General features: G+C 40.9%; 4 protein-coding genes across 5 annotated transcripts in view; 1 reads left to right on the forward strand and 3 right to left on the reverse strand.

Annotated features, from left to right (window-relative positions):
• INSIG2 (insulin induced gene 2) overlaps positions 1-9,928 on the reverse strand; it is a 12,184-nt gene extending 2,256 nt beyond the window's left edge. The window contains exons 1-6 of one of the 2 annotated variants that reach the window (XM_059475858.1): positions 9,718-9,928; positions 5,356-5,693; positions 3,608-3,732; positions 1,373-1,539; positions 859-958; positions 1-433 (exon numbers count right to left, since the gene is read on the reverse strand). The exon at positions 1-433 is cut by the window's left edge and continues 2,256 nt beyond it. In XM_059475858.1, the coding sequence (XP_059331841.1) occupies positions 392-433; positions 859-958; positions 1,373-1,539; positions 3,608-3,732; positions 5,356-5,599 (678 nt within the window). In that variant the 5' untranslated portion in view covers positions 5,600-5,693; positions 9,718-9,928 and the 3' untranslated portion in view covers positions 1-391. Of the gene's footprint in view, positions 434-858; positions 959-1,372; positions 1,540-3,607; positions 3,733-5,355; positions 5,694-9,171; positions 9,373-9,717 lie in introns of those variants that run through there. The other variant, XM_059475859.1, reaches the window with a different exon arrangement.
• Positions 9,929-44,629: 34,701 nt separating this feature from the next.
• Positions 44,630-76,748, forward strand: CCDC93 (coiled-coil domain containing 93). The gene is made up of 23 exons (XM_059476198.1): positions 44,630-44,782; positions 45,792-45,905; positions 47,586-47,680; positions 50,153-50,264; positions 52,690-52,788; positions 53,823-53,879; positions 55,459-55,559; positions 56,442-56,481; positions 57,855-57,947; positions 58,435-58,485; positions 59,451-59,537; positions 62,648-62,764; positions 64,182-64,244; positions 64,425-64,498; positions 65,053-65,134; positions 65,497-65,568; positions 66,700-66,771; positions 67,043-67,151; positions 69,653-69,735; positions 72,722-72,759; positions 73,570-73,654; positions 74,312-74,425; positions 75,598-76,748. The coding sequence occupies exons 1-23, from the start codon at positions 44,741-44,743 to the stop codon at positions 75,649-75,651; spliced, it is 1,854 nt and encodes a 617-aa protein (XP_059332181.1). The 5' UTR covers positions 44,630-44,740; the 3' UTR covers positions 75,652-76,748.
• Positions 76,749-80,934: 4,186 nt separating this feature from the next.
• Positions 80,935-89,248, reverse strand: LOC132075657 (5-hydroxytryptamine receptor 5A-like). The gene is made up of 2 exons (XM_059476262.1): positions 88,475-89,248; positions 80,935-81,652 (listed from the first exon to the last, which is right to left on the reverse strand). Exons 1-2 carry the CDS (start codon positions 89,246-89,248, stop codon positions 81,320-81,322), a joined length of 1,107 nt encoding a protein of 368 aa, XP_059332245.1. The 3' UTR covers positions 80,935-81,319.
• Positions 89,249-94,965: 5,717 nt separating this feature from the next.
• DDX18 (DEAD-box helicase 18) lies at positions 94,966-104,275 on the reverse strand. Its single transcript, XM_059476404.1, has 14 exons — positions 104,095-104,275; positions 103,794-103,979; positions 102,695-102,823; positions 102,060-102,195; positions 101,650-101,750; positions 101,355-101,554; positions 101,153-101,267; positions 100,168-100,307; positions 99,811-99,972; positions 98,743-98,895; positions 97,974-98,087; positions 97,453-97,509; positions 96,284-96,461; positions 94,966-95,678 (listed from the first exon to the last, which is right to left on the reverse strand). The coding sequence occupies exons 1-14, from the start codon at positions 104,210-104,212 to the stop codon at positions 95,536-95,538; spliced, it is 1,932 nt and encodes a 643-aa protein (XP_059332387.1). The 5' UTR covers positions 104,213-104,275; the 3' UTR covers positions 94,966-95,535.
• Positions 104,276-144,179: the final 39,904 nt, after the last annotated feature.

Raw genomic sequence — 144,179 nt, forward strand, 5'->3', positions numbered from 1 at the left:
CTTTTACTAGCTGTTAAGAGCAAATTCCTCAAAACTTTCAAGATAAAGTTAATCAAGAAGTTTCAGCTACAGAAACATAGTGCAAAGGTTCAGTTTGGCACTGCAACATTACAGACAGACAGGAATTTATGGTAAACTGTTTAGATTTGGAAAAAAGAATCCTATAATTGAACCAATATTGTCAAATGTATTGCATACTATTGTAACTTCACAGTAATCAAAATCAGACATCAAGGTTTCTATAGAAGCAGCAATCACAGATTGCAGTAAAGTATACCACTCAAGGGAAAAAAATTGCATTTTGGCAATTTCATAGTCAAGTGTTCCTTATGCTCCTCCAACAGTCATTTGTCAGACATTTTCCTGTTTAAAAGGTGCATTTTATTTCTTCTCAGTCCTCGTGAGACTTCTCTGCGATAACTTTGCATTCATACTGAAAAACAGAAATTGACAAAATAATATTAATTTACATAACTAGTGAAAAAGACTTAAGACATTTTTCTACAAAATGGGTGATAAAATAGCTCTTGTTAAACTCCACTCAGATAAGTTTGATCTCCTTAAGTTCTGTGCACATACTGGTGACTGCCATTTCTGTCCCCTGAGCAGGTCAGACTTTGGGGATGGCCTGATTTCTCCCCAGACACAAATGTAACAGAGTGTACAAAGCAAAGCATGGCTGTATTCTGATTTACAGACTGATCAGCTCACTAAGTACATCAACAAGAAATGATTGCTGGTTTCTACCTCACTGCACACCCCCGAGCCAAACAGCTGGCTGGCATACATGGAGGAAGAAATGGTATGTACATTTAAACTTTTACTGGAAAGCAACCAATCCCCCTCCTCCAGACTCACCATTGCCAGCTGCCTGCCAATATTGCCCATTGTTATTCCACCAGCAAAAAATATACATGGCAACCAGGAACGGACGTAGAGGAAGTCTGGGGATGTGTATCTGGAAAAGAACACACATTTTTGAGCTCAGTGTTGCAATACAGACTCCTCCAAACACAAGGCAAATCCACAAGTAGGAGGATATTTTAACTCAAAAAGATCCACATTACAGAAATTTAATTTCTTGCAGCAAACAACAAAGGAGGTTTCTTATTGATTATAGCTGCATTTATTCAACCAAACAAAGCATGTTACATTGTTGGCAAGGTAGCAATTTAACTTCATTTAGCATTTCCAACTAGATTTCTCACTTACACTCACATAAGACCTTTCATAATCAGTCCAATTTATGCTGTGCTCAAAATTAGGCGCTGACAGCTTTGAAAATCATGTCAAATTGTACCCCTTCAGTTATTCTGATTAATGTTACAGCTTCAGAACATTATCATTTCACCTCAGGGGAGCAGATACTTACTGATAAACTCCATTGTACACCAGAAACTGTGACACCAACGTGGCCAGGAAAGCAATTCCTACTCCAAGACCAAAGCCACTTCGTGACCTGTCAAAGGTCCACCAGAGCCCAATGGACAGGGCTGCCAACGTGAGAGACAGCTGGATATTGTTGGCAAAATCCACCTTCTGTGCTGCCTGTTAAGGATCAGCTTGGAAACACCATGGACAAGGATAAAGCAATATTTTTTTGTCATTCTGTTTCTATTTTGGCACAACAGAAAAAAATAATTCCATTAAGACAAGTACAGGGTTACCTGTATCATCTCTCACACAGCTATCAGATGTGAGAAATTAAGGCTTGTAATTATCAATATTTCAGGAAACTAAAAACTTATGACACTTCTTCCAATTTTAGGGTCTCTTCATTGTACAAGACTGAAGAGACTGAAGAGCCTCTTCCCCTACCAAACAATCAGGCATTTTGTACAGACACACAATGTACATGTTACATCTCACCCTCACCTGGCCCTTTATTGCACTCAATATGAAATCTTAAATCTAGCATTCTTAAACTGACAGGGATTTACCAAAAAAGGTATTTACCACTATTAATTACATTTTTAAATCACATAATGCTTTACATTCAGCTCAACATTAAAATGTTAATCTGTTCAATAAATCAGAATGAAAATCTTACTGGGAAGTGTTCATGTAAATCAACAATGAAAGTCAGTTTGTCACCTTGTGAAAGAATTGTGAAGTCACTTCAGATATCTTTGTGTGTTTCACATCCTTCAAAATGTTTTGGAAACACTAACTCATTCTCATTACTCCTGTCCAAAACAGATAATTAAAAAGGGACTTGTCATGTTGCTTTTGCCTGAAAGCAAATTTATGGGATGACAGTATAAAAACCACTGTCCTATTTCCTCACAAAAATCTGGAAGGAGATCTAGTGGAAATGAGAAACAAGCTTGACTAACTGAAATAAATAATTACAGGATAAAAATCAATAGCTTCAGGAAAAGTATCAAAGACGATAGAACCCTCACCAAATCTGGCAATGTGCAGAACTGGCAACAGCTGAAGAGAAAGCAGTCTGGAGAGCTGTCAAGCAGGAAATACAGACAGTACATTACTGATGTCCTGGGATATGGGGAACAGCTGCTAGAGAACTGCAGAAAATTTGCTGTAAATAATCAGACCCGTGTAAAAAGGAGCTGTCAACTCTTATTTCTAAAAAGCAGCAAAGCTGCCATGGGCTCACCCAACAGGTACAGGTAGAGAGAACCACAGCAGAGCATCTCTGGAAGGACAGTGAGGTTTGTGAGGGACAGAGGGAAGGACTCAGAACCTTGGCAGCTCCAGCTCATCCAGCCACACTGGAGAGCAGAGGGTGGGGAAAAACCAGACAGCAACAAAAACAGCAGTGGCCAAGCAAGCCCAGTGAGAATCCAGCCAGCTCCCCACCTTTCCCTTAATGTGCCCTCTCTTCCTGGGAATGAGGAGATCCAGCAGCACAAGAAGAGAACTTTTAGCACCATTTTTGTGAACTGTGCTGGAGCTGATATGGGTGGAGATGAGCATTGCAGAGATGATCAACTTTCTTTCCAAAACCCAGCAGACCCTGGTTTTAGCTGACAGAGGAGGCACTAGGCATAACTGCAGAAAGCCTCTCAGACCCACAGCACTGCCAGTAAGGTGCCCAGTCCATGAGAAATGCATCCTGTCACCCAGAGTGCTCTCTTGGCATCAAGGAAGGCATCCTTTGCAGAAGGGGGTAGCAACATTTCCTGGCATTGTATAGCCCTGGGTATTCCTGGTCCTGAGCTTTCCCCACTCTTTGCAAAGTGCATGTGCTTCACTCATGACCTCAGACAGGGCCTCAAGCTCCTACTGTGGTATTAATAGGACATCAGCTTCCAACAACCTAAAGCACTTTTCTGTAATACCTACTGCATTAATATCTTCCTGCACTAACCTTAATTATTCAAAGAAAATAAAGACTCTAAGTAAGACAAAGCCTAGTATTGAGACATTCCTAATGAAAATATTTTTCAGAACAAAAAGATGTGAGACTCTTTAGCTCCAATCCTGCTACAAGTTTGACAATAACATGTAATCTGCCTTTTCCTTGCAAAAATGCTGCATGTTACACCTTTAACACCAATTCAAATTCACCACAACTGACTGTGTGAGCTTTTTTTAAGAGGAAACCCATTTGTTACCAGCAATGTCATTGGTTATAGGATACAGCACTGGCATGATTTATTCCCACAAAGACTGCCACACATCGCATGACACTGGACCATTCTCTCTTGAACTTATGTGGCTCTCCCAGATGTCTGTCCATGCAGGGGTACAATAACCCAATCACAGCTGTGGAGACAGGAGAGAAAAAAGGCCCTCAAGTGAAAGCACTGGCAACATTTAACAGCCTAAAATAAAGCCTAGAATAAAGGCTATCTAGACTTTGACAACTACAGTCACTACTACAACACATATTTTAAGGATAAACAGCACAAAAATAGGATAAACAACACATACATTGTAAAAGAAGAGGAATTTCCAAGAGTTTCATTATTTTAAAAAACTCCATAAAGTTCAGCAGTATCTTCAGCCACTGCAGCAGAAGTAGCAACACAGAGACAATTTGAACCAGGGGCAGAGGATGACGGAGCTCTCCCCCCACACCAACATCTGCACGGTAGTTCAGAAAGAGCACTAATAGCTTACAGGTTGGCACTTCCAAAAATCCCACACATCAAACATGTTTAAAGTAACTGCAAAACCAACACACCACAGTACTGGTGTGGTTTGTAACATCAATTTTTGTGTTTTCTTCTGTTCTTGTTACAAGCAGGCTTTGTTTGGATAACATTTTGCTCTTCTTCAATGCTACTCTCAAGCTCATCCAGAAGAGAGAAAGCCAAGAGCCTACAGTAGCTGTTGAATACAGAAAGCAAACAGGCATTCCAGCCCCAGGGAACTGAGATGCTCTTTCAATATTGCTTCACAAATGTGTTCTCCACTGCAACTGCAGCTAAAAAAATTTTTACCAAGCACACCAAGGATCTATAATGGTGCCTTAATATTAGACTGTAGTGGTGTGAGCACAGCAGAGCCTGAGCCATGAGTACAGACTGCAGTGCCTTCAGTCCAGCACACTGCTGGGGGTAACACTGCAAATGCTCTTTCCTCTGCCACAGAGGAAACTCATCCCCAGGATTCAGGAAAATAAATCATCAGTAAAGCTGGAGTGGAAAAAAACCTCCCTGAGCAATTTTCTTGCCAAAGGCCTTGGGCCAAACTCATGACTAATAATGGTGATGGATGAAAGGACTTCTCTGAATGCAGCCTCGATCACCCCTGATTATAAATATGCAAAATACCTTTATTCTGCTCATAATAATAAACCATACTGCAGAGAAATGTTACAGCAATTCCATGAAGGCAGTGCAAGTACAAATGGTACAAAAATGGGTGAATTATCAGCATTTACCACAGAGGTTCCCTGTGTGCATGCCAGGAGAGAAGATAAGGAAAAAAATGGAGAAGACTAATAATGAAAAAAGAAAACCCTGAACACCTCAACAGAGTGACTCCTGCTGGGAAAAGCTAATTAAGGCTATAGTATCTTTAAATCAGATGACTTAAAAATCAAGTACTAAAATCAAAGAGTGCACTTTAAAAGCCATATCCAGTCTTTCCATCAAAACTACCAACCCATCAGGCCCAGAAAGACCCACAAGTTTCTTGATGGCAAGATGTAGCCTTCCTGAGTTCCCACTGGCAGCTGCAGTGTTCTTAGGTGACCCAGGAGAGCACAAAAACTAATTCCTGGACACGTGTATTTGTGTATGCAAAAAGATCAGAAGGATACCAACAGCTCAATGAGGACAGTGATGCTGAAAGGGAATTTTTTATCTTCCCCACCTCTCACACAGGTTTTTGCAACTATCTATCTCAGCACACCAGGCATAGACACACGACTGAACTTACCTGATGCTGTGCCACAGCAAGGTGGAACCCACCAAGCTGAGGAGAAGATGCTTGTGATCACGTCAGGGGGGAAGAGAGTAACATTTCTCTGGATCTGAAGCAAGTTTAATACTAATGCAAGGAATACACCAATAAAAAACAGCACTATACCACGAATTACCAAATTCATGCCACGACTGGTTACAGATGAAATGTATGGGCCACACTTTTTTGGTACGGTTGGTGTTGCATCATTTTCTGCCATGACTTCTTAAGTTATCACAGGCATCCAAGAGGCTGACTGAGGATTCACTTGCAATCAATATTTAAACTCTCTTCAATTAGGAAACACCCAAACCCTGAAAAATAATAAAAAAGAGTGAAAATTCAGATATAAGAAACTTTACACGTATTTCCCTCAACTTATTTGGAGATTGGGTTAAAAAATTGCCTATTATATTTTTTCAGAATTTTCTGAAGAGGCAATTAGTCCTTTGATAGCAGAATCAACCACAGCTGCAAAAATGCCTTACAAAGGGAATAGGTTTCACAAATAGTTTTTTCTACTAGGAGACAGAGGAGGAAATATATGGGATGGGACAAGTAGGAATGTGAAAGTACATTCCAGGAGGTGAAGAAATGACACAGGTATCAGATGGAAGAAAGGCTTGCTTTGCAGTAAGAATAAATTGGTTTACTCCCTTCCTTGAAGCAACAACTGGAGAGGTTATATAATTCAGCAGCAAGTACACACAGCCCTCAATTCCACGTCAGCCACAGAGGTTCAGAGATCTCTTTTCTTGAAGAGACACTAAAAAAACATTTCTCAACTGGAAAGTGACAACTCTGAGGTTGAAGTCAGAATTTCAGCAATCCTGCAGCACACATGTTTTGTAACCTCCAGTAAGAGCAAACAGCTTAGCAAACCACAGAAATAACTTCAACAGAGAGAAATATTTACCCAAAGTAACACACATCTGGTGAAAACTGCCCTACATCACGACAAACCCTCACTGTAATCAGGCACAGAAGCACCTGAGGGCAAAGGAAAAGGAGCTCCACCTGCCTTCCCACTAGGAAGCCTCTGACATGAGTAACTGCCGGCACTACAGGAATGGCAGAGTTCCCACCCCGATCCCTTCCTCAAAAACAAACAAAACCTGTCCATCATGAGTCTTGTTATACATGGATTCAGTGCCACACTCATGTACAACAGCGATTTTGATGGACAGCTTAGCCACCTGGAACTTCAGAAAAAAAGCCCTGACATTGTTTTTAAATCTGAAACTGCCAGCTGGTAGCGGCTTCTGTTAACTCTTATTTATGGCACATGGGGAGCCAAACCAGAACATCCATCCCCTTTCCTCTCAGCTCCAGCCAACCCCGAGGAAGCTCTCTGCAGACACAGCAGTAGAGCAGAGGACTCAGCATTCATTCACTTCTGCTGACTGAAAGCCAAAAGGAAAGTTAAATACATACAGGCTAGTTAAGATACTCCAGCCAACTGCACACCATGGCATACTCCATCACATGATAAAGTTCTGACAGAGAGAGAAAAAAAAAAAAAAAAAAGAGGATAAAAAAGAGAAAAGTTCTCTTCATACAAAACTTCCCAGTGGCAGTTTGGGGAGGCAACAGTGTCTTCCTAAGAACATGGGCTCTCTTCCACACAGCCAATTCTCCACGTTCCTTGTAATCATGAACACACCTTGGGGGGAAAGGGAACCACCAAGGTGTCAGGCTTCTTGTCTGCATCCTGAGTCAGACTGCCAGCCCTGATGTCTGTATCAAGGCTGGCACTGGCACTGCAACACTTCCTTCGAGCAAAAAGGAGGTGCTCCAGATTTTTTTTTCCTGCTCTGGATGGCACGGCACTGGAGCTTAGCATACTTGGATCATACTTCTAGCCTCCAGCAAAGAAACCATGGAGTCACAAAAACATTACAATTTCTACTGAGAGTCTCCCTCGTGTCCCCTGGGGCTTTGGGATTACCTGAGATTACACCAGGTAATCATTGGAATTCTCTGAATTTACAGGAGGCTTTCTAACACAGGGCATTGGAGGCTGTAGCTCCCAAGTACAAACTCTGCAGGAATACTGTGCCTAACATGGGTTTTCAAACTGCTATGTCCCTTCTCAGCTTTGGCTTGCTTAAGGAAATAAACTAAGCTCTTAACTCTCCACTTCACCCTCCCAAGAGCTTTTGGCACTTCCTGAAGTCTGCATATCCCTTTTTTTAAATGCATGACCCAAGCTGATATATAAGGAAGCTCACACTTTTAGTTCTCCCTCTAATGAGCAGCACACAGGATAACAGATTCTTTTTTCAGTCATAAAGTGAAATGTCCTTTGATCCTTTACTTATTCAGGTCTCCCCTCCTTCCTGTTCCTGCAGTCCTTGTTCCCTGGCACCAGCTCCAGACCTTGCACACTGCATTTCAGCCCGTAGGTGTCATTTACGTCTGACAGCCAACTTCAACCCACTTTTCCTGCAGGATCTCTCAGTCCTCTTTGGCCCTGAAAATCTTTCCAACTTTGGTCATCAGCAAGCATCTTACTGCATCCTATTTTGTGCACCAAGCTTATCAATTAAAATAAAATCATAGGATGTTTTGGATTGGAAGACACCTTAGAGATCATATAGTCCCACGCCCCAAATATTGAGAGAGATCAGCCCAAGTCCCTGTCTTTGATGAAATCTAGAAATAATTTCCCTGCATTGATTATTTCCCCATTTTACACTCTCTCTTGGTATCTCCCTCTAACAAGACTCTGCTTCTTGTAATTCTTCATCTACAGGAATCTTCAGCCTAATTAAGAATCATCAACTATCCTACAGGGCCATACTAATGTAAACACTTGGCTCTTACTGGTTTTTCTCCTAGAAGTGCTGATGATCAAGTAAAAGTGCAATTTTATTCCGGTATAAATCACTTTCAAATCATAAAGCCTGCATTTGTATAATTTTCACTTTTTTAATATGCCATTCAGCAAATACATGTTTAATTCTGAATGCTTATCTAAATGCAACAGGAAGGAAATCACTCACTGCTTCTTCACAACCACTGCAGGTGCAAGTTATTCAAGACACCAGAACAGATTTTTATTAGCAGGTAAACAGCCTGACCACAGCAAGGGCACCTGGGTAGGAACATAATGACAGATGTTTATGAAAGTAATTCAAAGTCTGAAACTAGCGTGATGTAGTCGTTTGCACCTGGTGAGAAACCACCACCTACACATACAATATAGTTGTTTTATCAGTTTCCAGATTTTCTACTGACCCTGAGACCTTCTGGCACGCCACAGAGCAACTGGGGAGCACAGCAAAGGGATCAGTGCTCAGGAAACATTCTTCATTGTCCCAGACAGCTGAGGTTCACAATGCCCTGGCACAGCACAGATATATACTATCATCACCTCTCATGGAAATTAAATTACTATCTCTAAAGACTCCAATTCCTCCTGACTAGGAGGCCACTGTTCCTGCAGACAGCAGAGACTCTGTCTCTTTCAAGCCTTATGTTTTACTGCAGGTTTCCTCTCACACAGGAACAGATCACAACATATTGAACCAACACGACTTCTGAGCCTTCATTTCCTGGGGAATGCACATTCCCAGCTGTAGCACGGCACCGAAAGCCGCGGGCTTGGCACTGCCGGAGCCTCAGCCGCACTTCCCTGCTCGCTGGCACACGCGGACCGCAGCCCGAGCTTTTCAACACACGGCGCACCGTGCACGGCTCGCAAGGCAGCCACACGGTGTCTGGCATTGCGCAAAAAGTTAACAAGTAAATTATCACCCTCGACATTTTTAAAACACTTAGTCACTTAACTGTCTCCTAAGGAGAAGATCCCTCCTGCTCCCCTGTGCTCTCCCTGCGCACCGAGAGCGATTCACAACTTCTGGCACCGCACAGACACACCGGGCACGGCGCGCTGAGGCCGACAACGAGAGGGTTTATTTGGGCAACAGCACGCAGGAGATGGCAAGAACCCATCCGTCTGCAGCGAGGCAACGCCAAAAGCAAACAAAACCATCGCCTCTCAGCCATCGGGCGGCGGTTCTGCCCCGGGCCGAGGGAGCGCAGCCCGCCTGGGCAACGCCGGCACCTCCAGCCCAGCCCGGCCCGGCACGGCCCGGCCCAGCACGGCACGGCCGGCGGAGGGGCCGCGGGCCCGGGCAGCCCCGCCAGGCACGGGTTGTCCCGGGTGCCGCGGAACGGCCCCGCCGGCCTCTCCCTCCCTCCGCCTCCCCCGGCCCGCGGGCAGCACGGGGCCGAGGGGCGCCGCTCCCCGCCCGGCTCGGCCCGTCCCCCCGGCCCGCGGCTCCGCAGCCCCGGCCCAGCCCAGCCCGGCCCCTCCGCAGCGCCGGGACTCACTCGGCCTCCGCCATGTTCCGCAGTCCCCGCCCCGCGCAGCCTCCGCAGCGCCCGCCGGGCCTCGGCCGTGCCGGGCACGGACAGCGCGGGGGGGCAGAGCGGGATGCGCGGCCCGGAGCCGCCCGCTCCGCCTCGGACAGCGCTCCGTGTGCGGCTGCGGCTCCGCAGCGAGCCCGGTGCAGTGCACGGTGTTTATAAGAACAGCACTTCACTTGGAGTGCTGTGTGCGGGAGTAATGGGTGCAAACTGAAAAACAGGAAATTTGAGATTAGGAAGAAATTATTTACTGTGATGGTGGTGAGACCCTGGAACAGTTTCCCCGGAGGGCTGTGGGTGCCCCAAACCCGGCAGTGTTCAAGGCCAGGTTGGATAAGGCCTTGGTCAGTGTGAGGTGTCCCTGCCAATGGCAGGGGGTATCGGGACTGGATGATCCTTAAAGTTCCTTCCAACCCTTAACATTATATGACCCAATATTTAAAAGAAAAGCTGGATGTGTTGGGCTGTTTGCCCCATGACCACGCTCCCAGCTGAGCTGGGGGCAGTGCCACAGCCTGTTCCACCTTCAGGCTCACACGTGGGAATGAAACCCTTGTCCCCAGCTGAAGCTGCCAGCCCAGCTCCGGCCCTCCTGAACGCCTGGTTCCACAAGGACTCTCCCATGCACTTGACTTTATTGATGGAGGACAAATTTACACATCTCCGTATTCCAGACGCCACATTTTCACCTCCAGTTTGGGCCTTTTGGGGAAAATGTACAACATGAAGCAGAAATCAATTTGCTTTAGCCTCTTTTAGGGATTGTAAAGGCATCACAAGAAAAAACAGCATTTATGTATGTGAGATGGAATATGTGACTATTACATTCATTTATATATCATATATTCATATTTTTGTACTAATGAACTCTTCTCTTTCTCACACTGATATTGAATACTGTGATTAAAAAGACTTGGACATTGAAATACCCAAGCTTGGTATTTCACTGCAAAGACTTTGACAGAGCTTTCCATATTACAAGGTCTGCAGCAATTCAGTGCCTATCCCCTTACAGTTCTCAGAATAATGACTGGGTAGGATGAAATTTGTAGCTGATCATTGTAGTGGTATCTTTAGTGGTAACTGTGGTTCCTTTGTGCTGGTATGTTGTGATCAGCAGTGTCACCAAACATGCAGACTCAGAGAGAAGGATATGGGTCTATAACAGAGATATTAAGAATAGAAAAGGGAGACATTTGCAGCAGCAGAAACCCATTGCGGTTTAGATGAGCAATAAATGAATTTTCAAATCGTTCAACTTTGGCTTTTGTCACACAGAAACAGTCTTTTTATTCTCAGTAATTCTGCTGAGGTGCCTGCCCTGTCTGTGGTTTAGATGGTTATTTTATTGTACTTGAATGCCAAATTCTGGATCAAGAAAGACAAAAGGTTTTTTTAAATCAAATAAAATATCTTTCCTTAATGTTAGATAAATGCCTTTGGCCAGCAATATGCCTGAAGCAGAACAAAGTGCCTTATTTATTTGTGCCTTAAAAACCAGGACCACCAGAAAGCCTGAAATCAGAAACTTTGGAAACACAGAGTGTGTGCTGTGGTGAGGAATGTATGGCATAAGTAGATGGAGACTGCCAGTGATTGCTGGATCTTTCCTTCTCCAGACACTTGTAAATACAGCCAGGTAATGACATTATATCAATTTATGTCAATAAATTTGGATTAGTTGCAGTCAGGTCTACTGCTGTGTTTAGTGCTATAGAATCACAAGGTCTTCCTACCAAAAAAAAGTGACCATATGACAAATATTACCCATATTAATAGAGGCATATTAAAACTAATATGTGAGAAAATAAATAACCAGTGTTGGTGTAAACCACTGCAACTCCAAGGACTTTATGGCATTGCCAACTCACAGCAGCTGAAGTCTCAGTCCCTACACCCATCTGATTATCTCAGAGGACACAATATCCCATTGCATGAAAATGGGAGAAGCATGAGGGAAAATCATACAAAAATGTATCTAAATTGGAAATTGCCAAAATAAATGCATTGCCAAATATTTTTACAGAGAAAGGAGGCAGAGATATGACCTGAAGAGAAATAGCACTTGCTCTGAATTGACTGGAATTGCTATGAAACATCATGGGAGAATCCTCTCTTGGAAGGCAGCACAGAGTTTGATTGCACTGGCTGCAGAACAAGATAATACAGAATGTTCTGAATTCAGTTTTGGGACGTTGGTGTTGCTCTGGATATAACAAACCTGACAGTGAAAAACTCGGGGAAGTTCATACAAAGCAGAGGAGCCTAAAGCCGCCACATACCTATAGAAAAAGTGGAATTGCAGCCACATACCTATAGAAAAAGTGGAATTGCACCACTTACCTGTAGAAAAAGTGGAATTGCTTTCCTGTCCCTAACAGTGGCTTTTTAAAAGCTGTACTTTGTAAAGGCCTTCAGAGCTGCCTGAGACACTCATTGAGTGAACCAAAGCCAGTTGGCTTGACTGGAGATGTGTCCACAGCAGGACTATAAAGGGATAGTAAGACAATAGATTCATGGATATATGGATGAGTGGGTGAGAAAGTGAAAAAGAAAATAAGAGAGGAGGTAGAAAAAAACTTAACCCGAGTCTTTGTGTGGTGATCCATGATAAAACATCAGGTGTTTCTGAACCTATATCAAGAGTAACTTGGGAAAAGCCTATGTGTATAGCAAGAGAAAGCTTTCTGTAGAAGTCTGAGCTGATTCCTGGTAGGGCTTCCAGAATTTATATAAATAAAGAACAACATCATGTCAAAGTTTTTGTTCTTTCCCAAGGCCTTTGCTGTCCAGTAGCGGGGCAATCACAGTGCACTTTTTGTAAGAAAACCATCTGTGTGGGAGCCTTGTTCCCAGGGATTAGGCCAGGTTTGCATCCTGTCAGGTGCATGAATGAATGTCCATAGAGCTCTTCAAGCACAGTCTGCAGATCCTAAATATCTATGACAGCCCTTCTGCAGAAGGCTGTGTGTGAGCTGTGCTGAAGCATGGCCAGTGACCAGCAGCAGTTTTGCAACAAAGAATTCCTGTCCCTCCCTCATTCCACTTTGCAGACAACTATATCAAGTACTGCTGTTATCTGGGGCCTTTAGCTAGGATTGTAAAAAGAAAAAACAAAATCATGCTGTAAGTTCTAAATACTCTTCAGGAATATAAATCTCTTCCAAAGCCTTTTTGGAAGTTCTCCATCCATACAGAAGCCTTCTGGAGGGCCTTCATAAATAAAGAATAATAGAACTGAGCATGTTTTCCAGAAATGCCTTTTATCTCACTAGCTGGGGATGCTGTTTTGTGGTTTTTTATCTGCAGCAGGAGGTGCAGCAGCCACCCAGGTTAGCACACAGCTGGGTCACAGGCAGAGAGCAGCAGGGCAGACAAGTCCTGCAGCACAGGAGCTTGTTAGGCACAAAGAGCAGCGTGCTGTGAACTACTCTGGGTCTTGGCAGCAGCGCAGCGAGCAGTGCACAAGTTCTATAAAATTGATTTTCCAGTAGTGTTGGCATTTTGGAGAGGAAAGGGAGAAGAGACAGCAGCAGTGTGAAGCCATCGGATCACATGCATTCTCACGTATGAAAAGGGCTTGTGCTTATCTCAGGTCAGCCACAGGATATGCGATTTTAGGGCAGCTATCAAAGGCATTTTTGTTTATTTATTTAGCCACTTGCAAAAGACTCTAGGTTGTCAGCTCCAGGGGCTAAAGTCCTTTATTTGTGTGCTGAAAGGTGCTGTGTGGGGGTTTCCCTGTGTCACTCTGCCAGCGTGGCTCAGCCCTGATCTGGTTTCCACACTCGTTCAGCACTTGCTGAAATTGTCACCTAGGGAGTAAACACTGCCAGCCACAGCCGTGGTTTCTGAGATATGGAGTCCAGCCCAGGCAGAAATTTGCCAAGATAACCTCATTGCAACGCGTGCCAAAGAGCCACAAACAGCTGGAGCACTGAAGGATTGTGACATTTAAACAAGATACTGAAAATGCAAGGTAATCATCATCATGTTAGAATGCATCCAAATGTGGAATTTAGAAATTAAAGACTTCATACCACAGTTTTATATATGCACCAGGCAACATCTAAGTTCAGGGTACAGACTAATTAGCTGGGACACTGATCTTCAGTGTATTTTTTTCAGTGGTAATTTTTTTGGGTGGTGGCTTCTGGTGAGAAGCAAGGACAGTGTAGAGCCTCAAGGTACACAGGGAATGTACATGAATTCATTCTAGTCCTGTGAGTGTGTGCATCTGTCATAAGTGTGTCACTTGCTAAGAGTCAAAATAAGGTCAATGCAGTTGAGTAAGTTTGTATAAAAAAGGGCAGGGAGGAAATTCATGTTAAATCAAGCTAAAAATAGATGGCTGAGTGGATGAGGAAAATGGCCTAAGAAATGCAAACAGAAAAACTGCAGTCTAGAACAAAAGCAGACTTGCACAAGAAGTTAATTCTTTTTCTGGGCTTGGTTGAAAGTATTTTAAATATGTGTCATTGAAGTTAGAATGAAAATTAATTTAAATAAGTTTGGAGGTTCACAGTTTCTCTACCCATTAATCTCTCGCAGATTCTCTTCCTTCCTGCCTTCCTCCCTCCCTTCTTTTTCCTCTCCTCCTTTATTCCCTTTGTGGCATCTCAGATCCACAAGGAAGGAGAAGATTCTAGGAACTGCACTTGAAAGCTTCTGCCCAGGATCCCAAGGCTTTCATTGTAGTCATTAGCAGGCAGTCACAACTGCATTGGGCAATACTGTTGACAGAATTCATTTCAACTGGCACTATATTTGTAGAAATACAGACTTTCTACCTAGGCCTACAAAAAATACCAACATTTTAAATTATGGTGAGATAGGGCAATAGCCCACCCTGTTTTGCCCTTCAGTGTATGAAGGCAGAGTGTGAATCTCTCGGGCACACATCTTGGGGTGCTGCTGTGCAGGCTCAGGAGTTGGACTTGATGATCCTTGTGGGTCCCTTCCAACTCCGGATATCCTGTGAATCTATGAACAATTTCTACTCCTGCAGATTTACAGTCCAGAGAGTGCAACAAATTCCTCTGCAGGTGGTAGAAAGAAACAGCACACACAGAGTGTAATCATTGTGCTCATTTAATGCGTCTATTTTAAGTTTAAAAATTTTGTTCTGGAGAGGCCTGTTTCTTTCCTTCACCTGTTGCAGATGGAAAAGGTGCCAAACTTCATAGACATCCAACTTTTAGGCCTCAGAATAAGGAGATAATGATGTTATCCTGTGTAATTTGCTCAATAGCCCAGGTTATCTGGGTCAGTGTTGAGGAATGTTTGTGTTGCAGCAGTCTCAGGCACTTCTGTCAGACAGCAATCACTGCTGGCATTGACAGTGCTGGGAAGGACACATTACAGAGCAGTTTGAAAAATGTCTATTCCTCTTAGCCAACAGAAATCTGCAAATATACAGTGACAATTCAAATATCACAAGTTCTCGTTTGCAACAAATATTTCCATTTTGCAGCATTCAGCTTCCTCACAAATTTGACCTTTCCCTCAGAAAGCACAAGATGCAAATGCAAAAGTGAAGGAACCAAGAGCTCACTTGGAAACACAATTTTCCATTAAAAGCAGTTTTAATGAAATATATTCCATCAGCTGGAGTTGCTTTTGACAGTCAGTAAGAGAGGCAGGTGCCTAAACACAGAATTCATGGTCTGTCGTAGAAATACTTTAAGGCATCCAGGACACCTGCAAGGAGCTGGGGATGTGACATCCACCTGCAAGAGCCTTGCTGAGGCTGGGCTGGGGATGGGGAGGGACACTCCAGGGCATCTGGAACAGCACTGCACAGCCTGTGGCTGCACAATTAGTCCCAGAATCTCTCCAATTTCAGACAATAAAACATCCCATCTGATGGCATTACTAGTGGGCTGTCAGAGCCTGATAAAGGAGAGGGGGCAGCAGCACAGTGCCCTGGAATCTCACCCTAAATCCATGACACTCTTTTGCCCCCTCCTGATTATTTTGCACCAGAACAGCCAGAAATTCCTGTGCTGTGACCTCCAGCAAGTGCAGCACACTGGGAGCTGGCTCAGCCTGTGCCTCCATCCAGCCAGGGCAGGAGGCAGGGTGCAGGACAGGCACTCTCAGCAGGAGCCCAGGCTGTCCTGGGAACACTTGGAGCACACGGCGTGCAGCCACAGCCAGCTTGGCAAGAAAAAAGGGAAGTCTGGTGTTGGGCAACTGGATTGTGCAAGGAACACCGGGATAAACGGAGCAGTAACCAGTAATCAACTCTGTGAGTCTCCCTGAAGCTATACAAAGACAAGGAGGATTAATAATTGTCTGAGTCAGTATTATATATATATATATTTATTTTTAGTTTTTTTAAGTCTCAAGGTCACAGAGGCAACACTGGAGAGCCATGTGGTGGAGAAGGAAGATGAGAACAACTGGTCCAGGCTGGCTGCAGCTCTGAGCAAGCTGGTCCAGTGGCAGGGGGATTGGAACAGGATGATCTTTAAGGTCCTTTCCAACCCAAACCATTCTGTGACTCTATGGGAGTATAATATAAGTGGAATTGGAATTGTAGAGTTCTCAGGCCTTTTCCTATTTCATAATTATATTACCACTTCTGCTATAATCGCTGTGAAAAGCTAAAGGATTGTCTCTTTATTCTATAATGACCTACTAGTTGGTGTCAGCAAAGAATTGTTGGGCTGCCCTGGATTTCTGAGCTACTGCTTAAACTTGACCTTTTCTGATGAAAGCAGGGGCTTTGCCATGTTGTGTAAGATTTGATGTTACTACCAGAACACAGGGTATGAACCTTCTGAACTTATATTTTAATGTGATGGCAAATGGATCTGTTAACAGCATCAGTTATATTCTCTTCCACATATTTTTAAGCTTTAATGAGGAAGGCCTAAGAAGGTTTAATGGGAAAGATATTTTTTTAATTCTTACCCCTTTTAGTAGAATTATCACACACAAGTTGAACTAAAGTACACAGGGCTTCAGAGGTAATGAAAAATACGTTCCCAGCTGTGCTGCTGATGTGGAAGACTGAACTATGACCAGCTTAAAGTGGCTCCTGGGTTTTCTCTTAGCCCTTTACTCTAACACTACACATTTTGAATGTGAATTTCTGCTGGCATTGTAAATTTACCCCAGTGAAGAATTTGGCCTTCATGTTGCAGAGACAAAAATCTCAGTATTGCGTTTGTGTTTGGATTGTTCTTAGTGGGTTTTTTTGGTAAGTTGTTTTCTTCTTTTTGCTCGAGTGATTCATTTATGAAACAAGATGATGAGATTCAGGTTTCTGATGGTCTTTCCATTACCCAGGAGCTGAAGTACTCTGAGCAGGCCAGGACTTGCATAAAGATAAACACACATGCTCAAAGGGAACACAAACACTTTAAATACAGCTTGTGCCCTGTGCTATTTACCCTGCTGATCTTCTGCTGGGGATTTATGGCTGTTGTCACAGTGCTTTCTTTTCTGGCCTTTCTTGGAAAAAAGCTTTCTCAAGAACTAAATTAATTAAATTCACAGAGTGGTAAACTAAAAATATTGTCCATGCAGATGCACATATATACATGCATATACCTACAATTAGAAATCAGTTCTTCTGGAGATTTGATCTAAACCTGGCAGATTAGAATATCTGATAATTTTAGTTTATTTTGAGTTTAGATTCGCAGGGCAGATGCTGGACTCCAGATAACATAATTATTTTGGGAAAGAGCACCAGCTTTTCCTATATGCATCCTTAGAGTCTTATGAAGATCCATTCCAAATAAATTCAAAGCCATGTGTCAGTTGCCAAATGTATTATTTTTAAAAGGGGAATTTCATGCACCAGTCTTTTTGAGACTAAGCTGCTTATACAATTTCTGGACTCTTACCTCATTTTCCATCATTTCTGGTGCAGCAGAATAAAGATCATGTTTTATTCCAGTTATGAGATTTTAGCTATATATTATTAGAGGCTTTAAAAGTAGTTTTACATGCTTGTAACCAGAACATGGGCCAAAATAAGTTATGTTTTGCCATTTCTGCTGCTTCAGAAAAAGTGGTCTTAACTTCAGAACCAGCAGTGCTGTTACATCTTATATCTTCAAATGGAACTTGGTCTCATGTGGCTGTGCTGGAAAACTGATACATTTTCTGTTTGCTCTGTAGGCAGCATTTCAGTCATCCTGGCTTTCTCTTTTTCTGCATAATAAATAATGCCTGTCATTCAAGGTTTTTTTTCCTTATTCATAAATAAGAAATCTCATCTTCATTTGAGCCACTTCAGATGCTTTACTAACATTTTATTGTCTGCCTCACTAACAAATGCATTGTCTGCCCAGAAACACTGTGGCTTCCTTTAGATTGTTCTATTTATTTGGTTCAGGTGGACAATAAAACATGCTGAATGACAGAGTGTCACTGATGACTAGAGAGCTTTAAAGGAAAACCATTCTGCCTCCTGCCTTTTAATCAGTTTTCATGTATCTGAATGTACCTTGCACACACACATTGTATTTTAATGACCTTGTGGAAAAATTTCTGTGCATTTTTAGTGATTTAAAAAAGGTACCCAGATGTTGAAGATTATAAACAACCTGCTACTGAGAAATGTTGGTTACATGTATTTTTGGTAAATTATTCTGCAGTAATTGGAGAAATTGGAAAACTGAGGGAGGCCCTTTAAAAGCACAAAAGGATATATATATGTCCATCTGCTCTGGGCATATGAAAGAGATGACTGAGAAATTCCAGTCTGTGACTTGTGTCAGGGGTGTGAGTTGGTGGAATACCTGGATTGGTGACAAAAGACATTTCTTCCTCTCAGGTTGGAGTTTGCCACGTTGCAGAGCCTGGTACAAAGCCAGCACCTCTTGTGTTCCCTTTTGGCTCAGACGGTGCACAGGTCTCATGTGCTGCACAGGGATAAGGTGTTATTTACATTTCTTTTTCTTTTTTCACTCTTCCTAGTCAAGCAGAGGTGTAAGTGACTGTAATCCCTCTCTCCATTAACTAGATGTGACACTTCAGCAACTTTTGCCTGGCATACATCTGGTTTTCTGGAGCCCCTTATCCTGGGGGATCTCTTGGACCTTCAGATGCCCTTCAGGTGTTAGATACCCACTGTGTGTGATTTTCAAGGTAACCAGGAGATATTTCTTTATTTCTGAAATGCAGGTAGGGTTTTTTTTTCCTGTTTGTCATATATTCAGGCACTATGAGATGGATATGGTGTAAAATAGAGATGCATTGGGAAGCAGCAATGATGGCAGCACAGGCGAGATAATTAAATGAACCATCTTGGACAGAGCTGAGACTGGATGCTCAGGATGTTACAGCTCTTAAAATTCCATACACTCTTCACAAGACCTCTTGGTTGAGTTATGTATTTATTTAGATTTTATTTAGTTATTTATTTATTTATGTGGCTGCATGTGCAGCTGAATGTGAACTCTGACATCCTGCAGTGCTGCTCTGTCTCTGGGTGAAGGTGTGAGGGCAGAGATGAACAGAACTTCCTTCTGTGACATTCCCATCTACAGATACACATGAGCTGATAGAAATAACCTCTCGTAATGCCCACAATTTTCTGTGCTTCTAATTTTTATTGTGCCTGCTGCCTGAAAGATGATAAGACTTATTCATAAATTCACACTCCAGTGGTTTGATAAATATATAACAGCCTGAAAAGGAGTTTCTTGGTGCAGTGCATGTTATTTATCAGGTCTCAGTTTTCCTTGGGTTTGGCCCTAAGGTTTGTTGTTGGTTTTTTGTGTGGTTTCTTTTTTTTGTTTTATTTTGACATTTTTGGCTGACTTCTCTGATCCTCTTCCTATAAGAGCCACAAGGAAAAATAGCACTTGGGACAACTAAAACTAAATTCATTGTGACAAAAAATATGTTTATATACCTTTATTATATTATCTCTTCCTCTCTATCTGATAAATGAGGAGGCCAGAATATTGTAAAGTGATATTCTATAGCAGGCACAACGCTTATCAGTTACTTTCCTTTGACCTTCTGCCTTAGAAAATTAATTCACTTGAGCTGTTCCTACACTAGAACATTAGGAAAAAAATAATGTTAGCACTGGTGAATATAATCTCTGCAGGAAAGCTGGGCAATTATTCAATGGTCTAATCTTATCTCTTGTTTCATTTTTATATGGCAAGCCTACATTTAAAGTATTAGATATACTGTGCTTCTGCTCAGTACCATCAAACCCCAGTAAATAAACGCTGCTAAGTGCCACCATGAGTGAAGGAGCTTATAATGAGAAGTGTGAGCAGCCCTGTGCACCATTCATCATCCTGTTCAGGCCCATATTGGGGCTCTTTTTATCAGCACTATTCGAGCAGTGTCATCACCTCTGGAATAAATCTTCTGTCAGTGTCTGTCGTCCCCGTGCCCTATTAAACTCATGCTCTCACATAATCACCAAATGTCCTTTGGATGTCTTTCATTAACCTCTGACCTGAACCCTGCTGCCTTCCTGTTGGTAGGTAAATCTCTAACATGACATTTGCTTATGACTCAACCTTTATCCTTGCTTAATAGTTGTGCCTTTCAATTTTTATTTATTTTTTTTTTTTTTGGTCTGGAGCAAAAAGATAGTTACAATCTTAAGGCACAGCTTGGATTTTAAAGGTTGGAACACAATATTCACCTAAGTGTCTCCTAATAGATTTTCTAATATTTTTCCACAACTGCATATTGAATGTTATCAGTTGTAAACTGTGGCATTCACATTCTCTGAAAAATCCCTTTGCCCATGTTTTTTCTCTGAGGCTTCTCAGCTTCCCAGGAGAAAAATCCTGGGCAAAGGGATTTTTCAGACAATGTGAATGCCACAGTAAACTGATGCAGGATGTTGGCCTCTCAAGTAATGATTTCATTCCTGATAGAAATTTTCTTTCCCTCAGATATATTCTTGCTGTGTTTACCCAATCAGAGATTAAAGATTAATTAATTCAAATTTGATTGTGTAGCTGTGTCACAGCTTAGCCTAAAATTTCTGATGCTGGCTACTACACAGGGATAATGATAATAAAAATAAAGCAAGATTTTGTTCCCATGAGGACCAAGTGGGCTGGAAAGTAGTTCCTGCAGTGCTCTCCCTGTGTTGCCAATATCTTACTGCAAGGCCTTGGTCAAGCTACTTGCTTTTCCTATGACTCATTTACCTCACTTGTAAAAGGGGCCATGGTGAAACTGTGCCTGCAGAATAAAACATGAAAAATGGCTTCTATTTACCTCTTGTGTGCTCAGGAACCAGGCTGATGCTCTTATTAACCCTGCTCAGCTAAGTGTGTGTACAGAGTTGAAAGCATACTGAATTATATTTCTCTCCCTTCAGCCCTCCCTCCCCCCTGTGAATGAGCCTCTAGTTACTCTTAACTGTAATTAGTACCAATTAACTAAAATCCTTAGCAATTGTAGTGCTGCAAACCCATTGATGGAAGGGATTCCTGGCAGTGAAGAGGAAAGGAAGCAATGGGCTTTGTGCAGGCACTGGAATGAGGGGTTTGTGGAAAAGGCAGGAGTGGCTGCTGTTCCTGGAGAGGCTTGGAGGATTGGGCTCAGCCTCTGATGGGAAATGGGAGACAGGGAATGGGTGTGGCACCAGAGGAGCTCAGGGACACAAAATTCAGTTTGAAGGGTGAGGGAGGCTGTGGGGAGAGAGGTGGTGGGGTAGGTGTGGTGGGGGTCTGTCTGCAAGGTGCTGTGGTGCTGGTTCAGTCTTTGGAGTGACCACAGAAAAGAGCATGCAGGAAAATCAGGGTAAAAATATGACTGAATGTACATGGATGGTTTTTGTAATTCTCTGCTAAACTGCTGTAAATCACCCTGAAGCAGTGGTTAAGTAAGAAGAGATTAGATGGCTTTACATTCTCCTGAATTTTACATGCACCTTTAATAAGAATATTTTAGCAGAATTGTGTTCATATAAAAAATTCAGCTAATTTATATAATGATGACAGTGCTTCCTGCACCATATAATGCACACACACTCATTAAATCTGTCTTGATTTTGCTGTGCAGGAAGCTAAAGCAAAATGCCAGCAGTTTGTTCCTGAAATTGTCTTTTACTGTATTCAGGAATGGCAAGTAGGTTATGCTTCTCTTTCCTGTTCTGGTGTGAGGCTGTCTCCTCACAGCTGGAAGGTCTGTCTCCTCTCAGCTTGTGATCAAGCACCATCAAAATGGAGACAATTTCAGGGAATTGGGAATGAACAGATAAGCCATTTGTCTCTTTTTAAACCTACAGTGTTTCGATCTAGCATTTCTCCCTGGTTTTATCAGTGTTGCCCTCATTTCTCCTTTTTCTCTCTCATTTTCTTCTATGCTTGGGTTTGTGTTTTTTGATATCAAAGGCAAAAAACCCCAGTGTTGATATTTTTCACTTCATAAAATACCTGGGAGAGGTTGCAGGGGTGGCAAAGGAAGCTGTAACAAAGCCCAGCTGTCAGCAGATACCCATCCCTGGTGTTGGCTGCCAGCTGTAAATCCTCTGCCTCTCTGGAGAGGTTGTTGGCAAATAAAACCAAGAGCTGGTGAGATGGCAGCTCCAAAACAGGGGCACACAAATGTCTGGCAAGAGGCTGTTGCCAGGTCAATCTGCTCTCAAAGGGAAAAAAAAACTGGGCAACACATTGTGTGACACCATCCCTGGGCCATCAGGGCCTATTAATTTGGACGCTGACCCAGAGCCCTGCAGTGGCAGGGAGGCAGGGACAGGAGCAGGGAGCTACAGAAAATGTGATGGGAAGCTCATTTCCCTCATATGAGCCTAGTGCCAGCCTTCAGTTGGGCCCAGCATCCCTGGTGGTGCCCAAGATGTGACCTGGTACCGGGGCACAGGTTCCCTGGACAGGGATCTGTTGTGTCAGGTGTCATTGGAGCTGTTATAATTCCAAATAATGGCAACACTAGTGACAATAGCCATAAGGTACAACAGTGCTCTGGAGCTCTAGCTCTGGATCAGAATTATATTGTGCCAGGCCCAGCAAAGCCCTTTCCGTCACCACTGGAGAGTGGGATTGATAAAATCACAAAAGCATGGGAATAGAATTAGAAAATGAAGGACTGTCTCTCTCTACTTTTTATTTGGATTTACAAATACATTTGGAAATGGTTGTCAGGGTTGAATTTGGCAAAATGCAGTTGAGAACCTCTGGAAAAAGAATCTATTTTGAGGAGAAATGTATAAAGCAAGTCTCTTAGATGGCTCCAGTCCCACAAACCTGAGTGTGCTTTTGATCTGGCCATGGCAAAGCAGAAGATTTTCAACGGATGACAACAACTAAGAGGATTTTGGATGATGGCAGCAAAGAAACACAAAGGGGTGGTTAATTGTGTGACCCACAGGGAGCACTGGAAGACATTAATGGGTATAAAGAGGCCATATTTCCATAAGTGACCATTAGTCTTCTGCAAATGTTCCTTGAAATATAAAGGGATGATTTTCTCTCTCCAATTAATCATCCTAGAAATCCTCCTTCGTGTAATCTTGAAAACACGGGAGAGGACTTAGTATCAGTAAATGTTGCCAGACGTACAAAATGGCAGAGTAATGTGTTGTATAAAATGATTTTGGGTGGCAGAAACTGGATAGAAAGCCAAGAATACTGCACCAACATTTGAGCTTTTCAGCGAGAGGTGTTGCCAGCCTCGGGAGGGAGCACTGGATAATTTATAGGTTAACATTTTCTTTTTATGTGAATAGCATTTTTTCTCATTTATAGTTAATTAGGTTAAGCATGCATGGGGAGTGAGGGAGGAAAGACTTTCAGAGAGAATCTAAAAGATTAGTAATTTGACTGAAGTAAAAGAATCTGCTAAAGGATGTAGCTCTGGAATTAAATATGTTGCTATAACAAGTGTAAGTATCAGATAGGAATTTTAAAGGTTCTTACATTAATTATAGCTGCAGCATAAAACGAGGTAGAGCATATTTACAGATTTGGCACATGGATTCTTTTCCCAAGTAGCTGGTGTTTCATTTTAGTAGAGGAGGAGAAACTATTTGTCCCACCATTTCACAGGTTTATATCTTTTGCACACATTTCTTGTCTCAGGAGTTTTGGTTCACATACAGGATCAGTTAAGGTGAATTACAAAGTAAAATGAACATTTCCTTAACCACTGAATTTCTTCAAATCTTTTTTCCTGTATAAAATCCTCTTGACACTTTCTGGTTGGATGAATATTTTTTTGGCAGATTCTCTGTGTCCGTCTCTGCTCAGGGACTGGAACAGTTTCATGTAGGTCCCTCTAAAAACTTGGCACCATATCTAGTCTGGGACAGACTTAAGCAGACACTCAAAGGCTCAGGGTACTGAAATCACCTGGGCTGCAGGTTGTTTACTGGTGCACAGACCTGTCAAACCCAGCATGGCGATGGTGAGGGTCACACTGTGGGCTGGCATCTCCCACCACGAGGGTGGTGCAGTTCTCCTTTGCAGGGCTGCATCACAGGCTCTGTCCCATCCTGATCTCCCATTTCCCTGGAACAACTGGCTGGTGTCAACCCCAAGCCTGGCTTTTTCACTCTCTGCCTCTGCTGAGTGATCCAGAGCATAGATGCTATGGCCAGAGACAGGATTTTGTGTCCAGGATATCTGTGATGAGCATTTTTACCTGCAACGCCTTCCACTGTGTAATTTTTGAAAATGGTCAAAACAGCTTTTAACTAATTTTCAGTACTCTTAAATGTTGGCTGGAGTTTTTAAATGTAAGCATGTAAGTTCAGATTTAAGCACTTTTATCCAAAGGATGTGATGTACAGATTCTCCCTGCTGAAGAGCGTGCAGCACTTCAGACGACCTGGCAGGACTTGGAGTTAGATACTAAATATAGATTTAACAGTTTATCCCTTGACACCCAAATGATTCTAAACGTGAATGATTTATGATTTCAAGATATGAGTGATTATTTGTACTGGAAAACACTGCCATTTTTATTGCACATGAGCAGTTCCACATGGAGAGTTATTCAAAGTAGTTTAATATTTGTGCTGTGCCCATAAATGCCAGTTTCTTTTTCTAGACAAGGATCTTTAAAATATCCTAAAGGAATTGAATGCTGAGCCCAGTGAAAGTCAGGGAGAGATAAGCACTGAATTCCCTAATTTTAAAAGATCCCAGTGTTTATTGGCTTAGCCCCAGCTGAGACAACAACATTTTAGGATAAATTTGGGGGTTTTCTAACGTGACAAATGTGGTGCAATGAGTTTAAATGCCCTGCCTTGGGTCACCCAGGGAAGCAGAAGCAGAGGCAATAGAACAGAGGCACCTGACTCAGAGCCCATTCACCTCCTGAAGCACAGCCCTTCTCTCAAAGCCAAGGGGATTCTTTCACAGTGGTAAAAATGGCAATATCCAAGGAGAGGGATCAAGGAGGGATAAAAGAAGGACTGGTGTGGCATCTCTTCAAGACCTGGATCACACCACTGGCAGGTGAAATGCTTCTCCTTGGACCAGTTGGTTTTCCCATCTTTGGGAATGGCTCCTTCCCTTGCACCTGGGCTTTGCCTCTTCTCCACTTCCACGCTTGATCATCAGGGCAGTGGGAGGTGCTGGATGCACTAACAGTGCCTGGAGAGCTCATAGCTCTGAATGGCTCTTGCTGTTTCCTTGTGGAATCTATCCTGGAGCCTGTGCCAGTGGATGTTCCAAGGCCTGGCTCATAGTAACATTCCTTTGAGAAATAATGGTTTCACTGGGAGAAGTTGCCAGGACATTAAAAATGTAAGAGGGACAGCATTTTTCACACAAACCCTTGCTGTCAATATAGATAATGAGGTATGTGCTGCTGGTTTCCTTCTTGGGGTGGGAGACAAAGGAGAACTGGACTGTGTGCTGAATGGATGCTTGTGAGAAGCTGGTGCTGTTCAGTGATTCATGAGCAGCTTGCAGACATCAGGAGTAAAGGTTCGTTACATCTCTAATTTTTTTCTTCCTTTGGGCAGGTGGCCTAACAGCCCAACAGCTGATCCTACGTTTTAAATTTAATTTTAATTGAATGCACTGTTAGAGATGCCTTAAATTGACTCTTTTTGTTTGAATTTCCTAAGGGAATTTGCCCCAAGACCTCTATCCTAGTGATAACTTATTCTGGCCAATGGAGCCAGTGTGTATTTATTGTACAGCTCTCTGTCCCCTCTCTGGCTCCTGCTCCCATGAACACTGCAGTTGCTGATGACTAGAAAATTACTCAAGTGTGAACTGTTTCACTGTCTGTCACTTTGCTCATTAGGCTAGTGAGAAAATGTATCTATGGCTCTGTCACACACAGCCCTCATTAGGTTAGCAGCACATTGAGATCATTGCCTGTTTTAAAGATGGCTGCAGGAAAATGGCTGGGTACTTTGATGCTCCTCAGTAATCAGTGGAAGTAGCAAAACCAGGGCTTGCCCCATTCCCTTCTGAGATAATTGCATTGTTTGCAGAGCCTGATCAATGGAATGAAGGGATACTGGGCAAGGCAGCATAATCCCACTTCTTACTCTGAGTGGAAAGGGCAGAAGGTGCTCAAGATAATTCAGTGTTGAGGACAAGGACACTCCACTTTTTGCATGGGCTTCTCCTCCTTGTGCCTGTTAAACTGGAGCCCCACCGAGGGTGGTGTGCTATTGTTTGTGTCAGCATGAGCAGAGTTTAGGTCTGTCACCTGTGGCTCTAACTGGCAATGAGAACCACCAGGGGTTTCTAGTTCCTACCTCCCGCAGTTGGCCAAAGTTGCACTAGTCAATACAGAACCATTTTAGCCATCCTAGAAGGCTGCATTTACACACTCTCACTGGCAAATGTCTGTGCTGTGCTTCTGCTAGAAAACATGTGCTAAATGACCACATGCCTTCTCTCTAATTAGTGCTGTCTTTCTAGTTTTCTTCTTTTCCTAGGCAAAGAGTGCCACTGCCTTCCACACTGGCATTTCCCCTGAAGTGGATCCATTAACTGTTATGTGGTCTGGAAAGACAGGTTGTTGTTTATTCCAACCACCAGAGCAGTGGGGCTTGCAGTAGGACCAGAGTGTAGGATGGGACCATTGCATTGATGGGAAGTGCTGCTTGCTTTGCTGCCAAGGGTGATTCTGGGAGCTGCAGCACAGCCCTTTCTGCCAGGGCTTTGGTGTGGACAAAGTCTAGCTCAGCATCTCTCTAGATGCTGTTAGCTTTGGTAGGTGATGGTTTGCACGTCACTACAATTGCTCAGAAAAGTAATTTTACATGAGGAATTTCTTCCGTGCTTTCATTGTAAAGTATTTCTACTGGTGATTTATTTCTGTGTGGTGATCCCCAAGACCTGAAAACAGTTTGCACACAAATTTTGCACCAAGTGAATCTTTGTAGAAGTGTGTGGGGCAGTGTCTGGTTGCCCCACTGGACCTGCAGTGCTGATGATCCATCTCTATTCCACCACAGGATGTTCATTAGAGGATCTGTGGTGTTCTGTAGCTGATTAGGTTCATAGCAGATATGTATCCCCAAGGGATAAGATGATGAAAAAAACTTAAGGCCTTTTTGCTTATTTAAACTTGATATCCAACTCCAAGTTAAATTGGATATCAAGTACTTGACTTGATCTGCATATATTCTTTTCAATTCCATATACATAGGATTCTTCTCATTATCTGCATTTACAAATTCAAAGGCAATTAGCCCTGAAATAGCTAGAAATGTAGAGAAAGAAATGTTTGAATTTTTATTTCTCATAAAGTTCACATTTTCTTTTTCATTTAAGTGGAACTTTAATTTCTTTTGAAGCACATAAGACAAGTGTAAAAAAAAAAAAAAAAGAAAGTCCCTCATGGGACAGGAGGCTGAAAAGGACAATTATCATGAAATAGAATATTTGCTTCCTGGGCTGGTGATTCAAACACTCTTTGAGAGGCTGAGTCTATATCCACATGTTGAGAGTTCTGGGAGCAATGCTGGGTGTTTCTAGGGTGTGTGTGCTCAGTCCCAGCCTACAAGGTCACCACAAAGCACAGCCAAAGCTGCAGCACCACACCATCTGCTGTGTCCAGCCTGTCCCTGCCGTGGGCTGGTGTTCAGCTGGCTCCACAGTCCCCAGCAGGAACTCAAATTTTTATCCAGGCCAAGCTTTGGAGATACTTGTGCAGGAATACCTGTGTCCAGCCAGAGGCTGGGTGGGTGCTAAGGAATGTGGAGCAGAAGAAAGGGCTCAGACTCTCATTTGAGACATAATCCTGGTGTATCCTGTGTGAAATAGCCACCCCAGTTCCAAAGGCATTGGTGTCTCCATATGAGCAGACAGAGAGAGCTTGGCTCTCATGGACCCAGGCCCTGACCAGCCACAGGACAGGAGCCAATTTCTTGGATTTTCCCTCTGTGTCAGAACGGAAGCAGTCTGGAACAGGAAAGCTGAGCTGTGGCTGCAGTGGGGGCAGATCAGGGACCTGTCCCCAGCTCTGTGCCATCACTACATCCCTGCAGAGCAGGCACTCCATCGCTGGGCTTGTCCCACCTGGCCACTGGGAATGACAGGTTCATGCCCTGTGTGGATTTTGCACTTGGCTGCAGTTTTATATTAGTATTTATATACTTTTAATACTTTTATATTTAATACTGTTATATTAGTATTTAAGTTTCCTTCTCATACATAACTTGTCTTCAGACACAGCAGCTTTTCATGGAAGTAATTAATTTACAGCAATATCACTTAATTCATCCAGCTGGCTGGTTGTGCCTTATTAGTGCTTAGGAACAAGACTGGGTTTTTTCTTCTTTCTGACAGGGATTCTTGGAGCCTCAATGAGCAATTAGTTTAAAAAAGCTGTCCTGGGGAGACAGAATTAGTGCTAAAAAGGCCCAAGACCTAACTTGAAAATCTTTGAGATGTCTGCAATTTTGTTATTATTTTATTTATCAAAGGATCCATTATTAACTAACAATCTTCCTCAAGGACATATCACCTATTTAAAAACTAGCTTTTTTAAGGTGTACAAGTTAATTTTAATAATTTTAATTTTAATAAAAAATACAACATCATATTCCAAGAGATGAATGAGTGTCCTTCTGAAGAGGTGATGCATCAAGTGTTGTTTGGCGTTTTTTTAAGAATTACATTTTTATAAAGAAACTTCCCAAAGCAGAATTACTTCAAGAGTTGACTTTCAAAGGACAGTTGGTGGCATCAATTTCTTCTTTTTATTGGAGCTGCTGGGACCCAAGACTAGACCATAGACTTTTTAACTTCTGTAAACTCTGCAATATCTGCTGCAGTAGGAGAACAAATAACCAACAGCAATACATGAAGACATTACAGGTAACATGGCCTGAACTAGTACCTCACTAATGTGTACATAACCTGCTTTATAAAACCATATCTTATCCAGGCTAAGCACTTAATTATTATTGATTAGTTCTGCCCACTCTTCCAATATCAGTCATTATTGAAATAATCTCCGTATCCCTCATTAAACATGCATCTGTTTCCATGGGAATGCATTTTTAAATAAGAAGTGCTATTTGAATATTATGGGTTTCACTGGTTGTTCAGGCACTTGGTACTGTGGTTGCCCAATCTGTCATAGTTAATCAACTCTCATCTCTTAACACTGGCTGCAGTTATCAATGAGTTGAGGATTAATATTCTGGGCGAAGCAGATGATAAATCATTTGTATATAATTAGTGTACAGCAAGGTTACAGCTGACATGAATTTTTATCTTAATTATGAGAGAAATTTGTTCCATTAATTTAATTTAGTTTGCATGAGTGGCTAGACACCTAACAAAGTTAATCTTACACCTGTCATTACAGCAGTAAGGAGAGGCTCATTTTCAAGCTGTAGACACAGAAACTCTGGTATATAAGGATAATGTTGCTCATTCTGATGTGAAAATAGATGATCGTAGACAGAAGATACAGAACCTGCTCTCTTTAAAGGCTTCCCAAAGGATTTATGTGTGAATATTACAGGGACTCAAATCTGGTTGCTTCTGTACCAAGCAGACTAATTTTCCTTCATTCTCCTTCTGTAGTTCTTCACGAGAGAAGCATGCAGTGCCTACAAACAAAGGCAAAGATTTTCCCTTTATTTTCATTTTAATTACTTGGACTGTGTACATATAGTTAACATGTGACAATACCATAGCCCTTGTGTGACATAATATCTGCATTAATAGCTATGGGTGAGGAAATTGTGCTGCCTGCAATCCAGCCTTCACATTTATGTGAAAAAGAATTATTCATAACTTCATCTACTACACAAATGGCAATTATGCAGGCATTCCTGAGGTTTCAGCAGACTGAATAAACCTAAATTCTGTGTTAATTATCCAAGCAATTATCAAGTCTGATAAATCATACATGATTGATAGATAAGGTGGGGCTGTTTGGGTAAGAGGATATGGTGTTAGTTATTTTGCTGATAATTAACCAAGCACCGAAATGAAAGAAGACTATTTGTGGCATCTCTTATAAAAATGTTTATCTTTATAGATTTGTTGATTATAGTTATTTTATTCCGGTAGGATGACATGGAAAAAGAAAAGCCAATACCTGAGTCTTTTTACAGCTAATGAGATGAGACTGAATACAGTGGAGAGAGAAATATAAGTGAAAATTGCATTCTGCACTAGCTCAAGTCCAAATACATATTTGTAATACAAGCCAGTCTCCTTCACATTTGCAGCATAAAAATAACCCTCAAACAGAAACATTAATTGAACAGTAACTCAGATTAATGTTTTGTAATATTAGTTCACAATTATTACTCTCAGCTAAGGTCAAGAAGTATATAGTTGGATATTCACAAAGAAATGACTGATTTAAAAACAAAGAGCTCTAATGGAATTCAATAGTGCTTTTCAGTCATTCCAGTTGGCATCTCTATTACCTGAAATGATTCACAGTCCATTATGGGAGCTTCCATGCTAATAGAATGTCTATCTTCTGTAATACAGACACATCAGGGCACTAACTGAGAATCTGTCACAATGAATTTCATCTAGATTTCACTTCATCTCTTCATGGACTGTAAAATTTGCTCTTGTACAATGCCTAAATTTACTGTGGGTAATTGAGAGAGATCTATAGATGCAGCACACAGTAAAAAGCAGTTTTCCAAGATCTATTGTAAATTGTGCAGATTTGGTTCAGCTGGGAAAAGATTATGAAATGCTGGACACCACTGGCTGCTAATTAAATGTTTTTGGTGAGCTCTGAAAATATTTTTAATGGATCATGATGAATAGAAAAGTGAAAACAGCAGCCTGGGTAAAATATCTCTCTTGCAGCTAGAAAGGCAATGAAAAAGCTTTTGAAATCTAAGAAACCCAAAAAAAGAGATAGGCAAATGAGTAAAAGCAAGCTCCATTACCCCTTGTAAGACTTATGGATCATATCAAGTAGACCTATGATATTTTTTATCTCTCTTGTGTTTACACAGTGCAAAGTGGGATATTATCCACTTAATCTGACTTCTTCTAGTTCTTCAGAAAATCCTTCTTACATAGGCAGGCAACTCCATTTTATTTTAGCAACTGAGAATATCCATCCTATCTGAAAATGTTGATGTTAAGTTCTATGCATGGATTCTTGATAAAAAATTAAAATAACGTTTAATGCGTGGTTCATTTTTTTTTCCCAGATGAATTCTTGCTCCTCTGTTCATGAAACAGATATTCTGAGCATTTTCAACCATTTTTGTCTATTTCTTTTTAATTTTACTTGTTTCCATTAATAGCTAAACAAAGTTATTGGTATCCTTACTGATCACAGGCTTTAATATTTGTTAGCCAATTGCAATTGTGATATATTCTATAGCTTTTTTCCTAAGCCACAAACAGAATAATAGCATCACGCTTCACTGCAAGTGAAGTGATCTCAGCCTTTACATTAGGAGAAAATCAGAATGGTATGACTGCAGTTCATTACTGAAATAGGTAACTGATGAACTGAAAAGACAAAGGGCATTGTTAAATGAAATGTCATTATTAGAGCTGCTCATGTTTAACAAATGTACTGTAAGTTAATTCAGTGGTGTTTTCTCCAAAGTTCTCTGTAGGACATTCACCATTCATGCTTATGTCTTCACATGTTCAAAGTATTTTTATTTTCTTTATGTAAATAAGCATAAACTAAATCTTAAGTAAACACCAGTTAAACTGTTGTAAAAAATGCTGCATCAATTTTTGTCCAAGGTTTGCTTCCAGAGCTATGGCTCACCCAGTGAGCTCTGAAAGATGAGCATTTTTGATTTTTGAATGTTTATGTATATTACGTTTGAATAAATGCCTTGTTTTCCTTGAAGGAAAACAGAAGGTAAATCCAGAATTTCATGGGAAATAGGTTTAGTCTTTAGGCTTCCATTCAGCAATTTGTGACTATGCAACAAAGCACTTTGGCACGTGTTTAATGTCAGGACCTGAAGCATCTGTTTTAATATGTTGCTGAATTGGGGCCTTAAAGCATAAGCAGAATCTTGGACCTTGTATTTTAAGAGCTGTGTAAAAGTGGTGTTCTGATATCAAATAAAAAACATATCATACTTTCAGCATCTGTGGGAAGCTGTTTGCATTGCCCCAGAGGTGATAAAAATAATTTATGGACTCGGTATTTTTCACAACAAGGAAATGACCTCAGCTTTGGCAATCTGAGGTAGTTAGTGAAGCTTTTCTGCTACATTTATAGATTTACTTGAGCTACATATTCTTTGACCTGTATTTGAGATTTATTGGCAGATACAGAAGTCACAGTGAATAACCTAAAAAGAAATTGATGCTCTGTGCATTTTGTGCATGGATTGACTGACAGATTATGAAGGGCTGCTTCTTCACAAGTGATTGAGGCCTGTGCCCTTGCTTGTTATAAATATGTCTGCTGGGGTGTCATGTGAATTTTTTAACTAGAAGTTTTAATACAACAGGAAGATTAAAAGCATATTGAGACTTTTGGATGTGTGAATATGAGCTTGAAAAGAGAATATATGCTATGGATGCCACAATAAGGCATCAAACCATCCAACTCCTGGGAGCAGCCCTCTCTTCTCTGAGCAGTCCCACTGGCCTGGCACCTCTTTAAGAACAGGACGGCACAATCCAAGTCTGTGTGGCAGAGCATTAGTGATCCAAAAGAGCAGGGCAAGAAGGGTTCCTCTGGTTCCTCTGCTCCTGCTGTCCCAGTGGTGACACTCAGGTCAGCACTGAGAACAGCCAAGGCTTCACCCAGAGCTGGCTTGGTCTTGAAGGGGTTTGGAAATGAATTCTGGGCCTTTGAGGTACATATTCATGGCTCTCCTCATGCACTGCATGATCCTACAGGACTGAGTGGTTACCTTGGTCTGTGAGGGAGGGAGAGTCCTCCTGGGTTTCCTCAGGTGGATTGAGCACTGAGCAGTAAATAAGGGAAGTAGATGCTCTATTTATTTGGTGGTCTAGCATCTGACTGGAAATCACAGACCACACAAGCACCTTTTTTCATGACACTGCCATGGAACTAAGCTATTAATGACATTATGTAGATATCCATAATATCTTTTCATCCTTTTTTCACTTTAGGCAAGGAACTTGAAGCTGCAATCGAATATCTGGACTGGCAGTTCCATCACTTGCCTGATGGAGATTGGAAAACAAACAGCCCCCTCTCCCATCCTGCCACCAGAAGTGAGACTAATTTAAGTCAAGACTAATTTAAGGCAAGACTGTAAAAGTTTGCTCTCAATTTCTGTTCTTGTGGCCTTAATAACCCTTTCACACAGTTTTTTAGCAGCAAAAAATAATTGGCAATATAAAAGTTTTAAAGCAACCCATGGTGCTGTATCTTCCTTGTGTCAAAGGAAGCACAAGACATAATAAAGAGTAGAAATTCACTCACTTGAAGCTGAGCTTCATCCTCATAAGTTCAGCTATGCATAGATTTTAAATGTATGAAAGAAGGATGTAAGAAAGAAACTATAACAGATTCTCTCTGTTCTACAGTCACCAAAGACATCACAAACAAAATAAACTACTTGGACTGCAAACAGCTATGGATGAATTAATATTTTCTGCCTCCTGAATGTGTTACAGGAGATCTCTGCATTGGAAATCAGCCTTGCACTGTCTGAATATGCCCAGAGCTCTCTGAGCTATCTGCAGCAACACCAGCCACCAGGAAAAACATATTTTCTCGATTTATTTCCACTCATTTGTTTAACTTCACTGCCATCTGCTGTTGAGGAAGAGAACCTGGCCTGCAGGCCTAGGAAATAGGTGTGATGTGCCCAGGTTTGGCTTGCCAAAGCACTTCCACTTCTTACCCAATTTTACTGTGTTGTAAAGGACAGGAAGGAAATTGTTGTTCTATGGTTTGTGTCCTGTGCATCCTTACCTCATCCCAGGGAGTGTTTTATCCCTGTCACACCTTGTGAACACTCCAGCAGCACCAAGCTAAGTCATGCCACCATTCTTTGGGCATGTTTTCCTTCTGCATCTTCCTACCACTTTTGCTCATGTTCTTTTTGACAGTGCTATTGCCCTATGTTCCTTCTAGCAGATCCTGTAAAATCTCATCTTTTCCACCCAGCATAAAAGTACATAGAATAAGGGCTTGAAAAGTAATCAGTAATTATGCCATCTCTCATTTTGTGCAGTGGAAGAACCATCAGTTTATCAGGCAGAGAGTGCTGGAGCAGAGGGATCATCAGCTTCTGTCATTCTGTATGTCTAGAAGTTCCTTCCAGAATAGTTACTTCATCCTGGCATTTTCACTGCATCTAAAAAATAACACTCAGTGTGGATAATGGGTTGCATCCAGGCAAAAAAAAATACACTCAACCAAGTGAACAGCATCCACTCAAAAAAACCCCAGAAATATATATGTATATTTAGGCTATGAATTGAAAAAATAGTCTGCTTATGGAAAAAGATGTCAAAAGTGGAATATATTCTGCTACTGATGGGTGCAGCTAGAGACAGGAAGTCTGTAAAAGCATGACATTTTCTATTGCTTCCTATGTACATGTTTCCAACTTTGACTCAATGACTTAATTCTTTGGCCTGATTCAATAGGAAACAACAAAACTTTCCTTTGACCACAGCAGGCTTTGGCTGAGACTGCTAGCAAAATTACAGTGATATTTGAAGATTAACATAAATGTTGTGTTCAGATAGTTAACCTAATGGCCTTGAAAGGTAAATGATATTACAGTTATACACATTTATTACAAACAGTAAGTTTTTATTCTGCAATGTCAAGAATAGGCTCTTGTCAGTGGCGGTTTACTAATCTGGTATTAAATCTTTCCTCATGGCAATGCTTTCAATCTCCTTGCTTTTCTGATTTTCTTTTTTTAATTACTAAAAGGGCTGATGATCAGTACAGATGTAGAAAAAGCGAGATATAGTCTATGTCCTCTTAAGTCCAAAAAATAAAATTGCATTTCAGATATTCAACAGAATATCTGTTGCTATCAAAGCTAAGTTTTGAACTGAAAAAACGTAGCTCAATTTTCAGATGCTGTGTTAAGTGCAGACCAGGCAGTTAGAAAATTTTATTCTGCTTCATAAGTGGGGTGAATTTAATATGGAGTTCAGTGAAGAAGCATCAGAATGGAACACCAACGTGCTGGTTCCTTCGTAGAACAACATCCCTCAGGGCAGCAAGATGTATGTGAAAAAGTCTTGTCCAGCATCTGGTAACTGTTAGCACAGGAGTAGGTTCTGGTGGGCAGAATGCAGTGACATACTCATGTCCAGATCTCCTGAAAAACCTCAGTATGAGACGTGGAACAAAAGACTGAAAATGAAAGGGTTATATAAAACACTGCAAAAAAAGTTGAGCTAGAGTTCACCATGGTCTAAGGCCTGAGATTTTGCTTTTTTTTCCTTTATGCTCCATTTCTCCATAAATAATTTTAAATGCTTGTTCTGAATCTAACTCTTTCCCATGCATTTCTTTGTTTCCTCAGTTTCTCCTATGAAACAAAAGGATGCTGTACTAGGACACCCATTCTTCTGCACAACCACCCAGCATATGTGGAGGCAGAATTAATGAGCTAGACCTCTTCAGATCTGGCTCAACATTTGAAATTCTGTGTGTTTGCAAGTTTGTGGTACTTAGTAGTTCTGACTTACTGCATGGCACGGGAGCCACCTCTGTCCTTCTCACTTTGGAGCTCCCAGTTCACTTTGTCTCCCTGAAAGCAGCCTTGGCTGTTCTGTCTCTCACAGACCAGCACAGACCTGTTTTTCTGAGCCACTGTGAAACATGCTGCTTCACTTCATACACACTTCCAGAAATAAAGGCGGGAGAATCCTGATGTGATGTTCTGATAGAGCATATGCACTCGATTAATCCTACTTTTTAAATCAAAAAATTGCAGGATTTTTCTTTTTTTGCTATACAAAGGGAAGAGTATAGTCAATGGATTGACTAGATGACAGCCAGTTAGGGCAGCAAAGACAGACAAAAAAGAAAATGCACTGTCAGATTTTTCTTTAAATCTGCAGTAAAAAGGGAACTTTTTTAGAGGTTTCAGCAGAAGACATGAAGACAGAGAAATGGCTTTAAGCTCAGTATAACAGTAGGCAAGGTAAAAGGTTAATTATTCCTTTGGTGGAAGTGATAGTCCTGAATTAATGGGAGTGACTTCATCTCCTCCCTAGAAGCAGTTCCTGGATTCATTTCTGCTCCCCATGGCTCCAGTTACAGCACTTCTCTGTGCTCTCTGCTCAGCTTCCCACCAGCCCCAGGCTTCCCAAAGTGGAAGGAAGTCATTTCTGCTGAGCCCATCAGTAGGAAATGAAGAGTTTGGCATGGCTTTTTAGTTTACAAAAAGTCTGAGTAAGAGAAGCAACACATCTCTACAACCACAGGACGTCACAGCCTGGAGTATGGTAAGCTGTCAGAGCAAGGCCAAGGGATGGGAAGCTGGAAGAGGTTATATTCCCTCTCAGAGACAGATTTAGGAACCAGGAGGTAGCTGCATGTCTATTTCTCACAGTGAGTAAAACTAACATGGATCCCAAGAAGGAAGGCAGCAGCAGTGGGCAGCAGAGCTTGCAGGAGTTTGTAACATTTGCCTTGTGACTGAGCTGTGGCTTTAACAGCCATTCCAAACAAACTGTGCTGGGCAGCACTTGGTGCTGTGTCCAGGTGTGCCCCAGGTGTGTGTGTACCTGTAGGAACTTTCCTCCTAATTTCAAAAAGTCATGGAAATTACAAAGCATCCTTTTCCACCTTGTTTCTAGAAGGCATAGTTCCTGATAAGAGGGCATGCTTTGGAGATAAGCAGTGTAACTCCAAATGTGTTACTCCCAGCCTTTCAAAATCATGAGGATATGAACTACTGGAGACAGTGGAGGAATTGCTAGGAGAATTCTACAACAAAAGACTTCATTAGTCTTGAATTGTAAAAAAATCCAACATACTCACTGGAGTCAGCCATGCTGCTGCTTTTGAGGTGACTGATAAGAAAAATGCTGACAATCTTAGAGGCAAATCTTTCTCCTGAGTGGCCCTGCATAAAGGATGTCAAATTCCATAATAAGGCATTGACAATTCTTATTTTTATTATAAGCCTTGCAATATTTGATGTTTGTTTATAGCCCAGCTCCCAGAATCAAGGGATTAGATTAAGGTCTCTGTTTTAATTAAGAAACAAAGGTTTTCTTCAATTTTTCCACCCACAGTTGTGAGATGCTGGGAGGAAGCACAACATACCACTTTTCTTTTGTGGTAATCATGAGATGCTCTGTGCTGACTTATTCAGACATGCTATTCAGTTTTATGCTAGGTGACATTCTGAGGACAATCTTTACACTTTGGAGGTGTAACTCTGTACTATCTTACTAAATAAAATATTAAATCAATATTATGTGGACCAGATTCATATGATAAATTAGAAAATATTTTGGTAATTACATGACCATTTTTTCATTAATTACATACTGAATTACAATCAAGAACTTCAATGGTTTCAATATTTTTTACCTTTACCTAGTTTTTGGCAAGGTTCCCTGATGTTTAGGGGCTTTGCACAGCTTTTGAAGTGTGAGAGATACAGTCTGCACAAAGTCCAGCCTTAGAAAATCAGTTCTTTGCAGACTAAAATTCCAGAAAGTGTTTCCTAAAGTTATTATAAACACTAACTGCTTTTATTAACTCCTGATGAAGCTCATATTAGCTTGCCCTTGGATTTTAATGAAATGGGTGCCATCAGCATTGAGATGAAGAATCCATTCAGAAAAATCATGCGTTTTATTTGTTAGCATATTTGGCTTCTATTTGTGCTGAAATGAGCTATGATTTGCAAATAATAGTTAGGTTAAGATCCGTCCTTTTTCCTTATTTCTGAATAGCTAGAACAGCAAAAGGCAATTCATTTTTCTTAATAATTGCTTCTGTGGAAAATCTTTGAAAAGACAGTTCAGCCAAGTTTCTTGAACACTGTAAGAAAACACTTGGATCACACTCTGAAAAGCCTTGAACTGTCCAGCGCAATAAAACTTGGGACTGCATTTCATGGTGCCCATAAAACCTGCTCCAAAGCCTCCTAAAAAATGTCTCAGAACAATTCAGAAAATGTTTGATTCAAATTACAAGAACTGGGTGATTTAAGAGGCAGAAGTAAGGTCACTGTCATCCCTGATGACATATACCCTATGTATACTCGAATAATGAATTAAACCCTACCAAATGAAGCCCATCCAGGCGGCTTTCCGGAGCACCGCCCGTGCTGGGGAACGCATTTCCCGCTGGCCGCGGAGCTCAGCCTGTGCCTGTTGGCACCAGAGGGTGCTCTCCCACCATTTGTCAGTGCCTGCCTGAGTGCAAGCAAGGTTTGACTCTTAAAAAGACGCGTGGTTCTACTGGCAGCTCTGGATTACGCCAGAATCACAGAAGTTCAAGACTGGAAGAGACCTATAAGATCATCAAGTCCAGCCGATGTTCTAACTGTTCAACTAGATCATGGCAGCAAGTGCCACATCCAGTCTTTTTTTGAATTCTTCAAGGGATGATGACTCCACCACCTCACTGGGTAAATGATTCCAGTATCTGACCACTCTTTCTGTGAAATATTTCCTTCTTAATTCTAACTTACATCTCGCTTGACGCAGCTTGAGACTGTGTCCTCTTGTTCTATCTGTTATCGCCCGGAGAAAGAGACCGACCCCCAGCTCACCACAGCTACCCTTCAGGAAGTTGTAGAGAGCGATGAGGTCGCCCCTTAGTCTCCTTTTCTCCAGGCTGAACAACCCCAGCTCCCTCAGTCACTCTTCGTATGGCTTGTGCTCCAAGCCCCTTATTAGTCTCGTTGCCCTCCTCTGGACACGCTCAAGTAACTCGATGTCCCTCCTAAAGTGAGGGGCCCAGAACTGGATACAATACTCCAAGTGAGGCCTCACCAGTGCCGAGTACAGGGGAAGAATGACCTCTCTGCTCCTGCTGGCCACTCCATTTCTGATACTGTTTAAAAGCAGTCTGAAGATGGAGGGAGTGGTAGTCAATGGCAGAAAAGTTTGCTCTTCATTTAGGGTTAAGTTGCAGTCAGGCTAAAATTCCTAAAAAACATTGCTTGGTGGGGCTGTTTCATTTCAAAATGCACACATGTAAAAATTACCGATGTTAAACTGGATGTCTATCTCTCCGAATCTCTGCTGGTCAGAGTGACTCTGAGAATACGTACAAGCTTTTTTCCCCAGCCCAGCAGTCGAAGAAGGAGCCAGAATTTTTCTGTTCTCGTTCTCAAGGTTGTTTATTATTTCTTATATATAACATTCTTTCTCTGACCCGATGGAGGTCTGTCTGGCAGGTCAGGTTGAGGTACACTGCTTGTCTTTGGGGCAGTGTTGTCTTTTTCTACTAAAAACTACATGTACACTATTTACAGTAACTTCTCAATACTTACCACCTATGTTAGACTTCTACTAAGCTTCTACTTTAATCTAAAAATGCTAACATCACTTAGAAGATGGAGGCTAGGAAGAAGAAGGAAAAAGGACAAGGCACACTCAAATTCTTCTATCCTGGGACTTTGAGCCTCCATGCTAAAAACTTCAAAAATCTATTTTTCACATTGTGACAAACAAACTAACTATTATTCTACTTAAACTTTCTTGACTTGTAATTCTTCATATAAAGGTTGGTGATTGTTTTTTCCAAGGGCTAAATCACAGGCACAGGGGTCTTGGGCTCTAAGGTCTCTGAGCCCCCTGGCAGGGTTTCAAGTCTTCTAGGGCAGCCAGAGGAATTTCTTGGGTTCTGACATCTATCCAGATGGTACACAGCCTTTTTTTTTCCTGCAGGCTATTTTCCTTTTTGCTTAACTCTGTCCAAGGTTACACTTCCAGTGCTCACCTCAGATCTCTACAGTTCTGTCTTTTTTATCTCTACATCACTGATATTTTTATCTTGCTTCTCTTACCACTCATCTGCCTTTTCAATTCTCTTTCAAAAAATCAACATGGAAGAAGAAAAGCTAAAAAACTCCTCCACCTTAGATCATCATTCTCTTGGGAGTGAGGTGTACCTGTGAGAAGTCTTTTACTGTTTCAGACTCTCTCACTCCATTGGGAAATTAACTGTTTATTCTTACAACTATTTTAAGTGAAGGATGTGTCACAGTATTATGGCATGTAGAAGGTAAAGTCTAAATCTATATATTTTGCCTAAGAATGCCACAGTGAAAATATACACTTCTGTGCCCGTTTGTAAGCATTTGTAAATCAGTAATCCAACAACCTGTAGTCTCTTATTCTTTGAACTTCAAGTAAATCTTACAAGTGATTCTGTTTGGAGAAGTTTTACCTTTCACAAATTATTATAAGTTCCTGGGCACTTGGTTTTCCAACAATTGCATATCAGATTTGCTCAGTCTAAATATAAAAATGAAGGATAGCATTTCTTCACAGAGCTGTGATCTGAAATTTAATATCCTGGCTCAAATCAAGGAGTCTGTGATGCACTGACAGTGCAAAGGTTCTCATTTTGTTTGTTCCTTCTCAGGCCGAGGCTCAGTGAATCAGATTTAATTAGTTGTTCCATGGATGATATGTGAGTTGGAAAGACCCACTTCATTCTCCTGGAGATTAATTTATTTTGAGCACAACGGCTACAGATGACTTGAGACTTTCAGAAAAGATGTGCAAAGGCACTGTCCCAAACAAACCTCTCTGTGGGTGACTGCTCTGTGTCAAGGTGTGCTCTGCCTGTCCTTGCCTGGATTTTTTTATGCACACTAATGTAGAAACTGAGAAACTCCTCAGCAGCCTGGTTTTCAAAGAGAGCACAGTAGCTCTGAAAATCCAGCCTCTCAAAAACTGAAATACCCAAAATGATTGCCTACTTGCATATGGTGACTGCAGTCTTTGAGTCATGCGATCAAAATCATGACACTAGAAAAGAAGTCTGGTAAAAACTTTATATTCATCACATACTTAGTTAGAATATTTTCATTACACTCCAGGCAAACTTCTAGATCTGGAACATGAAATTGTAGAGAGGACCGGCCACCAGTTCTGTCAAGTTCTGTCATGAGGGAGCTGTGATTTTTTTTTTTTTCCTTTCTAGAATCTCAATATTTCCACTATCAGATTACCTTTTCCTCTACAAATTCCACAGGCCACAAAGTCTTTCCTCTTTCAAGTAAGTGAGCTAAAAATGTTTGTGTTCATATTGCCAGTCTTACAAAACAATATTAAAAATTACACCAACATAATTTTCAAGAAAAAGATGTCTGCCTGTATGTTTTAAACTATTAAGTGCTGAGAATAGGAATTGTTCAGAGACTGAACAGGCTGGACTGGACCTTCTAAATGTCACCCACAGGTACAAGAGTGAGCATGTTTAAAACTCCACTATTTCCTGTTATATGTGAGTGCTGAAAGGGCACAATACCTTGTTAAGAATACCAGCTGGTCTGATGGGATGCAATGGTCTGCTGCAGCCCCTTACACAGTGGCCACTGTAACAGCTCTGTGACTTTTTCATTTCACAGTGCACAGTCTCACTGTCACTGAGGATAATTGGGAATTTGCAGTTGCCCACTGAATGGTTCTCCATGCCTACATCTCAGGAAAGAGAAGAAGGGGAACTGAGCAACTGTAAGGAGATGGGACACAACCAAGACAAAAAATTAAAAGAGCAAATGCATGCAGAGGAAGATACTTGTGCTGTAGCCAACAGCACTGCTGATTCTAGAAACCTGGATGGAAATCTTTATCACAGGAATCATTTCATTAGGGAGCAGGATGGAAGTGATCTCTGTGCTGGGGCTGCCAGGCAACTAAATGGGTTGAAAAAAGAGCCCCCCAAGATATGAGCCCCAGAAAACAATGCAAAATCTGACACTGAGTTTGGAAGGCTTGGGCTTAGTTCCCTACAAGTGGCTTCAGCTTCTCCTGTAAGTAGGAATCCAACTGGGAAGATGCAGCCATGGCAGTACCAAGGTGCATGGCCTGATGCAACCACTGAGATCCTTTCCATTTACTCCAAGGTCTGTCCATGACACTTTGTTTTATGGTATCCTTAAAAAAACATTGCACCCTAACAAGAAATGCTGTACAAAGGAGTATTGCACAGGAAGTTATACATACTTTATCTATCATGCAAAATGGAAATAAATCTCTTTTAGGCCTTCTCAGAATAGAGAACGTTGGAAAGTTACTTAAATTACTTCATCTAACTGTGTCTGCTTGAGAAACAGTGGAGCCCTTGCTGTTGCTGTTACAACTCCATCTCATGTTTTTATTTTTATTACAAGAAGAAACAAATATGTGCTGAAAGTGAGATCTACTGCTACATTTTCAGCGGTGACTGAGTTCAATGTTGTCACAAGTCCAGGCTGAGCAGCAAAATGAATCACATGGCTGTACAAAAAATGAGGAAGCTTTCTAGCTCAGCTTTGTGGGATCAAGATTAATGAAATAGAAAAATCAAGACAGGATTGCTGAAAGCAACTGCACCAAGAACCAGAGCTCACCTTCACAGATCAAAATAAAGTAGGGAAAGGGAAAACTAAGCCTAAATTGAAACTGCTAGAGATTTGCAAGCACAAAATCTAAAAATCTAAAGGAAAGGAGGTTTTTCTTTTTTAGATGGTACCCCTCTTGGGACTCCTTTTAAAACTAATTGATATTTAGAAGATTGATTATCCAGATGTCATAGGGGACAGCAGCTCTGTCTGGGTAACTGAGTGAAATTGCATCACAATTAGGTGTTGGGAAGCAGTGCTTTTGCAAAGTATTTTATTGAGGTTTAAGTGATCCGAGTTGTAATGACCATAGATTGTTGTATTTTCATGCCTCACTCTTTTCTTTCCTAACTACGTACCAGATGAAGGAAAATTCCAGCCTATAAAGGAGAAAAATGTTTCCAGTCTTTATTGTCTCATAGACATAAAGCAAATTAAAAGAACGTATTACATTTCTGTAAGTACATAATTTCAAGCCAGCTTTGTGATTTTGGGGGCCAGCCGCATGAGTTATAAAGTTCATAGCAGTTAATTACCCCCATCTCCCTCCTTTGCCTTACTGTGCTTTAAAAAGCCAGACAAACAGTTCCATTTCCCATGGTAGGTTAGTTCCCTCCCTTGTCTGATACTCACTACTTAAGCCCCTAGTTCATAATACCTTTGGCTTTTTATTTCTCATTTTTGTTAATTTCTGCACTTGCTGCTGCGTCTGAAGGTCATCTACATCCCTCCCTAACATTCTCCTGTTTCAACCCTTGTCTTTGCTTTTTGTGGGCTTCAGTCTTCCTCACCATGGCAGTGAAATTAGAGCCATACAGTTCTCTGTGAGGAGAAGACAGACAAAACACAGAAAGCCCGTATTGCTGTGGTGACCACGTTAACCTCTGGGGCTGTGGAACAAAGTTCTGAAACTCTGTTTTAACAATGTGGCCTGTGGTTACACCACTACATGGCTTGAGCTGGTCTGGCTTATTTTTGCTATTATTAATTATTATTAGTATGGCCTAATTTTGCTTTATTATTATTATTATTAGTAGTAGTAGTAGTAGTAGTATTTATTTATTTAGATCACTCTGTCAGGGAGGCAGTCATAATGGAATGGCTCATGTATGCTCTGCTGCCCTCCAAAGGATGGGAATGCTGCACTCCTGCTCCTTCACCTTATTGAGATGCTTCCAGCCACAGCTGAGTGCAAGTTGTTGTTTGTTTGGGTTTTTTTTTTTAATATTCTGTCTGGAAACAAAACAAGGACACCTGTGATAGACTTGACACCCCTGTCAGGTATTTCCTAAGCCATCGCCAGCAAGAACGCTTCCCAGCTTTGCTATCTGGCTGTTCAGCCCATCAAGTCCCTGTGCATTGGTGTGATTTTATTCATGAATAAAGCCACCATCCCTGGAAGTGTTTAAGGAAAGCCTGGAAATGTCTCTTGATGCCAAGATCCAGTTGACATGGTGGTGTTCGATGTTGGACGTGCTGATCTCAGAGGTCTTTTCCAACCTAATGAATTCAGTGATTCTCTGACCTGTGTGCAGAGCAGAAAAAACAGAATGAAACCCCACTTCAGCTCTTAGGTCACCAAAGGAAACACGGCTGGCAATGAAGAAGTGTCAGCGCCCAGCGGAGCATGAGCGGCCGTGAGGCGTTTCGCAGTCACAGCACTCAGTAACTTGTCCTCCATGCTGGCGGGAGGCCTCAGGACCCCTTGCAAAAGGAAAAAAAAGGAGAAGAGAGCGGCGGGCGAAGGGCAGCACGGCGGAGGGGAAGCGCCCGGGGCCGGCGGAGAGGAGCCGCGCACTGAGGGGCCGCGGGCACGGGGGCACCCGGGGGCGCCCCCAAGGGCGCAGCCCGCGGGCGGGGCCGCGGCCGTTGCGCTCCGCGCAGCCAGTCAGTCACATGAGCCGCCGCCCTCCTTCCCCGGCACCCCTCGGCCGCGAATGGCACGGCCCGGATGCGCTTGTACGCAAGGAGGGTGCGGGCGAACCATTGAGCGGGGGCGGGGGAACCCGGCAGCCGCCGGCCGGGAACACCCCTTCGCCGGGGCGCTGCGGCGGCGGGGAGCGGACGTGACAGCGGCGCGGCCGGCGGCGGAGCGCGATGGGGGTCCCGCGGGGACAGGAGCGCCAGGCCCCGCAGGAGGTACCGGAGCCGCGTCTCTCCCAGCCCCCCGTCCCCCGGGCGCTGCCGAGGCCCCGCTGCACCGGCGTCCCCGGGATCCCCGCCCGCTCCTGCCCCGGTTCCCGGCCCTGGCCGGCAGCGCGGGGGTCGGTGTCGCTCAGCGCGCTGGGCGCGGGGGACGCGGGGAGGCCTGCGGGGCTGCCGGCAGCGCTGTGCGGTCACCGTCGGTGCTCCATCGCCTCCCGAGTGCTCGCTGCAAGCCCGCCTGGCCGGGTTCCCGTGGCAGGCAGCGGGGAGGAGGAGGGTGCCCGGAGGGGTGGAGGCGGGCAGGGTGGGCAGGTGGGGCCGTGCAGCCCTCGGGCACACCTGGAGCCCTGTGAGCGGCTCTCCGGCCTAGGGCCGAGCTGCTGGGGAGCGCTGTGCCTCTGGGAAATCGCGTGTATCCCCGGAGCTGGGGGGTTCCATCCTCTAAGGGGGGACAAAAGCCCTGGGACGGGCTGGCTGTGCTGGTGAGGCTTCGGAGCACTGGGGCTGTCCGGGCTGCCCCTCACAGTTCACTTTTGTGACTGCCGTGCTCTGAAATTGCATTGCCCAAAAAGTGGAATTCCGTGTGAGCGTCTCCTCCCGGTTTTGTAGAAGGATTAGAGAAGCGTGTCCTGGTTTCGGCTGGGACAGAGGTTAAATTGAGGTGTGTGAGTTTATGAAGCCTGAAATTAAAAGAAACGTGTGAAATGGAGAATAAGTTAAGTGGCTTATGGCAATAGGACAATCTTAGTAGTTAGGGGCAAGCAGTGGACCAGGAGTTTGAACAGCAAAAGCAGATTAAAGTATTTAACTGGGTGAAAATATTTCTAAATGGACTTAACATCACATGTGCTACCTGTTTCTTTAATGTCTTTCAAATTAACAACCAGGTTGCTAATGTAAGGTAGGTTTACCCTGATATGTGGTCTGTGCCAAGGCTCGGAAAATGCTCACTCTTCAAATGAATGAGAAAAACTGAATTAGTGTTTTGTTGTTTGTTTGTCAGGTGGAAACGAGAGAAGATGAGGAACAAAACATCAAGTTGACTGAAATCTTGGAACTGTTGGTGGCTGCTGGGTATTTTCGAGCAAGAATCAAGGGGTTATCACCCTTTGACAAGGTGAGACCATTACAATATTTTAAACCCCTCTTTTAAGTATAAGAGGCTTATATGTTTTGCTGGTTTGCTTAGCAATTCTCTATAAGACAGTTGCAATTTATGAGGCTTCTCTGTGTGAATAATTCTGCAAATGACCTAGTTTCAGACAGACAGGACCTCCTCAGTCTTGAAAGACAATTTTGTGCAGCAAGGCCTGTTTTAAAGGTGAAAATTGGATGCAAACTTACTGCTGTCTGCTTTTTTTGGGTGCTATGGCCTATGCTAGAGTTGTGTGCAGGGAATTTTCCTCTCTCTCCTAGCAGCAGCTGGAATAGCTAGGCTTTGGATACTTGGAGATAGCATGGTAATTATTAATACAGCATTGATGAGAAATGAGGAAGTGTCTGTGTAAGAAAGGAACAGTTAGCCTGGTGAGATTATTTTTGGGCTGTTTTTACATATCTTTAGAATGTCATATTTGTTAACCTTTCATTGTTGTAGACAGGAAATGTGTGATGCTGACAGTGAGCAAAGTTCATGTTGAAGAGAGATTTCTGAATTGCTTTAATGCTGACACTGTGAGAAATTCCTGAACCAAGGTTTGAAAACACAGAACTACAGCAGCCTTGAAATGGATTCTTCTGTTTTCTGCTCTCTCTTTGATCATAGCACAGCCTCACTTTGCAATGCAATTTTATTTTATTCAAACTCCTTGGTATTGCTAACAGTCGCTGCTCAGGAGTCTGTGCTTTCAGACGGAGAAATTTCGAGGAGACTGCTTTGGATGTAACATTGTTGCATTTGTGTGTAGAAATCACTTACAGGTACTTAAATATAATTGCACAGTTACCATTTCATGACAGTGCCCAACCTCACCAAAATGAGCCTTGCTACTGAAAATAATCCCACTGCTAATGCAAAAGGGATATGTAGGTTATCATAGAGGGGAGTGTGAGAGGGGGAATATGGCAGAAACCTTGTTAGAAACCAAGGTTCCTAATTTGCTGTGTGATAATGGCAAGTTATTCCACATTTTAATCCCCTTTTCTCTTCTTTGCCTTTGCACACATTTAGGTTATTTTTCACATGTTTATGCAAGGTTGTATTTAAATATTTATGTAAAGTTGATGAAATGGCTCAGGAGTTTAAATATGCCCATGTCAGAATAGGGCCTGAAATAGAGATTTCTGCAGAGCTGGGGATTTCCTGTGTGCTGATACTGTGCCTAGCACTTTGTGTTGCATGTGTCAGCAAGCAAGAAATAATAATAGCAATGATGTATATAAAAAGGTAAATATAAGACTGCAGTAATTATGATCCTTGATAAAACTTTGATATGGTCACTTTTTGGAGGTCGTGACATTTAACATACTGTTGTGTTTTATCCTTTTGATTGTTTGTTGGTTTAGTTTTCTTTTTTCAATCTGAGAGCTGTTTCAAAACTAATATCTAAAGCTAAGAGAGGAATTTAGGTTGTCAACTGCTGGGTTGGTTTTTGTCTTCTTGTACACATGTATTGTGTATAGTATTGTATGAAGTTGGTATGATTGTGTTATCTGAGTCTGTCTCAGAGCAGAGAGAATACTGAGGGTGGTGAGATTACTGAGATGCAGTTTCTAAAATAAATAAAGCCTGGAAATGTATTTGTGTTTACCTGTTCAGTTTAGAATGGCCCTGACCATGCTGTTGCTCCTTTGCCAGGTGGTGGGAGGCATGACGTGGTGTATCACTACCTGCAGCTTTGACATTGACGTGGATTTGTTATTTCAGGAAAACTCTACTATTGGTCAAAAAATGTAAGTTGATTAAATGGCAAGTGGGGGATTTTTCTTCTTTTTCTTAGAAAATAAAATGTGGGTGGGGAGGGGGAGGTTACCTGATGTGTTTCTAAGGAAGAGTTTTAGTTCCAATTTCCTGCTTTTGGGGACTGTCTGTTTACAAAAGGCACAGGTTTCTGGGTTTCTCAGACTGTAGTTCCACAAATTCTAAATCCAGAAAGAAGCTTATTTCAAACCAGGCAGGGCTATTCCATTTGGGCTGCCATGCTCTTATATCCCTACTAAGCACTGAAAGCATTTATGTGGCTCCACACTGAACTGAATTGGGAACTGATCCAAATTAAAACCTACCAAAAAAAACCTGAAAAACCAAAACCCAAAAGAAAAAAAAAAAAGAAAATAGTTTTAACATGAATGAATTCCTGGATCCAGTTCTCTGTGCAGCTGCACAGATGCTTGTGCTGGCACAAGGGGATGATGCAGAGGCCAAAGCAAAGGGCAGAGGGAGCCCACGCTGCTGGAAGCTGCAGTGCAACATTAGAAGGCCTTCCCTGAGATCCCTGTGTCTGCAGTTGTGCTGTGTCAATAACCCCTGACTCCCTTTTATGGTTCTGGGTTAGAATTGTAGCATCAGCAAACAGAATTTAAAGCATGTCACTGTTGCCAAAATAGTTACCTGCCCCATACTGAGGGGGAGGATTTCCTTCCTCAGGGTGACCCAATGAGAACATTTTGTTTTGATTCATTTCTTATGCATGGAATTTGCTCATAAGCCAGCTAATTCCTGTGCCAGGGAGCTTATAGACATTGTTTATGCTGGGAAAGGGAACACATTCTAAACTCCATTATTTCTTTATGTCTGATAAAAGAGACATAATTAAAATTTACAGGAAACAAGTTTAGCCTGATAAGTTACAGTGGTCTATTAAGAGACTTATTTACTTAGTGTAGTTAAAAAGAACATCTTTCTGTGTTTTCTTGAAAATCATAGAGAATTGGCAAGGGTTTTCAAAATAAATATTTGTGGGTATTGCAATTGGAGACACTCAAAGATATAGATAACTAACTACATCATAGATAACTAACTACATAAAGCATTGCTGAGTGCAAAGAATTAAGTAGAGACTAGGAATGAAAATGGCAGTGGTAGTTTTTTGTCCTTGCTTTCCTTAAAAACATGGTAGGAACTGGTTAAGTCGTTCCCAAAATGTTCTGTTATTTTTCCAGCTGACTGGATGCAAAACTGGCAAAACAAAAATCAGGCTCCTCTCCCAAAACAGCAACAATGATTTATTTGTAAATCTAAAGTGTTCAGAACATAGGAGCATGGGCTGTTTTGATGTCCATGTAATGTTTGTGTTGGTAGAGGCTCAGGGCTTCTGTGGTGTTTTCAAGATAAAGCAAAGTTAAACTGTGTTTTCTCAGTATTATTCCAAAGTGATGGTGTTACACCATTGTGATGGTGTCCTGTTATTTAATTGCTGGGCTCAAATAAATATGGAAGCATACATTAGGATAGTTTTTTGTTTTAATTGCATTTGCTTTGATTGTGCTTCACTTCCCTTTAGGAAGTAAAATGTTTCAGGCTCTATTTCCAGATTTTGGTCACTGTCTCCTATCTCTTGATCCCCTTTTGTTCTTCCAGGACCTTAGTTGTCCATTTGGACAGTGCTAAATATCCGTGAGGTCAGTACTGGAGCAGTTAATTTCTTTTCCTTTATGGGAAAATAGCTTTGGATTTCCAAGTAAAATTCTCATCCTCAGTGGTTACACCTGCTTTAAAAATGTACTTGCCAACATTGACAGCAAAAAAAATTCCTCCCCTAAAATTAGGTATTCAGTGGAAATAGGATGAATTTCTTACAGATGGATCCCTTGTGGCAGGGTAATCCTTTCACTTAACCAGCTCTTACTGAGCTCTAGAATGAGATTGCTGCCAGCAAATTCAGTTTTAGTCACTTGAAAAGCATGAGAAGTGCACTGTGTATTTAGCTTTCAAGTGCAGTATGTATTTAAATTCAGAAAGTTTCAGGTGTAACATCAATATTTATTTTGAGAGTTCTGCTAAATAAAGTTTTAAGTCCTTACATTTGTTTCTGGACTTCCTTGGAGTGTACATCTCTTAATGTAACTGCTCTTAAAGTTACTGTCATGTTGGGTGTACCCTATAACATGCAAAGGTTTGTGGTGGTATATTTTAAATGGATATTTTCTCTGTCCAGGCATGCAGATCTTGAAATTTTCTGTAGTAGTTAAATGAATTTCCAAGGTAGGAGCCTGTAAGTGGGGCTTAATCACCTCTTCACAGACTGATGATATAAATAGTGCCTGTAAAAGCTGTTTGGGAAATGAGTTGGATTGCTTTTCATTATATATAGTGGAAGTTACTAGAGGGAATCTTTGAACTACTGTGTTTGCAAAAATAATCTGTAATTTACAAAAGAAAATTGTAGCATATATACATCTGTCTTTTTATTGTTTTTATAATAGTGCCTTAACTGAAAAAATCGTGTCAGTATTACCAAAAATGAAGTGTCCACATCGTTTGGAACCACATCAGATCCAGGGACTGGATTTCATTCATATATTTCCTGTTGTACAGGTAATAATTTTGTGGTGTATTGATACTTTGCTGAAAAAAGTCAGAAAACTTGCATAAAAAATAGAACAAAGCTTTGAATTATTTGGCTCTTTATTTAACTTTGGGATAAGTAAGCACAGAGAAGTAGTTTGGATTGATGTTTTTAAAGAATGAAGTGACATTATGGAAGATGGAATTTTGAAGCATTGTTTTATCCACATTTAGAAAGTAAACAAAACAAACTCTGAATTCTTGGCAGTGGAGTCAGATTGTGCCTATTGTGGAATGCCTGCTGAAAGAAACCTGAATTTAATCTTGTTGTGGAATCTGATAGTCTGCTTTGGCAGATTAGGAAATAGAACAAATGCCTTCCAGTCTCTGTTTAATTTATGGAGTAAGTTATGCAGATAAACCATGAATCAGAAGGGTATGAATAAGGCAAAAGTCATTGGGGTAATTTCTTTAAGCATAATTTATCCTTATTTCCTATCACTTAAAACTGTGTTCTGACAAGTGATCCTCTTACTGTGTATTTGCTGAGCACCACTGACTCACCATGTGCCTCATTCTCAAGTTTATTGAGATTTAAGCTAACACTTGATGTGTTCCAGTTACATGTGGTATTTGGAGAATCCTTGGCATTTTTGATTTTCCTTTCATCTACACACGGAAAGGTATCTTTGAGATAGGGAAAATGAAGACTGTTAAGCAAGCTTCTTTTCCAATAAATATCTCCTTACCTCATGCCTGTGAAGGAATTTAGCAAGTAAGAAGAATCTAAATTTCAATCTGTAAGAAGTGGGGAAAACTTCCTGGTGCTCTTTCCTCTTCTAGTTGCAAGCTCCTGAGGAAAACCACACTTAACTGCACTCCCCACAAAACTTTCTGTGGTGTGTGCTGCTCTTACACAGCTTTCAGGCTCTGGAAAGTTTGTATCTTGCTAATGTGTGTTTTTGCTTCTGAACCCTTATTTCCTATACAGAAAAAAAAATAAAATTCAGCCCAGGTGAGTTTCTTGCCCTGGTCACTGGATGGCAATGACTGGTTACATTTATCAAACACTAGGCTTCTTTCATAGGAAATATATTCCTCCTGTAAAAACAATAGCACTAGGTGTTTTTTTCTGTCACCTGTTTTATCACAAATCCTGGTGTGGGATATTGCTTCTGGAAAGGAGAACTATTAATTCTAAACAGGGAGGAAATCTGCTTCTGTGTTTGTCTGAGGGCAGTGACTCCCAGTATTTGTAGCTGGCCAGTAGGTGGTACAGCTGACTCATACAAGTCTTTTTTTATGGGCTTAGTTTTTGGTATGTAGAGGATCTTGGTTTAAAAATTGTGGCTTTCTGTCAGCTCCCTGTGAAGTTCTGCCTGCTCCATGTACTGCAGGTCCCTCATTTCATCCCAGCCAAGACAGACTTTCAAGAAAACTTGTTGGTGTCACCAGAATACTGTTCTGAAAAAGACCATGCAAAATATGAAATGCTGACTACACCATGTAGGATTTATGTATTTGATAATGGCACTTTATTCAATGCCCTGGTAAAATCACGATTCCACTTTCTATCTGTAAATCTCAAATCAGTTTTCAAATACTACAAATGCTTGCTCTTAAGTCTGGCATTGTGTCCCATTAGCTCTTACACTGTGCAAGTATTTAGATGGATCCTTCCCTACAGGAAGAAATTGGGCTGAGTTGGCTCACTGCCATAGACTGTAGCAGAACTTTAAAAAAAAATTTAAAAATCTTACAAATACTCCATTGGGCAGAAATGTCATTGTACTTCCTAATAAATTCTGCATATGATCACAGGCAAAATATGTACACAGTCTTGTGTTGAGATGTTCTTGGTAATTAATATTCTTCATTTTCATCTCTTGTTGTCATCACGTTCCCCTCACTTTCCAGGGGTTCATCGTTATAGCACAGGAAACAGTTGTTGGTTCAAACTTGAATCCCACAACTGATCTCATCTCTTCTGTGACCTCCTGCACAGGCTGTCAACAGTCTGCAAGATTTATCTTCTCCAACACAGTTTAAAATGTACTTCAGTATTTTGTGGCTTTTTGTGTGGTCTTATAAATGTCAGAAGAAGCCTTTTTTCTTGCACAGCCATGTGGTTCTTCATGAGCACTTCATAGGCTTGAAGATCTGTCTGTTCCTGGTGGAGCTGTAGTCTTTTAAACCAGTGTGTGATCTACAGTAGGAGAATTTCATACAAGAAACATATGCACAAAAGAAAAAGAAATGTTTATAAAGTCACAAATACTGACACTTTTTGTTAGGGTTAGGCCAAAGAGTTGCCATGATTACAAATAAATCACATGCTCTTGTTTCCATGCTTAAAAATGTGCTTTTAGCTTTTATCATGTATTAAAAAATTAGGCAGCAGTTTGGTGCTTGCTGCTGTTATTGTTTTGTTTTCAGCTAATACAATTTTTTTCAGTGGCTGGTGAAACGTGCAATAGAAACAAGGGAAGAAATGGGAGATTATGTCCGTTCTTACTCTATATCACAGTTTCAGAAAACTCACAGGCTGCCAGAGGTAAGATTGAGGCAGTTCTTGTTTCTGTTATATGTCAGATGTTCAGTTGCAGTACCATCCTCACAGCTCTGAAATCTGCACGCTTCACCAGAGTTGCTCTTGCCATTTTATGAATGAGTCCTAAAGAAATCCCCTACAAATTTATCTGGGAAAAAATTGAAGCATTATTGTGACAGAAATTTTGTAGATTCTGGTTAACTTTTGCCTAATGATTGCCTTAGTTTTTCTGCAGTATTTGGTATTTTTATGTCTTTGTGTTCAGAAGCACCCAGCATGCTGTGGAGAACCTAATGTAGTTAATTGAGAATGAATATGCTGTTAATACTCTGTCATTTGGGGTTTCTTCCAGAGTGCTGAAAGGCAGCTCTTGTCTTCCTGTATCCAAACCCCAAAATTTGCTTCTGAAAACTAGATTTGTAAAAAACTTCATTCAATAACTGATCTTTTCTTCAGCAATGAGATGAAGTTTCCTTCATAGAGGAGGAGAGATTGAATGAGCTTGGATATATGCCTGTAGTGCAAAGCCATCAGTTCTGTTCTCACATATCAGTTGGCAATTCCATTTTTAACATTTAGAACCTAAGTTTTGTCCCTTAGTAATAGGATTAAAGATAGATGTCTCTTGTATGGGGATAGACAGATTTAATTAACTTGGCATGCTTTTGATTTTGGTTTTTTTAAATAATTATCTTTAATGCTTAGAAACTAAACAGTAGGGGAAACTTCTCTTTTCCACATCAAGCCTATCCCAGCTTCATTTCTTAATAGTGTATTCAAGATTGGAGATCCCAGTAGTGGGCTGGGACTGCTTTTGTGTCAGGACCTGCCTGAGCAGAGAGCCCAGGCTGCTGACCTGGACACAGTTTTGATGACCTATCTCCCATCTGAAGGCAGAAGCAAGTACTTTCCTTTTTACACCAAATCACTGGGCAACTCAGAAACTGTTTGACAGCTTTGTTTCACAGAATCATTAGAATGTTGGAGATTTAGTGTCCATTCCTGGTGTTTTAATTACCTCCACTAATGTCTTTCAGGATGATGAATTCATGCAAAGAAAAGAGAAGGCACTCAAAACAGTTACTGATATCTTTGTAAGTATGTTAGATTTCTTTTTTTTTTATGGCCAAGTGAGTGTTTTTAGTAATGAAATGGATGTGGTTAATTGGGTTTTCTCATGAGAAGATCCCAATTAAGTTACATGTTGATCTTCATCATTGAGACAGGTCTCAAATGCCAATATATCACATTGATAGGTGAGCACTGTATGAGGAGATAAACCACATCCACTGCCTGCATGGGCTGTGTGGAATCCCACACTATCAAACAAAAGTCACAGGGTAGCCTGCAGACTGTTAAACCCTCAGCAGATTTAAATGTGTGTTTGAAGCTATCAGCAGTTGTGCTATTTGCCTTGAAATTGGTTAATATGGTGATGATCTCAATTATCTGCATTTCAGAACTTGACTTTTTCACTTGTAATTAGCAATGAAAGTAAACACCCTGCTTTCTTCAAGTAGCAGATGTTGGTTGGGAAAGGTGATCTCACCTGTGTTCTCCCTTTTCCCATGCAAATCTCCTAACTCTTGGATAAACTGTTTGTATATATTTTTTGAAAGCTTGTTCATGGATGCACAGAGAGGTAAAATAGTAAAATACCTAAGCTCTCTCACTCTCATACCTGAATTCAGCTGTCTGGCTGCAGTTTCTGTCCTTGCTTTCTAATTTCCTCTTTCCTTGGGACCATCAATTCACCATTTCTGACTCACAGTAGTTCACTGCTGCTTTGGGTTTTTTGGACCATCTTGATAAATTCCAGGGCAGCATTTGACAAGAGAGGAGAAATCTGAGTTTGCTTTGAATGGGACATTTTCAAGGTTCTTCAACAGAAAGTGAAACCCTGCTCTCCTGAGAAAATCCCTGTTTTTTCAGACAGCTCTAGCCAGGCACCCTGAACTCTTCATCCACAGATGGAGGTGCTCAGTGCTGGTGTAAGGAGAGGTTGTGTAATGGGCCAGACAAGTCACCTTACTCTTTTGGCAGGTTTTGGAGGGAGGTAGTTGTTTTTTGTACAAATGACCTGAGTGTAATATATGTGGTTGAATTACAGATGTGTTTGCAGAATAACATTGCAATGAAAGTCTCCAGGTGATGACCAATGTAGCTCCTTTGTTAATCTATTTGAATAATTGTCCTTGCTTTGGAAATTTCAATTGCAGTTTCTAAAATGTTGTTTCCCATGTTTTGATTGAATTTTTTAATTATTAGCAGACTTACAATGAGTCTTTTACTCCAGCTAGAAGCACTTGCCTTTCCAGTGAGACATGTATTCTGTTTTACACATTAGCTTACCCTCTATCAATTTGTACTTGTTTGAAATCTCCACTTTGGGATCACATCTTTGAAAAAGATGGAAAGCCATTTCAGCAGTGTTATGGTGCAGGAATTCTTTGTTGAAAATAATAGTTTGTGTGGAATGGAAAGCCAGATTTAAAACAAAATGTTCTCCCTTCTGTTTTTAAATTGCAAGCAGCTCTATCAGTACAAAATAGTAATTGTGAATTCTTGTTTTATTTAATGGGCTGTTGTTGAACTAATGGATTACACTTGGATAGCAGGAGATTAAAGTCATTTTACTACCAAACTTCTTGAGACTTTTTCACTGTCTTGCAGGAGGTTTACAAGCCCCAGAGAAAATACAAACGTCAGACAGGAGCTGAGGAGCTGCTGGATGAGGAATCAAAGGTTCATGCCACACTTCTGGAATATGGCAGGTGAAAGGCTTCATTTAGCTCTCTCTCTTGGTTTTATTGTGTTTTTTTATAAAAGCAGCTTAAATACATCATCCTTCCAGATAGTGTGTCAATCAGTGTTAGGTTTTTGCAAGCAATCCACTGAAAATTTGGTGAAAAAGGACCTGCAGTTGCTGTTGCTTCTTTTTGTCATTCTGATGTGGCTGCTGCATCAGGAGGCTGAATCATGGTTGAATGTTTTGTCTTCTCACTTTGCTGCAAACTTCCATTCAGAGACAAAGCTACCCAGCCTTTCAATTTTCCATTATCTCTGAAAGTCCCTCTGGTTTACTGAGAGCTCTCCAAACACATAAAAATGAAGTTACAGAGCTTCTATTTCTAGATTCTATTTCCAGTTTTCCTTTCACAGTTTAGTGGTAAGGACATCTTGTCTGCTGTCTGAGCTCTTAATACTTAACAAGTGCAGATTACATCTGAATTCCATTTTGTATCTTCTGGGGCTTCTTTTCCCCCATAGCCATAGATTTTTTGATTTTTTTGTCTGATTGTTTTGAGTATTTTCCTTTTAACAGTAACATGAACTGTAGTGTAATAGCTCAGAATTAACTTTCAAATGGGAAGAGAGCATTGCCTTTTCCTCTCATGAGCTTTACATGATAATATTTTATGGAAAGTCAAGATTTGAAAATCTTGATGGGATATGGCATATTCAGATAATGGATCTGAAACCATTCTGTAAATATGCTCCAGTACCTGCTTATTTGGTTTACTCAAAACATTTCAAAACTAATTTGATCCTGGCTCTTGGTGCATATCTTATGTTGAAAATTGATAAAAACTTAATGTATTTGTGGAAGTCATAAACAACAGTATTTTTCCTTCATGTTTCTGTTGTTCTTTTAGGAGATATGGATTTAGCAGACAAGCAGGAAAAACAGAACAGGTAAAAATATACTAATTTAAAACCCTCAAACTGTGGGAAGAACAGCATTGTTGAAGTGTTGGTTACTGTTAAATCTTAAAATACAGCAGAATGGACAGCTATAACTTCTACTGTTAACAGATTTTAAAAATGGCTAACTGCAATTAAAAATTGTATGCCATGAAAGGTGTAATTGATTACCCTTTTTAAAGGATTTCCTTCATCTCTGCTTACAGATCACATTTTGCAAACTTATTTTTTGTTTAAAAGAAAGAGGGTTTGGGCATTGGGTTTGTTTTGGTTTGACTTTTATTGTTAGGTAATGACATATTTTCTATTTATATTTTTCAACTGAGTGTTCCATAGTGTGATCATTAAAGAGTCTTTCTTTTTAAAGAACCATTCAGCTTGGTAAGAAATATTTTAGACATTTATTACAAAACACTTTGTTTAATGTGATCGAGAAACCTATAAATAAATAAAATTATAAATAAATCATTGTCCTTCTGGAAAATTAGCATCCTTGCTGTGCTTTTGATGGTTATGGCATCTTAAAATGTCCATAAAATGCTGGGTACCTGCAGTTTTGTGATTTCAGTGCAGATATTAATTTGGCTACAAGTCTTTATTACAGAGATAATGAAGGTAATGCATTAAACACATCATGGACCCAGCAATACATTGAGTAGATTAAAGTTGCTCTTCTTCATTATCTCAGTATTCCACATACAAATGTCACATTTATGTTTTTATAAATGGAGATATTTCTCAATCTAGGAATGCCTTCAGAGTCACCACTAGTCATGTTTATAGAGTTCATTTTGTTTCTTCAAAAATTCTGATGCCTTTGGGATATTGTATATTAGATATTGTGGAAGCTGAGCCCCCAGTAAGGCAGAAATGGACAGTGAAATATGTTAGTGGTGTGGTAGGGTGACCTAGAAATTGAGTCTGGCTGTCCCCAGTTCTCTTTGCTTCAGTGGTACAAATTCTTCTAACTGAACCAGGCATGTTTGCAATTTTTATGTTGTATGTTTGTTACACCAATATTAAGTTGCAAAAACGATTTATTAAAAAAAAAAATCAGTCCTGTCCTGTGTAGTAGACATCATATTCTGGGTTGTCTGAGGTTGGCAGCTCTCAGAAGGCTGTGCAATAAGGAATCTTCAGACCAGACAAGTCCATAGGAAGGCAGAGACACAGTTGGAATACCTGTGAGAAATCAGGAAGGCTTACATTTCAGTTGGCATGATTTGGAGGGTGAGGATGTTCCAGCAGCTGAAATGTAGCTGTTCTGTTTATATGAATACATTCCAGTTTTCTCCTTGATGTCTTTCTTAACACTTTATTATACCTAGTTCCAATATTCTAACGTCTTAATTTTTCTTTAAAAGGCTGAAGATAAAAAAGCAGTGCTACCTCCAGGGCTTGCAGCAGCAGGGAAGGCTGAGCCTTCTGATGAAGATGACCTTCAGGTTGCTGAGGAGGTGAGCCCCAGACACAGCAGGCATGGGAGTTACTAACCTGGGGGAGAGACTTCAATTTTCACTGCCCAGTCATTCTCCAAAAGAAGGAAAATCTCCATGGTTAGTTAAAGTGAAAGTTGCTTCCCACAGGAGAATACAGAGCTTGAAATTGATCCACAAAATTAATGCTTTTTGGTATTTAACACCTATAACCTCTTTATTATTTCTTGAATCTGAGCATTTTTTAAAAAGGTTGATTTTTGGTTGACAGTGGGAGTGGAATAGTCTGAGTGAAAGTTTACTATTACAAGAAATTTTCCTTACATTTGGTAACTTTAGCCACCTCTTCTTTTCACAGACTTAGGGCCCTGTTGCATGTTTTAAAATTACATGATTTTATGCATGATTACATTATATTATACTAATTTTATGTATATGTCCCTGGCAGAAAGATAACAAAATGTTAGAAGTTAAATTGTTATGTATAATTCTTCATGTTTTGCTGTAGCTTCGCATTAAAACTCTGATGACTGGCATGGCTGCAATGGCAACAGAAGAGGTCAGTAGCATTTAAAACTGATATAGTTTTCTTTAAATTATGGTTGATTGTGGTAATTATTCTTAAAATCAGGCTGCTGATTCAGGTCTGAAGTCATGGAATGACTGTGTTTAAATTTTCATAAGGAGAGTGCATAAAAATGGTTGAATTAGGAAGACAGTAAATTTTACAAGGCTAATTAGTTCATCATTTGCCTTGAAATGGTAATGACAGTATAAATAAATGCCTATTCCAAATGATGTCTACAAGAATTTCAGGGGAAAGACATCACCCTGCAGCTACCCAAGATGCACTATCTTACTTCGTTCATCTTGTGAAATTATTCGGAGGATTATTGGGGAGAGTGCTGGAAAACTGTGCCTTTCAAGGTTCTTTTCAAAACACTTATAAATACAGCATTAGTCTAAGACACAGAAAATACTGGATATGTATCTTCTTTTCTTAGTTTGTTGTATTTAATGAAATAGTGGAACTTGTAGTCTGTTCTTTGATTTCTGGCTGAAAGGACTGGAAATAATTTCAGCTGTTAAACATTGTTTCTGTTTATGGTGGAGTCATGAAAGAAAAGGTAATAATTAGTCTAGTCTCAGAGTTGACTGACCTGATTTCTACTGAAATCCATTGTAGAATTCAGTTCTGTTTGAAAACTGGTTTTATACATGCATGCAGTTTAAAGGTGAATTCTTGCACGTGCCTGCATGCTTAGAGGTTTGTTAAGCAAATGCAAAATTCAGTATAAAGAACAAAAGTTTCTGAAATAAGAATAATTTGCTAAAAGGATTTAAGTGGGACATTTCTGTCAGCAAGATTAGGTTTGGGGGGTGGAATTTTTCCTGGACTTTTCTTATGATAGGGATTTTTACTCATTGTGCAAATTTCTGTTTAAAATTAGAATTTATTGGAAATTATCATGTAAAAGTACGGGCAGTTCCAAAGCTCCAAGCATTTTCTTGATACAATTGCAGGGCAAACTGACAGCAAGCACAGTTGGCCAGATTGTTGGGCTCCAGTCAGATGAGATCAAGCAAATTGTGTCTGAATATGCTGAGAAGGTAAGTGTGTTACCTGAGTGGGTTTAACCACATGGTGTTGAATAGCATTTTAATTTAGGCTTTAAGCTGCCAACTTCATTGCCATGATTCTCTTGAAACACACTTTTTAATACATGCTGTGGGCAGCAGTACAGCCAGAGTTTAGGAAAGTACTTCAAAGAGACTTCAACACACCCAGGCTTTTGGTGTGATAGTACAAGTCCCTGAATTGCATTTGTGACTAATTTGGGTTTAAGACCTGCCTAAATCCTTTCATGGATGAAGAGGAGCCTGAGTTGTATCTATTCAAACTAGAGGCCTAAATTCTTGATATGCTTTAAAATGTTCAGTGTTAAGCACAGAAATACAGCTCTGTGGGCCTGCTCAGAGAAAAGTCTAGGCCTCCTGCACTCAGATTTCCAGATGTTTGCACTAGACTCCAGTTCTCAGTCATGCTCTGTATCTCAAGTTTTGAATCTCATCTCATCAAACCCAAAGCTTTGTTGGTTTGAGAAGTCAAAGCAATTAAATGTGTGTGTTTGTTTGCTCCAGTTGCTGTGTTCAGCTGTGATTGTTTTCTGCAGTAATGTGAAAAGAAAATCTGGCTCTTCAAGCAATTAATGCATCCAATACATCACTGCCAGATATGAGTTATAGGTCGCTCTTACTTGTCCAACAGTCTTCTCATATTTCTTCCTTTTTGTTGACACATTTGAGGTATGGAGCTTTCCCATTTTGGAGATAAACCCTATAGCTCAACAGCAAATTCTTGGCCTTTCTTTATTATAAAAGATTGGAAGAACAGAAGCCCAAGGGTCATATTTCAATGTTACATTTCTTCTGTTCTGAGAGAAGGGAGCAGGACCTTGACTATTATAGTAGAGCAATGATTAATACCCTGAAAAGTAAGAACTGATTCAAGTCAAACCAAAAATAGATCACTTTTCAAATCTATGGGATGTGATAAAAAAATAGAATTTCTGTGCATGTATGCATGCACCAGGAAAAGAATTAAGGATGTTATCAAAGAGTTTATTGAAGCATCAGCAATGTTTGGATGTAATTTTAATAGTCATAGATCGTGGTAACTGTACATAACATGAGAAACACAGCAGTGCTTATTAACTGTACATAACATGAGAAACACAGCAGTGCTTGTTAACTGTACATAACATGAGAAACACAGCAGTGCTTATTTTTTTATCAGTTTTGTCTTACCACAAGCCCAGTAAAGATCCCTGACAAGCCAAATCCTAGGTCGGATGTTGGCCATGGGCCAGGACCTTTCTTACACAAGGCATTTTTGCAGAAGGTCAATGCTTAGAATTTTCTGCATTTGCCCCTCCATTCTGCTGCCATGTTAACCTGCTGAGTGAACTGGAGGAAGGACTGTAGTGTTATTCCTTACCCTCTGAAAATACTGGCAGAAAATTATTAATTAATAGCAAATTGATCATCTTTAAACAGTCAGAGACATTAGTGATGGTTCTTTCCCATTTTCAAAAAGCAAGCTGTAAAGTTCACTTTTTGAAATATGATCCACTTTTTTTTAATGGCAAAGCTGTACTACATGGATTTTTACTATTTCTGCAAACATCAGTGTCAGAATAGTTTAGCTCATGTTTGTTTCTCTTGCATTTCCATTTTTCTCCATTTGTGTCTTATGCATGTGAGAGGCTAAATGTGGTGGTGAGAAGGATAAGGTTTTGGAATGCATAACATGATGAATGTAATTTGACTAAATAATGAGAGGAATAAGTAAGACTGTATATTTGTTGAGTAGTTCAGGGTCACAGGTGTTGCTTAGAGGCATTTCTTCCTTTCCTAACAACAAAAGCAAAGAAAGCCTCTGAATTGTTGGGTTAAGCCATCAGAATTGGGCTTTTCTTGCTGTGGATGTAGAAACATAAGATCATTAAGCTGCTGTTCAATATGAATTACATAGAAAATGTAGAGGAGGAAGACAGGCTTTGCCTCTTATTTTCATTTAAAATTAAGCTGCTTACCCATCTGCCTGGAGTGGAACCAGGAGCAGATATAAGTGAAGAATATATCACATTCCTTGTAGCATTTTAGCTGATTATGCATTGTAGCAGTTGTCAACATTGGGTAATTATTCAAAAAGCACTTAGTATTGAAGTCTTTGACAGACTGTAAATTAGCACTTGAGGTACTTGAAAATGAACTGGTTTTCTAGTGAAATATTGGAAAATGGATTAAGTGAAAAAAAGTCTGAGTGTGTGAAGCAAATTACAAAAACAGATGGATGTAAGTATCAAAGTGAAGACTTTCAAAAGGTACAAATAATTTTTAGGCAAATAATCCCTTAGAGATCAAGATATCACTGCTTTTTAATGATTCTTTTGTCTACTGCAAATATACAATTTCTATTCTAAATGTTATTTTTCCTAAAGAATGTTTCTGTCAGCTTTGCTTTCACAATTCAGAGAGAAGAGGAGGCTGGATCCAGATTGCTGTCTCTGTTATCATTTATGAGACACTCTTGGCAATGCATGCTGGATGGAGTAGTTCTCCAAGGCTGGTGTCAGCAGTGCACATGCACACACAAAAAAAACCAAAAAAACCAAAAAAACCCCAAAAAAAACCCAGAGTGGTAAATGCATCTGCCACACTGAGTATGTCATTGTCATTCAGCATGGAGATGCAGCCAAGCCTCTATTTCAGAATACATTATTGTTCAAGGCTTCTGAAAATTCTGGAGCTACTTGTTGGGATGTGGAACATCTCTGATTCAACAAGTTCAGTGAATACCATGGCTTAAGGTGTTTTTTAGTATGCTTGTATTTTTTCCATTGAAGAACTCTACTGGGTTTAACCATAATGCTGATACAAAAGAATTGTCTATCTTCTAGTACACTGTAGTATTTTCCACCTGTCCCAGGGCAACTGACTTTTTGAGCTTACTTCACTTGCAAATTTTGGAATATAATTCAGTTGTTCAGCTGCTTGCTTATTTTGATGGGAGGTAGATCAGTAAGTCATTCTTTTGGATAGACACAGTTCTTGATAAGGAATGTCACAGGTGTGTCCCACTTTGGTATTTCCTGAGCTTCTGAAGAATCAGAAAACAATGCTGTGGGGTCCAAAAGGCTGTTGTTCTTGTTTTTCAGCAATCTGAGCTTTCTGCTGAGGAGAGACCAGAAAGGCTTGGAGCTGCCCAGCAACACAGAAGGAAGGTGGCATCTCTCAACAAGCAGATCTTGCAGAAAACCAAACTCCTCGAAGAGGTAAGTATTGTGTGTGTAGTAAAGAAGAAAACATTGATAAAGAGGTTGATCACAAAGTTTTTGCCATCCAGAAAATACCTGCAAGGTGTCTTCTGCACCAGCAATTTGTCATGCTGAACACTGATTCCTCTGCTTGCATTGTCCTTGGATTGTGAGAGCAGGCTGTGTTCCTGGGGGCAGTTAGCTCAGCCTTAATTTTGGGAAGAACCATGATTTTACCATTTTGAATGCTGAGGGCCCTTTAATTCTGTGCAGCTTGTTTTCAGTACATAACAATCTCAGTGCTGTTTTTATATGGGGAAAAAATGTACTGACAGCTGTAAGCCAAATATAATCCTTTTATCACTTTACTAAAGTAAGAATTTCCTGGCTGAATTTCATTTACCACTTGCCAAAAGCAGCTTTTGAAATCAGTGACAGTCAAGAACAATGTCTTTTAAGAAATATTTATGGAGTTCTGGCTTCAATACTGCAGTAAATTTTGGCAAGATTTCTCAAAACTAAAAATTCATGTCAGTTTTCATGAGATGTGGACTGGAGACTTAAAATTTTTTAGTTAGAGTAAAATTTGTTGGTGAACTATTGCTAAAAAATATGAAAAACAATTAAAAAGCTTTATGTTTATAAATTTGGAAAGGGAAGAGTGGAGCATTAAGTCACAGCTGTGTGTTGTGAACAGCACACTAAAATAGCATGAAAGGAAGTGGAACTGAGCTACATGTGCATTTTTTGTTTGCTCACTTTTGCTCCACTTTTGTAAACCATGTCCTGTTTTTGTTTTACTATTTGCAATCTTACCTTAAATCATAGGGAATTTAAAGAAGGATGTTCTTCTAAAATTAGCTTCTGTAAATTAATTGACACGTGAAATGTCTAATATTTGTTTATAATACACATTTTGCTCACTGCCTTATTAGACTTTCCATAGTTACACAGAAGAGAACCATAAAGCAGCTTGGTTATTTGGTGTGGCAGTGTCTGTAGTTTGGTGCCATGGTGCTTCTGTGCAAGTCTTGAATTGCCCTGACTTATTTGGAGAAGTATAAAATGGGACTCATTCTTAGCTTGGTGTGAAACTAGGCCAGTACAGCCAGGCTAGAAAAGTTTGAGCAGTTTAGCAGAGATTCTGTCCAATTCTGTTGGCCTCTAATTTGGAAAAGCTGTTGTTTATTCTGGGACTTCATGGACCTAAAGGATCAGGTGGTAAATGTTTGCTATTAGTAATTAAATATTCAGTCAGAATTCTTGCAATCAGTTGCAAGAGTAGCTGACAAGAAAAGACAGTGTTTGTTATGCTTGGCCTGCTGTTTGACAGACAACCATTATGAACAGCTCAAATATTCTCTGTTCTCCATTACAGGTGTAATTAGTGTGAATATAGAATCCAACTCTTTTATTTTTTTCTCTTTTGTAACAGTTGCAAGCTAAATATGCTGATCTGCAGGAAAAATGTACCAAAGCAAAAGAGACATTAACAGAGGTAATCTTTAGTTTTTTCTGTGCTGTTTGTAGCTGAAATTTTTTGAGAAATTCTGTTTGTGAAGGGATGTATTAAACACTGAAGGTGTTTGCAAGCTTAACTCACTGATCTCATGGTGTAGGAAAGTCAATTTATTATTAATCAATTAAGTATCAATTTATTATTAATTGTAACCCTTAGGTTAAGAGTTACAGTGAAAAGCTGGACAAGGAATTGGCAGCCTTAGAAACAATAGAATCCCAAGCAGATTCTAGGTAAGTTTCTTCCTTTGTTACCTTTGAAATTCTGAAAAATAATGGTTTTAAAATGAATCATTCAATGATTCTTGGTTTTTCAACCTTAACAAATAACTAACATTTAAAAATAAAATTATTCTCCAGCTTGCTTTCCAGAGACAGGGAAACATTGCAATAGGATTCAGTCAGAATGAAAAGTGTCAGTCTGTAGTTCAAAATAATTGTAGGTGTTTAAAGCAGAGGTACCCTAGACACATCTGACAAGTAGATGAGGCCTTCTTGATTTATTTTGTTCATATTTGAAGCCTTCATCTCACATAAATTAAATGGAAGTCTCTCAAAACTTTCACAGTAATGAGGTTAAAACATAACAAAGCCATCAGAATATTCAATGTAACACTCCACCTTTATTTTGACCTTGGTATATCAGTGCTGATATTTGGGGTTTTAATTTACCCAGGTTTTATTGTAAATTTATTTAGAACTAAGCTTGTTTTAATGTATATTAATTCTCCATCTGTTTAAATTAGAAACTAAAAATCTAACATAGTTTACTGGATCTTCAAATTTAGCATATTACAGAGTCTGAGAGCACTGGTGGCCATGAATGAAAACCTGAAGAGCCAGGAGCAAGAGTTCAAAGCACATTGTAGGGTAAGTTCCAGTGTCTTCTAGAAGGATTCATTTAAAACTTTGTAAATAAGCACTTTCCTGGTGTGTTGTTGTGCTGTGTGTCCTTGTCTGTCATCTGTCCCACCCCCCAGGTACTGCTCACTCCAGGTTTATATTGAATATTAGCACCCCTGGAGCAGGGAGGAGTGAGGAGGAATCTGAGCTGGTGTGGCCTTCCTTGATATCCTGAAGCAGGAAATGCTGTTTATTCTTCCAAATTTAAATATTATGTGTATGGTCAGCTCTGAAATTTTTTTAGAAGTTGTGTTGTCAAGATCCTTCCCTCATATCTCTTAAGATAAGAGGTCTCAGTTAAAAAAAATCAGCTTTTGTTTGTTTTAAAGGAAGAAATGGAGAGACTACAACAAGATATTGAGACTCTGAAAGCCGAAGCAGCGGAAGATGGGGAGGAACAGGTAAAGCAAAAGCCTAAGTTCTTATTTTCAAATTGCATTTTGGAATGTTTGTTTAAGTCTTTCTGATTTCTGGGACATTCTTGTAAGCCTTACAGTATCTGCTGGAATATTTAAAAAGCTCTGTAAAGCCACAGTTCAGGCTAATAATCCTAGAATACAGGAGTGTGCGAGCAGCAACAGCATTATCTGTTCTTTTTGCAGAATCCATGGGGCTCTGCTTGTAGATGCTTTTGTGCCTTTTACTTCTTTCTCTGTAGTACCAGAGAAGAATCTCTGGGTGTTGTGCTAAAAGCTGTGTATATCTCTGACAGAAACATGTCTTCCTCAGAAAGAATGTTTGGTTTGGTTGTTTTTTCTTAGAAGTGGGGTTATCTGAAGGGTGAAAGCACGAGCTTTCAGTGCCTCGGTGCACTGCATGCAGTGAGCTGCTGTCAGAAGTTAGACTTTAACACAAGTGCATCCAGACTGATGGCAATGAATAATGAATGAACAGAAAAGGAAAAGCTTCAATGACTTTATTTTCAGTGGGTAAACATTTGATGCATTCTTACCTCTGGAACAAGGCAGATTACAACTTCCATGATGCTGCTGTCCTCTTCAACACAGCATGAAAAAAATTAAAGTGCAAACTGAAATCTTAAATTTTTCAGCAAGGAAAAAAAACTATCTAACATAGTTTACTGGATCTTCAAATTTAGAAGCCCACACTGCAGGAAGTTTAGAACACATGTCAGAGGCTTTATGTTCTGTTCAGGTGCCTTGTTTATTCTTAACGCCACCGCTGAATCAAAGTATAAACACTCAGACAAGGGGTACTGACAGTCTTTGGATTTGTATCTTCATCTGAAGTGTGACTGTTGTAAAGCAGTGCAAAAGCTATTGATAACTCTTAAAAACTGAAATATCAAAAGTTAAAAATCATTTAAATGTCCTTGTTTAGAGTAAATGATGTCAGGCTTTTAATACAGATAATGAACTGTTATTCTAAAAACCCCCAAACAATGAATGGTGGTGTTATTGTGGGAGCCAAAGATAGGCAAAACCAGAAAACAAACCAAATCTGCCCATTTTTGCACTGCAGTTCTCGTATGCTACTGTAATACACAATTGTTTTGGGTTCTCAACTTCCAGGAGCCAAATAAGATTATAGAACAGCAATACAAAGCTGAGAAAGAGAAACTTCAAAAGATCCGCCTGCTACTGGTGAGTTACTCTTTGTGTCCTTACTTGTGTAAAATTGCTGATGTTTGTCTTATCTTGGAATTTATAATACATTGTCTTGTTGTGCTAATTTTAACAATTGTTTCTGTCACAAATCAATTGCAAAAAGAAAACAATAAATTGATCCTCAGCCAAAGCTTTTTGTTTTTAAAATCAATTATTTAATGACAAAGTATTGCTGGGGGGGCTTCATCCATTTTAAGAAGAGAACAAGAAGAGGCTTTGTTTTCTCCCCTCCTAACTTTCTATTCAGGCACGAAGAAACAGAGAAATAGCCATTTTACAGCGCAGGATTGATGAAGTACCCAGCCGAGCTGAGCTCACACAGTATCAGAAGAGATTTATTGAACTTTACAGTCAGGGTATGTATATCAAGCAGGACCATCCTGCTGAAGGCTAAAGCCCTGAAAGGAGGGCAGTTGCATTTTAAGCATATGGCATGTAACAACAGCACCTGCCAATTTGGTGGTATTTTAAAGGTTTTTGGTGTTCATGTTACACATCATATTTTTGAGGTTTTATAAGCTGGGCTTTAAGACTCCTCCTGAGGGTGAAACTTGATGCACAAGATCTCTGGGCTAAATTTTGTCTGCAGCAGGTTCTGTCATTTAGGTTAATAGCCAGTATGTTCTGAAACTCCTTAATTCACCATTTACAAATGAGGTTGCTGTGAGGTTGAATCGTGTTTAATTAATTTGCCTTATCATTAGATTGCTTTTATTGTTTCCACTGACATGGCATAACTGGTTCTGAACCAAACTATGTCAAGAACTATCAAGTAAAAACAGTTTCTTGAGGGAATTGACTTCTTTCATTTTTAATTAACACAATCCTGCTATATCTTGGTAGAAGCAGAATACAAATTGTCTTTAACTGTTATGATCAGAAATTATAAAATTGGAAAAGGTACAAATGGAATAAAATTTTAAAGTTGTTCCACTAAACTGATAACAGACCAGTATGCTTACTGGTGTATATTTAACTAACTTGTGTGTTAGCATAAGAAAACCTAGCTAATGATTCAGAGATATTCAGCATTTATTAAATAAATGTGTGAAGCAAGCTCTGGAAGGGTGGGCAATTCCAAACTGGTTATCTGAGTGGGATCCAAATCCCCTGCCCTGGTGAGGCATCTCCAGTGGCACAGTTCTGTGCTGTCCTCCACAGGTATTGTGCAAACACATGGAATAGATGTGAGTACAAGTCCAGTGCTTCTTCCCCCCTTTGCTGTGCCATGCAGTTTATTTAATCCAGTCCAGCTATAAAGAGTTTTGTTCTTTTTCCTTAAATTTTCTGCCCATTCTCTGTCATGTCTGGTCAGAGCTACCTGCTCAAAAGATGGAGCTTCCTTTATATCTGAAGTACTGAGAGATTAGCATCAAAGAGACTTGGGCAGCTTTGGGGGTGGATTTAAGATGCTTTTATGGGACTTTGTTTTCTAAAGTACCAAGTGTGAGTAGTATCTCAGGATAACACACTGCTCAGTCATGGCTGGGAACCTGGACTGCACAGGCTAAGCTTCTAGAGAAATGAGCTGGAAATCTCTAGCCAGTTTTTCTGTGCATTGTTGTATTTTTAGAGGTACTTAGAGGCTTTTCCCTTAGCCAGATTCAGGTGACCTTCAGTTGCCAAAACATGGATTTTTTTAACTTTGCTTCAAGGGGTTAGACAGGACAATCTTCAGCACTAACCTCAAACCATTGTGATTTTGTGATTTTTGCACCAGAATCCTTTTCAGCTATATTCAGTGTTTTGGTTTTGACCTAACTGAGCCTCTTCCATTGAAAATGTGTAAGAGAATCAAAGAGCCAATTGGTTCCCTCTTCTTCTTCCCCTTTGTTTTACCCTGCTTGGGTTCTGGTGTGTGCCCATAAGGCTCCATAAGTTGGCACAACTTTCCAACATAGGTGAAATATTGAAAGGTTTTCTGAGTTGTTTTGTGGAATCCACTCATGAAAGACTTGTGACTACCAGAGCTGCTGGAAGAGCAGAAGGAGGTGCATGAAGGAAATAGTTTGGGAAAGGCCTCTTTCATTTGGCAGCAGTTCTGCAAATACCAGGCTAATGAGTAAGATTTCACTGAGGTTTATCATTTTTAACCCATACATTTTTTCCAGCTTGTGCTTTCTAGCCAGAATTACTTTTGCTGCCTGTTGAACTCTTTCCTTGGGAGTCACAAATATATTGGATTTCCTCAGGCATTGAAGAACTAAAGGCTAGAGTAAGACTCAGCAGATTTGAGTATCATCTTGTAGACCCAAAGGGAAGGCATGTCTGAGCCTTACCTTCCCAGCTGAGCTCTGACCAACATCTGCTGTAACCACCTAAACCAGAAAATATTATTTAATTCTATCACCACGCATAGATTATGAAGAAAATAAAAAAAAACTTTAAAACAGCAAAAGCTTTGTTGGGCATCTTGCACATGTGTAGCTTGACATTTATAGTCTAATGCACTTTTTCCCCACACAGTCCTACCAAGATTATCTGCTCTTCCCTATCCCTGCTGAGCCTGTGCCCCTCCAACAGCCCAGGCAAGGCCACTGTGAGCAGCACAGCTGCCTGGTGGTGTCAGGGCACAGCACAGGCAGGCAGCTGCTGGTGCCACCATGGGCTGGCAGAAAGGGCTGCCAGCAGTTGGGCCTTAATTTAGACTCTGAGCTGTGTTGTTCCTCTAAGAGATGAAAGCTGGAGCCCTGCTGAGAGAAACTCTGGGAGGATGTTCCCTCTGCATGTACATTAGTGACTGTGTTCCATTATTGATAGTGGAAAATATGTTATAGAAAGCCTACAGAGTATTTTTACAGATTCCATTTTACCTCATATTCTTTTATTATTCTACCCTCTTATTTTTTGTTTGCAGTCTCAGCAACTCACAAAGAAACCAAGCAGTTTTTTACTCTTTATAATACACTGGATGATAAGAAAGTATATTTGGAAAAGGAGGTAAGAAAATGTTATTACTATTTTCCAAGTATTCAGTCTGTGGGGAAGGAAAGAAAAAGTTTTTCTGTCAGAGCAGACTTACTGGTCTTTGTAAACAAAAATGGAACAACAGAATCATAAGAATATTTGTAGTCTTGGAGGGGCAATGGTCTGTGTTGTAAAAGAATTGCTGTTAGTACAGCATGTTTAAACACTCACTGTGCTCTTGAAACATGAATAGCATTTATCAGCAAGTATCTCTGCAATCATAGCACCGAATTACCCTTTCCTCTCTTTTTAGTCAATACCTTTTAGTATGAACCCAGACCACAGTCAGTAACTTTGGAGAGCAAATTCCAGCTGCTGTCAGCAGCATCAGATTTAGTTCTCAGGGTCTGAGCTGCCTACACTTTATTTGCTGGTGATTTCACTGGGTCAGAAGAGTAGTTTTCATGAAAGAATGGTTTTTTCCCCCTCCTCTCTCCCATCTATGTAGTGTTCACTTCTTTCTTGGGCATAACTGAGCAATTTCAGTCTTCTTTTTTGTAATGACACGTGTCTGATTTCAGTAAAGATGGAGAAATAGGAGGAAACAAGAGTATAAATAAAAATTATGACTTTTAAAATACAAAATGTTTTGATAGCTCAGGTTTCTCTGTTTATTCTAATAAAATAAGAACAGACAGTGAGTTTTGCATTATTTAGATATATTTCTTTAGTTTGTGAGACAAGCAGTGGTCTAATTTCTGACTATGTAAAGACCCTTTTTCAGTGTCCTTTCACATCCTGTTTTGGAGATCATGAGCAACCATTTCCTTCCCTTAAGCAGCTGATTCTAATCCATGTTTAGGTAGTTTTCATTTTTCCATTCAGAACAGTCCTATACCATATTCTTAAAAATGTATGAAGTACAAACTATATTATTTAACATTACTTTAATTTCTCCCCTACATTAGTATTTAATACAGACTTATTTGTTGGGGGTTTTGTTTTATTTTTGGGGTGTTTTTTTGAGGGTAAACCTGAAAATTTAAAAATTATAGAGAGACTAGTCTTGGAATGGGGCATAAAAAGTAGATTATAGAGAACAGAGAAACAGAATATAGAACAGATTTACTTCACTGTTGTATAAACTGGGACTACTCTTGCCAAAATAATTCAATGTCTTTGGGGTTCACAGGGGGAATGCTGAATGTCTTCTGATGCCATCATAACTTAGTTAAATGTGTAATCTCATTGAGATTTCCTTGAGATGCATTTAATACTAGACCCAAGTTTTCAGCAATTAAATATTGTCTAATAATGTATAAAACATGTCTTTGGCATCTGTGCTTCACAAAGATTTCTGGAATATGCTTTTACTTTTTCTTGTTCCTGGGTTTTGGGGAGATTTTTCCCCTTTTTTCTCCCCACACCAGCCCTTTTGTAAAACACACTGAGCATCATTGCTTTAAAACAATAGTAAGAATTGTTGTACAGTTGAATTTTGGCTATGAGGGTTTTAATTCTGTCATGAAAGGTCTCTGTGATCATGGCTCATATTTAACCCTATTTTGAGAAAGATGCATTTTTTAAAAGGCTTTAAAAGTAACTTTTTCATAATGTCTTTCAATTTTGGGGTGTGTGTGCTGATTTCACTGTAGTGTGACACATCCGCACTCTTCCTATGCCATGGTTGTGCAGCACTGCTGGGCAGGGCTACTTTTCCTGGCTTGAATGTGTATATATACAGATATATATCTGTATAAACTGTAATTATGTTCTCAAGCACAGGCTTAGCTCAAGTATCTTGAGGCAGGGCTGTGAACATGGCAAATATTGATGAGTAATGCAATATTTTCACTGCTGTAAATTACAGGAATTCTTAAGCACCTTGGCTGCTTGGGAGTCTGTTCAGAATTTGTTTGAATTTATCCAAGGGAAGGTCAGGAACACCTGCAGATTCTGCCATGCCTGCTTATTTCTGTCTTTCAGGTGGAGGATTTTAGATTTAGGAGATGAGTTCAGCTTTCTGTGGCAGTGGGGCAGGTGATTCTGTTTGCAGCCCTTGGCTTTGCTTAGTGCAGAACTCTTCAAGTACTCATCAAAAGGAGAAACTGCTGGCAAGGCTTAACCACAGGAGACTTGCAAGATGCATTCAAAGCTGAGAGAAAGGATCACATTAATTTCCAGTTGTTGAATTTTAATGCTCTAGGCAATATGTAAAAAACAGGAAAAAAAATCAAAGGCAGTTACATAGGATGTATTCCATATAGTTTTATTAGTTGGGGGAATTTATACAAGCAGCAAAATATTCCTGGCAATAAATGTTATAAATGTTTATTTTTGTCTTCATTGGGTGCAATGCTACTGGCTTGTAAGAGAAGCCACACCTCTGAAATGCCATTCTGTACTTTTTATGAATTCACCTTTTAGCACCCAGTAAAATACACATAACAAAGTGAGTAATGGTGCCTGGCTGGTAGGGAATCTGTAAACCTCATCTGCACAATGAAAGCAGTGCAGGAATTCACTGCACTGCTTGGAGAGTCTTCAGAGCCCTGTGTGGAAATAGATTGTGTTGAGTTGTTCCCACCTCAAAGGCAAAAGTGTTTTTTCCTGTTTATTTGTGACGTGCTTGTGCGCATGTCAGCAGTCACTGCTGAACACTGGACCAGCATCTGCTTTTATGTCAAATTCCAACACCTGCTGAACACATGTACAGTCCATTTTACTTTATTGCTTTAGTTTGGGAAGGCATCATGCTGGAAAACTCTCAGTGCTATAATTGAGTGCCAGTAAAATTAAAAATATGTTGTGGTCCAGCACTTCTACTTCTGTCATTCAACCAGTGGGATGGACGTTACTAAATCAAAAGGATTGTGGTTTATCTTCTGAAAGAAAACTCGTGGTGATTTTTGTAGATCTGTCTGCTTTTGAGGGCATTATCTATTTAAAAATAAAATTCATCTTATTGTCTGTGCAGGAAAGACAAATGTGTATTTTCTTTTCTTTTTCCAACTCACAGGTTAACTTACTGAATTCTATCCACGACAACTTCCACCAGTAAGTTATGGTTCTTTATCTCCTAATAGTTGCAAAGAGTGGTAGAGTTGGTTGGACAAATGGGAGTGGGCACCAGTTATGGAGACTAAAAAATTTCTTAGAAGATTTTATAGTCATAAACTGATTTATAGAATAGTTTATTAACTCTGTTCAAGCCAGTTTGGGGAATCAAGGACTTGGAATTACGTAACTTTTATAGCAAACATATGTTTTCAATATCTGACTCTTTAGATGTGGAAATTCAGTCATAATTTTCCTGGAGTTAATTTAAATCTTTTCCTCCTTTTAGTGGAGTTGTGGTTATTACATTATGTACAAAACATTAGACTGGACATATTTCAGACATGTTTATTATAAACTACCTCTGTATTTGGAGATTTTGGTATATTGTGGAGTCTGTGTAAAATTATTGCTTTGGAAGTTCATGGTCAAAGATCAGTGTGTGAATCAGCCAGTGTTTATTTTTCTCTAATGATTTCAAGGTCTAAAATGACTTCTAGGTTTTCCCTATTACAATGTGAAATTGTGCATTTGCTGTTCTCCTAGACCTCTAGTCACCTTTTTACTATTCACAACAGAGGCTTTGCTTAAAAAACTATGGTTTTATTAGTTATTAGCAGTTGATCTCTGTGCCCATCTCTTTGGTAGCTGAACAGCTTTAGTGTCAGTGGTACCAGTGATTAAAAGGATGAATTTTTACACAGAACACTAAGCAATGAGAACTTTGGACATGGGTGGATGTGCAAGACAGCAGCAGCTGAGACCCAGTGTCCCACATCCCTGTCAGGTGTTCCATTTTCTCCTTTCCAGAGCCATGGCGTCGTCCGGATCTCGGGAGCAGTTTTTGCGGCAGATGGAGCAGATTGTAGAAGGCATCAAACAGAATCGAATGAAGGTCTGACTCCCCTCACTTTCTTTGCTAAAACCTGGGAATTATCTCAGCAAAGCCTCTTGGATCTTTCTGTGCACAATTATTATCCATTACATGAGGTGCAAATTAGGCAAGCAACTAAAAAGGATGATTTCTTTTCACATGCATCAGAAACTTCTCACCACTAAATGTCAATGAATAGAGTATGACAAAGGTGTTGTAACACCTCTATCCTGACAGGAATCTTATATCCCTCAACTTCATTACTGGCACTGTAGTGATTTAAATGCCTGAGACAACTGAATGTCACTGCAATCAGTGAGAACTCTTCCATTTGGAATGTGTGCGTGCAGTCAGACCTGCACCTCAGGCACGGTTTCTGACTGTGGGAGCTGATTGAAACTTTCTGCTGCTGAAAAGGGTCAGCAGCACCTCAGAATCCCAACCATCATGTGCCCTGTTCCCAGCTGCACCTACAATGCCACTGGTACTGAGACTTCAGCATTAGGCTCTTAATTTTTAAGAGCTGACCTAAATGTTCATTGCATTTCAAGCACAAGCCAGGGCTATCATTTATGAAGTATCTGTCTCCCCTAGTGTGTTACAGATAGCTGTTCCTTATGCACTGTGTCCATGTGTATCCCATATATCTGATCTCTTACCCTTCCTGCATACCAACAGATGGAAAAGAAAAAGCAGGAAAACAAAATGAGAAGAGACCAGTTGAATGATGAATACTTAGAGCTTCTAGAGAAACAGAGGCTTTACTTCAAAACAGTGAAAGAATTTAAAGAGGTAAGAACACTTTTGCTATGTTCAGCTGTCATGTTCTGTGACCTATTTGATGTACTTGTGCATTAACATATCCACAAGATTTCCTGATGTGATGCTTATCACACCATGTTCATGATGTACCTTGGTCATTTTCACCTTGTGAATCTTGGACTCTGAATTTGATTCTGGGAGTTCTTTCACTGCTAGATTGGCACCTCTCCATGTTACAGGGAGAGGTTATCAAGCAAGTGGTGTATTTAGGTTTTTCAAGTGGAATGTCATGAAGGTCTGTGAGCAGTTAGTTATTGGAGCAAAGAGGAGTGTGGAAATGTGTGTGAATGAGGAGGAAATGCAGGATCTTGGTCATTAATCTTCAGGAACCAGCCTTGTTGCCTAATGATTGTGAAAGCACTGTATAACACTTCATTGATTTAGCCTTTCCCAAGCTTTTAATCATGATGGGCTTCTGTTACTTGCTGTCTCCATGAGAATGAATGAGTGAAAAGGAATGCTGCAGGCAAAATTGTCATTTGGCTTCATATGTTCGAGGAAAAACATCTTTGTGTAATTATTCCTGCTTTGTTCTGAGACAGTTCCTTCCTGCTTCAGACAGAATGACAGGGGCTGTTCAGCTACTCTGACATGCAGAATTTTACATCCTACTTGCAGAATTTAGGTAGATTTATTGTTAGGTTTTTTACCTATTTTTCTTCCATTGCCATGTGAAGGAATTCCTGCTGAACTCTGCTACCCTTAAAAATAAAAAAGTCATGGTTGTGGTACTGAACACAGGTGTACTTGTGTGAATATATTTTCTGACTGAGAGTTGTTCCCTGAGCACTGACTCTTTTGCAAACTGTCCTGAGAAGTTCCAGATCACCTACAAGTAATGCCCATTTCAGATTTATTTTACTTATAAGTAAAAAGCAGAATTTGCTTTAGCTACATGCAGAAACTTCAGGTGGGTGGTCAAGCAGTGTTCCTTCTGGCTTGCATGTCATAAATTCAATATATTGCCATTGGAATAACATTATGGATGAATAAATATTATCTTCACCTCATCACTCACTCCAAGCTGCTTTGGATTGTGGAGATGTTTCAAAATGGAAGAAAGGGTTTGGTTCTGTTGATGTGGAGATACAGATGGCAGAGTTTGAGCAATTCCTCCTCACTTGTTTGCTCTCTGTTAACAGGAGTGCCGTAAGAATGAGATGCTGCTGTCCAAGCTGAAAGCCAGTTCTTCCTGAAGAGCTCCAGCTGGGGAAATTTAGAGAAGACTGTTCAGTCCATTGAATCTCTTTTGTGAGGTGACAGTTATAACTGCAATGTAGATGTATATATATAGATATATATAAAAAATATATATACACACAGCTGTAAAAGTCTGGTTTTTCCAGTATGTGTTCAGTTTACATTCCCTCATCACATGGCTGTACTATTCATTATTGCCTCCACTACACAGTAAAGAGTTAACACAGTACAGCAAAATAGAAATGTCTAATTTTATTTATTTGGGTTTGGGGCTTTTTTTTTCCTACAGTAAGGACAGTGGGAGTTTTTTATTATTTGGGTTTTAACACTGAATTAAGTGAAAATTCTGGAATAAGTTTACATGTACTGTGTAGTATGTCCACCACCCCACAGGAGGAGCACTGCAGAATGCAGTACTTTGTTAATTTTGGCCCAAAAAAACCCTTCAAACTCACTTTTCCAGCTAATAACTTCACATTATTTTAGTTTATACTCTAGCCATATATATAGGGTTCTAGAGGATAACAATTAATTTCTAATGGCTAAGAAAATGAAAACTTACCTTGGATAATTCCTGGTGTAAAATTATAGATCTATATTTTTATAAAGTCTAGCTGTTGTATAAATTTCTTTGAAATTTCATTTTTATATATAGAGAGTGTGCTTGTTAAATTAATAGCTCCAGGAAACAAACACCTTCATACTAGGATCACCACGTTATCCCTGGCTGGGATGAAAATCAGAGTCTGTCACCTGTAATATAGGAGGATAAAGATTGAGACATTCTGCTCTAATGAACTGATGCTCACCTTTGAAGACAACAACCTACTTACCCTGCTGAAGACTTGCTCTTGAAAGTTCAGAAACTTTGTGGGACACTTTCTGAGACATTTTTATATCTGTATATACAGTATTTTATAATTCAAACAGTTGCTTTTTGTACTTAACTCCAGGATTTTGGACTGGCTTCTTAATGTACATGACATCTTCAGGAGAAGAAGACCCATGTTCCTTTTCCCACTGACACTGATGACAGCACTGTTCAATTACTGTCTATGGCAGCAGAAATAAAATAAAGGATGTTTGGAATCCAGTGACATTCTGATATTGTGTTTTTAAGGTGGAACTTGCCTCAGAAGCTTTCCCAGGCTCCTGAATCACAAGTGCATTAAAAGATGAACTGTGTCCATAGTTAAATGAGTCACTGTGTTTGTGATGTCCTGCTCCTTCAGCACAAACAGAAAGGAAAACTTCCCACTGAGCCAGCTGGGACCTTGCTCCCCCACACTGGTCAGTGAGGGAATAGAGCTGGGCTGCTCCTCTTGGATCTGTTCAAAAAGTCAGTCTGCCCAGGACTGGCAAAATCAGATTCCAAGTCCCTTCAAAGAAGGAAAAATTTACACTCAGCCTTCCTTCAAAGAAGGAAACCTGCATTGAGTGCTGCTTGCAGAATTTCTGTAGTCAGCTTTGATATAGGAGGCATTATATCTGTCTACAAACTTTGCCCTCTATAAAAACAATAGAAAGCTCATTCCAGTTTGTAAATTGAATAACTCAGCTTTGGCACCAAGGAGACCTGCTTGGGAATTCAAGTCATGCTGTGTTTGTGTACTATGCAACTCTAAAAAATTAACTTGAATGGGCATTTCAATTTGGGATTTATCATTTTAATCAGAATTGCTTTTTAGCATCAAGCAAAATTTCCTAGGTATGGTAAATAGTAGGGTAAATAATGAACTTGCATGTAGAATAAATTATGTCCTTATTTGTTCAGTATAATGTTGAAATTTATACTTACCTGCTACAAACACAGTAACCTGGAAACTTCCACAAGGAATATAAAAATGTGAGATCTGTTGTTCTGACTAGGGCTTGTGTGATTTTGACTAAGATATAGATCTGAGGTTTGTAGAATGCAGTTATTGCTCACAAAGGATAAATCAGAGTCCAGATCATAACTCACTGTCTGGTGTAGATGGAGCCCAGGGCAGATGGCCACAACCTTTGGTGTGAGGCCCATGTGAAAAGGAGAAGAAATGAGCAGGTGAGGGTGTGAAAACACTTCCATCAGCTGTTTTTGCTTTCTGGCACAGGCTCTGTGTGTTGGGTGCCATTTCTCCTCAGACCTGGGGAGGAACTGACAGCAAGGAGAATCTGCCTTAATTCTCCATCTCAGCTGGTTGCAAGCAAGGAATTCTCAGAATTTTCCTTCTGTATTGCTGGATTTCCTTGTTGAAAGAAAAATGTCTTGCCCTGAACTCATTTGCTGTTACCTTGTAAGGCTTGTAAAGTAACATTTACAGGACTTGCAGCAAAACCTAATTTCTTTGTTAGTGTTATTAGCATTGTCTGCTCACACTCATCTTCCAAAGCCCTTTCATTTCTGCAGATTCTGGGCTCCCACATTGCACCTGATGCAGGATGCAACTCTGCCCTTCGGCTGAACAATAGGCTCCAGTAAATTTTTCTGAGAGCAAATTCAGTGTCAGGGAATAAAGTTTAAAACTAATAGTCCACTGCTTACAAGCAGAGATGATTGGTGTACTCAAATTGGCAGCTTGTATTGAGGAAATAAAGACACAGCATCTAAGCTGTGCCAAATGATGTCCCTTTAGAATATTTGGGTTGTTTTTTTTTCTGTTTGGATAGTCAAGATACTGTCATTAATCTTAGTTCACATGGGAGCATGCAGCAGGTTAGGCAGCAGCCACTGATAAATATTTTCTTTGCCCCACAGCAAGCTGTGAATAAAAACCAGAATTTTAAACCCCGAATCTGTGCTGCCACTCTTCTAAATGCAGTCTGCATTTAGAGGCAGTGTGGGAAGCTGATTTTGTTGAGAGCTTTCTAAAGGCACTGCAATGAAATGAAAGCTCTGCTTGCCTCTCGTTGCCTCTGGCTGTGTGGGAGGCAGGCTGTGTGAGCCCACACTGTAACTCTGCTGCCACAGATGCTTGGCTGGGCACAGCACTGCCTGCTGAGCTTCCTTAGAGCTCCTCACAGCACAATCCCAGAGGCCCGGCCCAGCCTCCTAAGGGAGCTAAATCCATCCTTGAGGAGGAGGAGAGCTGTGCCAGTGCCCTGCTGCTGCTCTGCTGCTTGTGCTGCAGGTCAGTGTCTGCAGCAGTGCCCTGCATGTGTGGCTGCAGGAACTGCACAGGGGCCTTGCAGCTCTGTGGTGTCCTCCAAGCTCCAGAGCCATGGCAGAAGTGCCTGCACAGCCTGTGCTGCCCCTGGAAGTGGAGCTTGGAATGTGCAGCTGGAGAGCACTGCAGCCAGACTGGGATGGGCCAGGGCACCAGCACTGGCACTGGATTTGTGTCACAGTGATGGCTTGGCTTACCAGCCTCAGGGACTACAGGCACTAAAATTTGTCCAAAACATGATTATTAGAAACTTCAGGAGTTACACATGCAGAAGATTTGTATGCTTTTCAACACCAGCTCAGATGACCTCTGCATTTCCTCCTTCCATTTCATCTGTTTGGATTTTAAAAGTTTTAGGGCAGTGACTCTTACATGAAAAAAATGAATTGATGTGAAAAATTTGTCAGTGGCTCTGAATGAGGCTGCAGGTTTTAGTAACATTCAGTCTCTTACATATATGCCTTCCTTCTGGTTTAATTAAGCCTCCAAACACTAGTTTGAATGGTAGCTACTCCATATGCAGGCAAGCTGAGAGTCACAAGGGAAAGTTATTTAAATCAGCATTTAAGTCTGAGTCACTGTCTAACAACTCTTTGAAATTCTAGGTAATTAAAACTCCTGAATTCCCACTGAAATGGAGAGAAGCATCCTCTGCAGGAATGCAAGACACACAGGTGGCTGTGGGCACAGCAGGTCACACTGGACTGTCACGGCACTGCAGGTGTGAGGTACAGCACTGCCTGTGCTCCTGACATGCAGCCAAGCTCCCTTCAGCTTCCTGGGACTCTGGGCCATGCTAGAAATACTCAGAGATGTGTCAGCTCTCCCACTCAGAGCAGGGGAGGAAGTAAAACCCACCAGAGAGACAAATATGGAGCAAGATGGACTTGGCAGTATGCAAGGAAATAGATTATTTTTGTATATATTGTTGGGTCAGGGATGTTTGTCAGATCTTGGGAAAATGATTTAAGGCTTAGGTTTGAGTCTCTGGGTTTTGGGGAGTCACTTACACCTGATGGCATCAAGCCTTTGTTACAGTAGGAGGAAGTTGATGCCAGCTGACAAATTGTGGCCTTCACCCAGGTTGGGTGCTGAGCACATGGATGGTGCCAGGGCCCCAGGCTCTCACCCACCACTGCCAAGCAGCCACACATTGCTGCAGCACACCTGGTGTGACTGAGCACCCTGTGTGGTGTTTGTAACACAGATGCCTGCTCAGTTTTATGGCAGCATGAAATAACCATGCACACGGCCCCCATTCACTTGGAGGTGTTGGTGTCTACCTTGAGCTCACCTGGGTTCCATAAAACAGGGAGAGTCTGAGCCTGGCAGAGTGAGAGGACAGCACAAGTGAAAAATCCTCACTAGATCCTCCTGTGAGAACACATTCTCAGGGGCTCTGAATAATTCTAGGCTTGCCTCTTAAGTTTCACTTAAGCCCAGGGGACACAGCTGACCCCTGTCTGCCCATCAAGCCCTGCTGCTTGCAGAGCACACAGCCCCTCAGTCCTGCCAGGCTGTGTTTCTGAGCTGGTCATCCTCTTTAATTTCACATCAACTCAAGGACTGATTGACCGCAGCATGTTTATTCCCTCCCAAATAAATCTCAAACCCGAATCCAGCATCCTGTTCATATCACCAACATGTCAGTACTGCTCAATTAGCAGTGCCCACGGTGCCTTTGCTAATGAGGAGAGCTCCGGCAGGGCCCCGGGGCTGGCTGGGCGGGATCAGCCGTGCTGGGTGTGACAGTCGTGCTGGGTGTGACAGCTGTGCTGGGTGTGACAGCCGCGCTGGGTGTGACAGCCGCGCTGGGCGGGATCAGCTGTGCTGGGCGGGATCAGCCGTGCTGGGTGTGACAGCCGTGCTGGGCGGGATCAGCCGTCCTGGGTGTGACAGCCGTGCTGGGTGTGACAGCCGTTCTGGGTTGACAGCCGTGCTGGGTGTGACAGCCGTGCGGGGTGTGACAGCCGTGCGGGGTGTGACAGCCGTGCTGGGTGTGACAGCCGTTCTGGGTTGACAGCCGTGCTGGGTGTGACAGCCGTGCTGGGTGTGACAGCCGTGCTGGGTGTGACAGCTGTGCCGGGTGTGACAGCCGTGCGGGGTGTGACAGCCGTGCGGGGTGTGACAGCCGTGCTGGGTGTGACAGCTGTGCTGGGTGTGACAGCTGTGCCGGGTGTGACAGCTGTGCTGGGTGTGACAGCCGTGCGGGGTGTGACAGCTGTGCTGGGTGTGACAGCCCCGGCACCGCACACACCTCACTCAGCCTGTGCTGATTGAAGAGCAGACAGGAGGCATTCCCTGCTTCCACCCTCCTTGCCAAACACTGGCGTAGCACATCTGTATTTCTAAGGGGAGACTGTAAACTCTCAGTAGGTTTATATCCAGACATCTTCCATCTTTTTCATCGCTCCTAAATCCCCTCAAGTAGCTCTTGTGCATGGCAAATGTTCATATCACAGGCATGTTTCCCTCAAGAAATCTCTCTATTATGCAATAATCTCCTCTGCGTCCCCTTTTATCTTTGCTTTACAAAAAGGTTCTTGAAGGCATTGTTGTAATTTTTGTTAAATGCTGTATAAATGAGAGGATTAAAGAAAGAATTTGAGTAGCCAAGCCAAAGAAAGATGCTTTTCCAGATGGGCGGGATGTTACAGGAACAGAGGGGACTTATTAATTCTGTGATGAAGAAAGGGATCCAGCACAGTACAAAAACTCCAATTAAGATGCCAACCATCAGAGCTGCTTTTTTCTCTTTCTGTTCTCTCCATGTTTCTCCATCTGTCTGGAAAGTGATAGCTGCATGACGAGCTGTAAACACCATCTGTGGTTCCAGCGAAGCTTCCTTCACCTCAAACAAAAGCAAACACAGTTTCTTACCAAAACTGTTTGTTTGAGTGAAGTATTTCTTTTAAATGACAGCACAACATCTGTGCACCTACCACAAAAGGCCTGGACTTCATTCCTTCCATGCTAAAAGAAAGGAAATGCCCCAGAGTGCCAAACTCACTACAATGGAAAAGCTGCCAAGTGTAGCTGCAAACAAAGCTAAATAAAGAATACCTGGTACCATGTGTGTTGTGGGACTCTTTTTCAATTTATTGTCTTGGATGCCTTCAAACCTAGGGGAAATGAGGTTGTTAAGGCAGGCAAACAAAGGCCTGTGTCTGCTGCCTATCCCTGCACCAGACTCATGCTGCCACGTGGCCTTCAGAGCTGCTCTAGTGAACTGCTTCAACAGAGCTTGCACCAGATCATCTCCAGAGCTCCCTCCCAAGTCCAACCATTCTGTGATTCTGTACTTTCTCAAAAAGTACACCATTGCCAGAAAAATACCATTTCAATAGACCTTCAGTTCAAACTCTGGCTTCAGTAGAGGTTATACAAGAGAGGAAAAAATTTCAGCTACTTCAGGCTGAAATTCTGCGCTTCTTGCCTCCTCTCACTGAGGGCAAACAGCTTCTGGGCAGAATTTGTGTGCTTTGAGTCTGACCAGATGAAGACACTCCTTAGAGATTTTAATCTGAAGATGGAAGTGTCTGTGATATTAAAGTTCTTCTAGGCACTACAGTTATGAAGAGAGTGCAATAAAAGCAACAGCTTTAGGCTGTAAAATTTGCCTGAGTGGTAATTCACAGGCACTCCAGATATGGGCCACTGTTATATTAGCTACATATTGCACATGCATGTGCTACCTCTGCAACAGAAGGAGAGCCTGTAGTGAGTATGAGCACAGCAATTCAGACAGTGAAGCACTGCAGTGGCTGAACAATCACTCTTCAGGATGGATGTCCCTGTCTGCACCCTCAGACACGAGCCAGGGCTGCAGAACATAAGGGCAGTAGATTATGGGCGCAGGCAAATAATGGAGGGAAATGAAAATCACATCTGTTCTGACAATTAAAATGGGACACCCCTCATGTAGCAAGGATCACACCATTTGTCTGCAGAAGGACTTGCTCTGCACGTCCTTAATCACACTCTGCAAAAAGGGATGGATGTATGACACGAGGACAAATCTGTGACAGCAACCCTGAAAGATGATGTCTGAGCCCTGAGGAGCAGTTACCTCAGTGCCTCTTGGGAACAGCCATACAAAGGACTTCTCAGGCACAGTTTGGAACCTTCAACTCTTGCTCAGAAGATGGAGCTTGCTGTGTGCCATCATCAAATCACAAAATCAAATCAGAGATTCTTCTCACGACTTCTGACTGCAGAATTTCCTAGCAGTGACCCCTTTATCACTTAATTGCATATTGTAAGAAAAGGTTATTTTGTTTCCTTTGCTAGAAGATACCTCAGCCCTCAGGTGTTTTCCACAATGAAGCCTGCATTTTCAGCCTGGTCAAGCCCCTACTGAAGTAAGAGGAGTTTATAAAAACTTCTACAGCTGTTAGGTCAGGCCTCTGAAAACAAAACAGCAAGTGAAACTAGATCATGGTACATTTTGTAAATTATTAGATCATGGTATGTTTTGTAAATTACTTGCTAGAACTAAATGCAGCTCTAACTGTATCAAATCTGCAGTTGCCAGTGCCAGCCCCAGAGGCTTCTCATGACTCCAGTTTCCAATGTAAGTCCCAACAGCTGCCCTTTATCCCCATAGCACACAGAACAAAGGACAAGTACAGAACCTGTGCCCCCATTTTGGGTGCACTGATGAGCACTAGCAGGCAGGCTGTGACAGCAGAAGAGGTGGTCACAGAGTGTAAATCAGAGCAGTCCATGGAGATGCCTTGGGTAATGCTGGAGCCATCTCTGCAGTGCTGCACACTGCTCTCAGTGTCTAGCAGCACACTCTGCCTCGGGCACAGATTTCCTTCCATCTGCCTGGGCACTGCTCCAGGAGCACTAGGGAAATATCTGGCATGAAAGGACTGCTCCTCTGAGGCCAGAATTTGGTTCAGAACTCGTGAAATCAGCTATTTCCAGGACAATGGGCTGTGAGAACTGCAGAGATAACTGCTGTTCTGTGAGACTAATAAAAAGTAAATGAAGGAAATGAGCTCAAGTACAAATCCTTCTACAGTCACAAAGGAGTTTGGTTGTAGTTCCAGAATTTATTCTTCTGTACACTGATCAGCAATTACAGTTCAATGCCTCTTGTTTGTCTGTCCCCAGCAAATTACTATTCCTAAATGGATACATGTTCCTAGAGCTGTATGTTCCCATTTCCTGTGTTCCTAGAATGTCACAGAAAACATGCCACCAAGGAGCTTCTGCCAAAATCTCTTGATTTAAAAATGTTCCTTACAGCTTTAATGATTGTTATTATTGATCCTTTGTGGCAGGTGCTCTGTGTGTGTCTGTCCTGCACTTGCAGGGCCTGCAATAACAAAACAACAGTAATGATAAACATCAATCAAATCTGCCTTAGCAGCACAAATGTAGAGCTTTGCCTATCACAGTGTGGTGCAGCAAAGGTCCTTACTGCCTCAGTGCAGCCCTGGCACACTTACTGCTCTTTGAACAAGAGCACAAGAAGAAAAATGCACAACAAATAATCAAAACAAAGAAAGGTCTACACTGTCTTGGATGTTCCACTAACATGACAAACAGCTGGTTTGACAGGGAGAAGAACACCAGCTTTCTCTCAGGATTCTCTTCTGCTGTAAGCAGGACTAACTGTATTTCTCCTAGGAAATCACTACACACCCCACTTTGCTTCCTCCCTCACTCTTTTCTGGACATTTTTTGCACCTGTTCTGGACAGCTGAACTTTGTTTCCTGACCCATCTCTTCTACTTGTGCAGAGGCACAAATAAGAAATAAAAGGTCTGAGATCCCTTCAGAAAAGGAGAATCTGGTTTTTTTTTTCTCCCACATTGTCCTGACTGGTTAAGTGAGTTGGAGAAGCTGAATGGGCCAAGGTGCAGAACAACACAGCACCTCTGGAGCTGTGGGGCCTGATGTTATCCAAAGGGGGAAGGACTCTCACAAAACTCTAAGGTTTGGATCATGCCTAATGTTTTCATATACTATATAAGTACTTTGAGAGGGCAGAAATAAAAAAAACAAAGACAAAATAAAAAAGACCCAACAAAACCTTCACCAATCATCAACAGAACTTGATTTTTAATTCTTCACATGAAAATTTAAGACTGATTTTGCAATTGTTACATGTAAGTAATGCAGACATTCAGATCCCATCATCCCCAATTTGCTGGGCTATCCCGATGCCACAAGTGATTTCATTGATTTAAAAGGGAACCATCCAGCAGTATCTGCTGCTTTTCAAGCAGTCTCATTTATTTCAATTGCACTGTTTAGAGAGAGAATTATTGCCTGCTGTCAACCAGGTGTGACAGAGCATAGCTCTCTGTCACTGATGATATGTCACTAGGTTTTTAATGAGGGTCACCCACGTCAGTGTTGCCTGCAGAATTCACTTTTCAGGGAGTTTCATAATCGGCAAGCAAAAAATTCTAAAAGCACCAGCTTAATTTAGGATCCCAATTTGGCAATTATTTTATTTCAAAGGAAACCAAAAACCAAGTTGTCACTAAAACCAGAGGCATCTCAGATGCTTCACATCCATCTCCCTCACCTGAACTTTTTCAAAGGTTTTGAAAAGTATTTTTCAAAAACACAAGTAAAATTTTAACCAAAGAATGACTCAGGAAAGTTATTTTGTACCTATTCTATTCTGCAGCTCTGTAAGAACATAAGGTATGTATGCCAACTCCCAGTTTGAAAGGAATGCCCTTTCTCTATGAAAAAGCCCCAAACCATTAAATATATACACACGCCCATATATATATATGTGTATATATATATATATATATATACAAGGAACCTGCAAAGCACTTTGGTGCCTGACTCTGCTGGCTGACAAACATCAAGGTATCACCCTCACTGCTCCACTTGGTGCACTGGTTTTTCCAAGATTCCCCTACTGGCACCTGAGTGCTATGAGCTCAGACCTTTTCTGTCCTTAGACTTACCAGAATTAACCAGTTGGTTGTAGCTCAGGCCACCAAGTGCAGCCCTGCTGTGCATTTCCAGTCCAGCACCACCTGACAGCTCATTCCTGAGTGCAACTCAGACATCTCTCCCAGCAGGGATCACTGCTGTTAGTGCTCACCTCCAGACTGGGAAGCACTGCCAGCCTTGGGCATCGTCTGCCAAAAACTCCCTGCTAATATTCCTCAGATCAGCTGGTGCAGGGTAACCTGGAGTGAGGACTGACATAGATGCAGAGGGGATTCACATCCAGAGTCACAGTGACAGAAGGAAAACGCTGCCAGGGTGAGCATGACAGGTGAGCATTCTCTGAGAATGGAGATGGAAGAAAGTAGAGGGAGGAGAGACATCAAGGGAGAAAGAATGGGAAAATCAGAATGAGCTGATGGGCAAACCATGAGAAGCAGAGCAGAATTTGCCCCATCAGAGAGGACAAAGCTGATGCTGACAGCCTGATCACCCCTGCAAAGTTTGGCAATGTTATCTTTGTGTTTGCATGTTAAAAAACAACAGGGTTTTGCCAAAGAACAGTAGTGATGTGTGTGAAGATTCCCCTCCAGAATTCACTGGGGAACTGCTACTCTTCCTGTGAAAGTGATGGATCCTACTACCACAAGCTTAAAAAAGATCAGGATAACACTCAGTGAGTAAATCTCAGCATCTTAATTTAGAAAGAAAACAAGAAATGCATCCTGAATGCCAGCTTGCTTGATCCACAAGTTCATTACACGTGTGCCCCATGAGCTCTTCCTTCAGGAGAGGAGTAAAGTTTGCATCTGAATCACAGAAATCTTTTAATTTAAGTCAGCAAATGGAGCTGCTGGGACAACAGAGGAAGTCGCCGCTACACACCAATTGCAGACTCAAGAATCCCTGTCAGGAGAAGTCAATCACAGTTGATATGTCAATCACACCAATGACAAAGAAGACCTACTGGCTGGAGCATCTGCTGGCATTGCAATAACTCCCCCAAAATGGCTGTGTAGCTCACTGTGACAGAGCCCTTTTGCCAGTGCAGCCTAAACCAGCCCCCAGCCCTTGCATTACAAAAAGCACTCACCTGGCAGCCAAGCTCAGGGCCTCCTGCAGACAGAACCATGACATTGTGCAGCCAGAACCTGTCTTGCTGAAACTGTCATGTGATGTTGTCTCTCCACTGGCTCGAGCAGCAATGCCTCAGCTCATTTCACTTCCCAGAATTTTAGATTCCAGACATCTACTACTGTATGGGTATGTGTGTATGTAAAAGACAGAGCATGCAAACACACTACAAACAATCAGCTGGCTCTTGTGCTTTGAGAGATTATACATTAACTCCAAGCAATACTTGCATTGTACTTAAAACAATTTGGAAGAAATTTGGTGCGAACTAGGGGCTGAAGATTGTAGGGAAAAAAATGCCACAAGAGAAGACATTCTCTACTTTTCTAACAAAATTTTTGCTTTTTCATAGAAGATACTTTCATAAATCAATATATATTAGAAGCAGCTTCAAGACATAATGATCCAAATCTGCAAGTCTAATCACACATAATTACTAGTGCATTATGCAATTATTGCCACTGCAATTATGCAATTAACTGGGGACACAACCCACAGACTCTTACTTGTGACCATCATAATGAGCTTCCTTGCCTCCAAATGAAAGACAGGATTTTGCAGGGGATGAGGCTCTGCAGGATTAACCCCAATGGAACAAAATGTTCTCTGTAGGTATCTCTAAGATCCACACAGCTCATCTTTGGCTACTGGGAAGGGACTGGGCTTAGGAAGTGCAACATGTAATCACAAAAACATAAAGACTGGCAGGATTAAGAGCAAGAGTGGGTGACAGAAAACAGGGAAAGTTTACAGGGAACACAGCCAAGCACTGTGGAGGCATGGAATGGGTGACAGCAGCATCATGCAGAGAGCCTGACTTATGGAGCACAAGGAGCCAACCCCAACCCTTCTGAAGGGACACAGCTTTCCTGTTAGCAAGGTGTATCCCCAAAATGAATGAGACCTCCCAAACAGCTAGGGCACTGCAGGGTTATAGGCAATCTTTGGGATAAGAACATGGTTATGAAGCAAGTAATTTTAAAGCAGAAACGATTGCTGATTGTTTCAACACTATGCAGTGAGCAGCATTCAAGGAAAAATAGTCCAAGCACACCAATATATAAGTTTATATTGTGAATAGTGCTTAATTTGCTTACCAGAATGCATTCAGACACACAAAGTCTGTGCTGGTAGATAAATGTGCATTTATCTTGGTACAAGACCTGGAGATCTGTTTATCTTTTTTTAGACAAACCAATGCTTTTTTGGTTTTGCTAGAACTTTGGTTTCCCCCACCACATAAAGAGGAAAAAAAACCAAACGCAAGGAATGGCAAATTCAGAACAAAGAGACAATTTTCAAACATCTCTCCCGACTAGCAGTGAGTGCACCTGTCCCTTACTCTTATAACCCACAAGGAAAAAATAAGAACAAAGCTCTTCTCCAGGAGCTGCACTTTTTGACTGGGTAATTGATGCTCGCGTCCAGTCCGTGACAAACTCAAACACACAGGGAGCCCCAGGGCACCTCGCAGCCTTCTCGCTGTGCCGAACCCGCCATTGGGGATGGAAAAAAACCCCTCACCAGGGGCGAGGCCCGGAGCTGAGGAGAAGCAGGAGCGCAGAGCCCGAGGGAGCAGCGAGGGCTCCCTCCCCTTGCCCGGCCTTACCTGGGCAGCCTCGGGCAGGGGCAGCACGGCGTTCCTCCTGCGGGCCCCCATGTGCAACTTGGACGCCTTGTAGATCTTCCAGTAGACGAAGAGCACCACGCAGAGGGGCAGGTAGAAGGCGCCGCCCGTGGAGACGATGGTGAAGGACGGCTCCTGGCTGAGCTGGCAGCGCTCCTGCTCGGGGCTGTAAGTCTCGCCCCAGCCCAGCAGCGGGGCGAGGGAGATGGCGGCGGACAGCAGCCAGGTGAGAGCGATCATCACGTTGGAGATGCGGCGGCGGGCGAGCAGCGTGTACTGCAGCTGCCGGGTGACGGACCAGTAGCGGTCCAGGGCGATGGCCGTCACGTTCCAGATGCTGGCCGTGCAGCACAGCATGTCGAAGCACACCCACACGAGGCACAGCTCCCGGCCCAGCCGCCACCGCCGCCCGGCCGACAGTTCCTTCACCAGGCTCAGCGGCATCACCAGGGCCGCCACCAGCACGTCCGACACCGCCGTGGAGGCCACCAGGTTGTGGGGCACCCGGTGGAAGGCCTTCACTCGCAGGATGGTCGCCAGCACCAGCAGGTTCCAGAGGAAGGTGGCCACGGTCAGGACCACCAGCAGGGTGAGGATGAGGACGGTGAAGACGGAGAAGGGCTCCCGGCCCCTCCACGCGCTGCCGCCCACCACCGAGGAGGAGGCGTTGGCGTCCACGTTGGCAGACGAGGTATTGGCGCCCATGCTGGGCTGGCACTGGCCCCGTGGGGAGCAGGGGCTCAGGGACTCCGCCATGCCCGGGATCAGGGCTCGACCCCTCACCGCTGCCCCTTCCCAAGCCGCCGGCACCGTCCCCAGCCCCGCTGCCGGCGAGCGGCAGCCCCACACCGGGACGCGGCTCCGCTCAGCGGCCGCCCCACATGTGCCGCCGCCCCAGCGCTGCCCGCGGCTCCCGCCCGCGCCCGCCGCTCCGCACGCCCATCCCGGGCGGCTGGAGAAGGGAGGCAGGCTGGAGAAGGGAGGGAAGCACGGCGAGGCTCCGGCATGGGCAGCGCGGGCGGGCGTGCGGGCGGCACCACCGCTGCCGCCCCGCCCCAGCGGCCGCCTCAGGGGCGGCGGCGCGGCCGGGCCGTGTGGGGCGGGAGGCGGCGCCTCCCCGGCTGCTGCCCGCGGCCGTGAGGTGCGAGACGCTCGCTGCTCCCGGGGTATCCGAGCTGCTGGGGTGGAAGGGACCTCTGGGGATCACCCCGTCCCACCGCCTTGCCCAGGCAGGGCCACCTCGGGCAGGAACGCGTCCCGGTAGGTTGGGAATGTCTCCGGAGAGGGAGACTCCACGCTATCCCTGGGCAGCTTTTAGTGCACTGCCGCCCTCAGTGTAAAGAAGTTCTTCCTCATGTTGAGGTTTAACTTCTTGTGTTTTAGTTTTTCAGTGGTGTCGCTGGGCACCACTGAAAAGAGTCTGGCACCATGCTCTTTGCACCTGCCCTTGAGATCCTAATGTACATGAGATCCCCTCTCTATCCTGTCTTCTCCAGACTAACCAGGCCCAGCTCTCACAGTCTCCTCTTAAAAGAGATTCTCCAGACCCCCCATGACCTTTGTGGCCTCTGCTGGACCCTCTCCAGTCGCTCCTTGCCTTTCTTGTACAGAGGAGCCCTGATTTGGACACAGTGCTCAGATGTGGCCTCACCAGGACCAAGTAGACAGCAATAGTCTGTGCCCCCACAGCCCCAGGTGGTGACAGGACATCCCCTTCTCCCCATGGACCCCATGAGGCTACAGGACACCCCCTTCTCTTCACAGCCCTTTCCTGCCATGTTCCCTCAGTGCTCCCACCCACCATTTCATTGCTCTTAAAATAAACAATCAAATATGTGACCAAGGGCTTGGAGATGGACAATAGAATCAACAGTGAATAGATGGGAATGTCATCTTTCCATCTGGATGTTTGGTGCTTTGTGATGCTTTTGAGAAGTCTGAGGGATGCAAAACACAGAAGGATGGAAAATAGCAATCTCTTGTAAGTCTAAATACTTCACATCTTCCTTTGCATCTGTTCTCACTTTTCCCTGTTGACCCAAGAATTGATGAGAAAAGCGCTGGTGACAGAGGGGAGGAATTGCAAAATACATTTCCTAGTCCTCATCACTTCACAAAACATCACTTCAGGACTCAATCTTTAACTGAATCTTTTTGGACCCAGTCTTGTCATAATATTTCTTTGTGTCAGTCTGAAAGTTCTTACTTGGCTTAACCCTCCCTGCATCCTTGTAATTCGTGTCCAAGCTCCCCTGTGCTGAGCTGTGTGAGGAGGTGTCTGTGCTCCCCAGGGAGCAGCTGCCCAGGCCAGCACTGTCCCAGCACCATTCCCAAGCACTTCCAAGGACAGCACGCAGCTTAGTAACAGCTCTGGAGGGTGATGATTCATCCAGAGATAACAGAATTCCAGCCCATTTTGGGAAGTGATGCTGTATATTTATAGCAAATATATAAAATTTAATAGTACATTTTCCAGGAGTTTGTTTTTATCCATTACAGGCAGATTATTTTTAGACCATTATAAAGGGACTGCACTGAACTTGACTCTTTATATATTTTCAATTTTTTGTTTTAGATTCAGAAGTGCTAAAAAAGGTTCTAGCAGATGCAGTTTTATTCCATCCTCTTTAGTAGAAAATCAGCCCCCTTTCTAAAGCATTTTAAAGAAAAGTCAGTTATATAAATCCGGCAATTGATTTGAGAAATATACAGAAAATTTCAGCTCAAGACAAAAAACAAACCTTCCAAAGTCCTTTGACAGATGGTTCCATACTTTCATGATTGAAAATGTGATGGAGAATCTAGATGTCACATAGATGCCAGGCAGTATTGATTTTATTTAATAATGAAAATATTCAGAGATGATTGCAGCCACTCACAAAGGAGCCCACAAAGCCCTGGATGTCTCAACATCTTTAACTGACAGCCACAATAGAGAGGAGAATTTGCAAGTTTTGTAACTGTTATACAAGATTTTGCAGAGCCTACAATTTTCCTTTTTTTTCTTTTTTCTTTAAATTCTGACCAACTGGGAAAAAATAGATGGTTATGTTTTCAGTGTTGCACAGTCTGGGAAGATGGACTGCTATTGAGGAGTATGCTAAGGTTTTGGGTTTTTTTTTGAAAAGTGGATGCAGTTCTTAAGCTGGATGACACCCATATAGCAAAGTGAATGTGTTTCCAGACAGGACCCTGATTTTCCATTTGTCTTCCCTTCTCCTAATGGCATCTTTCCTCCACCTCTCCTCACAACTCCATATCAAAAGTTTATCGTGGTGGCTAAGAGGAAAAGCCAAAAGCAATCTCTTTCCCACATGGCTGTGCAATAAAGAGATTTGACAGAAGCAACATCATGCTATTTATGACTTTGATGCAAGCCAGCAGATTTTTTAGCAGCTAAGAGCATTCCAGCTGAAGAGGCTGGATTCTCATTTTCAGGGCTTAACATCTTCTATAAATCTAAAAGCATCAGACAAACAAAAGTCTCAGTAAGCATTGCATGAATTCTAAAATCCTGAGAAAATCAAGCCAATAGAGCAAAAGGCAGGAGCAGTGAGAGACGTTATTCTGTATGCTTAGCCCCTTGATTACAGGCTTCTTTCAGCATTACTTTAAATTTGAAAAAATTTGAAAAAATTTAAAAACCCAAACCCAACAACCAACCCACCTTTCAAGGACTAATAACTGAATGTTTTCTGGCTGTTTTCAGGGCTCTGTAAAATCCCTTCTAAGTTTTGGGCACTTGAAGTGACTGGACAATGATCTCCCAAGCAGGGCAGTGGTAGAACTAAAACCAAACATCACAGACCTGTGCAGTATCCTGTCAGCACCATGTCTTCCTTCACAGTGGGACTTCCACTAGAATATTATTTTTTAAAATCACACAGCCCTTTTCACCCTTCCTGTGAGTTGCTTTCCCTGGCTTGAAAGCAAATCATCAGAGCTTTGGTAGCTTACTTAAATTGAGTTGTCAAGTCATACTTCAATCACAAAGGCTGATTACTGCCAAAATATAAACACACTTCTTATTTACAGCAGACCTCAGTAGGTATCTTACTCAATTCTCAACTACTCTTGCTCTGCAGTGTCAATAAAGGTGCCTTCTACCTGTGACATTCACCCTGACCAATTTGATGGCAACCCTTTCTGACCAGCATTGTGCTTGTCTGTCACTCTGCAGCTTTATGGCACAGGAAACTCAGATCATGACAAGATTTTTCACAATTATGAGCAGTAACTTGGTGGCAGAGTGCTCCTTTATGGGCCTGTTCCAGGAACTGTCAGAAACATCTTCCAGTTCAAGCAGGAGAGTTTTGATCACCCCCTTAAGCGGTTTAAAGAGCCCAATTTCTTTGTCAAGGTTCTCAGAGGAAGAAAGCAGTTTCTCAGTCCCTGAGCCATTGGTCACTGCTATGAGCCAAGCCTTGAGAGCCCGAGGGCTGAGGTCTATTAACTGCTCACAAGACTGATAACAGGGGAAGCTGCAAAGGAAACCTTAGAATGCCAGTTTGACAATCTTTTGCACTTCTTGCAATACCACGGTGGAACAGATGCTGCCCAATACACAGATATTTCATCAGAAACTGTTTGTCATTTATGATTTCATAAACAAACCAAAAGGTAATTGCACCTGCACTGGACAGGAAGCTTTTGATTCCCACTTAGTCTCAGCTCATGAATTTCTGTTATCAGGAAAATAGAGCTGACTTAGTAGCTACTACAGGCAGGGTGGACCATTACACCTCTGTGTTCAATAACAGTGTTAACTTTTTTTTCCTTCAGTGTAAGCTACTATTACTCTAGAGCAATAACATCCAGCCCTTCCATCTCCTACAGAAGCTTGTTTCAAAGATTTCTTTGTATTAGAAAATTAGGGAAATACAACCCAAGTATCACAGGGACGAGTTGTGCAATCTCTTTATCAGGTTTCCATGTATCAGAGTTTAGAAGTGGCAGAATTTTGATGCACTTTTAGGCCCAACCAGTTCTGGCCATGAGCACGTGGTCAGAGGCGGTCACTGACTCCATATCCCAAGTTTTTCCTGCTCCAAACCAATACTCCACTACTGCAGCCACTGCTCACACCCACATAACCACACTCTGATCTTCACACTGGTTTACTGCAGCTCTGCTTACATCTCTTTCCCAGTAATTAATTTTGCAGTTCATCTAATGAGTCCCTCAGCGTTTTCTTTTGATTTAATGAAAGGCAATTCCCACACAGTAACTGCACAGCTGGCAGGTATAAACAGAAGCCTTAAACTGTATCATGATGTAGGTCTCAGAGAGAACTCCTAGGATGTGCAAAATAATGAAAATAAAATTAAATTAATGACATGGAAATTAGTTGGACATCTATTATTTATAAATTTTTAAGAAAACCCAGAATCAAAGATTCAAACTCAATGAGACAGGCATCGTAATTAGCACTGCTTACACTTCAGAGATTTTGCTATTTCATTGCAAGTTTAGAAGACATTCAAATTCTAGTAACAAAATTATTTTGACATTAAAAATCTTAAAAGCCCATTAGGGTCAAAAGTCAGCCATTTCATAAGAGAGAAAACCAGACAATGCTCAGTTCTGAATGGTGGAAGCACTAGAAACAGAATGATCCTAATATTTCTCCCTATCTGCTTTCCCCAAGGATGAAAAGAAAATCCACTGATTTTTAAAAAATACCTCAATGCATGTATCAGTTTTAAATCTGACATGCTACCTCTGAAGACCTAAGAAATAACAGTCCAATTTATATTGGAATAACTACTTATGCTTTGTATTTGTAACTGCTCCTGGGTTACATTTTAAATGTAAATTAAAAGCTGTTTTACTGTAATCACAGATGGCCCACATTTCTGGATTTTGTGACATTTTAGTCCTTCCTTGACACATGAACACTTTTTAAACACTTCTCACCACCACTGTGGCCTTGTAAGAGCAGTTACCACTGCTAAAATGGCAGAGATGGAAATAATATGTAAAATACAATTACTTTTTTACCCAACTTATGTATTCTTCTTGTACTGAAGCCTCCACATTTTTTACTCTCTGCAGTGTGTATTCCACTCTCTTCCATTTCATTTTTTTATATTCCTCCTTCAAAATAATCTTCTAGGATATTTATAAGCCATTTCACTTTTTTACTTGAGTCCCTCCACCCCCCAGTCCTGTGGCAGTGTCTATGACTTTGCTCATACCTGATCTGAAATACTAAGACTTGAAAGCAATTCACTTTTGTAATTTACAAGACACAACTGCAGAACTTCTCACCTCATCAAGGTTATGAAGCATCTTTAAAAAATACCTAGGTTGAGTGCTTTAATTTATGTAATCTGCTTTCCTTAATTCTTTGCAGAGTACACTAGACATCCCCAGATTAATAAATTCAGATGAAAACATGAAGGAAAACAAAGTATTTCAGTATAGTGTTACCATTATAACACATTAAACCAGTATTAATCATGTACCAGAACTGATGTATGATATTTGTTTTATTTTGGACACTGTAGTTGTTATACAGATACCATGTCTGAAATTATTCACAAGCTCATACAGCCTTAATTATTCATCCATGGTTCAGTAATCCATATTCTTCAGCATATTTGATGGCCAAAGCAGAGTCCTGTAGCATTAAAATCCCTTGCAATGATTCATGTGAGCAAAACCTTTTTATCTCACAATGTCCTTATGTTGTCCACTCTTAACAATTTTCAGAGGTATGCATACAAAGAAGGGTAAATGTAAAGCAAATTCTTCTATAAAACCTAAAGGTATTCTCTCTTTCTTTAATAAAAATCTCTGTAGTATTGACTTCAGGTAATTTAAATGATCTTCTTCCTTACAACCAGTATGGCAAAATTCCCTGCTAAAATTCCCTGGCCATATTCTCCTTTATCCTCAGTTCTGAAGAGTCCTCCTGAAGTGAAAAATAAAAGATGTTCCAAAAAAAGAAAAAAATCCTTAAAGAGACCTAAAAATGGGAAAGGAGCTGTTTAAATTAGAAGTAACTGCCAGATGGTTTTGATCAAGGTAGGCTACCAGAATTAACGAGAAAACTGTCGATTGTCAGATTTCTTGCTGATATGTTTGAAGATTTTTGCTTTGTGGACACTCTTTGATTTCTGGTAGCCAAATCCCCCACCTCCACCTCTCTTCTGTAGTCTTCTGCCATGGTTGCTGTTCACATCTGAAATTTCATTGGTTAAAGAATTTAGAAAGGAGCAATTTGAAATATTGCATTTTGGGTTATTGATGTGAGAAAAGACAGAGAAAAAGTAGAGCTACCTAATTATAGAGAAAGCCAGAACTTTGTGCCTGTGGTTCTAAATACTCCTCCAGCTGTCCAGTTAAGCTGTCCAATGTACTACTGCTTCAAATTCCATCCAGTCAGCTTTGACAGTAATTTAGGTACTGTCTTCTAGTTCCTGCTCTTGCCCCTCTATGCCAATATTCCATGACTAAGAAACTTAAGCAAGTACATTACAATAAAAATAATTTTGCATGGAGGAGAACAATACTTTGGAACATGGATGCATTCCAGTCTGCCCAATTAAAGCCTGTACAGCATGAACATGTGCTAAAAGAGATGTTTGTAGGCATTTTTGCAGTTTATATTTATATTTTCGTTGAGAAAGTGCTGTTGGACCATGATGCATTTTTATGGTTATTAGCAGAAAAACTCCAATCCCAACAACAAAACAGCAGAACTTGAGGTACACAGGAATTCAGCAAGTTGCACTGAACATTTATAACCCAGAAACTCAGCTTTGAAACACTGCAGTAAAAGGATACTGAGGTCAACAAATGGAGGAACTTTAAAACCAAAGGAAAGGCAGACTTTGGGAAGATCCAAGTTATTGACATCGTAGATCTGCTTCAGAGAATGGGAGTCATAAGCTCTGATGTAAGCTTTGTAAGCCTCCTGGGCTGACTTGTGAAGGAAGTAGTTCTTCTCTATCAGTTTTTCCAGCTGGTGAGGGGAAAATAAAAACATAAGAGACATAAACAATTGTAGCTGTTAAAAGTCTATACATTATATTCAGACTTTTTTTTACAGTATTAGTGCCAATGACATTCACTCCTCACTTCAGCAAAACTGCCCTGTGACATCAAAGTGCATATTCAGGAGTAAAAATGCTTTTATAAACAAATAGAGGGACAAAAAAATCCTGAAGCAGAGTACAAACAAAGCCTCAGCAATACGAAAATCTACAGAAATATTAAACTGGGTTGTCCCAAACAAGTGAATCAAGGACAATACACCTGCAGCCACACCACAAAACCCTGTGTATGAGAACTGCCAGCCTGACATCTCAACTGTGTCATTCCATGCAATTCCATGCACAGTCTGATCTATCATGGTGCCAATGTATTGTGAAATAGCATTAGTAGTATTAATTCTAAACCAAAAATGCAGATACACCAGGGTAAACTATCATTTTATTTGCTGTGGGCCAAGTTCCCAATACTCACTAGATCCCAGTGTTTCATTTGATGTTTAATGTACATTAACTCAGCATTCTAAAAATAAGTGACATTAGGCACCACTTCTTCCTGATTATGCTTAATTAGGAACCTCTCTCTGTAAGGACTGTCTTCACTGCCTCCTGTACTTGCTATTTTAAATTCAAGTTACTGCAAAGAAATTTTACAGGACTCTTATCAAAAGAATGATTCACAGAAGTAATCAACAATAGAAACTCATTTCTTCAGAATTATCTATGCTATTCCCCTCAACTCTGTGTTCTTTGGCTATTTTTGTAACTCAGAGCACAAAATAATTTTAGCTAATGTTGGGCTTTATTAACACCAGATAATTAAAAATACACATAGGCTTATATACTAACATTCCTAAAGAAGCACACATATTTTTGATTTGTAGTCATTATAGACTGCAACATTCTCCATGCAAATTATAACAAAGATATTCAAAGTAGCTGAAGTATAAAAACATGTCATACCTGAGACTGGATGTCTGAGATTTTTGACCAAGAAAATTCAAATTCACTTAGTGGTACCTTAAAAACAGAAGAAATGAAGTATCAACATTATTTACACTGTGTAAATACAGTGAATGTGTTTTAAGACCAAGGACAAATAGAAAACAATCTGCTAGATAACAGATTTTTTTTAACACCACAGCTGTATCTGGAAAGTGCCTTTTCATCAATATGACAGTATTATCACTTCCTTTAAGCCAGAGTAATAGAGACACTCAGTATGACACCATTCTTTACCACTTTTGCTTTAGAAGTTAAATCACTTTAATTAAAGTCACAAAACAAGTCCAGAAGGAGAGCAATGAAGCAGCTCTGTGCAATTCTGTTAAAATGATTACCTTTAAAAGAAGACTGTTCTTCTTTTGGAATTAAACACAATGAAACTGATTGTTGAAAAATCAAAGCAAAGCAAAGCAAAACCAAACCAAACCAAAACCAGCAAGTTCAGCAAGTTTTGCCTTTAAAAATTGTCAGAAGTTTACCCTGGCCTGTTTCAGGTAACGAAGGAAGCCCAGTTCTTCTGGCCGCAAGATGAGCAGAGCGTGTCCTCTCCCGTTGATCCCTCTGGCAGTCCTACCAACACGATGGATATATTCCTTTGGGAAAGAGTGACAGACAACAAGGTCAGGCAGTCCTAATCATCAACAAAAAACCCACCAGAGTTAACCTCAATATCATGTAATGCAGCATTCACTATTTGGTAAGACTTTTTCTTGGCACTGACACATGGATATGGGAAAATAAATGCTGAAGGTGCAAAGCAACATCAGGATGAGGCAGAGCCCCTGACTAAAGCATTTTGTCTTTTACTGAAGAAAAAAAATCTTAGTCCACAGTAACTGAAAATTAATCCTTGATTTTAGAGATTTTTGAATTTCCTTTGTTTACAGTAGACTTTTATTCAAGTAAGAATATTATCTTTAAACAACAAGCAAATTTCAACTGGAAAAGCTCAAGGATGCATATGTAAACTCATCCTCCTACTGAGAAGTGTTTGGCTCTTTAGCTGACTAGATTTTAATTTCACAGCACAAATATTTTAAAATGCAGTTCTTAAGAATGCAACCAAGGTCTTGGCTGGGAGCAGCATTTCCTAGGAGCTGGTGTAGGGCAGTGAAAGAAACCAGCAGCTGGATATAGCCATGGCTGAATCCTGCCCTCTGTCAAGCAGCAGGTTCAGCTCTTCTCTGACTAAGTTTGTAGTCAGAATTTGATTTCTTGCTGTGCCACTTGCCTATTGCCCTAACCTACCTTTGGATCATCTGGAGGGTCATACTGGACAATCCAGTCAACCTCAGGAATGTCCAATCCTCTGGCAGCCACGTCAGTGCACAGCAATATCCCAGACTCTGCATTACAGAACTGGAAAAACGTTGTAGTACGTTTGGTCTGTTTCTGCTTGCCCTGAAAGGAAACAAACACACTGGAGATGAAATATTAATTCAAAAAGTAATTTGAGGCATCTTTGCAAATCATGGTTTTGTACAGATCAAGCAGGACCATTTGCAGTGAAGAAAGAAAGAAAAAAATAAACCGCACAGGTTACAAGAAATGGCATCCTTGAGAGGTTACAATGTATCTCCCAAAACATCAAAAATTGTATAAACATCATTCTCATGAGCACAACATGCATGTTTCAAGTTCAGAAAAAGGACATTTGCAAGTCTAGCACTATGTTAGACAGATTACAAATTATAAAAGCAAACAACCAAACAAAACTGACACTTGTCACAGTTCTATCAAAGAATAGCAAGACATTTCCCCCTAAAACAAAATAAAGAAGGACATTTGTAATCACAAATTAGTTGAAATAGTTGCAACTGTTTCATAGACTTTCAGTCAATTCTTGGTTCTAAACTGTGCATTTTGTGGTTTTGACAAAAAATTTACAATGCTCATCCAAATGGTAAGAATTGGCATATTAAATCCAAACATCACCCAGGCCTTAGAAAAAGCATCAAACACTTCAGGCATCAGAATCTGGATTGCTCTGACAAGGAATTCACTCCACATACTGAATTTTAGTGCTTGTGAAAGGTAACTTCTCGGAAGGAAACAAAAATGTTGTAACACAGAGAGCATAAATTAGTATCCATGTTCAGCACTGATTCAAAAAATAGCAAGTCTGATTACTGAAGTGTTATTATATAATCTTTGCTTTATCTCCTTCCTCTACAGACTAATCAACACTATCATCAGTTTTATGAGCAGCCTGTTTATTAGAAACTGGACTGAAATAAACCAGCAAATGTAAAGCCAGTAACAGCTTACAGATGTTATCAGAATACTTCAAAATAAATCAATGAGTAAGACACTTACATGAATGGCCAAAACAGGCAGATCAATGTAGTTGAGTAATTCATAGTGGTACTTCACTGACATACATGAAGAAAAAAACACCATCAGTTTCTTCTTCCGGTTCTTCTTGAGGAATGTGAAGAGCAAAAGGAATCTTTTTTCAGATGGACAGACCACATAACCCTGCAAAAATTGTAAACATTGTTAAATAAAAGTAGTAAGGAGCAAACTTGTGTTTTAGGAACACAATTACGTCAGGGAAGGGCTACTTTGTGAAAAAAACCTCACCAAATAATTATACATCTGAAGCATCCCAAGTAAAAAAACCACAGGGGCTGGGTGTGTTCAGAGATCTCAAGCCTCCCATGTTTGTCTTACCTGCTCCAGACCATCTACAGTTGCTGTCTCCTTGTTATCATCAACACCAACATACAGGGGCTCTTTCTTCAGAGAGATCTTGGCCAGATCTTCCACCTTTCTGGTTTGTGTGGCAGAGAAAAGCATTGTCTGTCTGCGCTCTGGAACACATTTCAAAGACAGCCTCGCTTTGTAAAGAAGATTTCAAACAGTGATTCCATAAAATCTAACCACAAACTTCCCTGGGCAAATCTTCCAACTAAATTCTAATTCAAACATACTGCTACTGACAAAGAAAGAGGTGTGGTTGTATTATGGGGTGTACCATGCTTATTTCAGCAGTCCCCACCCCCAAAATCCTAACTGCTATCAAAACACGGTGTTCTTCCTCTGTAAAAATGTTAATAATCATTTGCAATCTAATTCAGACACAAAAAACCCTCCGAAATCAAACTTCTAATTCTAAATTAATTTCCATGAATACTACAATATTTTTGTTTGAAACAACAATTCAAATTGTGTTTAATACATCAATTACAAGGAATTGTTGAATGAAAAATTAGGAAATGAAAAATTAGGGAAAGAAAAATTTAAGGTAAATACTTAAAACTTCTTCCAGATACTGGTCTTGGAGGTTTCAAAAAAGATTGAACTGCCAGTCAGAAACCCTTTTTCCTTGAATTTAAACCTTATTAGGAAATAATGAATTGCAGGAAATAAACAGGCAGAAGAAGATGAATGAGAAAATGGAAACATTAAACTAAAAGGATTTTATATGAACAGAAATATATCTCTGAGGAGCATTTGAAAACTCTGTTCTTCAGATAAATTATGTTGAATAAGTAATATATACTGGCTTGCAGAAAAAAAGAATAGAGTAAGAAAACCACTATGAAGTTCATTTACAGAACTATAAAAATTAATAACTTCTCCTATAATAATAGAGTCAGAAAGAAGCATAATGTTAGTCAAGTGATTTCCAGGAAAGAGATTTTTTTTTTCTTACTTGGTAAAAGTTTTATGATCTGTTTCATTTCTTCTTCAAATCCAACCTCCAAGATTCGATCTGCCTCATCAATTACCAAACACTGCAAGTTCTTGTACATGAAACCTGGAGTGTTCTAGAAGATTAACAAACTCACAGTCAGACAGGGAAAGGACTTTTATTCTGTTTTAACAACCAGATTAGACATCAATATTGTATCTACCTGCATATGATCCAGCAGTCTTCCTGGTGTGGCTACAATGATGTTGATTCCATTTCCAAGCTTCTGTGCTTCTGCTGATCTGTTACTGCCCCCCATTATCAGACCATAGGTATGAACATGATGATTCATAAGTTCCTTAAGAACTCCATAGGTCTGCATAGCCAGCTCTCGGGTAGGAGAAAGAATAATAACACCTGTTCCTAAAAAACACATCAACCAGAGAGTCACTCACAACTCATCCAACCCCCTAAATGGCTGCTTTGCAGTAAAATTCAGCTGTGAAATGAAGTCTTACCATTCCTAGGCATGAATTTCAGCTTGTAGATGAGCTCTACTGCAGGAATGAGAAATGCAAGTGTTTTTCCACTGCCTGTTTTTGCAGCTGCTAAAATATCCCTGTAAGCAGCAATAGAAAAAGAAGTGTTTAGTTGACCATACCAAGAGAAGAGCAATTTCACTCTGATCCATGCTGACTATGTAAAAAACTAACATGGCTTAAAGAAGACCAGTGGAGCTAGTAGTAGGAGCTTGCTGGCAGAGGCAGGTCACAGCAATCAGCCAGTGAAAGGCCCTCAATGACCATGGAGGTCTTTTCCAACCTTAATGATACCATGATTTGATTTTATGATTCATGTATATAGCTTGCCACAAAAATTTACAAAACATCTGGGGTCATCAGAGTGACTAAAAAGCCCTATTTCTTACCTGCCTTCCAGAAGGGGCTTAATACTTTTATGTTGAATTTCAGTCATGTGTGTAAACCCCATGTCATTTATGCCTTTCAATGTATTCTCACTGACACAGCCAGCCAGCGAAGAAAAGGAATTGTCTTCAAAAGCACCTGAAGTGAGGGGAAAAATGAAAAATATTTCAACTTATTTCTTCTGCCATCTGAGATTAACCAGCTCAAACTGACCAAAGGACTTCTTCTTATTGCATTCTATCACAAAATCCAAAGACACTGGAAAAATACTCTCTATTAATTAGTTTATAAGAAAACTACACAGAGTTAATAAAAATGAAGATGCACTGCTTCTTCTGTCAGATTTACTAGTTCCACACCTCCAGCTTGCTCTTCATGAACTCCTTCCTTTACAGATAAGCATATGTGTATATAGGTTTAAAAAACACTTTCACTAGGAATTGTGGAACCAACAGGTGTGTATATAATGCAAATTTCCAAAAACAGCAGGTGGGTGAGAGCTGTACAGCTGCCAGTGTCACATCAGGTATCCAAACACCTGACTCACAAAGCTCACTTGAAAGCTGCAACTTGCTCTGGAAGGAAAGGGTTAAACCGTGGGATTTTGCCTGTGCATGAAAAAGAGAATACAACATACCTGTTACACCTAGTGGCAAACTGGGCACTTCATCCTCCTCCTCTTCCTTCTCTCCAGAGTCCTGCTTATCTCCATCTTCTGCCTCTGCAGATTCATCTTCTTCAGTTTTTGCTTTTTTGGTTTCTATATCTGGAGTGTTATTTTTACAGAAAACAAGTCAGTTAGAAATATAAAGGTTATCATGAAAAGCTGGTCCACAGACTGAATTTCCCTTAGTCAGTAAGCCATGTGCAAAGATCACAATTTTCCATGGAATGGAAGGGGGCTAGAGGAGAGACAAGGTTCCTGTGGAATTTTCTGAGGCACAGAGCAAAAATTCCCCAAGTTCCTTCCACACAGCCCACTTTGCACAGTGAAACAATGTAGCTTGACGTATATCATATGACATCTTTTGTGAAAGCAAGATAAATTGTCCTTAAACAGATTACAAAATTCTTTCCCACTGGCAATGCAGACGCCAAATTTCCCACACAATTTGTGCTCAGCTTATGTGAGAAGTTGCATTTTAGGTACCTGAATCTTTAGAGATGAAAGCACCTCTTCTTTGCCGTAACCATGATGCATGTCCCAAAAACCAAATACATTTTGAAAGCTTCTATTCCTCATACATGTCTAGATATTTATCTATAAATCTATGCATATAAAAATATATGCAAACCTAGCAATATTTGTGTGGTGCTTTTCAGTTTTTTTTGGTAGTTTTCCAGTATACTTCAGTTTCATGATACATAAACGTTGCCAAAGGCTGGACATATTGCTAAAAATCTGTATTGGCTGCACACCCAAGTACAGACAGCACCCATCTACCAGTGCCCTGAAACACAGATCATGTATTTGAATAACAAACAAGCAAAATATCCAGTCAACGTTACAAAGCACACAAATAAAGTGGCAATTAATATGAATTAAGGATTCAAATATCGCATCTGGAATGAAACGGGCAGATCTTTAGACCTCAGGGATTTTAAAGCGCACATCTGACCGGCACATGGCATTCCAAACTTTCCCCGACGCGGCGGGAACCGTAAGGAGGCGCTTGTGGGTTATCCCAGACTAACTGAGCCCTGCGAGACACGCTGTCTTTGCTAAGAACACGCACCATCGCCTCCATTGGCCACCGCTTTTCTCTTTTTCTTCTTCTTTTTCTTCTTTTCCCCGCTGCGGGGTCCGGCTCCGTCCGCAGGCTCCGCGCCCTCCTCGGCCGCTGCATCTTCTTCTGGCACCGCCGCCTCCACCTCCTCCTCCTCCGGGGGTCCCTGAGAAGCCGCCTCGCTCGGCGAGGGCACTGCACGCCGGAGACAGAGACAGAAGGAGGGGAGAGAGGGGAGAGAACACAAAGTTAGCCACGGCTCCGCCGGCGCTCAGCCCGGGAGAGGCTCCGCGGCGCCGCCCGCCCGTACCTGCCCCCTGCGCCGCCAGCAGCTTCAGGTTGCGCTGCCGCAGCTTCAGGTTGCGCTTGTGGATCTTCCTGCGGAGCAGCCGCATGGGCAGGTTGCTGGCAGTAGCCGGCACCGACATCGCGGCAGCGGCAGCGGGAACCCCGCGCTCCGGCACACGTGGGGAGGCCGCGACCGGAGCCGCCGGAACCGCCGCCCGCGGGGCCTCACGGGCACCGGGCAGCGCCCTCTGGGGGCCCGGCGGAGGCAGTGCAGCACGGGGCCCGGCCCCCATCTCTGCCCCGGTCGCCGCTCCTGCTTTCGGCCTCGATTCCCGCCCCATTCCCGGCCCCCATCCCTGCCCCGGTCGCGGTACCGATCGCCGCTCCTGCTTCCGGCCTCTATTCCCGCCCCATTCCCGGCCCCCATCCCTGCTCCGCTCCCGGCCCCGCTCCCGGTCCCGCTCTGAGCCGCCGAGGGGGAACGCGCCCCGGGTTTCCCTGAGCAGGGGGCTCGCCGTCCCACACAGATCCCCCCAGCCTCACAACACCCATCTGCCCGGTAGTGCTGCCTCCACGCATGGTTACATGTGTTCAGCGGGAGAAAGAGAGTGAATTAAAGAATCAGGTTGAAAAAGAACTCTGAGATCATCGAGTCCAACCTACGACCAAAATCACCCCGTGTCACCGAGCACCATGTCCAGGGATGGCGACTCCACCACCTCCCTGGGCAGTTTATTCCAATGTTTAATCACAATTTGTGAAGAAATTCTTTCTAATGTCCAATCTAAGCCTTCCCTGGGGCAGCTTGAAGCCGTGTGCTCTTGTCCTGTAGCCTGGGAGCGCAACTCACCCCCCAGGTGCCCCCTCCTGTCAGGGACTGTGGAGGGCAGAAGGGCCCCCGAAATTCCTTTTTTCCAAGCTAGTAAACCTAGGCACATCCATATAAATCACTACAGACTACGAAGAGAAAACCCATGTCTACTTAAAAATACATTCTGCAAATGCAACGTAAGGTACCCGGCTCCCTCAGCGCTGCTCATCAGCCCTTGCCCAGCCTCACTGCTTTACTCTGCACCCAGTGCAGCCCCTCTGTGCCCTGGAACTGAGGGCACAGCGCTCCAGGTGTGGCATCACCAGTGCCAAATCCAGGGAGAGTCACTTCCCTCCTCCTCCAAAGAGGATTCCCCAAGGCTGGTTCTTGACAGCAGAGGGCACAAGACAGCACAGGGATGTGCTTTGTCACCTGAAACCAGAAACTAGCGCCTTCTGAGAGACCCGAGACTGCAGACTGAGTGAGGTTCAGCCCTTGATATCTTGCTGTAACCCAGAATAAACTGCGGAACTAATTCTATATTAAGTAACAGAAGCAATTTTTCACCATCTGTAATTATTGGCTTCCGTAGGCCATTTGGATCACCAGGATGAGAATTTATCTTACTTCAGACTTCAGACTATGAACCGTCCAGACTGTCACAGACTGGATGCCACTGCTTTATTAAATTGAACAGATTATTGTTAGTTTTCTGTGTTGCTGTTCTGGTGGCCTGGAAAGGCCCAGGGATGGCCTTGGAGAGCCGACGCTTCAAAGGACGAGGAGAGACTTCTGATCTTGTCTCGGTCTTGGTGTTTATTAATTGTTTATCTAAAAGATTTTCTTTCAGCCCGACAGAGGTCTGCACAGCAAGTCAGCCATGGGCACACTCCCGAAGCCCCTGGGCGGTCACTTATCTTTATACCCTAAGTTACGTGTACAATATTTATCATTTTTCTCCAATACTTTCTACTCTTATTAACCTGTGCACTTCTAGTAACAACCAATCCCAAAGTGCCACCACCACCACAGAAGATGGAGGCCAAGAAGAAGAAGAAGAAGGACAGGACACACCCCAATTCCTCCATCTTACTTCTTTAGACCCCCCTGTACCAAAATCCTAAACCCTGTGTTTTACACTTTAACTAACTTATCCCTTCACCATTCACCCAGTGGGATCCTCCCAGTCCTCATACAGGTCTCATCTCCTGTGTAGGATCAAAATCCTGCCACCAGACACTTCTGGCAGCATTCCAGGATTCCCGAGCCCCCCAAGGGTGGTCTCGGCCTCTCTGCACCTCCATCCTGAGGTGCTGAGATCCCACAGATTATTGCTATTTCCATCAGCTGCATTTGAAACGAAACTGATCCATCCTCAGCAAGAAAGACTTTTGGTACACACTCCAAAGGAACTCAGTTTCACCTACTTAATTTTAATCAGGCAAAAGTTCCTTACTGCAGCTCAGTGTAATTTAGGTTCTGTGTCTGTTTTCTCCCTGGCTACCTTATATTGCATTCGCAGAATGTATTTTTAAATAGACATGGGTTTGCTCTTCCTAGTCTATAGTGATTTATATGGATGTGACTAGGTTTACTATTTGGATCCAGATTTTACCTGGGCAGTGCTTCTTTCTGGAATATGGTCATTGTGCAGATAAAATGGATAAATATCTGGACAGCACGGAGCTGACACTAATGCACTGAGGGAGGACAAATTTGGGCTTGGCATGGACTTCATGTTCCCATTTAAACCAGTAGTGCCAGGATCATCAGTATTTTTGCTTTCACCCACGTTATCACACCCCTAGCTCTGCCAAGAATTAGGACCTGGTAAAGGTAATCCTGGTAAAGGATTCTGGTCAGGTAAAAGCCTTTATATAAAGAACTCACTTCAGTGTCCATGTTGGACTCTAGCTGACTTGGCAAGTCTTTGTGAAATCGCATTAGTGTGGCACAAGGCCCATATTGATAAACTGTCCTGAACTGTTATGTCAGGTCACACTGACCTGCTCTGTTGGCTACAATCAGCATGGCACACAAGGAAAACTTTATAGACAAAAGATAGTCCTGCATCTGCGTACACAGATGTCAGGGCATTCTGAATCAGAATTCAGGAAGTACACATTTTTTTTTAGGTGGCAAATTATCATGAGCTCCAAAATTGCTTTATCTCAATATCTTATAAAATATGTTACTTAGACTTAATAAACAAATGTGCTTCTCTGGAAATTTCAAAATGTGTTTTCGAGCTTCCTTCTTTTAGCATCTATTTGTTTTTCTTCAAGCTGTTATTGTGGAAAGTCACAAGAAAAAAAAGAAGACTCAGAAGATAATAATGATAATATTATTGTGACAAGTCTAGACAGTAATTTAAACCACTAACTCATATTAATGGTTTTTCTCTGAATTTTGTCATTTCTTAGATAGCATATGAATCTCCTCTAGTACAAGTGTAATTTTTGTCCAATACATTCATTCCTAATTGCTTGAGTTATCAGGCAATCATTATTAACAATAGGATTTTCTCAAATCGTTATTGAATTGGTGTCAAAATGTCCCAAATTTTCTACTCATGATCTTGCAGGAAGGTTTGTACGGAAACATGTTTTGTGTGAGTAAAACCTTTATAGAGCTGAATAAGTCCATATGAGATAAAGGTGAATATTTTTAATGGGCTGCCAATGTCAGTATTTTATCTCCCAGAGTTAATTCATCCTTATAGCCAAATTCAGAATATTTGTGCCTACTTACCATAAACTAACTTAAATTAAAATGTAACACAGAAGTAGTCATTGATTTCAGTTGCATCATTTCAAGTAGAAAGTGTAATTTATACAAAAGGTACCAAAACCCCATCTAGAAAAGGTTGTGAAATGAAAGTGTGTAGTCATTATTTAATACAGGATTTTGGGTACAGAGCTGAATTAAAGAAGACAAGTTTTATTTTCAGAAATCAGAATTTTTGAAGAAATGCTTTTTTGATGTCTTAGGTTGGACATGAAAAAAATCAACACTGATGTAATTTATGAACATCTGTACCATTCAGCTAAAAGTTCTGAACCAGAAAACTAAAGCTTTTATTGTTTGCAGCCACAAACTGGAAAACTCTTCAGAGCTGTCTTTTAGTTTTTAGCAGATTATAATTTTCCATGCTATGCAAATGCAAATTTATCTGTCAGACAGTAATACAAAAGGACTTGGTTTAAAATAAGATTTTTTTTTAAAAAATGTGTCTACCTTACCAGTCTGTGTTCATATGCCAATGATGGATACAAAGGTGTCTGCAGAAATAATAAATTTTCTAATTTAGTGGAGATATATAATTCTGAAATGTGGACTTTGTCAGAGAAAAGTAACCCAAATCTGAACTGATATAAATGTCAGAGATACAGATACATTCAGATACATCACATGGAGAATAGATGACTTGATTTATAGAACATGTCAATGTTAGTATGAGTTAGAAACTGGTGGTACAAATCATGTCTTTACAGAGTATCACTGAATATCTCTGAACCTGTGAGGGAATTCAAAGTATGGCTGACCAGGAGAGTAAGGTATCCATGTTTGGAAAAAACAAGGCAGGCAATCACAATCACATATTTTTAGGGGTTTGGTTAATGCTGCTGTCAGCTACTGTCTCCCTTGGGCCATGTGGCAGTCTGGTCTCAGTTAAAACTGACAGCAGCAGCCCTTGGTGGACATGGCAATTGAGCTGGATTCAAATCACATCAGTGAATTTTTTATTTCTCATTCAGCCCATATTTTACAGCTGGAACTGAAATCATTGCAGATCAGATCTCCTGATCTCCTCTTTGACACACAGAGGACCAAAGTCCAGGAAATGTCACTTTGTAGGAAATGTTGGAATTCTTCCTTGCAGTAAGAGATTATTTTATGTTTATCACCCACACACTGCAAACAAAAAGTCTCCAGGAAAACAAGGTGCTATACACATTTTTATCCTCACAGAGGCAATGAGAGAACAAAAAATACATAATGCAAGAGCAGTGCACAGTTTGTAATGTACCACTGGCAGGCAGGAGGGTACCATGAGGATAACTGAAGTGCAAATATTATGCATGGCACACAGCTGAAGAGGTTAGATTCTATTTTATTTAATTTTATTTTTATTTAAGGTCTGTTTCTGATGTTTGCAATTTAAGCTTACAAAATATTTTTGGGGTCCTCAGAAGCTGCTTTTCTGAGTCAGATGAAATAATATTCAAACATTTTCTATTTTAGGAGGCTGTTTACAGGTTTGCTTCTCCTATTCTACAAACCCTAGCAGGTGTTGATAAATAGCTTGTTTTGCACATGACAATAAGCTACAGCCACTTTTATTAAGAGAGAATGTAAATTCACAATTTTTTTTTACCAACAAAGATCCAATTTTTAACGTTTTCCTGTTTTTAGAAAACTTAGTGAAGGTCTCAAAATGCTGCAAAGACTACAAGTAGGATCAAGTGATTTATTAGCAGATTAATCAAACTGCAGGTCTAGCAACTAGTTTATAACTTACAGACTGACAGGTTCATAACCCTTAAAATAATAATTTTCTCAGGCATAAAAGGCATTCCTTTTACAGTGCCCTCATTAATTTAAAGAATCCTAGTAAGTATATTACTGTCTCCTATTCAGAAGGAGTGTGTCTTTTATATTGCTTTATCATTTACAGATCTTCATTTAAAGTAGCTCTGTTCAAGCTATATGAAGTCATGATTAAACTCAAAGAGAGTACGAAATCTGACACAGTAAGGGAAATATATGGGGTCAGCTAAAACTCTTTGCAGGTCTGTTGAAGATAAAATTGGAAGGGGAGGGATATTCTGGTGCGTAGCAGCTGGATGGAGGCTGATGAGTGGCAGTTTGTGGCTGGAATGAACACAAGATGTCACCCTCGCTGTGAGAGAGCTCCAACACACCAATGCCTTTAGCTGAAGAGGAAAGAGAAACAAGGATTGAGGATTTTTTTCTTTTTTTAAAGTGTCCATCACGTGTGCTCCTTCATTTACCTATCCTGGAACACTGTTTCACTGCAAAATTTTTTCAGCCTTGCTGAGTATTTATAAGAAAATTCTCTCATGCCATTTATCATTTTTTAATTGCTTTTTAAAAGTAGGTTCTGAAATTTGCAATTGGGTTTTACTTCCTTGAGTGGACAGAGAAGGCCCATGTGTCTCAGGGAGTTCTGGGTGTTATTGTAATATTGATTAAACAAAAGTGTGTTATTTTTAGTCACCAAAATGTAAATATACAAGTGATGCTAAAATACTATTTTATTACAAAGTATACATCTAGTGGAAGCAAATTCTCATCAGCTTGGAGAGAGGAGAAGACAGACCATGTCAAATAATCTCCAGCTGGCTGTCATTTTAGCCCATTCTTGACCAACTTCAAGAAAATATCAAAAGGGTTCATTCTCACATTTTCCTTGGAGTGGCTCACCCCCCCCTTGCCCAATATCATTATTATGCTTGTACATCCATAGTTTACTGTATTCTTCTGCTCTGCATAATTCTGCATATCCTTAAACATGGTGTAAGTCACTTTTACTCCTAAAACCCTTTTAGATTAGCATTTAGAGGAGATTTAATATCCCTGAGAATGGGAATGATTTGCTCCTATCAACTTTTTTGTAATATTGTTTTTCCTGATTGAAAGTCAGCAGAAGATTGGAGAGTCAGCACTCCAGAAGAGAATGTTTAAGCAGCTTGTATTGCTGGGCTCTGAGCTTTTATGGTCCAGCCCTTTATAAACTGTGTCAAGCTGTGATAGTTATAATTATTGCACACGTTGGCTTAACCTAGATCGTGCAGTCATAATGCATTAGCCTTTCCAGCTTTCACTTGCTGTCCTTTATTAACTGTGACATTTTCCCTTAAAGGTTCAGAGCAAGCATGACTTTATGATCAACCATAAGCTTTAACTAAACCGACTATTTTTTCCCAAGGAAGGCTGTTGTGGAACAAACCAGGAGATGGCAGTCTTTCTTAATGGATCACGGTTTGATCTGTTGGTGACTGCAACTTCTGTTCTTGTAACCCAGGATAGGCAAAAAATTTAAAATGAGGTGAAGGAAGGGCCACGTTTCTTGTCTTGTTGGCACAGGAAACCATTTCATGCCCTGGTATCTTCCAGAGGCTTTTCTTTCAGTTGTCAGATCTTGAACTGTCATATAAATCCAGGGGGAACTGTGGTTCACATTGGCCTTAGTGCAGTTTTCTCACCTGGCTCTTTCAACATACCTGAAGTACAGTTCTCTGCTCCCTGGTAACACAGAGGAGAAGCCAGTGAGTAGCCAACCTTGCTGAGACTGTGCTCTTGATCTGAAGGTAGGCCATTAAACAGAAAACCAGCTTAGAAACAAACTCAATTCATTCATCTATGTTTAATCAGCAAAAATATAGTAACCCAGAGACTGCATGACCTACTCTGTCCCTCAATTTATGTGTCATCATTCTTGGACAACTCAGTGCCTCCTCAGGGGATCAAGATGGTTTTAAGTGGCTGGGGTGCTTTTGATCTCTGTTATGTAATGTGACAAAAGACAGTGTCACATCTGTTTATAGCCCAGTGGGATAACACTGTCCTGGTGTGTGATTGTCTGTTCTTACTGGAGAAATAATTACTTCATGGTAGTATTAGATACCAGCTTATTTTGAGCTGTTGGCTGCAAGCATGAGCAGAAACTTCTTACCTTTGTATATATTTTTCTGCAGAGTAAGCACCAGAAAATGGCACAGGAGAGCACAGACGTGGCTTAAATTAAGTCTTTGTCTTTATTGACACAGTGCAACTCAAACAGAGCTTAGGAAAACCATGATCTGCCTTCAATTATTTATTAGAACCTGTGATAGATTTAATTCTAACAAACTAATAATCTTGTATCTCCCCAGTCATCATGGCCTTTGGATTCCCAAAGCTGCCTCTCAGCATTACCACCCTTAAACTGCAGTAAGGTGCATGGGAATGGCAGGAGGGCAAAGACCAAGAGCAGTTATTATTCATGATAACATCAGGCTCATACATTGTTTTGACCAACACTTCATCTTTCAGTGGGGAAAATTCTTGCTTTGCACTTTAAAAATAGTCCAAATTCTCTTAAACAACACATAACTGACTAATAGAAATATTAGAATAATAAAATGAATACATTCTTTTGGACAGTGTGAAATAAGGGGAGCAGATATAGAGCTTAGCTAATGTTTATTAAGAATTCTAATTGCTACATGAACTTGTTGCAGAACCAAACAGAGGGAAAACAATACATTGCTCTAAATGTCCAGCTCCATTCTTCCTCATCATATTTGTCAGTAGTGTAAGGGAAAGGTTTTGGTTTTTGAAGTTAGTGATAACAGACCTCCAGGTCATTTTTTTTGTGTAAAGGTCCTTAACCTTTCTCCTGCAGCTCACCTTGTTCAGTTTGGTGCACTTTACTCAATGTCTTGGCACTGTTTTCCTGGGCATCCATGCCAGTAAACATCCAGCGGAGCCCTATTTTTAACTTGGTGTGCAGGAAGATGATCTGTTCACATCTAGAATGCAAATGTCTGGATTTGCCAGAATTCTGCAGGTGAGAATTGTGTACATGGTGAAGAGTATCTGGGTACGGGTTTGAAATATTGAAAGTTTGGAGACACTGAAAATATAAAACTCTTTAGCATGACAAAACTCCTTGACATATGAATGACACTGAGTGTATTTACCAAAGTTTGTTATTTTATCTGCGTCACAAAATATCAGAAAATAGTGTATGACATTTCAGTTGCTAGGCAGCATCATGCTCCAGGACTTTAAAAGCCATGTCAAACATTTAGCTTAATCATTTGCCAGAAATGTTTAAAAGCATAATGTCTCATTAATAATTATTAAATCATTGAGTCATTCAGAGAGAGATGTTCCATCTCTACTTATATAGTGGTAAAACACAGGTCATTTACTGGGCATGCAAGAGCAACCAGGTATTAGAATTACAGAGCCTTATTGGAGGATATGCATGAAGAAGAAAGCCATGATAGATTCTATACTACTCCATTCTCTGACAGCTCAAAACATTCTTGTCACAAACATCTTTTGTGAAAAATCCTTTCTTCAGGATTTTTCCCCCTTCTGAGAAGCTGTGGCCTCAGCAACAACATGTAAACAATGGTTATCTGCTGCTGTGGAATGCAACAGGTGGATCTGTGATTGGTGTCCTGTGGATGTTTGGATTTACTGACCGCTCACGGCAGAGCTGTTCTTGCTTTCTGCCTGGACACAGACCTTTGTTATTCGTTCTTTTCTATTCTTAGCTTAGCTAGCCTTCTGAGAACTTTCCTTCTATTCTTTGTAATATAGTCATAATGTAATATATATATCATAAAATAATAAATCAAGCTTTCTGAACATGAGATCAAGATTCTCACCTCTCTCTTCACCCTGAAGACCCTTGCACGCCCTGTAACACATTCTCATATTAATTGATAGGTGTAAAGAAACAACATGAATAATATAACCAAAGTTCTGTGTTGACTGTAGGACTGGAACTCAGAAAATACATGTGGCGCTTCTACCTTTACCACAGACACCCTGCATGATTGGAATAAATCATTCATGGTCTCATTCCTGCTGTGTAACCATGGTCAGTGTCATGGACCCTGTGTTGAAGCCCTCACTCCAGGCAGTGCCAGTGTCACATGAGCTCCACAGTGGTGCCAGTCTCTCTTCATTGCCTGTTGGGAGTAAGGAGTGAACTGGCTCTGAGCAATCCTTCTGAGCAGTTTGGGAAGCCATGCTGGGTGCTCCTCTGGGTTTGTAGGTTGTGAGATTCACCTGGATCAATTGAAATGCTGTACTGCCCTAGAGTGTCACTCATACCATTTGGATAGAGTTCAGTAGCCATTATGCTTGCTTATGCATGAAATGATCAATCCTTGACCAGGGTCCAGGGCATGAAATGATCAATCCTTGTCTGGCATGTCCAGGGAATCCTGGACACTGTTAGGGACACTGTCTGTAGGGCTTTCCTGTGTCCTTCTGCTAAGCCCTTGGCCTCTCAGGATATGTTCTGGCAGTTCAGACTTAGGGCACACACAGATCTTGGCTTCCTCAGAGTAGACACCTCCTTTGAAAGCACCATTTTCAGTTGTATTCTATGTACATGATTTTGCAGTACTCTGACTCTGGCTGATGTTGCACAGCTATTTGTTGGTCACTATGAGGCCTTCTGCAGAGTCTGATTACTTGGGATAGGAATTTATCTGCTAAAGTGAAGACATTTTGTTTGTGCCACAGAAATGTTCCTACTTTGTTGGTCTGACAGAAGATAAGGCATTGAGTAAGTCTGGCACGGGAGGTGATGCTGAGAGACACTGGGAGATAGATGAAAATGAATTCCCTGGGCAGCCCCTGTCTGACTTTAGTGCAGATACTTACTTCTTCCAGGGAAGTTAAACCTCACCTCCACTGTGCACTTCTGCACATTTACACCTTCTACAACTTTACACCCTCTAGATAGTTAATTATCTTTTAGAAGAATAAACAAACTAATTGTAAACTACTTTTAATTACATAATTTCCAATGTCATATTGTCTTTCCTTTAAACTGCACAGCTTTAACAGAGATACAGACCTATGAGACAGCAGGTGTGGATCTGTTAATCTTTCCATCCTTATTATTGTGTTTTTTTCATTGATTTTAAGGCAGATTCTGTGAGTTTCATACTCAAATCACCTAGCAGATTAACACACATGATTTTAAGTGTGATTTGAAAGCTCCCAGTGTCTTCATCTGACTCCTCTGATGTTGCCTTTCTATGTAAGAGCCAAAGTGCAGAATGAAGAACTGATTCTGCTTCAAAATTCTGCTTCCCTCTTGTTATATTGCACTTAATGGGAAAATGTTTATAATTTCAGCATGTAATTTTCTGCTATTCTCAGACAGCTTTAGTGATAGAAGCAGTACTCAGGGTGTGTTTGAGAGATACACTTTCATCAGTAAAGAACAGTCTAGTGAACTAAAGTAGAAAGAAGAAGAACTGTAGAAAGATTAAGATTTTCCTATGCTATTGGAATGGAAATAGACCCTTGAGTAAAATATTTCAGGAAACGAATCCAGTAAGGTCCAATTTAAAGAGAAAGTCCACTTACATGGGTAAGTACAGGTTTCTGACTTTTCCTCTCTTTCAGAATTTCCCCCTAAGTTATAAAATAAGAATAATTACTTCAAGCAAATTTTTCTGATCATTTATTCTACTAGGATTTTCTGGGGTACATTTTCAGATCATGGATTATAGGTGCATTTCTCATTATCACTAATGAGAATTTCAATGCATGAAATAATTTCACAGTGCTATTTTGTCTGATTTGCAATACACCTGTCAGTCTGCTTTCTCCTGCTATTTCATTAATATTTAAATAATAATATTTAAAGGTCAAACTTAGCCTTCAGTGCTATTAAAATATATTATTCTGTTTCATCTGACTTTACGAGAACATTTCTGGGACAGTTCTCAGTAGACAGGGAAAAAGGCAAATCACCATACACTGCTGCCTTTTTAATCCAGGCTTTTTCTTCTCTTTCCAGCAGAGATTGAACAGTTTCCATCTCAGAGGGGGAGGAGAGAGGCTTGTAAGGGAATGAAGTGTAATTCACAGTGCAGTCAATGGCATGAGGTACCACTCTTCTTTGTGCCTGGAGAGCCTTGCAATAAAGCAGTTGCAGAACTGAAAGGCTTCATGGGATGTTTGTCCAGCAGAGTTTCTCAGAGTACATCTCAACAATATGGCAAATATTCTGCAATGAAAGGAAATGTTATGTTTTTAGTGCATTGGTGTGATAAATTGAGCAGCAGTGCTCCAAATTGAGCAGCACTTTTCACACAGATGTATAGACAGCTGAACTGTGTTTCAAATGTGGGATTTTGCATTTTGAGCAAAACTCAATTATCCCAAAAACTCCTTATCTGTGTAAATATTTGTGGCATCAGAACTGAAGGTTATAGGGCCAGGTTTGCAAAGAATTATGAATACAGGGTGTGAAGTCCATATAACAATGTTCTTTGACTCAAGACCATGCTAATGCTAATATTTTCATGTGACTCAATCACCCTGAAAACAACAAAGATATTACAAGGCATTCATTTACTTGTTCTGTTCCAGATGTTAGTCTGGTGCTGCTGAGAAGGTGGAAGAGGTCCTGCAAAGCATGGGTGAATATGCATAGATAATATTCACTGCATCAAAGCTGCTTCTCCTGTGAATTTCAGGGATTCTGCCATGAGAGGAAGGTAAATATTGAGCTGTACATAAGGAGTATGTGTAGATTGTTGCCTATAGCCTCCACTTGCAGGAGTCCTTGCAATATTTGTTTCTGTGCACACAAAAGGGTCTCAGGAAGGACCTTGTAGATGAGAAGTCTTCTTCAGCTCAGCCACTGCTCCAGGAGCAAGTGGGATATGTGGCAGCAGACAGCTTAAATGCAGCATATCTGTCCTATCAACACTGGATATTGATGCAGTTGGACTTGTGCTAAGAGACACCTGGGATCCAGCTTTTCCCACTGTCTTCTTTCACTACACATGAAGGGATTATGCAGATTTAAACCCAAATTGTGTCCCCACAATGTGGACACAGTAGTGGTTTGGACTGAGCAAAAGTCTGAGCAGATGTTGGTTATAAATAGACACACCTCTGGTGCTGGGAAGCTGTGCAGCTTGATGCATTTTATTGTAAAAGACTGTCATACAACAGGGAAACTATTTAGTCAAAGTGTCAAATCTCTACCATGGATGTGAAGAGAAACATAATTGTTCACTTCAGTGGAAATAAGATCAATCTCCAAGTGCCTAACAGTGAATAATCCTGAGCTGCTCTCCTAAACCTGCCCTTGTAGTACTTCACCAGCTGATTGCCAGGCTGTATTTCTTTCCTACCATGGATCTACATATTGTGCCATGAGAGAATATATTGGTCTTCTAATGTAAAGAGATCACAGTCTCTGAGCCTTTGGACTTGCCCACTAATGCCTGGCTGTAAGGTGGAAAATTAAAGTAGACTCTATTTCTTTTGTCTGCACCTTTTTACCTAATCTGAACATGTTAGAATGTAACTTTCCTTATCTGCAACATAAATTGGTGATTACAGCTCTTGCTAGCAGACACAAAAGTAGAAATTGTAAATGAATATAGGTTTAACTGGAGAAATTATCTTCAGCTATATAGCTGATTATCCAAACCCTAATGTCGTTCTTATCAACCTAGAGCTACCTGCTTCTGAAGGTCTGATGTAAATTATAATTAATTCAGCTTAGTATCATTATTCAGTGTGATTTTCTGACCTAGGCTGGTGCTGGATAATCAAATGCCCTTGCTGTATTTCCAAACACCTCTTTTGAAACATGGAACAGCAATAAGAAAGTACAGTTGCAGGCACATTGAAGGAAATTATAAAATTGAGATATGATAACAAGTAGCTATCTTTTATCACTTTTTGCATATTATCAAATAATAAAAATATTTTTATAAGCTAAATAATTCTTCCTAAATTCAATAGTTGAATAATTCCTCTGAGAGGGTGTGTATGGGAAAAAAACCAAACCCCTTCCTTTCTGCTGCCATAGAAACCAGTCTTAACCAGAATGTTGTAAATAAAAAGAGCGCCCTTTGGCTTCATCTTTATGTTGAATATGCATTGCTTTTTAAATAAGAAAAAAAGACAATTTCTCAAGCAGGTAGTCTGTTGATCCCCCCTTAGATTTGTCTGTATTTGCAGAAACAAGCTGAAGAAGAGATTTTTGACTTAGACCCTAAAGAGTTTGCAGAGGCAGCCTGAGCACCCCTACAGATTTTTCCTGTACAGTCAGAAGGCACAGGGCACAGCAGAGTGCATCTCTCCCCTTGCTGTGCCTTCATCCTTCATCTGCCTGTCATGGACAGTGGGTTCCCATAATTTCAAGTATTTTTGGTAATAAATCAAACATTTTCTTGGAGTGGGGCAGCAGACACAGCCACTTTCCTGCAGCTCAGTTCTGATATAAAAAGGAGTGACTCAGGCTCTCCACAGAAAGGAGCTAGTTGGTGCTTTGATTGATGAGTGTCCATCTGACAGCAGTATTTGCATTGTAAAGGACTATGTTTCATTGAAGTGCCACAAGCTAAAATCCCCACAATGAAGGCACTGAAATGACAAATTAAATACTGCCTCTATTGGCATGGAAATTTTGGCACATATCAATTGCTTCATGTCAAAAAAAATATAAAATTACCTAGTACATTTTTGCAAAAATCATGTAAACAGTTGCAAAGATTTTCAGTTCATTTTAGTGTTGAATCTACTTTTTAAACTGCAAACTTTTTTTTTAATGGCTGAAATTACCTTTTTATTCTCAGTGTTATTCTGTTCTACCTCTATATTTCTTGAGAAAATTTGAAAATATGCCAGGATTTTGGAGGCAAAACTCTGCAAACTACTAATGCATCTGTGAACTGAATTAGGAGCTGGTAGGATCTTTCCACACATTGTGTGTGTTGTCTGTGTATCTGCTTTTGGTGCACTGCAAAATTACATGTTACAGATGGAAACTCCAGTGCTCTGTCCTTGACACTGGGGAGATGAGACTGGGCTGGACTGGGAACACAACTGTGGGAAGTGAAGATCCATCTGTTCTGCTCAGTGCAGTTGTACTTTTCCAGTCATTTCTTTGGTTTCTACATTTTATTCCAGAAAGAATATATATATATAATGCCAACAGAGGTTAAAAAGGCTTTATGCCACTCACTCCTGCTGCTTCAGGAGGGACACCTGTCTGATTGCTGCAACTCTCCAGAATAAGTTGAAGTGCTTGTTTTAACATCTAAGGGTGAATCCGAAGACAAGGCTGGTTACAGCCCATTCTGGAGAGCTGTGGGGACATTGATATATACATTTTTTGTGGGCCATGTGTAGTCCAGCTGCACCATTGTAATGAGGAGACCTGGCAAAAAGCCCACTTAGGAAGGATCCTACACTGTTTTTTGGTCTGTTGTCAATCATGCAGCGCTTCCACAAGAATAAGCTAGTAGGTGAAATCAGCCAGATCACAGCTTAGTTAGTTCTAGGTATTTTGCCTATATAATGGAAGGCAGTCAGCCTCCCACAGGCTGGGTAATGACAGTGGCTGATTGTCAGTAGGTAAAAAATACTGTGTCTGTTGTAAGAAATGGATAAATACATCCTGCAGTCACAGCAGGATGAAAGTAGGAACATTCTGTATGGAAATCTGCTCTTCATTTCTGTAGGGGCTGGGTCAGCCATCAAGGCTTTGTGAAGGACATGTGCTGAAGCTGGTTGCTCATGCTGCAAAAGAAAGAATTTCATGATAGTCTTGTCTTTTTTGCTATTGCTGGTTTCATTCCAGATGAAGCAGCATTTCTTCTCTGACTGGTCTTTGTGTTCTCACTTTCAAATACATACTTCTACCCTAAAATACAGTGTAGATCAAAAAGTAACTATGTAATGATTGTCTTTTCCTTCTCAACCAGGCTGCACTCAGAGAGTATATATATATATATATAATACTCACTGGCTAGCATGACAAGAGACATCTCAGAACGATTTTTCACTGTTAGCACAGTGCCTGTGAGATTTGCACAGCCAATACCACAAAGAAAAACACTCCTTTCCTTGTCTCTCTTTAACATCAGGCCCATTTGCTAAGTCACAGCTGTGCAAACACACTGACAGCCAGGGTGTTACACCAGGGAAACCTCCTGCCACCTCCACAGCCTCCCCCTCCATGAGAGGGTGGTACAGGAAAGAGCAAGGCAGTGGGAGCTTTAGATCTCTCTGCTTTTCTACCTAGCAAGACTGTTCTTTCACTCATAGAAAGGCATGGTTCAGCTCAAGGAAGAATTAGATGCAGCCTCTGGGATTTTTCCAGGTGCTAATGGCTGGGGTGTGCCATAGGATGTGGATGCCAGCATTGGTGTTTCTCAGGGGGAAGCAAAGTCAGGGATGACTCAAAGGCAGAATTTGGGGGAGGTAAGGAGTTGTTATATCCATTTTATCTCTTTGGTAAATGCTTGTTTGACTCATGGGTCGGGAGTCTTTCAGGGCTCAGTGATACCTTGTACATTCAGAGGTAACTTCAGGCAAACACAGGCAGACCCCCATGGGGCTGTGGGGTTGGCAGCTGCGTCCACAGAATGACTAACAAATGACTTTGGGGATGTCAGCTTGGCACAGGTAAAAACTAAATATAAGTTATGTTATTTAAATTTATTCCCATTTCAAAATGATGCTTGTCTGTACTAACAGTGTACTTTTATTTGGAGCAATGAAGTTCATTAGGACAGTTGCTTAGGCTGCAAAATCAAGTATTTTGAGGCTGAAAATTGCCAGATTTATGCTTGTCCATGCAACATTAACTATATGTCCAGTGTCTTCAATTATAGCATCCTATTTTATTTCTCTACAGGGTACCTGCCTTATTCAGTGTTCAAGAAGTGAAAGGAATCAGAGCAACTGAACTGGCCTTTACTATTTGCCTTTTGTCCAACTTTGTTCCTAATATTTCCCATTTCACTTGTTTTATATTCAACTGATCAGCCCCCTGTTGTTATTCTGGTGACACCAGACTGCCCTTCCACCTGAAGACTTCAGGACCTTTATAAATGATAACATTTCCAAGCCTTCTGCAAATTAAATTCTTCATTTTACAAAGGCAGCTAGGTACAAAAAAATGAAATTATATACTTGGACCCACAGGCACCTAGACTCAACCCAGGAATATAACCTAGATTTGTGGGTTCCTGACCTTCCATTTTAAGAACAAATCTCTTGTCTTATGCCTAGTTACTGATGTTCATTACAAATGGGAATCAGAAATCTGTGGTCCCTTTTAATTGATCTGCAGTAAACTGCTGACATCATATTTTATAAAATTTCAGGTAGGGTGTTTGAAACAGGTAGAAGTAATCAATTAGAACCAGCTCTAGATGTGTCTATAAATTACTAAGTGACAAAATCTGAAAGTGAAATATCTTGATATATCCAGCAATATTAGTGAGAGAGGAGGCTTACATGGAAATGATTTTTCTTTTCACAGTAACACTTTGTGAAACTACAAGTTGGAACTTTAAACCCCTATCTTCATCACAGTTCCATCTCTCTGCTTTCTTCTGCAGTGAATGCACTTCCCATAAATCCTTAAGAAGAAATTGTACTGTTAATCCCACCTACCAAATTTTGTGTGACTCTGTGGAGGTGAAACTGGGATTGTGACTGCATTCTACCCCAGCAGCCAGCACAGCTGGTTAGGGTGGGACTGGGAAGGATTTAGATAATAGGACTGCCAGGAGAGCAGGAGGACATAGGTTGGCAGCTCTACATGGGATTGTTCATGGTGACAGCCCAGGCTCTGTGCTAAACCAGGTGGATTTCTGCTTGAAAAGTTTAGTGTTTCATTAAAGGCATAAAGTACCAAATTTTTGGCCCAGTTGAAAAAGCTTTAAGAGTGAAAATAAAAACATATAATCCTCAAAAAGAACATAATACAATTATATATTAAAAAAATCTGATAACACCAAAAAGAAAGGTCTGGCTCTGAGGTGTTGTTAAGACCTTAAGACCTTGGATTGTGTTCTTTGCTCAAGAAAAGCTGGTGTAGTCTGAGGAGCAGAGAGAGAAGAGAACAATAGTAGAAGTTGTTCTGGCTCTAATGGAGGCTTGTTTACAGAGTGAAGGATATGTTTACATGTCAGTGTGGAATAAGGCTGCCAAAATTCCTGCCAAAGCATAACCAGCAAAAATAATCCTGCTTGTGTCTTTGGTATTTTCTAAGCCAATTTCTTTACTTAGCATGAAGTCTGCAAGGGGATATCCATTAACATGAAAACCTACTGTGTAATTTAAGAAATAATATTTGTCCTAATCCTTTTTTCCTTCTCTCCCTCCCCCTTCCTGTCTCATCCCTGCTGCAGAATGCTGTACTTCTACTGAATGCTGATGAGACCACACCAAGCCCAAGCCCAGCCACCACTATTGACCAGCTAAGCTGGCACCATATCAGCATTTAATACTTCTGACAGGGAGGAGATCAATGGAGAAGGCTAGTCATGATATTGAATTTTCTAGAGAAAATGGAACTTTGTTTCCTTTTAGTTTGTTTTTTAATATATTTATTCAAGTCCTACCTGATTATATTCTCTCCTCACCATAGCAAAGTCTTCCTGTGTTCAATCTTCTCAATCTGTTTTCTGAAGGTGCACATGCAGAGAGAAGCCAAGACCTTCTTTCAGCATGCAGTGAGAGAGATTTATTGTTCATATTTCCTACTATTTCTGTCCACCTGCATGCTTTAGTTGAAATGCTTCTTGATCCAAAAAAGTTTACATATGAGACTAGTGGATTCAGAAAGGAAACCAAGCTAGAGAAATACCTGAATGGTGGGTGGCATTTTGTAATTCAATATTTGTGCTCTTTGAGACATGTATACACTACATTTAAGTAAGACCAATCAGTACAGAATTGCTGTTGAGATCATACTAAAGCTAAGAGAAAAAACAGAGAGGCAGTGGTTGCTGTGAAGCAGCAACTGAATACAAGTGTTTGCCTGTGGGTGAAGCAGCTCTTCAATGAAAAATATGGATGTATTAGAGGGAAAAAAAGGCTCTGAGAAACGAGTCCCAGGACTTAGAAGCTGTAAGTATAATCAATAACATGTAAGTGCTGGTATCTTTGAATTATGGAAGCTTTAAAATATATAAAATATGAGTTACAGTTTCTTTGTGCATTAACAAAGAGGCTGAACTCTTCCTTAGACACATTACTTTGGAAAGAGCAATGGCATCCATTTTTTCAGGTACTTCTGTCTAATAACAGTCCCCAGACAGTAGGAGCAGTCACACTACTGCACTGCAATATAAAGTATACTTTAAAACCATTTCCCTGACTGCAGCTGTCAAACACAGCATCAGTGTGTCCTGCCTGGTGGCATAAACACATTTCTTAAATTAAATAATAGACATCACACAATTTCGTTGAACTGCCTCACTGAAAGATGTGTAGACAATTAACCAAAATGGTAAATTCCATAATCCTAGAATAGTTGATGGTGGAAGGCAATTCAGGAAATAATCCAATCCTGCTGCCCTTCTGAAAGCAGAGGCAGCTAAAGCAGATTGCTCAGGATCCTGTCCAGTCAGGTTTGGAATAGCTGCAAGGATGGACACTTTGCAGCCTCTCTGTAAGCCTGTTCCAGAGTATGAGAACCCTCTAAGTGAAAAAGCTTTCTCTTATTTATACAGATATTTGTATTTCATTTTGTGTCCGTTGCCTCCTGTCTGATCATTGGGCACTGCTGAAAAGAGTCTGAGTCCATTTTCTTTACTCTCTCATAAGATGTTATTATGCTTTGCTGAGACCACCCTGAGCATTCCTTTCTCCAGCCTGAACAGCTTCACCTTGTATCTAAAAGCCCTTTTTAGTCCTTGTTGATTGTCTGGATCACCTTATCACAGATTCAGAGCATCACATGTGTGTGTCTGGAGAATCCAGAGCTGGACATAGGACTCCAGATGTGTCTTATCAGGGCTGAGTAGAAGGGAGCCATCACAAGTATGCTCTGCCCAAAATATGGAGTATTGCAATCCAGCCTGTCAAAATAACCCAAAATGTAATCCCCTGGTCTGGAAGTGCAGGAGTGTGGCTTGTATCATTCCATGCTTTTCCTTACTGGTGACTCTGCAGCTGTAAGCATCTCTGAGCATAGTGCAACATTTCATTATCAGAAATGTAGTTTTAGAATGAAATCCAAATAATTTATTACAGAAAGTTCCCATTAGAGCAGATCTATGTGTGCTGCCTAATGGTGGTGTGCTGCACTGGTCTGTTCAAGGCAGCTGAATTATGCTGAATCAATTCTTATCAGAATGAGACGAGAGTATCCACTCCATTCCTAGGTTTTATGATAATTTGTGTCGAGGTCCTCTAAATTAGAAAACAAACAGATAGTTGCTTAAGCAACCTGAATTTCTACCTTACAGGCAAACACTATAAACCAGATCATCTGTATCTGTTTATATTTTCCTCTTTCCCTGGGTTTTCCAGGGTTTTCCCTTTTCAAGGAAAGCTTAAATGGTGTGCATGACACTGTGGTGCAAAGTGCTTCAGTTGCTGCTGAATCAAAGGTACATTTAGCTCTGGCTGAGGCTTATGAAAAACAGTGTTTACCTTGATCTTTATGCACTACTCACTCTCTGTGGCTGTGGCTGTTTTGCTTCCTGACAGATTTCTTGCTAGTCGTGTGAGAAATCTATGGCAAATGATTTGCAGGGCTTTCCTTCTAGGTCAGCAGTTTGCAAACACTCTTTCAGAAGTCAATTAAAATGTTCCATTTTCTCATTGGCATGAGGATAGTAAATGGAAGAATTTCAAGGCTTAATATGTCTCCCTCTCAGAAACACGTTAGCTGGCACAGCTGTGAGCAGAGGCACTTTATCAGAGATTAGTTTGTTCAGATTTCCTCCTGAAAATTGTTAACAGGGATTCGATTACTGTTGTGGGGAAGGAAGCTGGAAAATAAAGGCAATTGCTGGCTATTTGCTGAAGGAATCAGTTAAAGTAATAGTATCAGTTAAGGGGAGTTGGTGCTGCTTTGGAAGTTCCTATTTGCTTAATTGCAGTCTTTTCCAATGTAGCATCAGGTCAAAATATAATTCCAATATGTCCTGCAGTTCAAGTTGCTTGTGTCTTATCTGTAGTGTATACAGGGGAGATCCAAAACGGGAGAGGAGTGTCTGTGGGGCACTATTGCAATGCTGTGATGGCCCCAGCAAGGGGAGAGAATGATGCATCTGACTCCATTGATATCAGAAGGCTAATTAATTACTTTATTACACTATATTATTCTACACATCTAAAACTGAATCTGCCAAGTGCTCAACCCTGCACATAACACTCACACTGCCCAGAATCTTGTGACTGTCAGCTGGCAGTCCTGACACACAGACACACTTGGCCCTGATAGGCCAAGGGAACAAAACACCATCACTTTGGGTCAACAGTCTCCATATTGCATTCTACTTTGGCACAACACAGGTGCAGCAAATGATAAGAATTGTGTTTTCTTTCTCTGAGGTTCAGAGAATGTGAATCCCAGAAATTTTCTTGGGAAGAAGTGTGCCTTGCTTTTCTCTGTAAGGAGAAATGTGGGGCTACAGGACACGTTTCAGCTTGCAGCCACCCTGTGTCCCTGGCAGCCTCCAGAGCTGAGCTGCACATGTTTTCATCCACTCACAGCATTGCTGTCAGATCAATGGCTTCACCCAAAAGTAGTTATTGCTCTGTGCAGCTCTGTGCAGTTTTATTGCTCTGTGCAGCTAATTCAGGCTCAGTTAGTCATGCTGCCCTTTGGTGCACAAACTGTGTTGCTGAAGAAAAGTTTTCATTGAATAGAAAAATGAAGCAACTTGCTGCCTTTGTCTGCCCCTCACTTCAAAGTATGGGACTGCCTCCTGCTTAGTCCAGCTCTTTTCACCCAGATATCAGTGATTTTCACACAGCATTCACAGTCTTGCTATGTTTCACCTCAGGTTGATTATGTTCAGCCTTCCATGGGTATCCCCTGGATTGTTTTCTTCATCAGAGGAATTGTCAAGCTCATCACTTCTTGCTGCTCTGTCTGAACTTGATAATTAGCTCTGCCCTAAGGGCTTGTGAGCCTGAGGAGCTCTGCATTGACCAAAGTGGGTTTGCTCGATAGGCTAAGTGCAAATTTTCTGAGTCTTTCCTGGTACCTACCCAACCTAGCTTATCTTTGCATTGAGCTCCCTCATCTATAATTAACACATGTCAGAGAGGAATCTCTGCTCTGAAATTTTCTTATGAGGATAAGTTCCTCCCTGAAAATATTTATCAAGTTCTGCTCACCTTGACCATAGTAGTGAATTCCTTTGTTCAATAATTCACAGTCCTGTGAAGGACTCAAAAGTTCAAATAGCATTTTAATCATAGATTGGGTGGGATATGCCATAGGCTTTGTACTTTGAGTCTGTCTTCAGAACAATTAAAGCATTTTTTTCATGGATATGTTTTGATTTTAATTACTCAAAGAAAGTCAGTACTGCCTCAGAATTACTTCTAAATATGTGAAATTTTAGTGCAGGGATATTAATAACCTGACTTTTCCCACTGTGCTTAGTTTCTGCAGCTTTCATTAACTTCAGAGAGACTTGCAGTCACCTTCACTTCCAACCATAATTTTTCAAGCTTTCTTGACTCATCAGTGACAGAGATGGGAGAATGAGTCATGTTTTTTCATTAATGACTGCTGATTTTGAATATATCAAGGCTTTAATTTCCAGAAATCTCACAATATCCCTTTTCTTTTGCCTGTCTTCCTCCCAGCCTCCCACCTAAAAAACATGGTCAAAGATCTTGTTTTGAAAAGTCAGGCTTCTATATTTCCAGGTTTCAGATTAAAACTGAAAATGCAAAGTTCTGAAAAGCACCTGTCACTCACAAAGGTCCTGGCAATGACCCCTTTCATTAAATTTCATCTCCAGTGTTCCTCAGAATTCACTCTGCCAGGTCTGTGAAGCTGAGTTTGGTGTTTTCATCCCATCCTGCTAAATTGAGAAGAATATTTCTATTGATTCTGAAAGCAGGAGGATTAGGCTCTAGTGCCTGCTTTGCTCCATTGTGCCAGGGAGTGCCTTATAACCAATTTATAGCATTTGCAGCTGTGGTTTTCTGAGTGAAGATACAATATCTAACTGTTTACATCAGGGGTGACTTTCTGACACAGAGGGTTTTATTTTATTTTGTTATAAGTGATGCAGTCTTTATGGAAATTAAAATTAATAATTTTTTTCAATATGTGCTGCAGCTGCCTTAGTAAAAGCCAATCAGCTTAAGAGCATCTCTCTGACTCACCTGAGCTGGGTGCAGCTGACAAACACCTGCTTTTGGCACAGAGATAGAGCCATAAGGTCATCTGGGTGATCCTCTTCTTCAGTGGCCTGTGCTTGGAGAGCTTGTGCTTACAGTTTTTAATATTCTTCCCATTGAAATAATGTGATATTTGAAGAGCTGCTCTCAAACCAATAGGATTAGGAGCAGTGCTTGCTGTTGTATATTTTCTATTAGACTGAGACTGCTCACTGTGCTGTTTCTCCATTCTGAGTTTCTACAGGCCAAATAATTGAATAGGCAAGAAATTAGTCACTCTAATGGTTATTTTTTGAAGGCTGTGAAAAAGGACCTTTTCTCAGTTTGATTATACATAGCGGTATATATTTTATCCAAACAAAAATTCGACTACAATAATTCCTTGAGGCAAAGGTGAAATCAGACTAAATCCATTTAAACACATAAAACATAAAAATTTACAGTAACACAAAAAGATGTTACTCTGTTGGCAAATATTTGGGAAAAAGAGATCTACAAGTGTGAGTCAGCAGCTGTTATTCTCTACCTTGGGCATGGATTCTCCATCCATGTAGAGGATGTAGAGAGGACTTGGAAGGTGCTGTTTCATCCCTGTTCCTTATGTTGTGTGTTCTCCCCAGTGCCACAGGTATAAAATCCTGGGGAGCTGATGGTCCAGGCCATGGCAATGGGGTTTGGTGGACAGAACACTGGGCTGGAGGCCTGGGCACCGTCTCCTTGTAGCCAACAGGAGCATTCCTCTGCTTCTTGGGAAAATGAGGCTATGTGAGGCATGCAGGCTTAAAAATGTAAATGAACAATTCTCTCAGCTCAGCACTTGTTGGAATATTCTATGTCCAAGCAAGGGCTGTCGATTTTCCCTGGCTTGGCACAGGACTGCTGCATCACTGTTTTCCTCAAACCTGTGCCTTTGGAGGCTCCTTCCTCCCAGGTATGTTCCTGTGCACATAATCCATGGAAACACAGAGATCCCAGGCTCCTCCTTGCTCCTGGGAGTGCCTTAGGCTGCCAGCTTGGTGAATATCAGTGGAAATGAGCACTCCTGGCTTTACACAGCATCCCACGTGCCAGGGCGTGCAGGTGCTGAGCATGCAAAGACCTGGAGTGGGCTGCACCTGCAGGCTCATTGCACCTGCATCATGAGAAGATGTCACCTTTTATTGAAAGCTGTGCTTGAGAAACAACTGATTAACACCTAAAGACATGGGATAAAATGGCAGAGATTGGTGCTTTGCTGTGCTGTAAACTCTCTTTGGGAAAGACAGATTTATCTCGGTTTTGCAATGTTTAGTTCTTCGTTTCTCTTTTTTACATTACATGAGGAGGAAAAAATGGGAAAATGATCAGAAAAGTTGCCTGAATATATTTTAATAATAATTTTAACATAAAAAGGGAAAAGTCATAATTTTGTTCAAATAGTTCATCTCCATTCAGACAATACAGAGGTTATTGCAGAGCTCATGCCTTTGATTTCTTACTTTACTTTGGTTTGTGTACCAACCAATTCTTGTTAAATATTTATGGACAAGATTAAAGACTTTATAAAACTTAGCAGCTGGCAGCTGTCCTCGCCTAAAGGATAATGCAGAGTTTTCATTTTAATTGGATAACTGTGTGACTGAAATATGCAAACCCCAAGGGGAACATGAGAATTGAAATATGTAAAGTATTTTCTTAAAGAAAATGCTCTTTTATATTCTGTACTTTCTTTTTCTCTTGGTAGCTTTTATCTGAAGGTGAAGTTGTGATTTCTTTTCTGCTTCTTCCTTTTTAAACTTTTAATTTGAATTGCTTGGTTTTGGTTGTTTTTCCCACTGAAGCTGAACTGTTTTGATGGGGTTCCTTCTGTTTGTTACAGGCCAGGCCTGGATTAATATGCCTTGTATTCTTTCTTTTGAATTTTTTTTTCTTTCCCTACACTATTTCCCTTTTTTTCTGTTCTTAATTAACTACTCCTTTTATATTAGTGGGAATTTTTGTGCTCCACCCCTTGAAGATTATCTATCAACACAATCCTACAGGCCAAGGTCTTCCACATTAGCTGCCTATGCACACACACTCTCCTTGTGTTTGTCAATATTTCCCATACACCTTGCAGCTCAGCTAAAAGAAAGGGCAGCTGTAGCTGAGCAAAAACTGAGGATTGTATTTTAACCCTTTTTCCCTCTGGACCTATTGCTTCTGCCTTCCTAAAACTATTTTCTTCAGTATCTTAAGCTGTCCTGTGGCTACTGAAGTCAACAAGGCAGTGTTTATCTCTGCATGAATGTCATCTGCAGAGTGTGGCAATAAAACAGCAACAGTTTCTTTCTTTACCCCTTCATTATTTCTCAAAGATTATGGAGAATGGCCTCACAACCCCAACAATCACTCTCTCAACACCCTCAGTGGGTGTTGTCAGGGTCCATCAATTTCTAGAGGTCACATTCCTGTAGTAGTTCAGTTTCCAGCTCTTCCTTCTCTGATGATGGGGCTGTGTTTGCATCAACGTGGAATTTCGTTCCTAAAGTCTGGGTCCCAACAGTGCTGGCCCAACAGCTCAGCTCAGCTTTGCCACTGAGTTGTGCTGGCTTTAAAATTGCTGCTCATCACTTCATCCAGGACATTGTGACCTAAGCTAAACCAGACATCTACTGTCCCCCTCGAAGGTGTAGGGGAAGCCAGACACTTCCTTGCAGAGCTGGTGCAGAAGAGAGCACACAGGACAGGGAAAGAAGGTAAAGGGTCTGTGGAGTGACACCTGCATGATTCTGCTCAGAACTGTAACTTAGATTTGCATTGCTTAATTGGAAATTAGGCAGGACTGTGGAACTGAAGCCTTTCTTAAAATGACTCACCAAAGTTGATAGCTGAAGTCCTTATCAGAGAATAAACCCCCAAATTTGCTTTGTAAATAATAACTTGCCATGCCCCTATGAACTCTGGTTTTTTATTTCCAGTATTACTTCTCTTTCCCTCCTGGCACTGTAAAGCATTGACAGTTTACATTTGACACATAAATGTGTCATTAACGTGACCTGCACAAAGCAGGAGTCTTTGGGGCTGCACGGGAGCAGTTGTACCTTTGTGCATTTTTTATATGTTTTTTTGCCTTCCAGCAACAAGAAAGGATAAGGAGTTTTTGAATTTTATTTAAGGATGTAATTATTTCCCAGGCTTGTTTCCTAAAATGACAAGGTTGCCTTGCATTTGTTAAGAAAGGAGTACTGATAGGAATATTATCATGAAGAAACATCTAATTAAAATACCTTTATTTTAATTTGTTCCTTCATCTCTTTGTAACAGATAACAAGAATCAACATATGATATTATTCTAATTATGATTTATTTTAATAAATTACATAAAAATTGTATAAAATCTCTTTAGTTCAATTTGTATTCTTTGAATACATAGGGGACTCTTGTTAGAAGTGCAAACAAGTTTAACTGATCTTTTGGAAATATAATACTCTTATTCATTGCTGTATTATTAATATATCTTTTTCCTCTTAAATGTTGGGTTGGCATCTGTAACGCCAAAATTCTTAGTTGGATTTGAGGCTCTTCAAAAGCTGTTAAGACAGCTCAGCCAGGTTTTGCATAGAACAGATCAGAGTGGTCAGAGTGCACCAGGGAGCACTTCTCTGCCTTTTGTGCTTCTGGAGGAACACTGACCTCAGGGTTTAGAGGTACACTGGGATTATGTCCTTTCCTTCTGCAGAAGAACTTTAAAATTTTAAGTGTGGTGCTTAAGTCCCCTCTCTGTCATCCTGTCTGGTGTGTGGGCCAGTAATTTCCATTTTCACCCATCTTTGTTTTAACTGGGATCAAATTCCACTCTGTGTGGAGATTCAGGCACAGAAACTTCTGGGTTAACTCTTGAAAGGATTTAATGTCAGCCATTTCAAATAGGGACTGTTGGCATATACATTAAATGGACATTATACATGCAGATTAGATGCAATTGTATGTGTCTTGTACACTTAATGTCTTGTACACTTTATGTAAACTCTGTGATGGCATCTCTAATATCTTATTTTTTAAAAAAGGCCTGTCATCATCATTTTCTCATCTTTTTTCTGCCACCCAAGCGTTGCTGAGATGCATCCTCACCCTAGTTTTCTTCTTTTCTAATAGAATTTCTGTGACTGAACAAACATATTGAAAGAAGAAGAAGGTAGGTTATACCCCTAATTTTTTATTCTCATAATCTCATTAGTGCTACAAGTAATGTCACCCAGCAAGAGTCCCATTCTTACTCTGCTAATTCACTTTCTGTGCCAGGTCTGTGAGGAAGATAAGGGAGTTATGTTTACTGAAGTGAGTTTTCTATTAAGTCTTCTGCTTGGTGTTTTGGATATATAATATTTGGCAGTTTTACTGCTATCTCTTGTCATATGATAAAAAAATGTTTGTTGTGTGTAGCTTCTGCAATCTCTTACGTACTGGACATCTAATCTAGATGTGACAAAGTGATGAGGAAAGGATATCAGAAGTAGTATCTTGAAGCCCTTATGATGTTCCATTCTGGTTTTGTTCTGTTTGTCAGAGTTCTTGGGTTGCCCCTCTATGTGAGAATGCAGGAATAGAGGGCAGAAATCCTTTCCATTGCATTTTGGGAGACTTTCACTGGGGTGCATGGACAAGAGAAGTGTGCATCTCAACAATATCTAAGCTTGGTTTTGGATCATGCTTGTGACATCACCACCCCCAACCCCCCTTTTTTTAAACTCTTTTCTTTTGGAAGTTTTAAACAGAAAAAAAAATAAGGAAAATGTTGAAAAACACTGCTAAAAAGTTTAAAACATTGGTGATTTTTTTACCCTCAGTTGTGTCTAGTTTAGTCTTCACAATTCACATAAAGAGGAGGAACTCTGCAAGACCAAGAGAAGCAGGGAAAAGCAGAATATTTGGTTTCTTGGAAATGTTATAAAACCCCATTGGCTCTGCATAAGCCTTACATGAATTAAAAAGGAGATTTGGTGTTTACTTTGTTGCTGCAAGCAAAATCTCTGTATTACTTTGACTCACATGAGTTACACCAAGGACTGTAATACACTGGTGAGCTGAAAATTGTAGTTAAGCGTTCTGTGGAGGAATCTGCTTTGCTTGAGGATGCTTGAGGAAGGTGTATTATAAAGGTTTCTGAGGTACAGAGTGGTAACTCACAGTGAAAGGGATTTGTGGGTGCTTTGCAGAAAGAAGAGGTGGTACTGATTAACTGCAATTGCTCTTGACCCAGCCTCTCTCCAAGGCCTCTGGTTCAGCCCCTGAAGGACACCAGTTTTATCCTGAGGGACATCTTTGTTCCAGTCCTGTTCTCAAGACTCATTAACCCAGCAGCTTGCAGGACTTGGTGCCAGCTTGTCAAGATCTAACAACAGATCATCTTCTGCCCTGCCATTGCCTTCCAGCTGCCATCTGTATCTGCACTTCCCATCTTGGCTGCACCCCACCTTTGCAAACTGACCTGTGCTTTCAGAGCCACTGAGCAATATTCAAACCAGGAAAGAATCCCTGATACACAGCTTTCCCCCCTGCTTTCACCAGTTCCTTTCCTCAAGGTGAGTACAGAAAGCTTTTCAGAGAGGAGCTGTGTGCGTGTGAATTGTCATCTCTGAGGACAGCTCTCTGCAGTTCAGCAGGAATTGGGAATTTTGTGAGAAAAACAGATCCAGGGCTGTTGCAAACAGCTCTGGTTTTGAGCTGTGCAGTGGAATGTACTTTGAGAAGAGAAATTCCAGCACTGCATGGATGGGTTACATGCAACAGGGCATGACAGCATCCCCTCACTCAGGGAGTCGAGGAAGGGAGATGTGACCAAAGGAGAAATAATGAAATATTAGGGAGATTTCTCATAAAAGAAAAGAGAAAGGAAAGAAAAATGGGAAACAAAAAACAAAACAAAACAAACCAAAAACAACCCCAAAAAACAAAACAAAATAAATAAAAACCCCACCAAAAAACAACCCCAAAGTGGAGGGATAAGAATTCCAGAGTTGGCAGAAATATAACAAAGCCTCATAAGAAAATGCAGAATAGGGAGACAAAAGTGGATCAGTGATATTGAAGAGCCCCCACAACTTGGGGAGCCTGTTTATCTGCCATACAACCTTCAGCCTACAAGAAACCTCCCTACTGCTGAAAGGAGAGGCATTGGAGCTTACATGGCCCACAGCAAGATTTCAATGGAATTGATATTAAGTGGGTCAAAGGAAAGAAAAGAAGGTGGATTTGCTTTTGTCATTAAAATTCTTACAAATGTACTTTAGTTTTCTCTCAACTCTCAGCTTTTGCTTTTTTTTTTTTTTTTTTTCATTTTTTACATTTAGGATTTAATTATCAGGCAAATTTAGCATATTTCTTTTTTTCTGATCACTTGTATGGAAAAGCAGGACCTACTTTTTGACTTTCAAGCCTTCACAGTGAATCTTCCTCAGGGCTCAAGGAAACTTGAAAAAGTGATTACTTTTCTCTCCTCACCCTTCTTTCCCTACCCTGAAATTTCAGTAGGCTTTTGTCACTGTACATTCAGATTGAAAATGAAAAAAGCAATTAGAAGAAATACAGCACATTCCCTTGGGTCCCCACAACCCTATTTATCTGCAGCCTTTGGCCTTAATAGCAGAAGCCCAAAATCTGCTTTCTGCCACAGCTTCCAAGGATGTTTATGCATAATAGCACTGGCATGGGGAAACTTCTGAGATGAGGAGGGAACTATGACTAAAGACCCTCCTAAGGCATTGCCTTGAAAAGCAAGCTCAATTTGAAGTATCTAGTTGCTCACAGTTGGAATAGCTACACTTAAACTGCATAGCATGAATTTAATGAAACTTTTTTTTTTTTTTGTCAGAATACATGGCTGTAGGACAGCTCAATTTTTGCTACTCCCAAGTGATGTTTTATGAGTATCTCATATTTCTTAAGTGGGCAGTAGAAAGTGTTCCAAGTGCTTTGAAGATTGAAACGAAGACACACTGTTAATATCAAAGGCAATATCAGAAAAAATAAACACAAGCAAATAGAAGAATACATCCATTTTGGACTTTGCTCTACTGGACAGTTGTTTTACATCAGGGAATTTTTTTGTCCTGAAAGCTGAAGTAAAACAAAAGAGTAAGTAGCAGATTGATGATGAGACATTCCTTCTATGGACAGTAAAAAACAGAAGCAGAAAACCAGAACATGGAGTTAGAAGTGTCTTTATCATCCCCCAAAGGGTCTGTGGGGAAGAGTGTGGGATTTAGAGAACATTGTTTTTATCTGTTATCTCTCTCTTCCTGGGAGCCATATGCCCAGTTCATGAATATTTCCAATTGTATTTCTCAGGTGTGCAATCCAGTGGGAGTACAGAGACTGAGAATGTGCTTCACTTTTCCTCCCTATCCTTGTATGATAGGATTAAGCAGAGGCTGGTGAGATTTACTTTTCCCTCTTTTATGTCTCCTGGAGAAGGCAAGGTCTGAGGAAAGCCACAAGCCACAGTTTAGCTGAGCTGTGGGGGCCTTATTCCCTGTTTTAATCTTTTGGATCTACCTAGGGTTAGACAATTATCTGGCATAACCAAAGCAGGGCTCAGGCAGTCCAGTTGGAAGTTGGCTTCTTGAATGCAAACTCTCTAAATACTCCACTGGCCATTAGGTAGCTTCTTCAAAGAAAGCAGCTTTCTGTAGAAGTATCTTTGCCAGGAGCTTTTCTCCTAGTAGGATTCATCTCTCTTCTTAATCCTTGCTGGTGGCAGACTGAAAAGGCTTGCTATAGATTAAGCATTTCACTGATAACTTTGAAGTCTGCAAGACAAAATTCATCTTCCTTCATAATCCATTCCAGATGAGGAAATTAGATTTTCTTCCTAATGATGCCTTGCTTTCTAATTTCTCTCTCTGGCAGTCCAGACTCCCAGTCAAGAGACAGACCAGTTCTATGTAGATGTGGAAGAGATTCCCTGCTGCAGAAACAGGAACAAAAGAATTGCAAGGTGGAGAAAGCACTTTAAAATCTTAATCTGTGGATTGGAATGCTAAAAGAGTTCTGAAAAGATCTGTCATGACTTGTTTATAAGAGAGCCTGGCTGAATTTCTATTTTGTGGCAGCTTGTCTGTTCAGTCTCACCAGGTGATTTTTCTTGCACAATGAATCATCCTAACCAGGGGTCCAAGGTGGTCTGCTATAGCCTTGAAGGTTTTTCTGCTGGACAGATTTGCTCTTGGCAGCTGCGCTGGCTGTATTAAAATTGTTTGGGTAGGTGTGTGTGTGATGTGTGCTGAGGTACTTTGCAAATCTCCAGGGGGAGCACTGTCTCAGACATCTTTTATGGAAAATCTTTTCCTTAGGATTTTTCCTCCTGAGAAGCTGAGCAGCCTCAGGAACAAAATGTAAACATTGATTATCTGCTGCTGTGGAATGCAACAGGTGCATCTGTGATTGGCTCATGTGGTTGTTTGTAATTAATGGCCAATCAAAGTGAGCTGGCTCGGACTCTCTGTCCGAGACAGAAGCTTTTGTTATCACTCTTTCTTATTCTATTCTTAACTAGCCTTCTGATGAAATCCTTTCTTCTATTCTTTTAGTATAGTTTTAATGTAATATATATAATAAAATAATAAATAAAGCCTTCTGAAACATGGAGTCAGATCCTTGTCTCTTCCCTCATCCTGGGACCCTGTGAACACAGTCACAGAGCCCTGTTTGTGTGATTTTATGGGATTTCTCAGCAGACCATGTGTATAACCCTGGCAGCACTGTGGCTTGGGCACATGCCCTCACTGCTCCTCTTCCTCCCCAGCTGGACTGCCTGCCTGCAGGGCTTGGTCCCAGCCTGACAGAGTTAGCAGGGCTGTTGAACTGACATTTATCCTCCCCCCAGGCAGTCGGGGAAGAGGCAGGGATGAGGTTATAGATTTTGTTTGCTGCTGGAGCCCTGGCAGCTTGGCAGGAGATGAGGTCGGTATCAGGATCAGAGAGCTGTAAAGCACCTGTCAGGAGGAAGAGCTAGGAGAGAGATTATGACTGTGATGAAGTGAGGATTATAACACTACCTGTTATTTGTGACTGTGCCTAATGACAGGATGCAGCTCTGTGAAGGCTAAAAAGAAAATATATAGCCAGGAATGTGTGCTGGGGTGTAGATCCTCACATTCTCTCTTCAAAATCATTGCATGGGGGTGTCAGAAGACGTCATTTTAACCCAGCAGAGAGGCAAAGTTGCAGCTGGGTGATTCCCTTCCTCCTTGAGCATCATATTTTTTGTTTTGCTGCAACAAATAAAGCAGCAGGCTGGAGCTAATGAGAGGCTACTGGAAAGCAGCATGTGAATAATGTAAATGTCTTAGCATGATAAGATGATGTATTTTCATTAGGTTGGAGCAGCATTGACAGGGCAGCTGAAGGGCCCTTTGGCAATATGAAGGCTAATTACTTGCCATGAAGAAACGAAAACTTGTCAAGTGGGAGCTCTGTCATTGCTCAGTTCAATAAATCAAGGCAATAAATCATGCTCAACAGAGTCCTTGTGCCATTTTAGGATATCTAAAACGTGTGTGGGAGTGAAGAAACCAAACACTGAAACAAAGTGTCATCTCAAAAAGGAGCCGATATTATACAGTTTATGAAAAAATTATAACCACACTTGGATTTTATTGGGAATTTTTGAGTAAGGCATATGCAGTTATTGAGGTGGAGAATGGTGAGGAGGGTGCATCTGTAGATTAGTGAAAAGGGAAAATGGACATACAGTGAAAGAAGTTTATGTTTTTCTTAGGTGCTCAGGATAAGAACTTTAAACATGCTCCTTGATTCTGGCTCCTCACTGTGTACCCTCCAGATTAGCTGGTCAGGAGTGCTTCCAGAGGCAGAAATAACTCCTCTGGATAAACTGGTGGTCAGGGGGCAGTGGTGCCTCTGTTTCCTGGTTGCCTTCTGGACCAGGAGATCACAGAATATCCCTGAGCTCAGCACTGAGCTGTTCCAGTGTTCCCACCTGGGTAACACTGCTGCTCTTGTGCTACAGCCTTTGGTAAAATGTAGGAAATAACACAAGCCCAATTTCTAAACTTACCTGAAAACTAAATTTTAAGATACTTCATAAAAATTAGTAGCTAAACCTTCTTTATTGTTGTTTTTATTGTAAAAGAGGTTATTAAACCAGGACACCTAAATTAGCTTCACTAGTGTCACAGAGCTGGATTAGATTCAGACTGGAAGAGGTTTCTATTACTGCTTTGGGCTTGTTCCACGGTCTGATTTGCAATTGCAAATGTCCTCTGGGGAGAGCTGAAGTCCTTTTTGATCCCTCTGAGGTGGTCAGCTTCTGCTGTGTCTGCCTGTTAGTTTCTAATTGAAACACATAATTTAGGAGTTCAAAGAGGAATGTTACTCTTGCTTGGTTTTGGCTTTTATTTTTATAGTTGTTCTGAACAAATACTGTATTCGGTATTGTTTTCCCTTTCAGTGATCACAACAATTTAATTTCCTCACAAATTATGAGTATAATTAGTATGTGGCACTCTTCTACTTCTGTGGTAATTTATTTGCTTAAAAAATTTGTTACGGCTGGAGATGAGAGGATCTGGAATTAAAAGTATGTAAAAGCTGTGACTCTCAAGAATGGCTTAGATTCAAGAAAAGTTTCTTTCTCCTTTTGCATTGAGTTTAAAATATTATAAATATTATCTCTTTCCCTACTGCAAATGAAGTGACTGTGGAGATTCCCATTCTGTTTTTTAAGGGCGGTGTGATAGCTGTCAAGTAAGATCTTTGTGTAATTGTGTTGGGAAATGCCCACAGCTGTCCAATGCCACACAATCCCTTCCTCCTTCCTGGGTACAGGAGGTGCAGAGAATAAGCTGGAGAAGAGGAATGTTGGTGACAGCAGCAGACATAGAACTGGAAAGCAGGATCCTATGGAAAGGGGATCTACATGGAGCAGAACAAACATCCAGAGGATTTCATACATAAGGAAATACCCAACATACTGATAATGACCTGAAGGTAACACCAGAAAAATCTATATCATGAGTATTAGCTGAAATTTCTGAGATAAGACTGTTCATCCCTTTTTGTTTCTGGGATAAAAGGCTGAAGTGTTGTAACTAAATGCAATGTCAGAAATTCTGCATTGAGGTTATTTTGCCAAGACTAGCAAAACATGGCCTGGGAGATACATCCAGTTGGTCAACTTTCAATGTTTGAAATAACAAGGTTTCTGCTGCTGAGACAAAAGCATAAAGGTGTTTTGGTAACTAGCACTACAGAACTGCAACAAGAAGTATTAGGTCTAATTTAGCCCTTCTGTAAAACCAGGAAGAATGACAAATGTTTTCGTGGAGATGTGTTTAGTTTATTGTGATACAACTGTAGTTGTGGAACAGGGAAAAAAAATCCTTGTGAAATTCCCTTATCTTTACTGGGTAGCTCATTAAAATCTCATTAATGGAATAGTTCAAGTTTTGTCAAGTTCCTTGAGGCAATTCTTTTTATGGAGATAGCAATTTTTTTGCTAGCAACTGAAAGGTGAATTACCCTTGGGCAAAGCATGGAAATGCCCTAAGATCTTTTCACAGTGAAAAGATTGTATTAGTGGTGAGGTTTCGTTCTTCTCTGCTCCTTTTCTTAAAATTAAATTGTAGGCAAGGAATTTTAAAAGCATTGGCATATATCATATTACAGAGAGTCCATCAGCAGTTCTATGATAAACTTCCATTTTTAGGTTGGGTTGTATAAAATCTCATTTTAGGCTGATAGTCAGCAGTAAAATAGGTTGGAAACCATGCTGCAGAAGAGCTGTGGCATATTTATCTCATGTTTCAAAATCACTTCTCAGAAACTGAAGGCCTGTATTTAGGTCATCAGTAAGGTCTGAGTGTAAGCCTTTTGTAACCAAAAATGACAGTTCCTAGCATAGGGAACAAAAGCCTGATGGGCTGGGGCTAGAAAAAGAGGACTTGCAGGATCCCATTTTCAGAGCATTTAAGCTCCTGATTCAGGTGAAACCAATGGAAGGCATCCACGTAAATACCTGCAGAGTAGTGAGTTTCAGGTATGGCAAAGCCTGTGCTAATATGGATATCCTTGTACAAATCCCAGTGCCTGCAGAAGGTTCAGGAATGCTGAGTTAAACACAGTAAAAGGGGACCAGCTTCAAGTGCTCTCTGACCTAGATGGACACAGAATTTGGTGTCTTCCACTCTTGGACTCAGAACTAAAAAAGGATCTGGGGAAGGGTTTCATAAGGCTGTTAAGCCAATGTCTTAGTTCAAAATGTGCCTCCTGAACAGCATTTATGCTTAGGGAGGTGCACTGGCTTTCTGTGGGATAAGGCCAATGTCAGAGCAGGGTGTGTGAGAAGCACACAGCTAAAATACAGGAGGAGATGGTGGAGCTGGATTTCAACTCTGAGACAGGAATCCTGCAGTCTGGATTTATTCATGGGAGCCAGTGCAGGCACAATGCTGAGTGGTAACCACATGTCCTCTGAACAGAGAGAGACATAGCTCTTCCAGGATTTTCTTGGGAAGCTGTAAGAAACTTAGAGAAAAGAATTAAAACAATTACTATCTCTCTTTCTGTAACCATTGTTTATAGATATATACACTCTCCAGAGTGTGCTATTCATAGTTCACCAATAATGTGAGAGCTTTTTACTTTGAGACCAATTAAGTCTCACCTTAGCGAGCCACATTATCAAAGGACCTGCTACTTTCATTAAACTGCCTTTGGCCTTCTAATCCACCTGGTGTCTCTCATTCCATCCCTGACTCACCAGCTACAGTGCTGCACTGTGTTTTGTACCCCATTACTGTGTGACCTGCCTTTCCTGCCAAGGAAGAAGAGAGGGCAGGAGCCCTATGATGTCCTGCACCAGCTGTACCCACCAGGAAATGTGGCTCAGCAGATCTCCCTTTGCATGCAGAGAAGTGTTTAATGTGTTCTCCTCTTGCCAGGAGAGCACTGTAACCACTGCATTTCAGAGGAATCCTCCCTCTCAGCCTCCCCTGCTGGAGCCCTGCTGGTGTTCAGTGAGAATCTGGCAGTGCTGAGGTGGTGATGAAGAGCAGCCCTCTCCATCTCTCTAACCCTGAGGTGGGCAGGGGAAGAAAGGAGCTTTCAGAGTCTGACACAATGCCCCGATCCAGCCTTTGAAAATCCCAGCCTGGGCTGCTTTTGCTCACTCAGGCTTTCACCTTCCATCTGGGACCACAAATTCTGCTTGAGATGGAAGACCTTGACATGTGGGCAAAGCTGCTCACCAGGAAACTTCAGGACTTCCCATTTGTTTCACAGGGGCCATCATGCTGCTATGAAACAGTAATAAAGAAAAACCTGGATCGATTATCTAAAGAAGAAAGATCTATTATCTCTGAGATGTTATTAATCCCAGCTCATCCAGTCTAAATATATTTCAAACTGATTAATATTCTGAGCTGTAGCTGTAGGGGCATTCTGTATCCCTCTCAAGCTTTCCATTTATAAGCAGGCTAAATTTGCATCCAGAGAGCGCAGCTTGAAGGCAGGTGATTTTCCAGTGCTAACAACAATTTTGTACCTGGTTTGCATGCACAACACTGTACACAACCCAGCCAATCAATGCTGATTACTGAGAAGCAGGAAAAGAGAAATCTGATAACATTTGAAACCACTTTCAGAAATGAATCCTCAGGACTTCTTAACAAAATCTGCATAAAAGACATTATTTTCTCCTATGTAGGCTATGTATTAGCTAAATTTTTTATGTTGTGTTTTTGTTAGTCTCTGATGTACAGGCATCCATCTCCACACAATATTCCCTCTACCTCACATCCTGGGAAGTTCAGGAGATCAGCAGGGCCCTTGTGTCTCTGATCACTCTCAGTGGATGTAAGTGCAAATGCAGCAAGGACAATGAGATATGAGCTGCTTTTTCCATTGGAGGCTTTATTGATCCATCTGTAGCGAGAAGGTTTTAGAAGTCAATAACCCTTTCTTAAAAATTTTATTTATTTATTTATTTTTAGCAAATAGATTTGATCAAACAGTTGAGGAGGTAAAGTAGAACAAGCTTTAGAGAATGTCTGGAAGGGAGCTTAAGATATGGGCCTTTCATTCTTTTGAGCAAGGTAGATTTGGGGAAGAGGAATCAGTTTTTCTGGGTTTTTTCCTCATAGGTGGTTCTAAAGTCCCTCAGTCCTTTGTGCCTTGTATCAAGAGAAGTTGGGCTTTTTTCCCCCCATTCTTGGAGTCATTGAGTGGAAGGGCTTACTTGAGGAATATGAATATATATTTATCAATAATTTCCATAACACACAATTACTGATTGGAGTGTGGATGGATAAAAAAACGATTTCTCTTTGTGGTAAAAAAAAATAAAAAGGCACAAATCCCGATCTTCTGCTCTTTGCAAATAAGGTTACACATGTGTCTTGGGATCCCTCCAACTGCTCTGCCATATTAATGATTAAATTATTATTTTTATACATTCTAGTAAGGGGTCCCAAGGAGCTCTATAGAAATGTAAAGAAGTGGTCCTTGGGTATCTTGCTGTCTAAAGCTGGCTGTGAGTCTTAACTTCCCACACTTAAAAAAATATTTTGCTTATGTTTGGTCCAGAGCTGCAATCCAGAAAAAATGAGAAAAAGGCTTATAAATGACACCTGACAGATTTCATTTTTTGAAATGAAATGTGTTCCCTGTGATCTCCAAGAGATTAGAACCAAAAGCCATGTAATTTGTCTCACTTTAGGTGAAACCTCACTCTCCAAAAAGCACCTGGGCTGCTGAATAATTGGATCTTATGACTACACACTTGCAAATATGGGTTTTGGTAGGGCTTGAGACTTTGGAATTTTATTTAATATCATCATCTTGGAACAGAAGGCTTGTAATTTTAAAGATCAAATATTTTGAGACAGAGAAACTAGATCTGTGAAATGCCAAGCACTGCCTTGACCCTAAATTCTTTGATTTACAGTGGGATTTATAATGCTTCTGGTTCCTTGGGAGCAATATTTTAAATGTTTCCAAGTTGAATGTACTCCAAAGTTGAAAAGTCTGACCCAGGTTTCCAGAAAAAAAGCTTTATAAAATTTGCAAATCTAAGCTTTCACCATGAAACATAATTTTTTTAGAACTAATTGTCCTTTTTCAACAGAAGTCTGTGTCATCATAAGGCTTTGACTGCTTGTAGTCATAACACTGTGAAAGGTGACAGACAGTAGTGTGGGAAATTACTTCTTTTAGAAAGAAATAGCATTTAAACTGAGCAGAAACCATTCCAGCTGCATGAAAGAGTGCTCAGAATCTCTGAAAAGAAAGCCATTTGGGTTTAGGTTCTTCATTATCTTCCTGGCTGCAGCATTAGAAAAATGACCAATGATTTCTCAAACACTGAGATTTTTATTCTGTTGTGGTCAATTATATTTCTTATTCTTTCTTTTTTTTTTTCTTTCCTTCTTTAATATTCGGAGTCATTTATCTCTGACTCATGTCCAAATCCCTCATTATTTCATTGCCTGGCTTACTTACAGAACAGCATGGACTCACAAAACTTTGTGCTTCATGATGGTACAGGGTAACTATTAAATTCCAGTGCCTGGTAAAATAGCAGCTCAGTGACAAAACTGAAATTTATTAAATTGCCTTTTGGTTTTATTCTTCTACAATGGTTCCCATGTTTGGAATACAGTGTAAATAGTTTTAATATAAATGATGACATTATTTTTTAAAATGTATTGTGATTTTTATTATACAGAGAAAGGTCTGAAATCCTCATTGTCTGTCTCTTCTTTACATTCCTTACTCCAAGTAAAGGTAAATGACTCCTAGGAGTCTGTCACTTGATCATGGAATATTCTGTTGTCTTAGGTATAATAAGGTGCTGCCTTCTGAAAATTCCTTTGCAAAGTATGCAGAATGCTGCATGGGGGGAATTGAATTGCAAAAAAAAAAAAAAAAAAAAAAAAAAAACTGTTCTGCTGAAATTCTAGGCAATACTGAAATGCCATAAAGCAGTTTGGGGAAGATAGTGTACCTTGGACAGCCTTGGGTCCTTATCCTAATTAAGCTGCATTCCCTCCAGGAGGAGGTACCAAGGTGTTTAATGAGCCCTTAACTCCCCTGTGCTGAGCAGCCTGTGCTGTGCTGCCACACGACCTCCAAATCCAGATAACTCTCTGAAAAGCTAAAGGGAATTACATGTATGGAAGGTAATGCATTAGAGACACCAGAAATCACAGTTCTGTTCCTCTTCAGCTTGTCTCAAATAAGTGTGAGACCTTGCCATTGTAACCCACAGTACCAGAGGCAATGCTGTATCACTGCCTGCTCTGGATTCTGCCACTGCTGAAGCACAGAGATAATAAGTAATTATACTAATTGAGAGGGGAGCAAGGTGCTCACCAACTCTGCACCTGAGAGAGCCAAGTTTAATGCACCTAGCAGAAGGGTGACCTTTTTAGTCTGCTTCAAGACACACTAAGCAAAGGTATTTAAATTTGTGCTCTTGGAAGACCAAAATAAGCAGGAATTTCAGAAACTAGTTACTGATGGGGGAGGATGGAAAATGTAATAGTAGACTGTAACAATTTATTCCCTGATACATATATGCAGACTAACAGGCACCCTGGCATTATAATTAGTAATGCTGAGGAAGTCTCTGACTTTTTCCAGTGGTGTTCTTCCTTTCATAATTGTCAGCTCAGGTGGGGCACTGATACATAGTGATGATAATGACATTAACTTGTTCTTGAAAGAAATTGAAAATGGCACTGCTAATAATGCCTGAACTGCTGCAGCATCTCTGCAAATTACGAGTGGTTCAGCAGCATTGGAGAAAGATGTAAATTGAATGAGGTCCCATATATCTCAATATCAAAGGCATATGATATTTGTCTATTTTACTGATTGCTAAATGTTAAAACCTTGGAGTTGGAAGAAAAATTGCCCCTTGGAGAGGGCTATAACAAAACACAACTTAATCACTGAATCTGGCCATGTAAACAGAGGGAAATTTCACTGAATTTCTACAAAAGCAATGTAGGCCAATGAAAAATTATCAGTGCTAAACAGAGCAGTAGTCTGGTTATGGATGCAGAAGAATTGGAAAATATTGGTTTATAGACAGGGCAATCAGTAAATTTAATAAGTCACTCCTGTAGTTAGTCAAAGTAATTAACACAAGGGCATATAGGGCAACTTGAGCCAGCAGACTCTGGCACTGGAATAAGTGACTGTAAGAGAGCCATTAGCTCATGATTAAGTAGTTTATCACCAGAAGTCAGCTTATGTAGTCATAAGTACTTATTTATAACTATTTCTGACTGGTGCTGGGGTTACACAGGGCATTGCACTGCCTGGGGAAATGGAATACACTCTGTTTCATATGGGAACGTTTTCTGCTTTGCTTGTTTCAAGCCAACAGGAAGTTTTCGCATTCC

The sequence above is a fragment of the Ammospiza nelsoni genome, chromosome 7 (genome assembly GCF_027579445.1).
Source record: "Ammospiza nelsoni isolate bAmmNel1 chromosome 7, bAmmNel1.pri, whole genome shotgun sequence".
Lineage (NCBI taxonomy): Eukaryota > Metazoa > Chordata > Aves > Passeriformes > Passerellidae > Ammospiza > Ammospiza nelsoni.

Coding starts and splice junctions, on each gene's coding strand:
- DDX18 (XM_059476404.1), bottom strand. CDS start 104,212: ATGTCGGTGCCGGCTACTGCCAGCAACCTGCCCATGCGGCTGCTCCGC. Junction 97,510..97,973: donor GTTACCTGAAACAGGCCAGG/GTAAACTTCTGA, acceptor TCTGTTTTTAAG/GTACCACTAAGTGAATTTGA. Junction 96,462..97,452: donor TCTCAGACATCCAGTCTCAG/GTATGACATGTT, acceptor TCCCCTCACCAG/CTGGAAAAACTGATAGAGAA.
- CCDC93 (XM_059476198.1), top strand. CDS start 44,741: ATGGGGGTCCCGCGGGGACAGGAGCGCCAGGCCCCGCAGGAG. Junction 62,765..64,181: donor AAACCAAACTCCTCGAAGAG/GTAAGTATTGTG, acceptor CTTTTGTAACAG/TTGCAAGCTAAATATGCTGA. Junction 67,152..69,652: donor TATTGAACTTTACAGTCAGG/GTATGTATATCA, acceptor TTTTGTTTGCAG/TCTCAGCAACTCACAAAGAA.
- LOC132075657 (XM_059476262.1), bottom strand. CDS start 89,248: ATGGCGGAGTCCCTGAGCCCCTGCTCCCCACGGGGCCAGTGCCAGCCC. Junction 81,653..88,474: donor CCCTGCCCGAGGCTGCCCAG/GTAAGGCCGGGC, acceptor CTTTTGTTTGAG/GTGAAGGAAGCTTCGCTGGA.